Here is a 144,179-nt window from a genome sequence, read left to right on the forward strand (position 1 = left end):
CCGCGACAGCATGACTTGAACGTGTTTGTGGCCCTTATATAAAAAAGGTTGAGTACCAATGGCTTAACGAATGCTGCCGAAGCAGCAACCGGGACCCACGGCTTAACGTGCCATCCGAAGCACGAAAGCATCCAGAAAAGAACCACTTGAAATCGGTCCCCCATCCAATGGCTGACCATGCTGGTTGTTGCTAAACCTCAGTGATCAGTTACGATCACTGAAGCCCGCTCGACTACGGAGGTTATAAGTTATAACCTGGCTTTTTCAACATTTACCGTGCCTTAATGTAAATCCTAAGATTTACCAAGTGAATAGTGGTAAAAGTGCGAATCGCAAAATCTTTCGGGCTTTTACCATTAAGAGTTGGTAAATCTTAGGTTTTACGCGTAAATCTTAGGATTTACCGTTGTTCGGGCTTTTACAGTAACATATACATGAAAAAGGGCAAACCGATTTCATCGCAGTTCTTTTTGTGGATGCTAGTTTAAAATTGAATACTTCTTAGATCTACCTAAACGTCTATATTTACATAATTATGATATCGCCGCTTGAAATAAAATTCAAAAGTTATCTAGAAATACGTGGGTGTTTTACGTATTCAAGTACCTACCTAACTTCTAATTAAAGTCAGTAGCTATTGTTAAGAAGGCCAAATAACATTTTCCTGAAAACGAAATCTATAAGTATTTCATAATGTAAGACTTCAAAGAAATGTCGAAAGTTTGTTGTTTATTCTCTTCCTTGCCATTAACTGAGCGGAAGATACGGAATTTGGTTCCGCAGCTGCTGCTTCATCAGAACGAACTATCATCACCAGCATTGATGGAAGTAAGCAGAAGTTTAAAGGATTCTTCACCTCAATGACCGAGCCTTATGTGTAATATTACAGATTTTTTTCTTTGCTAATTTATAAAAATCGTAGAACAAAGTTTACCTCAGAATGACAAGTCCTCCAGTTCGGCTTAGTGCCAATTTCACCATTCTCTGTTAGAGCATAACCAGGGAGTAATGGTTAACTTTTGACACATCTGACATATATGGAGATGACGTTTAATTTATAAATCAATGCCTGTCGGTTAGATAGCCGAAAATTGTGAAATTGGCACTAACTCTACCACTTTTGCGACACCCTGTATAAATAACGTTTGGCCCAGAGCTAGAGTTAGATCCACATGTTAGTCACGATTGTGTTATAAAAATACTTTATAGAACCATAAAAACACTTTGTTACCGGGAACTTACCGGAATATCGATAGTTCTCCCATGCTACAGGTACTTACTCTTCAAGTTTTGTTTATGTATGTAAATACACTCGGGACCAATGAAAAAGTTCAACCCACGAAATTAAAAAAAACAAAATAACCTAAAGTTGGTAATATTCTGATGCGCTGTTAAATGTATCTACTACTGTCACTAACCGAGTATCGCGAAACCAGGCCTCAATATTGATCAGATCTTTTCCGTTTCAAATTCAAATTCAAATTCAAATGGTTTAATCGACGTAAAATTTTACAATTATTTGTCGATAGTCATCTACCACCATTTCACAAAGGCCCCGTCATTGAGAAGGAAAGAAATGGCGAAAGAAACTCCTCGAGCATCTTTTCAACTTTTTCCTTATAATCTATTACAATTTTTACTTATATCTAGTAGGTACCTACAATTTTACTTAAGTACCTATATCCATTTCATTTTTTCAATAGCCTTAGCTGAGGTGGACAAGACCACGCGTTTTTGTCGTTTAAATAATCATTTATACTATAGTAAGCTTTACTACATAATGTAGCTTTAACATAATTCTTAAATTTTTGCTCAGTAAGGTTTATTGCTTCATTTGATAATTTATTATAAAAACGTATACAGTTCCCCATGAATGATGTGTTTGTTTTCGAAAGTCTGAGTGTGGGGAAAAGCAACTTATTTTTGTTTCTGGTCTCAATACCGTGAGTGGCTCCTACTTTACTAAATGAATTTAAGTTTTTACGAACATACATAATATTTTCATAGATATATTGGCATGGAACAGTTAGTATACCTATTTCCTTAAACGTATCTCTTAATGAAATTCTAGACCCTAATACATATATGGCTCGAATTGCTCGTTTTTGCAGAACAAAGATTTGATTAATGTCAGTCGCTCGTCCCCACAATAGAATTCCGTAAGACATAACACTATGAAAATAACTAAAATACACAAGCCTGGCTGTATCTACATCTGTTAACTGTCTAATGGTTCTAACCGCATAAGCTGCAGAACTCAATCTACCGCTTATCCTCTCAATATGGGGTCCCCATTGCAACTTTGAGTCAATTGTAATACCCAGGAATACCGTTTCATTTACTAACTCTAGCTTATCGTTATTCAATGTCAAATATGTCTCTACTTGTCTTACATTAGGCAAAGTGAATTTAATACATTTTGTTTTCTTGGAGTTAAGAGCTAAATTATTTACAGTGAACCAATTAGCAACTATGGAAAGAGTACTGTTTGCATTGTCAAAATTGACTTCTTGTCGCTTCAACTTAAATATAAGTGAAGTATCATCAGCAAACAGTACTATCTCACATAATTTATCTACCAAAAACGGTAAATCGTTAACATATACAAGAAACAAGAATGGTCCTAAAATCGAGCCTTGGGGAACACCCATACTGACAGGACAGCCAGCCGAACGCACTCCATTTATGTCAACTAGTTGAGTTCTGTTGCTCAAGTATGATTCCAATAATGTAAGAGCTTTGCCAGTTAGCCCATAATATTTAAGTTTCATAAGTAGAGTGGCATGATCCACACAATCAAATGCTTTCGATAGATCGCAAAATACACCCACAGCATCAAGACGTTCCTCCCAAGTACTAAATATGTGTTTGACCAACGCGACACCAGCGTCAGTTGTAGATCGACCTTTGGTGAAACCGAACTGTTGGTTATGGAGAAGGCCGTGAATACTAAAGTGCGAAAGCATTTGATGCAGCATAATTTTTTCAAATATTTTACTCAGTACTGGCAAAACTGATACAGGCCTAAAATTATTGGGATCATTTTTCTCACCAGATTTAAAAAGCGGTATTAGTTTACTAAGTTTCATCAAATCGGGGAATACACCGACCTCAATGCATCTGTTAAAAAGATTAGCCAAGTGGGGTGCTAGGATATCAATAACATGACTAATAACTTTAACGGACATGCCCCATAAATCTTCTGTCATTTTTAAATTTAATTCTTTATAAGTGGTAATTATGGTCTGTGTATTTATACCATGAAATTGAAAGTCGAGATCGCAAGGCGGTGCATTCCCTCTTAGCAAACGTTCAGCTTCAGCGCAAGATGAATCAAGGTTCTCAGTTGTAGCTATCGGTATACTACGGAAAAAATCTTCAAAGACGGAAGCCACTTCTTCACTAGATGAAACAATTTTATCATTAATTTTAAGTTCAAAATTTAAATCACGTGGTTTATTCTTCCCGGTTTCAGTATTAATGATATTCCATACGGTTTTAATCTTGTTATTAGAGTTTTTAATCTTTCTATTTATATAATCTGATTTAGCTTGGTGGCAAACGGCTTTGAATATCTTTGTATATTTCTTTACATAATCTCTAAAGTTATCGTCATGAGTAAATGTACGCTGTTCATAGAGATCATATAATTTACGTCTGCTCTTATAAATTCCCGATGTTGCCCAGTCATTAAGACTTAGTTTACAATTAACATCTACTTCTTTCTTAGTGAACACGTTTTCAAATTCTTGAGACAAACCTTGAAATATTTCCTTAAAGGCATCATTGGGATTTCTTTCAGAGCTTCTACAGTAGCCAAGTTTACTGTTCAATCGAGATTTAAACTTATCAATTCTGTATGATGTTACTGGTCTGAACTTGAAAGTGGCTGACTTACGTTCAAAAGTACAAGGAAACGTAATAATTTGCCCACTGTGGTCGGATGGTAAACAATTGATTACAGAATGATTAGTAAAATCACAATTACAGTAAATATTGTCAATACAAGTGGCTGAGGTGGGAGTAATTCTGGTAGGTTCCAAGAAGACATTACTTAAATTATATGACTTGAACAAATTAATTATACAACATTTCATAGAAGTCTCAACTAATAAATCAATATTAAAATCTCCCACCACGACCACCTGTTTTGAGCTCTTAGATAAGATGGTAAGACTATCCTCCATCACTTTCTCAAATACTTTATAGTCAGAAGAGGGGGGCCTGTACACGCTTAAAATTATATACTTGTCCATCTCAACACAAGCTAGTTCAGCTATTCTTTCGACCGATAATTTTACAATATCTTTCCTATCCTTACATTTTAAATTTTTCTTTACAAATATTAATGATCCTCCTTTGTCTAACGATTTCCTATTAAATGAGCTAATAACATTGTAATTTTTTACATTAAAATTCATGTCATCATTTTTAAGGTGATGCTCAGTAATACAAATTATGTCTATGTCGTATTGTTCTAAAAATAACTCTAGCATTAGAAGTTTGCGAGAAAGCCCCTGAATATTCTGGTGTACAACTCTCAGTTGCTCATCTCTTGTCGTGCATGGCAGTTTAAATTTACATTAGTATTACTACTAACTATCGTTGGTCCTACTTCTGTTATACTACTTATAACAGGGTCATAAATATTGTAAGCTAACAATTTAGCTATCTGTCGCTTATAAAACTTAGGTACAAATAATGTACTCTTGGTCAAAATAAAATTGTGAATAAATTTATTTGTATCGAAATACATCATCTGTTCCCTATGACCAAATCGTCGCAGTCGTAGAACAATGACGGATCTGCAAAACAGCAACTTTACAGGAGAGCCAGTTAAAGTTTTTAAACAACGTTTTGTTCGATAAAATGAAAACGGCTGAAGCAATTCATTTGAAATTTGGTCACATTATTATACGAATGGACTTTTGCAATATAGCCTGTATAATTAGTCTGTAATAAGTCTAGGTTTCCTGAAAAATCAGATAGGTCATTGTTCTATGTATCCTACTATGTCGCATTATATGATACGTCGTTTTTTTACGGACTTTTATTGCGAATCTAATGGCGTATTTTACTTTTCGTCGTTGTTTTAGGGAATATATGGAAAAATTCAAAGACGGATCTTTAAATAACCCATTTAGGAGGGTGCTGATTGCGCTATATTACTTTTTGTTTAGGTCCTAATTTTTTTTACAAAATAAAATTATTTTATAAAATGTTTTTTGAAGACCCCATTGTGTCCAAGCATCAGTCAATAATCATCCAATGCTAAACATAGGCCTCACCCAAGGAGCTCCACAACACTGGGTCCTCGGGCTTCCTCATCCAGCCACTACTGGCTACCAGCCTACGGTTGTCCTTGTTTGTGACTCGAGAATTCGTCGACCCCAACGGTTATCGGTTCTTCGGCAGATATAGCCAGCCCACTGCCACTTCAGCTTGCACATTTTGACAGCTATGTCGGTAACCTTAGTCCTCTGACGGATACCCTCATTTCTGATACGATCCATCAGAGAAACCCCAAGCATAGCACGCTGAGTGACTTTAAATCGGTGGACCAGTACTACCGTCAGTGCCCACCTATCTGCCCCATACGTCATCACTAGCAAGATGCACTGGTTGAAGAAGACTTTTGTCTTCAGGCTCTAATGATAAAAGTCATCTTCTCTGATCAGGGATGGCCGGGGAGAATATGTGACGGAGTTTCCCAACTCAATTGTGACATTTGTGACCCTTTGCTGGGCAAAGGTCTTTTCCTGGGTCTTCCAGCTATCCCTGTTCATGGCCTCCTCATTCCAGTTCCTACTAAACACGTCTAGGTCATCCCGTTATCTTCTTCTGGGTCTGCCCTTGTGCCGGCGGCCGTTATCGGCTACCCATTTGGTAGCATTTTTACCCTACCTATCCGGCTGCATACGACAGACGTGCGCCGCCCAGTCTCACTTCAGTTTGGCGGTCTTAGCACCCACGATGAAGGACGCTATCTCGCCCAAATAAATTACTCATTGACATATTGTATTTCCTGCCTCTATTTCCTATCTACCTCAACCCTACGTTTCGTGCTGTTGGTCATGTCTGTTGTCTTCGAACGGTTCACCTTTAGTCCAACTTCAAGGCATGCCGTGGATAGCTCTCGCAACATTTGTTGGAGCTCGGTTTTCAATAATCTGATTGAGCGTGTATAGAGGGTTCGCGGTAGAATAACTAGGTCGGAAACCGGCTTGTTCTGGTGGTTGATGTTAGTTCAGCAGAAAACGGATGCGATTGTGAATTATTTATACATGTGTGATGTCAAGCTAACGGGTCTATAGTTTCCGAGGTCGGATTTCTCACCCTTTTTATGGAGAAGTAAGTATAATGTGAGAAGTACAGAATTTACGGGGAATTTTTACTGAAATTAATACATGAATAAAGTGGGCTCACCTATTTTTAAGAGGAAAAGCCCCAGTATCAATCGAATGCTGGTGATTGTGAAACAACTGAGGAAAATTATTATCCCCAAGCAGTTCAAGATGATCCTTACATAGCTACGGATAAGATGATACCAATTTCCTTAATTATTTACTGCCCGCAAACAGTAAATTCACTGCTGTCCGATCACGTTGACTCCCCCGCGATGCCATTCACCCCTAGAACTAGAGAATTTACTGATTGTGGTCAATGAAGGAAATTGCTGTCATCTTATCCGTAGCCATGTAAGGATCCTCTCAAACTGCTTCGCGATGGTCATTATCCTCAGCTGTTTGACAACCAGCATTCGGTTGATGCTAGGACTTTCCCTTTGCAGTTGATGTAACGGTAGCTGTTAATACTGAAATTTAATGTTTGATGTGGATTCTACGGCTGACTTGATTTGTATGTTTGGTAACTCATGCAAATGGCTGGAAAAACATAATTCCAAACCTACCCGCATGGTACCGTGCTCCCATCGTCACCTGCCTCTGGCAGTAGAGTTGATGAACAAAAAAAGTACTTAAGTACATAATTTTACATTGTTTTTTAGCAAATAGTTTTAAAAACATAATAAATTAGCAAAAATATACTGAAAAATCATAAATTTATTTATTTTCCATTGAAAATACGTAATATTATGAAAGAACAACGACGTATCCTAAAATAATTCCAAAGAATAACGACGGTTATCTACACACGTCTACCACTTATCCATAGAACAATGACGGTATATACAAAACACCAATAGTTAGGACAAAGAACATAGTCGCATTTGAAATACCGTCACTAATTTTAACAAACAAACAATATTGTTTTTTTAATACACCGTACCTAATTATAACTAACTTCTCAATGATTTTAGTGAAAACTAGGGCTTTTATTTTTTTAGAACAAAGTTCCAAGAATAACGACGGATTTAAGAGACCGTCTTTGTTCTATGGGAGAAGTATTAAAAAAATATTTACTTGGAAAACAGAACTTTTTAAATAATAATTATAGCAAAAAAAACATTTTAAGTACTCATTACGTGTTCCATGTGCTCCTACAGAGAACACTGACAGAACAAACAAACCGTCGCGCGGCAGCGGGTCGCGGGGGGCGAGGGTCACCGCGGAACATGGACGGGACGGCACAAGCGCCCATGTTCTACGCGAAAAAATCAAAACCGTCAGTGTTCGACTCTGTATTTCGCTTATTATAAAAGATTTAAAAAAAAACTTTTGTTGTATAGGTAAATAATGAAATTTTAAAGAAGAATCTGCAATAATCCGAAAATCGAAAAAAATCAGATCCGTCACTGTTCTACGACTGCGACGAAATGTCATGTTAAATATCAACATATTTAACTCATGTATCTGAGTGTTCTGCTTATGAGACCGTGAAGCGGAATAGGGAAAGGCACAGATTATCGTTTTCTTGATTTCCATGGTAGAAAGGGCGTCATAGCATCTTATTAAGTCATTTTCTGTCACATCTAAGCTGTTTCCAATTAACAATACTAATGTAGTGTTTGCACTGTATTGTCCTGACAAAATTCTATCTACAATTTGGTTATAAGAAGCCCCTGGCATACATATATTAATGACTTTTTGTTTAAGATAGTCATTTAACATGTGACCCATTTTGCTACCTAGCTTATCTGAGAAGACAATTGTCTCATAAGGAGCTTCTCGAAGCAGGCAGGTACTCGGTGTTGAAGACAGGGCAATCTCGGACCGGTCGCACGGTGACGGGCTGCTCGTCGGGACGGCTGGCTCGTCGTTGCAGACTGTACTAGCTGGCTCGTTCACATGAAGAGTGCAGGCTGGTGGCAGCTGAGTGTCAGTTAGTAGGACAGTGTTTAGGAGTAACTTTGTGCTATTGTCACTGGAACGTTTTCATTGCTCGAGAGTGTATTATGATATCATGAACGTGCATCGTGCAAGTATCGGTGATCTGCGGTGAGCCAAAGAATCTAAAGTATTTACTTTTTTCAGTTTATTTATATAACTGTTTATTTGTGCAATATTCGTATGCAAATATAGGAAAAAAATCAAAATATAAAATTTGATTAAGGATTCTGCTGTATCCTGCCATGTATGTATATGTCTGCCATACAATTTAATTTCATTTCATTGTAAGTATTTCATACTGAAATATTGATTATTATTTTTTGCTAACACCATCTGATTTGTTTTTTTATCCTGTTACAGTTTACATTTAATTCTAGCCACTTTACCTTTGTATGTACATCGAATTTGGGTATAAAATTCTGCATATAACAATAAGTACTTTTCGTTTCCTCACCTCATGAAAATACAATGAAGGGCAATTCGTGTAATGTTTATTTTAGCATACATTTTCCGGCGGATTATTTCCCATTTGTACTGAAATACATAACTATTAATTTAAATAAAATGAATTTACTATAGTTATGTGAATTTTCTATTGTACAGGTAGTAGTATTTAAACACATTATGTAGGTGTACCAACAAAATTTTTCCATTAGGAGTACTATTTATGAAAATAATACTATGTCAAACGTAAACTTTTCAATTATTTCCTTCTGAAATAATGACTACCTCATCAAAAAAATAAGCTTAGGAAACTTTGAAACCAGTGGAGTGAGGGCAATTTTAAGAAGCTTCAAACGTTATCTTACTACAAGCTTCGATAGAATAGCAATAAGTCAGCACTGACCCACATGAGTGAGTCGACAGCTCCGTGCTCACTTGGCAGCGAGCTGGCGGCTCCGAGTGATATCGGGGTCTTGGCGCGGGCTGCGAAAACAGCCGGCTTGGCAGCCCGTTGCAGCGGGCGGCGGCGGCGGCGGCGGGGGCACTGCGCTAGTCCACACTGCGGAGACATAATGAAATATACTACCATCTGGGACTTATTGAGAAATAATTTATACTTACTGCATTGCTTTAAATATGACAGATTGACCAATCTATCGGCAGGAAATGACAGGTTCTGTCCGATAAATAATAGCAATATGGAGTGGATGGAAGGAGCCCAGTGGAGTGACGTATCACCTGTTCCTTAGGCCTTGGTCTCCTATTTACGCCGTAGGTCGCGTCCAGCGTCACGCCGTAGGCCGCGTCACGATGCTCACTATAGAAATGTACTGATGCGGTCTCCCTCACACGCCGACGTTTGGCGCGTAGATGTATGAGCATCGCGACGCGGCCTACGGCGGTGACACTTGACGCGACCTACGGAGTAAATAGGAGACCCGCATTGCTATCACATAACTCTGAAAGACATTGAACTTTGAAAGAAAGCGCTGTCCAATGGCTATTGCTTTGGTGGTATCACATAACATTTGTGAATGGTAGAGTGAACGACTGGCTTTGCCAAACTGAAAGCCATTTGACCGTAAATACACTTGTGCAATATTTGTTTTCAGACATACCGTTGCGTTTTGTTCTCAAATTACATAATAGTTTAGATAGAAAAAAATCAGTCCAGAATAAATTATATTCATTAGATCCTTAAATAAAGATGATATCGAGCGATTATTTATCTTATAGATACTATAAGATAAATATTTATAATTTTTTTACGAAAATAATTTATTATTTTCAACATAATTATTTATAATGGTTAAACAAACCGCTTTGCTAAACGTCAATTACACCCAACATAAACAACTAAGTTTTCGTCAATTTTCGTGTTTTCTTTTATCTGAAGTGTTTTCCACGTGTTTTCCTCTTTGTTTGAAATATATACGAGTAGGTATATACTGCCGGAGCCGGATTTTATGCAAAAAGTAAGTAAAGTTTAGTTTGTACAACATATTTTCATTGTAGAATCATGCTACCTACTTTAATATCAAAATCACTTAAAATTACATTTACTAAATAACTTTCAATAGTGCTCCTTTGCCTACCCCGTTAAGGAGCAGAGGCGTAGATGTGACTGTTTATGTTAAGTAGGGTTATAAATACCTAAGGTATTTCATTAATATTTTTAAAATATGTTAGTGTCTGCCCTTTGATTAGTGCCTGCCATAAAGATGGTTTGAGACGAGCTAGCTCCGATTTTATGTGGTCCATTAAAAAATAAGTAATGTAACATTAATTTTTATTTTCAGCTGTCGGAAGGGGTTGGTTAGGCGGTACGTGCTCGGCTCGTGGAGCTGGAGGAGCGTCGGCTCAGCCAGACGGAACGTCGCATCGACGTTGAGGAGCGTCGGCTGGCTGTGGAAACGCAACAACTCGCCGTGGAGGAGCGACGACTCGCCTTTGAGCAGGAACTAGGAACACCAACATGATATAATATACTTACTGTGATTTTTATTATTTAATTGTAATATTGCTATAATATACTGTGATTTTTATGTAGATCCATGGTAAATTATTATAATGACTGTTTAGATAATAAATGCAACAAATTAATACATACTTAACTGTGATTTTTATGTATAGATCTAAGGTAAATTATTAAAATTGCCATGTTTAGGTAATAAATGCAACAAATGAATACATAATATTATAGGTACTTTTTTATGTGAGAGGCCTATATAGTTAGGATCACCTAACTATATAGGCCTAGTATCAACTAGGCCACAATTTTTTTCTGGTAAGTACATTCCATTACAGCAGCAAGAATCTAAAAAAACCAAAAAACAGATTTAATATGTTCCAGTGTTCTAAAATATTCTTAGTGAATTGGTGAATTTTAACAGTATACAGTTGGGCAAGGGTTGAAAGGGATAGCCAGAAAAAGACGAAATTAGTCTGTTTCGCGCCGATAAAATATAAATAACAATAATAAACAAACAAACACTCACGCCTTGTACTAATGTACTCCCTTGCGGGGTAGGCAGTAATATAATTCTATGAATACGGGGGTAAAACTTGCCTAACATATACGCACCTTTAAATCAGCTGCTTATTCGCACAACCTGCTAAATTGTAGTCGGATGAGCCTAATTTTTTTTCTGAACTCCTCGTCGGGTAGATTAAGTGGCTCACTGCGTGTCCTTAAAATTTTCGGTTTATTGCCAATTCCCTCTTCAGCCTTTCGTTTTCCACCAATGATATCAACAATATATGTGCCATCACAACACAGACACAATCCAAACACTTAGTACCTAAATATTGAAAAATATTTGTTGAAAAACTTTGAAAGAAGTTGGTCAAGAGCAACTTCCTTCAATGGCAGAAATCGAAGGAAATAATTCTTTCAAATCCATGGATATCAAAGACAGAATTGTTACGTGATACGATTAACTGTCAAAAACCGAAATTAGTTCATTCTTTTCAATGCTGGCTTTCCGTATTCTGGCTTTGCATTGACCATCATGTTACGTGATACGAAATTGACAGTTGAAAGCAAGGATTGCCTTCAAGTCAAAGACAGTGAAGTTATGTGATAGCCATGCGGGCCTTAATGTCCGCGCTGCCTCGACGGTCAGTGACTGCGGCGCTCTAGTAAAATAGCAGTATCAGCAAAATTAGAGAAGATTTAGTCCGTGGAAGGATTTCTTAGAACATGTTCCAGATTTCAGTCGCCTCACAGAAAGTTACAGTAGGTATACACAACAGTCTAATGTTTTTTTTTGAGATTTCGTGTTTAGTTCATGATCAGCATCAATTCAGTTGACCCAATCGCAATTCGTAAGGCAAAACAAATTTTAACGTATTTAAATAATATCTCACTGCAACATAACAGTGGTGTTCACTTTAAAAATATTAAATTCGTTTTTAAAATATGTTAACTTAACTCTCAAACCATTATTTTCCCGTTTATTTTATTACGATGTACGAGCACACAGTGTTGAGTTCCGCAGGAAGTATGAAAGGTTCCGGCCACTATTATACAAAAAAATAGTTTGTGGTGGTTGTGTATGAAATATGAGTCGCATTGGTTACAGTGTCGAGCACACACCGGGCTGGTGGCACCTACACTACACCCACAGTGCAGTGGCGGCCACGGAATTCGGGACTCTTTGTCGCGCAATGACGCGTGCTTGTCACGGTCACGTTGTTTTGTTAATATTTATTGAATTTCCTTTGTTTGCGCTTTTGGTGTAGAATACTAGACGGCAATTTTTGTATTCCCTCCCACACTTCACTGCCCACATGCACCGACGCACTCGCCCACCTACCTAGCGCCTAACTGCAGGCGACTATCTGTTCACGAAAAATATAATAGCGTTGGCTCATCAAGATTAGGTTTTGAAAATTATGCAACTATTTAAATTTAAGTAGCTATTATAACATTCAAACCCACTCCTTCACGAATGAGAGCGGAGACCTTATCTGTTACACCACCACGACTCCTTGTTGTGGTTATAATAATTATAATTATAACATGAAGACAAAGTGTAAATAATTAAATATCAAAGTGTCCTTAAAAATTGGTGCATCGAACTTGTGACCTGCTGCCTTCCGCACCACGGCAAGGTTTAAATACCATCCGTTTCACCATCGAGGCAAAATTCCATTAAAATTTACAAGAGCTCTAACTTTATAGATTCAAACAATGAAACCGGAAAAGCATGTCACAATAGCAACGAGTCTGTAGCGCGGGAGACAATGCTGCGGGAGCTTTGGCCTTTTGATTCTGCGGAGGCTGGCGTAGCCGTGTCGTAGCGAGATCGTAGCGAGATCGTAGCGAGTTCGTAGCGTTCGTAGCACCGCTGCGCGACATGGCGCCGCGAGTCCGGGCGGGCGGCAGTCAGCGAGCAGCCGCCGCCGCCGCCGTCGCGCCGCGCTCCCTACCCGCGGCATTTCCCGGCAAAAAGTTTCGTAGCAACAAGTTCATGACTAAGTCTCAACTCCGCGTCGGGCCCGCGCGTGCGTGTGCGTGTGTGCGTGTGAGTGTGTGCGTGTGATCATGAGTGACGCCATGAGTTACGTTTGTGTTCAGTTCTGGATGCTCGTCTTCGTCATACACGGTGAGTCGTATGCAAAGAACTTTATATAACTTCCCCAAGTTCGATAAGAATACTATTGTGACTTATTTAATTATGTAGGTACATGCCAATGTGGTCAATTGATTACAAGAATATCCTTATCACACCGTAGAATATTTGAGAATTAACAGGCTTACCTCGTTATCCCTTCATTGCCAATTAATTATTTAGCTGAGGTCTCACCTTTTCTTATTGTATCAATATTTCGTACAGACAATACCGTAGTTGATATTTTTTTTTCACTCCATCGGTTGTGTCAAATGTCATATTTGGATTATAAATTCTAATAATGGTTGATAATATAAGGAGGATACAAAATATTTAAGAAACTGGTAGTGTATTTAGTCTCTCTAAAACTGTACTTAATTAAAAACAATCAATTTGGAGCGGTCGCATCCACTAGTGCTTTTCCACGTGCGTATCTACAGGTGAACGCATCGCTCAGCATGGCATGGAAAGGCTATGCTCGGGCTTGCCCTGAAGGATTGCATCACATATACAGTCATTATTTACAAAGAAGTGGGTCGGTTATATTAGCTGAAAAACTAATGACCGTTGGGGTTAATTAGGTTTCCAGTGGAGAGTAGTGGAGACCACTAAAAGGCAAACATAGCGTGGGACGCGCTCCGGCCCGCTGGACCGGTGACCTTAGACAGGTGTTGTTTTGACGTAGAAAACCGAGTACAGAGTTTTATAGAGGCCTATGTCCACTCTTCAGCAATACTTAGACGATTACTAGCTGTTGATGATGATGATGAAAGAAATACAAATCATAATAGATAGGGGGCGGATTTTCATTCGGTTTGCGCATTATATTTAGGTGCCACTTTCAGTAATTTCCACAATGATTCTTAAAAACGTTTTTTGTCGTTTTCCGGAGTCTCGTTATTGTTATTATGATAATGATGATATTCGCCGCCGCCGCGCCGCGCTGAAAACGCCTTTTTAACCTAATCTCTGCGGAACACAGCTAATCTGCTTTTTGTTTTGCCGTTTTAATGTTTGCATACGATTACAAAAACACAACATTTAAAAAATTATTACAACATAAGCACTTCATTTAATGAACGTATGGCAATACATTTTCTCAGTGTGGGTTAGAAATGTAATTGGTATTCATGCAGTTTTTAAAATACGATACTGATGAGTCAATAATTACTACTATATAGATGACGTAACATGCACTATAAATAAGTACATATTCATTTATTCAGAAATAAATACTAATATGTAAGAGAAAGTAAAGCAAATGATATATTTTCGTTGAGACTGAATAAAATGAGTAGGTTTTATGAAGCAGATTTTTCCTTTGATAGATTATAAACTTCAGTTTTTTTAATTTACTTACTACTACGATGTGGATACAAATTCTATTGGATTTATTCAATCCAGCTGTTGCTTTACACCCACATACACATGTGTTCAGTCGCCTGTTTCATAACGACAGTAAACATGTTTTATTTTTCATTTCCTCCTGAACAAATCAGATCGAACTCTGAAGATTGCCAGTCGACTACTTCTACAGGGTTACTCCGACCACACGAATCAACGAACGCTACATCTAATACATGGGAATAGAGTCGATAATGGCGCGGCAAGGTGAGGCACTACTAGACAATACAGCGACACTTGAGTGATCTATAATCCACAATGCGGGACGCAGGCACAATCTGTCCATTTGTTGATGGAATATGCTGAGATACAAGCACCAGAGCAGCAGTTACTTGCTTGAAATTATGTACGTATTATGTCTGGTCCAATTACTGTCTCATGTCTTAAAAACTTAGAGCCTTACCACAAAAACTTAGACAGTATTTAACAGGTGTTTAGCGCTGTCAAACGCCAACAAAATCTGTCAAATTTCGTTTTAAACACTAGTTAAACAGTGTTTAAAGTTTTTTGTGGTAGCACAGTTAATATTTTGTCAGTTGATAATGAAGGAAACATTTTCATTTTGAGTTAAATTTGCACATAATACAGCAATAAAACATAAACAATGTCTTTAATTCAAAACCTTACGGTGTAACATAAAAAGAAAATGCAGTAATTTTTATGTGAAAGTTTTTATTTCGTATCGTTTTGTAGATCCCGGGAGTCAATAAAACTTTTTATTGTTTCATTCCAACCAAAAAGGAATACGATGTAAGGTTAACGTCGCAGTTATATTACTAACAAAGTACCCAACAACATAATATAGGTATTATTCAACAAAGAGTTATTACGTAATAAGCAAATTTAACAATATCTTATGGTGTCCACATCATCAATATAAAAATCATGTACGTATTATACGCAGAACTAGCGCCGCCAGAGGATAAAAAATCATAACTTCCGTTTGAAATCGTTTTTCCAAAAACTGCTAAGGCTATCCCCCTCGTCATCCTAATTCGTTTTTTTTAACTACCTGGAGATTTGAATCCTTTGACTATAATTAAAATTGTAAGAATCAAGTAGAAATAAGTATGTTGAATGAAAAAGCATTAAATATCCAAAAATAGATTGAAATAAGATATAAAATAGTAAGCATTTATGGAAATCTGTTGCTGAAAACAGTTAAAATCTGTGCTACATAATAATGAGCACGAATTTCCATAAGCTCATTGGTAAATAGTCGTACCATGAAACAGTTCAAAGCCGCGCGCGCGGAGCGACCAACTATGTAATTTGAAAAACAGTTTATTATAATCTGCTTGCTGTTCAGAGGAAACTCGTCAGAGGCTAATGCGAAACAGTTCCTTTGAATAAATAAACAGCTTTGGCTATTTTGCAAAGGTAACGGACTAAACCCTGATTAATCTACTTCAGTCTGCGCGCCGCGGCGTGAATCAAGTGAGGTCTGCTTGTGGACTGCAGGTGTCCGGGAACGCTTCAATTCATTTAGGTCACCCAAACAGATAAATATTCATGCTGTTCTGTATCGCTTTCTGCAATACTCAGTCAGTGATTAATGGAGCCTAACATATCTCACCAATTAAAAAAAAAAATGTCTTTCTATGCGTATTGCGAGATAAAATCACGAGTACTTTACTAGTGCATTGTTATCGGGACACCTTTATAAACTTTATCGACAAAATGTGGGTCGAGGCGAGGAGTATACAATACAGCCACCGGTCGAGGGGCGAGGGGTATCATTACGGGGGGAACAAACTGCCCTGTATTTCACTGTAAGTATTGGCAAGGTGTATAAGGAAGCGAGGGTAATGGTAACCTATCGCTGCTCAGCACAATCTCCGAAGTAGACTGTGTTCCCCGGAGGGCACGTATGAGTCCATATTCATAGTCCTTTCCTTTCCCAGTGTAGTGTGTACTTTTTTTAACGTCTAACATTCTGGGGTGACTGGTCAATCCTTTCATCATGATGCAAAGGATAATCTACATATACATCTAGTGTTACTATTAATCTATCTAAAAAAATATGTGAGGACATCGCGCTCCTACCTGTTACCCCAGAAACCTCGCGGTGACACTGGAATATACACACTTATTCCACTGAACTGATATTCAAAAAAATTCACCCTTAGTATATTCTATACTAAAATATTACTTGAGTTTAATAAAAATGATGTGTTTTTATATCCCAGAATATTATACATTTTACAGCAGTTTTGATGTTAAAATGCGAGTAAATAATATTAAGTTGCAATGAAGTACACATACCTACATTCAGTTGCACGAGAAGAAATAATGAATTCCGTTATATTTCACAATGATAGAGTTACAGCTTTTCTGTATTTAATTATAACAACCTTCGTATTCGAGCTACACGTCGTTATTCAGGCGGTTATTCATATTAAATAATTTAACAGCAACGTGAAGCAAATGGAATCAATATAACATTAAAATACCAATATATTTATCACACAATGACACGACATACACTAACACCCAGTTCACTGATATTTTACGTATTCAAAATACAGCTATTCATTTGATAGTGAGCAGCTGGGTCCAGCGACCCTCAGAGCCGTCCACAGGAGAGGAAATCAAGACGAGCTGACGTCTCCGCACTCAACCACTCGGCGGTAACATCGCCATGTGGAATTGTGGATTCCACCTTCATAGCATAAAGAAATGCGTAGCACAACGACATTATCGTAGCGATTTCTTTGCCAGTGGATACGGTCTCTAAAAGGGTTTTAGTTATACTTACGCATCTTATGCAAGAGATGCTGGTTTGAATCCCGGCGCTGACATGTACCAATGAGTTCTTTGAATTTAAGTACGTACAATGCATACCATCGCTTGTAAGTGAAGGAAAATATCGTGAGGAAACCTGCACACCTAAATTCTACATGTGTATCCTACGTGCATTGTACTCATTGAAAAACGGCTAAACAACCTATCACGCGAGTACAAATTTAATGTACAGCGAAAAGCGGGTGGCTCGTTTGAGAGTCACCTCTAACTTCCCGTTTGGCGATTACAATCATGAGCATAATATATGTATGCATGTTATACTGAGGTATATTATGACATGTTCCCCATATTCAATCCCCTTCATGCGATGTCTAAGTTATTTATACGTTTAGCTTTAATGTAATCCGTCAGAGTACCAACATCTTGTGTTAACTGAAGGCTTCATTAAGCCGGTGACCGTCGACTCTTGATCTTAAATTCTGTATTTGTTGCCCAGACAGTCTGTGCTTATCCCATCTACTTAATAATACAGGAATAAATTTAACCTGTATACCTACTTAATAGTGAAATAAATTATTAGGTACTTTATATCGTTGGTAAGCGTAATTACAGACTAAAGATTTGTATAATACTTACATGACCGACTCCCCCTTATAAAAGGCCCAGAGTTTTATAGATAGATAGTTTTATAAATGATTATTATTATTATTATTATATATGTATTTTTTTGTTCTCCCTCTGTTGAGGTTGAGGGGTACGTTTAATATCCAGATCACGCGGGCCTTAGCCAAACGTAACCGGATCGGTGATGCAGGATGATGAGGTCAGGAATTTCCTTGTGATGCGGCAGGTGTTCAAGATTGTGGCTTTTTGTAGAAGGTGGATTGTGTAGAGTGGAATTTTCAATATTTCTAGGCTATTTTTAAGGGTTTTAGGTATGATTCCTGTTGAAGACAAGACTATGGGGACTATATGGACTGCATGTACTTTCCATTGAGTTTTGACTTCTATTGCAAGTTCTTTATTATAGTCATACAAAATAAAAATTAAATAAATAATGGCGCCCTTACAGGGTGTCACATTTGTAACTACTCGTAATGAACTCATTACCACCTAATTCCACAATGTGACTTGCAATAAATGAATTTGAATTTGAATTTGATGTTAATAGAAAAAGCCAAGACACAGATTAGATCAGTCCCTCTTTTTTCGTAAGGGCAGTGTAAACTGTTTCATTAGTGCATTCTTTGTGAATACGAATCATTTCCTCTGGTATGACATAGTGTGATCATGAAGATAGTTAGAATTTCCAACAAAATTTTGCATAACTATCTACCTACCTGTTATAATTGTTCGCTAAGTCAGTCAGAAATGTTTCTACAAATTTTTGTACTTAACCACAAGGTTTGTTAAATTTTAATCTGCAAAATTTTATGCTCTAAGGCAGAAACTGAGTACATTATTCTTGCTTTCCTGAAAAAATATACTAGTTAAAGTAAAACCCGTTTGCAGTGAAGTTGGCCCGCGGCCAGCGCGTATTTTAAATGTCTGAACTTTATCTATTTTCGGACTTTTTTCTGCAGTCGGGGCATTGCTGCTCTGTTTTTATTGCTATCACAGGCAAATAAATAAGTTATCGATGAACGAATAAAATATATTTTTAAAATACAATTATTTTTGGAAATAACTCTAACAGCAGTAGCTCCTAGATGCTATTGAAATAGAAATGTAGTTTCATAAAATAAATACGTAAATTATATAATCATGATTGAAATATTACTACATACCTAGTGGTGATTTTTGTTTAAATACTGATAGTGATCCCTAATATATTCATGCCAAACTGTCTAAAGTATATACCTACCGATTCATTCATTTGTGACGCTTCTCGGAGAGGCTTCAGTCCTGGCCAGAGTGCTGCAGTGGACATTCAGCATATTTATTCAACTCGATATACTTACGAGAAATAAAATTATGGCAAAGCTCAAAGGAAAAACCTTGTTCTAAAATATGCCATAATTTACTAAAAACTAAAAAAGTCAGAATTTCTTTAAACGATTGCTAGAAATAGATTATTTAAATATTCATTTACTATGCTTTCTGAGCGGCCTACAGACACACATTATACATAATTGAAATTCAAAGCTTTAGCCACGCCGCCGCCGCCGTCTATAAACTTCGTAGCCGTAGCTCTTAATTCTATGAACGTAAGGCTGCAGCTTAGTAACAGAAAGGAAATTTAAAAATAAATCTCAAACTGTCAGAGAACTGGGGTGCCTAATTCAGGAATGGAAAATTAGTTTCATGTGATAGGTCTTTTGTGCCGTCGCTGCAGTGCTGGTACGTAGCACGTATTCCTGCTCGGGGACTGAATTCCCATTGCAACAGTTGTGACGGTTCCGTTTCTTAGAATAAGGCTGCAGCTTGGCTTGGCACGCTTCCCGCCGCGTGCCCCGTCGTTCCTTATTGCATTACGTCGGCAAAGAAGCTATTTTAACAATAAGTGTCCGAATGAATACATTCATTTTATCTAGCAGCGGCAGCGTGGGCGGGCGGCGGCGGTGGAGGGCGGGCGGCGTGCAGGAGCCGGTGAAAGGTCCGCTCTAGTATGTTTAAATTGGCTGCAGCTGCTCCGAGCAATACCCCGATAATGCCAGCTCCGACTTTTATTTCTTCATTAGCCAGGTAGCAGCGATTGCTTAGTTCACTTCACTTTATTCACTTAGGTACTATTTATAAAAAGCAAAAAAAGGTTTATCTGCCTTCATTCAAATAAGATATTTATAAATAAGATTGTTTAAGTAATTAAATAAAAATCAAAAGCAATGTTATGGCGCGACTGATTTGTGATATGTATCAAGGTATACATCTTGAAAAAAATCAACAACCACTTCAAAGGCTGGATGGAACGGTGTCGCAAGCATCGCCTAGTCAGTGATTTGCAAAAAACCTCACGGAATCGGTGAAATAGGATAGAAATAAAAATTATTCAAGGCAAAGCTTTAAAATGGATGTGAAAATCGTTGAAAACTAATAGCTTTTTTCAATATTTTATATTCTATATTCAAGCAATAATAAAGCAATACTTTGAAATCCTCCTGCATGCCACACATAGGCGTACACAAACGAACAGTTTCGAGAAAGCTATTTATCAATTTTATAGTTTGGGGGAGAGGTGGGGAGTTCCGCAGTTCTGTAGAACTGAGGCGGGACAAACATGATCTCTATATGTATGTACATAATATTTATAATACTAGCAATAATATTCTCACACCTCTAGAATGGTTAACCTGCTATAAAGTGAGGTCAATGAATACACAGTAGGTGAGGTTCGTATGCATATTGGATAGTCTATTCAACCATATTATTATCAAAGCCAACGATAGATCCATTTCTCAAATGCATATCTCTGTGACACTGTCTCAAATACGATTTATGTCGATGAAGCAAAGTTTCCACTAGTGCAGGAACCTTGCAGGCAATTCAAATAGAATAACTAGTTGAGATTAGCTCCCATATAACAAAATATAATTATAAAAGTGCAATAAGTATGGATAGATGATGTAATACTTAATAGTAATAATATGTGTCGACATCTCACCCACGGCCCTCCGACCCTCTAAGCAGAGCCTGGGTATCAGATCGCTGATATATATTAATACCTACAGATACTTAGATAGAGACAAAGACCCGAGTAGGTACAAATATCTGTCTTTAAACAAAATATTTGCCCCGCCCGGGAATCGAACCTGGGACCTTCGGCATAGCAGTAAGGGTCTCTATCTCTAACCACTACACCACATGATCATCAATCTCACATTTTTGTTAGTCTGTCTTGACATCAGCGCCTGGACACTCGCCCCTTTTCTTCACCAGGAACTGGTTCCAGTGACTGCGCCAGTGCGAGCCGGCGGTGGCGGCGTCACGCGTCGCGGATAACTCAGGAGTGAGCGGACTCGGACGCTCGTAAAACAAATAAAATGAGAATCGTGTCGGAGCGCCAACTACATATTTGATTATGGGACGTTAAGCTCTACATGGACTTGAAACAGAGATAAAAATATTTCAGACAGTTTTAATGGATTTTCAGATAATCTAACTGCTCTTTGTTTACAGTAGTCGTAATTGCAATCCAGTCGACCAAAAATACACATATATACGTAGGTACTAAAGGCAATTAGTTTGATAAAACCAAGGTTGTTTTTCATAGGTGACTTTCATGTTGCTGACTAAATCTAGGTATAAGTTCCATAACTTTTGCGTTTGGTAACAATAAGTAGTGCTTGTTCGTAATGGCAAGTTCAGGCGCGCATTAAACTTCAATCACCACGCTTTATTACAGGCTTTGTATAATGTATGGGCATTATAGCGTTGTTTTATTTCTTTTGCTTTTTCACCAAGCATTAGCCTATACTTACGGTGTGAAATAAACAGCTAGTCGGTCCTAAAAACGGAATTTCGCCGTAAGTGCAGCACATTACTGAGGCAGCGATGCGGAAACTGTAAAATATAATTCCTCTTAACCACCTACTTAACAGGAATTTGTGAAAATGTCGTCGTGCATTGTAATAGCGGAGCTGCATAAATAGCGTTGTAGCATTCAAATGGGATCCTCATAAATCGGGTCAGAATTAGCATAGCACCTTCCTGGACTCGCGGCAAAAACTGAAGCTTCTGGCATTAAATGACAGACATTCCGGCGCGCGCTGTAATGCCGTAATAATGCACCGGCGACTGAGGAGCGTGTAGCGAGCACCAGTTGTACAGATATACACATACAGTGGTGCGAAGACACAGCCGCGGCGCGGGCAGTGGCGGAGCTGAAAGAAACTTGTTACCTTAATAGGATATGCAGAAATTTAATATAACTTATATACACTTACACAAAGTATTATATCCTCATATTAAAATGTGATATCAGTCCGAACAGTCATGTTGGCTAACATGGTCAAAATATAGGTGTAAAGTAAAAAAAAACCATCGATTAAACATTCTCACGCACCGTTAAACGTTTTGCAGATTATTTTTACCAACCATTCTGAGCAGTCACGATTCACGATACTATTTTACGAATTAAAGCATGCAACGTAATATTTTTCTGACTATAAATTATTCTCTGTGAATAAAGAGTAGGGAAATAGTTGGCAATTAACAGTAGCTTTTAATTAGTAGTTATCACCCCATTAGCAATATTAGTCGCTCGGTTGGAGCCCCGCCGGCAGCAGCAACGTATGGAAATAGACATGCAATAGCGCTGAGTACATTTGTTTATGATAACGGCGGTAGTTGGGTCGTAACGGCGGCGGCGGCGGCGGCGGCGGTGGAGGCTCCACGACCGGAAATGTTCCCTCCGGGAGCCTCCTGGAGGAAACAGCCTCCTCGGCCCGATTCTAATGAATTCCGCGCCATCACTCAGAATCAAAGAACTCGAGTCGAGGTAGGAGAACACAAAATACCGAGATGTTATATATGAAATTTCTCCTTAATTAAGAACGACGTTGATTGGAAATTAATTATGCTTTTTAATTACATTCTTTTTCTTGGTTCGTTTTTTATTGAAATTGAAAGCCTCATAGATGCCGTAATAAGCACTGTTGCAAAGCTGGAAAGGTGCCGACTAATTTAATTAAAACTTAATGACTATAAGATTTTTAAGAACCAATTAACTTTCATGCCAATGATTTTGCTAAAGGTTCTTTGAATAATATCTATTGTATAACATTTAAATATAGAATGTAAATTTAAATATAAATTTTATTTAGGGTTTGCATAAGTCGTATCAGTAGCTAAATTGTTTATTCAGAATTATAATTGGGTAATGTGACCCTGTCCTATAGAAATACGATCGAATTAAAAAGCAATACTTACGTTTGAATATAAAAAATAAGAATTCATTGTATTATTTATACACAACAAAGCCGACCCTAAATAAGGATAAGGCCAGGAAGAAGAAGAAGATTGTATTATTTATGAAAGTTTAGTTTCTTACGAAATAGTAATTTTATAATGACTGAAATAACTCAATGTATGGTAGATTGGTAGCGATGCCATCTGAAAATAATCACGCCACAGTACAGAACTATATAGTAGCGGCGCTACAATTACCTCATACTCACGCCGCCGCACGCGACCGTATTTACTCACGCAACTACCCGCCCCGAGCACTGTGACTGTGCCACGAATTATAATACGGTTCATTACGAGCCAACTCGACCGCTAAACTGTACAATATTGTGCTTTATTGAAATATTGCGACGTAAACCTCCACTTCGTACGTTACAGCTAAATAATTGTTGCGTTTGCTCGTAGTTCATACATGTGGAATGTGGCAATTTACGCCTAGTTCCACGAATGAACTAACTAATGTCGACTTTAAAGTATTTCTGTCACTTTCAGTCCTTATATACTGTCAAGCCGTAATAGAATAAAATTAAATAAGGTTAGTTTAAAGTTCATTATGCAACTGGGCATTAGTGTTGCCTAAAAACTTGTAATTGGCTAGTAGCTGTTTTCCTGATATGTTCATATTGTGTTATAGCTGTAAGTTCTCCAAATATTATAAAATAAAATTCTATCTTAAAGAGCAATACTGTCGATTGACTAAGTATATCAATCGATAAATTGAGTGTTTTTTTTTTAAATTCTATAGGTAGGCTTTTGCTAAACAAGCAATATTGGCCTATTCGGGCGGCAACTAGCATTCTTACGAGTATATAAGAGGGCAAAATTCCATCTTACAAGTAAGTCTTGGATAAATTAATGTACCTACTTATAAAATGTAGATAAATTATATGTCTCTAAGAGCTAGATGAATTTTCAGCGGAAGGCTATTAAAACATAAAGGTTTACGTAATATTGACGACCGAATGGCGTAGTGGTTAGTGACCCTGACTACTGAGCCGAAGGTCCCGGGTTTGATTCCCGGCTGGGGCAGATATTTGTTTAAAGACAGATATTTGTACTCGGGTCTTGGGTGTTGATATTTATATTTAGTATCTATCTATCTATGTATTTGTGTAGATATATCAGCTGTCCGACACCCATAACACAGGTTCTGCCTAGCTTGGGGTCGGATGGCCGTGTGTGAGATGTCCCCACATATTTATTTTTATTTATATTTATATTAGTTCTCAGAAGAATGTTTCAGTTTATTCAGACAAATGAAAATATCTAGCATTATTTCCTTGACTAGACTAGAACATAACGCAGTCTCACAAAATAATCACGGACGCATCCCACGCACACACTATAACTCTACCCTCTGTGTGTGTATGTGTGTGTGAAATGACCAAATAAGAATAGGCGATAAACCATCCCCCCCATTGAGGTGACGGGGCTGGGGGGTACACTCCGGACTCCATCACCGGCCTAATGCTTATTAACTGCGAGTCATTACTCCCGTGTTATTGGCGCAGTTTATAGCGTTGTCTAAGTAGAATTGCTAATTTACGGCGAGCCGACTGCCGACTACTGAAACGCCCGTGGAGCGTTTTGTTAGCTAAGATGGAGTATTAAGTTCCTTGGCTAAGATTGAGGACAACCACAGCCGCGCGGGTAGACTTGGAAGAAGACGAATTCGGTCATACTAGTCTCTTTACTGCTTCCAATGTGTGTTTGTAAGAATAATTATAAGCTAGTACGTGGTCTAAAACGAACAATAAGCTGATTATAAATCATCGTTGATTGCGTACTTACGAGTAATGAACCGAAAGCTCAAGTCTGCTAAATATAAGAGTTGAAAATGCATGTCGATTGAATATAAACAGCACGAAATGACACAGTTGGATGTCCCTAACTGAGGTAAAAAAATGTGGATTGCAACTGTGACAAATAGATAGTGCTGTTTACATCCGATTTTCACTAGGGCAGAGATACACAATATTTGATAAATAATTTTTCAATTAGCTTATTGTGCTTCAGAGGTAAACACCTCTGAAGCACAATAAGCTAATTGAATTGTGGGACATTGAAATACAGTACGTTTGAGGCAGTAAGTATGTTTCTTTGAAAAAGTTGCTCAACTTGACCATGCAGTTTAACTAAATATTTTATAAACTTATAAGGCACATGTGATGAACACCCTGTATAGCGGACTGCTCCCGGGCGAGCTGCGTGCGGCGTCGCGCTGACAATCTGTTTTGAATACGCTTGTTGTGCTCCATTACTGTCATGTTCTAATCACACAAGATATACGACTACAGAATTACTGCTCTGACATCATTTGCCTGGAATGCAATTAACGGTTAGACCTCATCACAAATAATAATATAGGTATAACGATATTTACTCAAGTATTTATATATTAGAAAATTATTAGTTCGATGAAACGAAATAGGCTTTTGCACTATGCCAAACATTATAACGCCATCTCCCAAAATAGATCAACAAAAGCATACTTAAAGGGTTCAACATCAGAAAGGTTCAGAAATCAGAGTAAATACGAGTATCTTGTTATTTCGCGATCAGTGAGACTGTAACTTTCAATCTGCGGTCGCTGGCGGGCGACGCGCCACTCGAATCTATCATTAAAACTTTACTTCAATGGAGATTAAAACATTCCATTATGTTAACTGAATTAATTGGGCAAGTTTCGGGGTCTCGATCACTCGAGGAGGCCGCGGCCGGGACGAGCTTCATTATTTATTTGCTACGTCCGTACAGAAGGATTCACTAATTAGCTCCTCGGCACACTAACTGACACATGTGTAGCGCCACCCACTCGCAAGGTGATATATAATTACTTTACAGTGTACTCTGTATGTATATACCTATTGTATGTGTCCTACAGAATCGCTTTGTTGTACACGAAAATGTGTCGCTCGACCTCTCCCATTAGGCAGATGACTCCCGAGTTAGCTTCGTCTCTTTATTGGGTAACTACAGGTTTCTAATTTTTGTCTCTTGCTCTAATCTGATTTCGGACACACAGATCGTTAGTTACACTCGATGTTTCTCATCCGATATGTTATTGATTCGAATCCACACTCAGCGGGATGCTTGCGGTGTCCTCTTACACATCTGTCTAAGCATGGTGTGCGTAAACTTACAGTATTAATCCCAGATATCATGTAATATCATGAACCTTGCAGTGATCCAAGACGTCGGCAGTTTACGGCGCGAGGAGCCCGCAGTAACATACATTACAGCTCAACTCCCGGGAGATATGGCTCTCCGTTGCTACTTCAACGCGAAAACTCACAAGTTTTAGCTACTTCTGTTGAGAAAAGGACTGACTTTTAGAGTCCAAGTTAGAATAGGTTCATAATTCAACATAACACATATCACGTTTGTTTGCTTAATGTTTACCAAACTTAAGTGCTTAGTAGTCGATATAAGTTTATTGGGGAATGCCAAGAGGAAATTTACACTCTTTCAGAGAGGCATATGTCCTTCCGTAGATTTTTTTTCTCAATGATAGATTCATTACAATCGATGAAAAAAATTACTACTGAAATGATTCTGGAGGGTAGCCAATGTCTTTATATAAACCACTTTCTGAAAGTGCCAAGTCGCGCCGCGCTGGGACGGGGTGCTATTCTGACAATTCACGACGATTGCATGCCATGATACCTGCAGACGGCAACACATGCAAAATTAGTAATTCCTCTATATACTTCTAGAATCCTATTCCTCGGCAATGGTTTCTTTTTGGAATCCCAGTCAAGTGATTCCTCATTCTACCTTCTCGCCGCACTCCTTAATGGTGTGACTTTCTCAATTTAAATCTTATTCTGTAGCAAGTTTCTATCTGCAATGAAAATCGCAGTCAAAGACGCTTACAAATCGCCGTACCATTCAGGAAAGTTCTGTCACTACGAATAGCAGGCAGTAAAGATGGATTGGCCCCGAGTGCGGGATCAAGTTGAAACTCCGACTATTAAATTTGTCTCCGGCCTGTGGGACCGCCACCGCACCGCCCTACATACTCAACATAGTAGACACAAGTCTAACATAGTAATAAAAACTTCTCGACTAAACGCCGCATAGTTTGGTAGGAGTTCATCTAAATTCATTTGCTGACGGCGCGCTGAGACGAGGTTGATTGCTGGTTCGATCAACTTTGTGTGAAGTATGTTCAGCGGTGGCGGAGCTCTGGAGGCACTAAAATATCCAGCCGATCGATATATGGTTATGTAAGGCGGCGCTGTGACTGCATCACTTATAGCATCAACTTAATCAACATTTCAGTCAACACTTCAACTGCTCGAGTGCCGCAATAAATATCTGCCTCAACTATTAGTTCAGGCAGTAACCCTCTCTAACCCTCGCGGCCCCGTGCCCACTCTCCGTCCATTTAACAAGACAATTGTTTTCTGTCTGCGGTCATCATGTCATTTGTAAATTTTACTGTTACATAGATTGTGTACATTATTTTGAACAAAAACAGAAAATGGTTGAATGTAATGTTTGTTTTATGTAACGGAGCGGGCATCCCACATCAGCTTGACAGTATATTGCTAGTCATTTTTGGAGGGATTATCGCTGTACACTTGGTTAAAATCCGCCAAATTGTTAAAAAAATACCAACTTTTTTTACAAGTTCAGATACTGGAGCGTACAGCTGAATAATTAATAGGAATGAAAATGAAAGTGTAATTTGTCATTTATTAAAAAAGTTACGCGGAACTTTATAATAACAGCGTTACGTTTATAATTACACCTACTGTTCAACTTTCTAGTTTAATTGATTCGAAAATTGACCTTTCCGTATTTTTTGGGTATAAAAAAATCTACAGTACAGTGAGTAGAGGAGGGGGTGACATTAATGAAGTCGTCACCTCAATAAATAGGACAAATTGAGAATAATATGTTTGTTTATTATCGATACGAACCAAAGTAGGGCGGGCGTTCTAAAAACACAAACACAGCCGGTAACAGTCCACCTGCAAGACTGGACGTTTGTCATAATGTATACGCGTGTCAGGCGGGTGGGAGATAAAGTTATTTATACACACGACATAAACAGCATGCGTATATCGGTTGAGTATAAAACTTGTGTTGTACGAACTGTGGAGTGTGACCCCTCGAGCTGGAGAGGGTCCGGACACTCCGGGACCGGAGGAGCCGCCGGACCTCACTCGAGGTCTCCACACGCTGCTATACACACTCCTTCACAACCACTCTGTGACTCATAAGTACTTGTTTTTAACAAAATCGCTCCGTCTCCAGTCCAAGAGCATCCAACACCTCAAATCAGATAATATTATGATGAGCGAAACGTTAAAAGGATTAAACTGAGGCATCAGAACAGAAATAGGCCAGTTTCCGTAACTAAACAAAGCAGTCCCAAACATAGTTGTTCCGACCACGACTATTTGAATTATTTAGAGAGGTTTGTCCCCGCCCGCCCTAGCCGCTCGCCCGCCCTGCATGAGCCTAAAGACGACGTATTAATTAAATCTGTGTGCTAGCCGCGGGTGCTGACGCAGGTCTCAGGGTAGAGCACCCACCGTGCAGTATTGAACTCAACCTGTGACCTACTGCTGTTACGTACCTCCTTACGTTAATTGCAATTGGATCTTTACTTAGCGCTGCATTTCGCGCTTGAGGCGTGATTCTGAAACTTGAGGAGTGTGAGGGAACGCGAGGAAAGTCGTCGTCTTAACATTTCCGAAAGCTATTCTGTATTTTTTAGAAAATTCAATTTCAATAGCTTTTGTAGCGACATTAGAGTAGGATAAGTGGTTAAGAAAGTGGTCATATTTTCGGTTGTTTAAGTTGATGTTTGAATAACTAAATATCAGGTTTTTTGTAAGTTGGAGCACACACAATTACACACACACAGAGACACACACATACGTCCGTGTGTGCTCGTGTACGCAAACACTGCTCGCTCTCGCTTCGTTACACTCCCTACAACACAACGTATGGAACTATGGAAGTGTAAGCAAAAATATCACTGTGCAAAAAAGAATAACGGTACATAAATAAACACACTTTCACATTTACATTATTATGCAGTATTAGTATGAACTTGAATAAAAAAAACTGCCCCTCTGTGGTCGCGGTGGTAGAAGATGAGCTTTCGCTCCTAGGTTCGAGTTCCGGAAAAGTGAACTCATCCATGCATGGGTATGAAATGCAGTTGGCCTCAAAGCTGCTGCTATCCGTTAAAATCATAGTTAAAAGCCTATATTTGTAGTACCTCTCTAGGTATAAATATTATATTCGCTGGCCTACCATGCAGAACAACGTTCTAGGAAATGGCTGTCAAAGGCTCTCTTTAGAACATTAGTTTATTTACTTCAAATGAAATTCATCATGGCATACGAGGAAAAATTTAAGTAGTAAATAACATTAACTCTAAATTCCAGAAAGTAATATGTTACTTAGTAAGTACTTTTACTTTTCATTTTGAATTTTTACCGCATCGGTTATAATTCCCAAGCGTTTAAACTGCGCTGCCCTTTGAGAGTTGTCGAACCAAAATTAAACGATGACACGTTGAGTTAAGGTAGATATTTAATTTGCCGGCAGAGTGTCACTGAGCTCAGAATGTTGGACTAAATTGAGCTTTTTGGTTCCGCAGACGGCTTTTGTTAACTATTCAGTGGCGTGCAGGTTAATTATATTTAAGTTTATCGTGAGTATGCGATTTGATCTTACATTGTATACATTATATCCTTAAGTATATAGAATATAAGGGTATAATGTAGGTATACAATGTAAGATCAAAATAAGTTCCAAAACTGGTATCGTTGCTACGAACCAAGCGCTCCAAGGTAAGAAAAATATTACAACCTGGCGTGGCGGGAAAGGCTATATAAATAGAATAATAATAATTTAAGTGGCTTTTTCGCGAGCTTTGCTTCGCCAGCCGCGGCGATGAGTGTGTGAGTGGTGGCCGTCTGCAGGCGATGGCGGGCACTCTGCCCCTCGACTACACCTCACACAGTCATTACTAATGTCCATGAGTTCTATAAAAATTTGAGACTTATCTTTGAAAACACTCTGCACTAACCAATCATTAGATTAATTTATTTTTTAAATTAAACTCCAACTGCCACAAATAATATACTTATGTGAATAAAGGTGTTTATGAGGTTGTGACCAATAGTAACTCCTCTCCATATTGGAGAAAATCTTTCACAATAAATTAATTATCAACTTAACGTAAGGTACTCATATGACGGAGATGAGTGTATTTAAATTAATTCTAATAGTCTGTATTTTCTCATATCGAATCCAATCCGAGTTAGCGAAGTTATGTCGGGCTTCTGATATTGGCTTGTGATTTAGTATGTTATTGGAAAAATCCAATTCAATTACGAAATAAAAGTTACCTAGCTAGATGGCGCTATAAATAAAGACACTATAATTTTCTTATTAGAAAGAAGGTTTACAACAAGTAACCAAATACCTATCAGTAATGAATTACATGTGTATGTTCGCTACATTAGAGGTATCCGCATTTCTCCATAAAATTGATACAATAATAATATAATAAACCAACTCATTTGGCTTCTATTTACCGTCAGACTGAAGGATTCCGGGAACCGTACTCTCTCCCAGATTGTCTCTTACAGTCGTCCTCATATAGGCTGAGTACAGTCTTACACACCAAGGACTACATCAAGCTACTAAAAAGTAACTCTTACGACTCAAGATATAGGAACGGGAGCGGTGGTAAATACAAATGATGTGTATAATGTAGGGTGCCGGGTTGCCACTGTTTGGTCGTCGAGTGGGAGACCTAAGCAAACTCTCCACTGAGCCGTCGCCAGATGTCAAACAATTACGAACCCTACAGCCTCTAATATGTCCACGTTCTGTATATAGGTATATACAGCATAATATACAAATAAAAATGTATTTCATTATGTCAGTGATTGTGTTTGTGCCGGCTGGATGTGACTCGTAATTAATATCTGTGTCCGCTCGTTGATAACTAGTGTTACAATAGGAAATCACCAGGTTTTGCCATACATAAAAGCTGAAAACTCTGCTGAAGCAAAAATCAATACATGCAAAATATAATTTAATATGTTTGGGGTGGAACATTGAATGAACACAGTTTGGCAGAATATTTATGTTTCTTGTAATAGAATAAGTTTTAGAGAAATAAATTATTTAAAACAAACAAACCGGAAGTATTGTACGAGTAGATGATTAATTGATTTGTCGTTCACGACACTGACACGTCGTGTCGCCGCTACCTTCTAGCGAAGTCGGTACGTCATACATAAGATATAAGAGGTAAAAGTTACCTTCAATTAAAACATGAAATAGATGGAACGACTAGCCATGAAATTGTAATTAAACTCAAAGAACCTACCTGAAAGTAAGTTTAAGAAATATGTCGAGTATTTAAATGTATAAAAGTCATATATCTATACATAATCTATGGTCCCTATATAACTTACTAATACTTAATCAAAAATAAGAAATGAACAAAAGTGAGGTGAAGTCATGTGGAAGGAGGGATGTACACAAAGAAGATGTTATATGGTAGATGTTTTCATACCTATTCGTTTTTTCTCCGGTGCCTTAGATATTTTTTATTATTTTCTCTTTCCTTCAGCCTGAGCGCGTGACGCGACGCGTGCGTGTCAGAAAGGCACGAACATTGAGAAAAGATCGTAATTCCCGGAAGAGCCTATAAGTCGTGTTAAGATAATGAATTGAATTCGGCCCGACACCTGAGCGACGCGGACCGGGGGCGTTATTCAGGGACTCGCGGCAATTGTTTATTGAAAGTGAATTCTAAGCCAGTTGCGGCGCGTGAAACTAGCGAATTTGTACACTTGCAAGTTCACGCGTCTAATCATCGAATGGATTGGGACCTGATGTTGTGGCCACTTAATTAGTCACTTTTCGATTTATTTCAATAATTTTGCAATTTATTAATTATAAAGTGATTTTATAAATATTGGTTGGCACATTAGCAGTTTCCATTCCGCGGAAATATTCACAGCTTTACTTTACTTCACTACGAACCCCATGTCACTGTGGAAAGTCTGAGTTTTCCAGAATACCTATGTTATTTGTTAGGGCGAGGGAGGGGACGTGAGGAGAGAGGTCTCGACACGTGACGCTTGACCGGAGCTAGTGATGTGCCATTAAATATGTTTATAGTCGATGTTCTCGCTTGCATGATATAAATAATAATAAAAGTAATCTGTATAATTATATTTATGTAATATATTTTATCTCTATTGCATTTTGAAGAGAAAACATTTACTCATAATGGGTCATCTCAGATGATAAATGTGAAGACGAAGAAATGGTTGTATTTCTGCTTGAAATACGTATACATGCATTTTACTTAGTTATAGGTCCATTTGAATATGCCAAGCCAAATAACTCACGAATTAGGTATTCATCATCATCATGATCATCTCAGCCATAGGACGTCCACTGCTGGTATTAGGTATTGCCTAGTCGATATATTTAAGTATACACATCTACTATACGTTACATACCAATTTAGAAATGTCTCAATGTTTAGTAATTAGATATCAATCGTGTTTTTTTTTATATCGATATAGAATCCCGGCCGCACTGGCTGGCGCATGACTCGAGCCAGACATCCGCCGTGAGGAAAACCCAAACAAATTGATATTAAATTGTGTTCCTTACTACCTTACTACTCTTGTAGGTAGACATCTTTATCATAGAAAATGTTGTAGCTATTGCAGGCCGTTAACAGTTATACCGTAAAGCAGAATTAAGACCTCATGGATTCTCAGTTCTGAACTTAACTATGAAATACAGACTGAATTGTCGTTGGCACTAATTGAGTTTATGCTTACGTAGAATTTACTCAGATCAATACACATCCCCAAACGCACGTACCAAAGTGGGTAGTCACAGTAACGTTTGACCTCTCCTAATATCATTATTTCCGACACATGCAATTTCTTCTTTACTCTTTTATAACCCTAGGTCCTTGACCCCAGGCTGTAACAACTTGCCTTGCCTTGCCTGTGCCTTGTTATACTGAAGTACCTAGTACCTACTTGCTCGTAATAGCGTATTGCATGTGCAGTGAAAGTAATTACAAGGCGGGTTGTGTACAAAAGAGCTCGTTAATCACAAGGCTCTGGGGCCCGAAGGCCGGTTTCTTATCAACTTGCCAGTACCTAGTGCAAATGTATAAATAAACTTGGGTCAGAATTCTAGTAAACAGTATGTAGGTACAATTGTACATTTTGGGAACTATGGTGCCGATTGGTGCCGACATGACACGACACTATTCAGTAAAATAACGAGACCTATGTTATTATAGCGAAACGTCATTTAGCATGGGACAAGGATACTTTACGTTACGCTTGTGCTTCAACTTACGCAATGACGATGCCAAACGGACCTTACTTTTGTGTTTTTGAGGTGTACTGCCGATTCATATTTCGGCGAATACAAATCCGTGGTGTTGTCACTAGTGTTTAGTAGAATTGGCACACGTTTAAGTGTCTAGGCGTCGGGCGAAACCGGCGAGATGGTCGCTTGATACTGTTGATCAGTTACAAGCAGTACACCTGAAGTTTGCTGCCTACTGAGCAAACTTTACTAACTTCATAAACATTGGTATTGATCTCCATAGTTTTTTGTATCATCGCATCGCATTTTTTATATAAATAAGTATTTTAGTGATAAGATAAGGTAATTTGCTTATAATAGTTTCTGTGTTAAAATTATGTAACCTCTAGTCTGTTACTGTTGTTTTGTCCATATAAATAAATACGTTTTTAGTAAGTAGGTAGGTATTACAGAATTCACTTATCACAATCTTGCTCACCATAGTGGTCCCAATATTAATTTTTTCTTATTTATTTTATCTATTTTCAACCTAAAAGGTGTTAGGCCTTCTTCAGTCTATGCCACTCATTTGGATCTTGAACTATCTCTATCCATTCTCATTTTCGGTCATCCACGAGGGCCATTTTGTTTTCCCATACATACTCGTAATTAAAACATCCTCTTCAGTTACATAATCTATACGTACCTAATATAAGTAGTGAACGATTCAACCTTCGGAGAGAACATGCTCATTTTAAATACATATACATAATTAAATTTGAATGATTAGAAGCCCTTTCATGAAGAACACGGGATCTCTTTCAGCCGAGAGAGAGCGCGGCGGGTACCTGTGCGAATTCATCGCTCTTTTAATTAATGGCGGCCTCGCCTCCGGCTATCTTTAGCTACACCCTACGCCATCTTGCTCTTCACGTATTAAAATAACCCATGACCATAAAGGACAGTTATCGCAAGTTAATATATGATAATATTTATGTCTTGCTCAAAAGCGTCTGTATCACTACATTATGTTTTTCAATTATTACTACGGCTTAGCTTGGTATGCTGCGGTGGAGACGAATACTACGCCGCGCGTCGTAGCATGCATATTTTAATGTGAAGTGACAAATGACAAACAATACATAGGGTCGCACAAGTGGTGTATTGAGCTGAAAGTGGGTGATTCAGCTCATGTAGGGACTTGTTATAATAATAATGTACCTGTAATAAAATAAATAAATAAAATAAAAATAAAATCATTTTATTTCAGGCACAGGTCCCATAGTTATACATCAAAAATTTACATTTATAACATAATAAACATCAAAATTTACATTTAACATTCATGTTACTTAATTTACAATTATAAAGTAAGCAATTAAATTAAATTATTATTAAATTGTTATAAACAAAAATTATGAGCCATGTTATAATGATACCCAACATGTTATAACATATTTTTTTGTACCTCCTGTGACACGAACCGCTATTAAAATTCATTCATAGAATTCAACTCTATGGAAAAAAAACATCATTGCAAAAAATATAGGTAGTAGGTAATAGTAGAACCCAACTTTCCGTCATATATCCTGGATAAAATCGTAAATAGTTGTTAAACGCTTTCTGTCTTGCTTAACTTATGTCTCAAAGTAATTTCCCGTGGGAGTTCCGGGATCCCAAGGCTCGCTGGCCTCCAACTACTGAGTCTGTCCGCGAACAAAATATTATTATATCCCACGTACAATATCACACGATTATCAAACTGACGAGGATGAAAGGATCAGATTCAGCACACAATTACGTCATAATTATAATTGTATTTAGCCGTGACTGAAATTTATCAAAATCTATTCCTATCAACATGTATCAGACTATCGGATTATTGAAAGGTACGATGTTTCCTAGAAGCCGCTAATTATTCACTTCCGCTCACAACTAATATTAAATTCTTTGAATTGTTATTGATGTATCCAATGTTTGGCTTCTATCTAATTTTGACTTCATCATTGTTTTTTAGACTAAACTGGAATTCATCATATTGACTGACATTGCATGGAAAGAACTAATGTTTTATTTCATTATATTTGTTTTCTAGAAAAAGTTGTTTTAGTTCCGCCTACTATTTTAAGTATGAAGGATGTTCACATTGTTTCATTTCATAAAAATCCTGTGGTTTCTAGACAAAAATAAAATGGCCCGGGTTTGTGGCCGACGTCAACAAGCCTTATCTCAAATCAGGTACTCTCCGCTACTTCAGTTATCTTTTGTATAGTGTAAAGTTGGCGGCGGAACATATTTCCTACATCTTTTTTAACGAAGCAGAGGTCAGGCTCGAGGGGGGAATGAGAAGAAATCCTCGTTTGTATAACGAGCTCTTGTCACGCGACTGCCGGCCCTAAGTGCCTGGACACAAGGAACACAAGGCCCCACCGGACGACCACTAATGGGCTATTCATTTTGAAATTCGAGTATTCCGTACTTCAATTTCCGTCATGGAAATTAATTCCAGTTATGATATCTTCACAAATGATTTCCTATTTCCCTTGGTCAAACCGTAGCTTGAGCACAATTATATAACCGATTTAATAAAAATAAGCTTTTTCATCTAAGCATGTCAAATAAAGGCTAGGTTAAGAAAATTTTCTAAGGCTTCGAAGCTCGCGGTGCGCAACCGGTGTCGGCACAACACAAGTACCAACAACATTTCCTCAATTTCTCGTATAACTCGGGAGAATTTTGAGCTTAATCTTATTATATAAATAATCGAAATTTATAGGTAACTGGCTCGTGTAATGGGATATTACGTCATGTTGAATGAAGGCAAATTGCTTCACATTGTCAGCGGAACAAGCGGCGTAATGAGGAGAGTCGGGAGACGCGGCGACTGACGATTATACAAATTACACACTTAGTGGATAACTAGGTTTATACCGTAATAGACTATCGATTGCCCTCGAGCTTCACTTTACCTAAAAAAGTTTGCCCATGCAAATTCTGGGTTAAATAGCTGTGCCGCAGTCAGTGAAAATTCATTCATTAGTTTGTAGGTGAAAGAAAACTAACATCGTATCAAACTTTTGCTTTTATAATTATGAATTCAGGTTGGATGGTAAGGTATTTGTTTAGTTTAAGCTTTTATATAACCTACTTATAATATTTTAATTTCATTTTACTTCAGTGCATGATTATTATTATACTCACTGTGATTCAATCATAAACCCAGAAACAAGGTAATCAAGTATGTGAGCTTTCTGTAAAAAGCTAACGGGACCAAATTATAAACGAACAAAAAGTTCGTGACCTGCATGCTGGCAGACTCCGCGGCGCCGCGCCGGCTCCACCAATTACGAACAAACACAAAAACAATATTTGCCATCATGATACTACGCTTACACCAGTATCTATTAGCATATTTATTATGCCTAACCAAAAAAAGAGGGTTATAAAATGGAACCTGTGTGCTTATGCATACTTGATACTAATCTAAGTTTTATCCAGTCAAACAATTTTATTTGAATGTTGTGTTTGTTGTTTGATAACTTTGATACCTATCAATATAGTTTGTTTTGAACTTTAAACTTTAGTTAGTATTTTTTATATTACTTAAAACATATTTTATCTGAGAAACCTGAGAGTGCTAATAAGAGTGTTACATATATTTCTTCCGCACGCCAGCCCCGCCGCGGGCCCGGTTAGCGCGTCCTGCGAGTAACTTCATCAGTGGCTCGCACATTAGCAAACAGCTGCCGAGATGATACACCGCCACCTATGAGATAAAATAATAATTGTATAGTTGTTCATACTGAAAATAAACAGCTGTATGCATGCTTGCCTAGACTGGCTTCCTCATCCAAGCACTACCGGCTATTATATACCTAAATAATATCATATAATAACAAGTACAGTTATTATATGATAATATTAACATCCAAAAATAAGACTACAGAATATCTGTAGTCTTATTTTTGTACCCCCTATGAGAATAGAATAGAATAGAATATCTGTCTTTAAACAAATAGATCTGAACGGGCTGGGAAAAATCGACCCCGGGACATTCGGCATAGCAGTCAACGTCACTCGTTCGTTACACCATTCGGTCGTCAAAGTCATCAGTTACATCCTCTCCTACTAGTACCTATTATAAATGCGTGTGTATGACTGTTACTTCTTTACGTCAAAACTGCTAAACCGATCTTAGTGAAATTTCTCACAGAGTTAGCTGACACCCTGGATTAACACATAGGCATAGGTCCATCGCGTGATTCCCGCGGGAAAACTGTTTAAAGTGAAGCGAAGCTCGCGGGAACAGCAACTTATATTCTATTCTCTCCCCACAGGTGGTCTGTCCCTGCGCGACGTGCGCCTAGTGGCGCCGGGCGCGGCCCCCCGCGGCGCGCGCGTGCTCATGCGCTGCCTCTACTCACTGGAGCAGGAGCAGCTCTACTCCGTCAAGTGGTACCGCGGCGACCGCGAGTTCTGCCGCTACAGCCCGCGCGACGTGCCGCCGCTCAAGGTCTTCCACATACCCGGGATTGACGTCTTGGTAAGTGCTGTCTGTATGTAATTACTGTAAGGGTGAGTTGCACCATTTAACTTTAACTATTACAAACGTCAAATCTCTTGAAGATTGATCTCTCTCGTCAAGGGATTTGACGTTTGTAATAGTTAAAGTTAAATGGTGCAACCCACCCTAAGAATTTGGTTGAGACCGTCAATCAAAATGTAGAATGACGAGAGGATAGTGACATCACAATAACTCCTTGTTTCTTGGAAATTGGTGAACTTATACTTTGAACATAACATTGTAGTAATAGAGTAGTCGTAATGTTTCAGTAGTATTGTTGGTAAGTTGAACTTGACCTCCTCCCGACCCCCACGTTGTTCTCTCGACATCGACACTGTAATTAATATTATTATGTCGACATAAGAAATAATAAATCGTAAGAATTACAACAAAACAGTAATCTGTTACAAAATGAAAATTAATGTTTGGTAATCTGTGCTTTTTACTCAAAAATATGCATTCACAGTCCCTGCCTTCCAAACGAAAGCTAACAACTGAAAAATCATTACACCGTGGGCTGTATCAAGTAACCTCTGCTCTGCTTTTGTACAAAAATATATTTTATGCGTTTATTTTACGCTTGGTTGTATTTTCCAAATAAAATTCAATTGAGCATAAAGTATAATTAATTAACATCGTATCAATTCCAATTCCGCGACAAACATTGTTCATTTGTCATGGAAGTGGGGGGGAGGGGGGGGGACATGGAAACGATATTAGTGCTACAACATTCAAACCGATCGTCAGCAGATGTCGGGTGACGAGCCAATTCCAATAATCGTTGTATGAAATGTGTTTAGCCAGATGACGGTTCCACTTTCAGTGTGGTTACGTCCAGTTTCAGACGTGTGGGGGGGGGGGTGACAATAAATGTGTGACGGGATGTGACAATAAATGTGTGTGGGGATAAACAGTAAGTTCCTATGTACACTTTCATGCGCGCCCTATGTATGCGCCCTTGACTATGATCTTAGAGAGTTCTTCTCCTTAGACAGAAAGAGCCCCCCCTTATCCGAACGGAGAGTAATTTGTAAAAATTTACGTTCATCAGAAAATTTTATATTTGTACGATGAATAAAAAATTTTGACTTTGACTTAGAGGCGTCAGAGCCAAATAGTGGCAGAAGTGAAAATAGTGGTACACCAACTTTAATATTTTAATAATAGTGATAGCCCCATTAAACTTTTTCACCCATCCTTATTCCTAAATATAAGTAAGTACAGAGAGTTATAGAGACGACGTAAATTTGGATTCATAGCAATAATGTTTGCATAATGTGCGAAGTTTGCACTAGAACTGTATCAATGAAGAGAGGATAGTGGCTTCACAATAACTCCTCTTGTTTCTTGGAAACTGGATAACTTATAATTTGAACCGAATTAACATTGTTATGAGATAGAGAAATTGTATTGGCTTTAATAAATACATAGTGCTAAATAATAATCGGACAAAAACATTTCGTCTTAAAAATATGGCTTGTACTGTGCCTTATATAATCTTACAAAACATGCGAAGAAATACTACAGCAGTAGCTCGTAGCTCGTAGCGCGTAGCTCGTAGCTCGTAGCTCGTAGCTCGTAGCTCGTAGCCTGTAGCTCGTAGCTCGTAGCTCGTAGCTCGTAGCTCGTAGCTCGTAGCTCGTAGCAGCGTTTTAGCGCTATGACCTTGCAAGTATGCGTGTAAAGCGTGAACAACTGACGATACAGCCGCATGGAAAGAGTTTTAGATGAACATATTTTTAAGTTTAAGCCCATAATATATTATGTCGAATTGCAAAAGTTTCGCAGAATTATGATTTAGGAAGGCTTGAATTAAAACCAATTCGCAGAATTGCTCCAGAAATGTATGTATGTATGAATGAGTAACAGCGCGAGGGCGTTTTTAGACGGATGTGTGTCAGCACGTGGCACTAATCGCCGCGGAGGTCGTTATTCCGGATAAAAGACCGATTAAATTAAAATATATTTTCAATCTTATTTGGTTATTCGTTCTATGTAAGTAAATATAATTTTAAATATATGTTTTTGTCAGTGTCTAGATTTTATTATGAACGTAGTTATTGTTACTGGCAAATGTAACGATAACAAATTAAGTTAATATAAATTTTTCCATTTTGAAAATTCGACAATACCTACACTGTTGAATCCAGACCACGATATCTAGTAACGAAGCTAACTGCGCCCGCTCGCTATAAAGTAGAAGAGCGAACCCTCTCGATCGAGTTGGTCGCCGCAATTTTTCTATTTCAGTAAATTAGACCTATGTTTCCGTCTCACTTGCATCAGTGGCGGGTAACAAGGACGGCGCTACTTGCGGCCCTCAGTCGAGCAGCGCGGCTGGAATAAATGACAGCGATCGCAGTTGTTTGTGACTTCGAGATTGGACCTAAAGCCCTTTTCTTTCGCATCCGTGAATATGTATGTACATGTATGTTACTTTTTCCATTCTACTCTATGGCTGGTATTGATGTCTCGTGATTCCGATGCATTCATCCGCGCGTATTTTGTGAGGTTGCCTTTATTTACCTATCCTTGATAATAGTATGAGTCTTTTCTGTTTATTTTCATACATTGTTAAAATTTTATATTGCTTACCAAACTTAATATTTGTTCAACTCATAATAACCACAGGATTCTATAAAAGTGCTTTTTGTTGAGAGCACACACAAAAAGAAGCAATATAAATAAAATGGGCTACACAAAAACGGGAGTGCTTAATATTCTCAGTAAATTGAAATCGTTATTGAGCCTCAAAGGCCGCGGGATCAGCCCGGGGGGGGGGGGGGGGGGGGAGGTAGATATTAATAATCAAAGGTACGCGCTACAGCCGCGTGAATAATGATCACAGGATCGCGCTGATGTGCGGCGAAGGACAACTTGAGGACCCGGAACTGAAAAGGCAATGAAGACTACTTTTACTGTCACGTGACTCACGTGTTCGGAGGTTTGCTTTGAAACTGCATTTTTCTGCTGTCGAATTGAATTTGTACATCTACATACCTAATATGGTCATAGAACAACGCGGACTCGGGTACAAAGCAAATGACTCCTCGGGTGTGGTAGGTACCTACCACAAAGCAATGGTACCTACTCAATGACATACGGTTGTAGACAGCGTTTCTAAACTTTTCAATCAGTAAACAATCTAAATGACCTCTTAACAATATACTTAACATTATAATTATAAGAATTACTACGAACTATATACTTCAGTGAAATTAAGGCTTATTTTCATGAAAGCTTTCCTTCTTTATGCAAGCGACCGTATCTAACAGCTACGCCACTTATGATCGCATAACTTAGAGAAGGAAGGAACTTGTTGCTACCCGACCTCAGGGCGCACCTGCCTCGAGACATCTCCGGCGTCCAGCAGGGGGCGCTACTGACGGATCACCCGGCCTTTGTCCGCCTGCCAACATTCATACAAATACAGGCTCAGCCTTTGAAAGTAACGCGACGCGGGTATATTGTTTGTTGTACATGACGTTTTTTGTGGTTTTTGTGTCGACATGAATGTTACATTGTTATTGATCCCCGCTGCTGCGGTTTCAGGAGTTCCACACCCTGTTTATCGTCTCTGTTACTACACGGTTCACTTTTCGTAGGCTTCTTCATTATCAGTAATCGCGACTTGAGTCAGGAGTAGCTACCGAGCGAATGATAGTCATATTAATTTGAAATAATTATATTGCTTTTGCCGGGAGAACGGTGTCATGCTGGGAGGTTGCAGCAAGTATTTGTCCTTACTATCTATCGAAAAATATACTGTTGATTATAAAAGTATTGTGTACGTAAACCAAGTGGACTTGTTGTCATCCAATTATCTATTTGTATTCATACCTAATAATTATATATTATGTACGTACTCAAATATTAAGCATTGCGATTATAATTTGTAAATTAAACTCAATATTTAGATCTAAATATTTCGTAAAGAATACGTAGCTCAATTATTAAAATTTCAGCGAAGCAATATACATTATTTAATTGTCATAATCCATTTTACAGATCTTCAACGTGAAATAATGTTGAGTAAGAAAATGAAGTTACTGTTTTGAAGAGGGTTTTAATATTTAAATTGGTTGAGAAGTGCGCTTGTTCGTACAGCGAGGCACTTAGTGACTACTACTGACTACTGGAGCAGTGAAGAGGGCCTGATGGTCGCTCCCAGTGACGTCATCCATCGATGAATTACAACTATCGTCCGTCAGTATTGAAAGTTTCGGACATTTTATATGAAGCATGATAACTTTGGATTACCCGTAATCCACTAGAATATTTTCTTTCCTTATAACGCCCTTCAAAGACAGCCACTTTAGCTATTTACCCTAGAGGCGATCTGGCAGGCTCATTGGAGATATTATCACATATATTTTTTCACTAAATTAAAATGAATTATCTCATAAGTAATTACAATTTTGAATGTTACACGTAGGTATCGAGTCACTGCCCTTTTTTATTCGCTATGTAAAGAAAAAAAACAATTGAATGAAGTTTACGTTAACCATAGAGCAAGTTTACCACGGTGGCGGCGGCGGCGGCGGCGGTGGGAGGCGCTACTCCTCGGCATTTACATTCACAACAACGCTCGCCTGATCAACTCTGACCTCCAAGTATTGTATCATGAGCTTGTTACCAACTTCACTAACTTTCACTTAAGTAAGTATTTATTACATGTTCGTAACAAAGAAACGGGCCAGAGCACAATGGAGGCAGGTGCTTTGGTTTCTTTATGGATCTTATAGCCGACGCGCGGTGTTGTTCGATGAAACTTCTGTGTTCAATGGAACAGGGTAGGTAGACTACAAAAGTTTTTATATTACCTACCTACTTATTTATTATAAAGGTTACTTTTACTTAAAACTTTGGCAGTACATACAGTCACACAGGTCTAGTAAATAGTCCATTTTACTAGTATACCTACAGAAATATAAATAAACAATCAAGTGCAATAAGAATCAGTTAAATAATAAAATTGGATATTTTAGATTGAAACCGATTCCACGTAACTTTGTGAAAGCAGATTTTACAAATCCTCCAATGAAAAATATGAAACGGGAAATGAAGAGTACATGAACATTGAACAACATGTCGTGTGTGAGCTATGTGTTGTGTATGTGCCGTTATGAGCGGAAATGGAATTGTTATGAGCATGAATCATGTAAATTTTCTGTGCGGGAGTCGCTAGTAGTTGTTGTCGTTAGTTCGCGCCGCGGGCTACCGAGCGAGACTCAGCGATTTCATAGCGATATAGTGAATTTGTACACTTGTACATTTATAGCTGCGCATTAAAAGTTAAGCCCTATCCTTACTGATATTATAAATGCGAAAGTAACTGTGTCTGTCTGTCTGTCTGTTACTCTTTCACGCCAAAACTTTTGAACGGATTTAAATGAAATTTGGTATACATACGGTCTAGACCCTGGGAAAAAACATAGGCTACTTTTTATCCCGGAATTCCCACGGGAAAACTTTTTAATGCGAAGTGAAGCGCGCGGGAACAGCTAGTACTCTATAAATTGAGTTTTGCTTTGGAAAGGCCGAATGGCCTGAGGTGTGTAGTGAAATACCCGATGGATCGCAGGTTTAAACCTACGATTTTTTTCATGCGAATCAGTTATAGAGCATTAAAACCAGTCATCAAAATATTTCATTACTTATCTAGATTAAGACTATTATCGGGACCATAAAAACACTTAGTTAATAATTATTCGTGCAAAGTATCCGGAGGTTTACTCTAGCTTCACAAAAAAAAAAACGATCTGAAGGTGTCATGCAATCGGTACGTTTAATACACCATCATAGAGTCGTGGTTGGGTGTGTGGAGTGACCCCCCGGGCGACCCCAGCCCGGATCCGGCTCATTGCCCTCTTTCTACCAACTTTACTTTATACAAGCGGATTATCAGGATTTGTTCACAAACGCCAGCTCATGAGCCGACCGGGGAACTTACTAACAAGGATTTAACGTAGCTACATGTACAAGCATATTTATCAGGCATCTGCTTGGTACCTATATAAATTAGCTGTTGGTAGGTTTAGGTACATAAGCATAAAAAAGTTAAATTTTCATTAGACTTTTGATTTGTTGTTTTGGCCCATCTCGGTATAGTTAGTGGAATACAACACAGCTTTGTACAATCTATTCTTGTGTACAAATAAAGAATATTCTATCTATCTATATTCTACCATGCCTACCTACTCGGAAATAAGGACTCGTAAATTAACAACATTGAACCTGTACTTCAAAGAGCTTCACAGGTCGAAATGAAGTTCAGGTCCTGATAAGAAACCTTACCCCTTACAGAGTGACAATACCTAAACCTCAGAGAGGTTCCTTTCCCCCACTTTCCTTCCTGCACTTTAAATTCCAATAAAGGAAGCCCTAAAACTTGTCTGTAGCTAATATTTAATATCTCGATTCGCCGTGTCGCGGTGCTCTCGTATATTCGAGCAATAAATCAAGATTGTGAAGCAGCGAACGTTTAATATTAGAGCTGGGGGTCACTCCATGTGACGTAAAACCAAGTTTTGGATCGCTGCTGCGCGAGCCTTGACTCTATCTTGTATTAAACATGGTGATTGCTCCACAGCTCCCGTTCGTTTTTCATCAGTATAGAGTGACCCTCCGGAGTGTTCTGGCTTCGTATTCCGAGGGGCCCGTGAGTCTCGACCTTTGTCTCGCCGCGACGTCCATCACTCTTATCTGTCTGTGGTCGAATATCTTAACTTAGTGTCTATTATTCAAATACCTTTGAACCCATGCCGAGCGCACTCCCAGGGTCGAGCTGGCACGATATGGATCTGATTCTCGGGACTGTCCAGAATTCTAGATTACATTCATTGTTTGATTGTAGTATGATCTAGGTACACTAAACCTTTTAAGATTATATTATTTAGGGTCTTTCAAATTTTCCAACTAAATTCTAAACCCTGTCTATAAGAACCACTGCCTGTCGTTCCCAAACAACCACTGTAATTTGTTTCAAATCAGGGTTATGTTATTAAAGTTGTTTTATTGCCAGACTCACACAAACAAACACAATGTCAACAGGAGAAACAAACAAAAATAAGTATTTACACAAAAAGGTCGAGTGGCTGAAGCCGAGGTTTCAGTATTTGTGCTCATTTTTTATTCAACCCTTTTAGACGATAGATGTAAAAGATATAGTTCCCGTTTGATTTCTGTCACAATACCCTTAGTTCCACTTAAATGGAGGCATGGTAAGGTAAAAAGGACAAAACAGCACAATACATACACGTCCAACTACCTAAGTATTAACAATAGTTTGGGGTAACACAATGTTTCTATTCTATCCTTATAAAAAAGTAATAAACTCGATTTGAAAAAGTAGAACGCAAATAATACGTATATTGTTTCATAGGCACTCACTGACGTGAACAAGGGCCTCTCCAGTGACTGGTAACAAGAGACTGGGCGGACAAACATACCTACTAGAAAACACTCATAGAGATAAGAACGGAGGGACGATACAATAATATTATGTAAACAAGAAAATAAAAGTTCGACTAACTTAACAACATCGCCTTTGACAAGAAATGGTTTAACTTCAACACATCAGTTAGGCAGTCATGGGGCCACACTGAAATACGACAAAGTTACCTCACTAGAAAATGTAGAAAATATACTCTAGCTAGTGGCACACCACAAGTCGGGGCGCGATGGAGGCACGCGCGTGGCCCCGCCAGACCCTCCAGTGAACCACCCCGCGCCGCTCACGCACTCAAACGCTCTTTACGTTCACCAAATGACAGTTCACACTGAAATACATGCCGGGGCCATCGGGAGCCGCGATCTAACAGCACAGAATGGTGACATAAGCGCAATGCGACACCCCACCTGCAAACCAAATTACACTCTCTCACATAGAGTTACGGTCTCGTTCGCCGCGAAACCGCCAAGTGGTAAATATAGTAAACTTATTCCGGTTGCATACCGGTGGTGGTTTAGCGTGCAGTTAAAATGTTTGACCGCTAAATGAAATAGAGATGGAGTTGGTTAGTTAGCGCCCCCCGCCCCACACCGCCGCCGCCCCCGCTGAGGCCGCCCCCGCCGCCGCGCGCCAAGCAATCAAATTTTATTTGATGACCTTTCATGAGGCATGTATGTATAATTGCAGTTTCAGAATACTTCAACAAACATGACATGAAACAGATAACAATATTATTAACGACCATGTCAATAAATGTTTATTTCAGCGATATTATTTCAATTGCCTAGATACGGTGTAGGTACATACATTATACAAAATAATTGCATACAGAATATTGAAATAATAATATTGAAATAATAAATATGTGCTGATAAGGGGTGACCCAGACTCACCTCGTCATCCTCGTCATTATACTATTTTTTTACATTCCTGAATGAAATTATGCATACATGAAACGTGTTCACATTCCTGACTTTTGAGAAAAGTAGTTTCAGAATTACCACCATGGTCACCACCCTGTCCATGGTGGTAATAATGAGATATGTATCAATTTAGTTCGCTTTCACCGGAACAGATAAGTTTGTGGCACTATAATTTTGTAATTTAATTTAATAGGGAATATGCTTTTTTTATATTCTTGTTAGATAGTTTTTCATCGCTTTATTATAGTAAAAAGTAATTTAAGCTAGGTATTTTAAAGAAAGTTTAAAATTTATAACCGACACGGCCACTTATAAACGCCCAAAACTTTGTGTGAGATTGACATATATCGTCACATCCGCTCTAAGAAAATCCGTCATGTTTCAAAGATTTAAAGTTACCGAAGTTTTTTTGTACTTTTCAGTTATTTACTCGCTCAAAAATTAATTATAATCAAAAATATTGATGGAGGCATAATTCTGAAATAACAAAGTTTATTAAAAATAATATTTGAATCACATGCATATTCCCTATTATACCTACTTATTACTTTAAAATGTAAATTTTTGCTCAATGTATTCTTATAACGAAAAATAAACTAATTAACACTTGGAGGCTCATCAAATTAATGAAACGGTACAAAAAACAAAATGTATGATGATAAATCAGATCAATTTATTTTAGGGTTGGCGGAATCACGGCGGCCAATTTATAAAATGTCGAGAAATGTGATGGAAATTCACAAAACTCGGGAAACAGCCTGCTAATGGCCGACACAGGCATTTTATTTAATTGGCATGAGCGGGACATGAGCCGCCGCGTGTGTTGTCGCCTGCTTCATTGTCATTATGCGTGGTATACGTGGTACCTAAGTACTGTGAACGCAATCACATTGAAAAATTAGTGCGTCTAGTATGTGACCCGCTACGGCAGCTGTGGGTCGAGTCTCGCGGGTAGAGACTAGTGGGTTACGTTATTAATGATTTATTTCATCGCTTACCCTGCTATTATTTCATAGTTGTAAGAAAATTATTAGATTCATTTAGGTATAAATTAAAATAACCAAGATAAAAGAAACTTGAAAGCGCTGCAATTTACACTCTGTCACTCTGTTTACTGTCTCACAAAATAACGAGGCCTCGTTAGGTGTTAAGATTTTATTTAGATTATTATCTGAGACATGGTTCTATCGTCGCCAGCATTACAGATGTAATCCAGTCCCTTTGACTCTGTTTCGCAGTGAGAGTGAGAGGTTTGAGTTTATTATTTAAAGACATATTATATACTATGCTGTATATGTATGCTGATGTATTGTTATCAACGTTTTATATACCGTTCCAATTAACAAGTAGGTATGACAGATATTTGTAACAATCAGACATTGTAGGTAACTTATTGTTACAAACATTTTACATCAAAATTTAATCATTAGACATAAAACTACATCATTATTCGAAACGCAGACCGGCGGCCGACAGCGACACACAACTCTAATTGAGCCATGTCTCGTGAAGCCTCGATGTTGCCTCGCACAAGCTTCGATGTTGTCAGAGCTTACCGAACGTCATAAACAAGCTTTGTCCAGTGACAAGACAACGTTGTTAGATGACCATTGTACCGAAATATTTCAGTAAAAATGCTGTCTTTTCTAAATCCTGTTATTAATTTCGGTCGAGTCACCGACGACGCCGGCTTGCTGCTCGTCACTACGCTCACTGCTATTTCTTTCAGATAAATAAACTAGGTCGCCGATTCTACTAAGGTAGTCAATAAAGCTACGTTTACCTTTAAAATTATTATGTGGTTAAGGTTTTGGTTTAGTATTGGCTACGGCCAAACATAAAAAAAATAAAAAAGTGGTGGTATTATTGACATCATTTTTAATTTTTCTTAAATATGCAAATACTGCAATTTCCTCAATCAAACTTGTTTTTTAATCTTACTAGGTACATTATGCTTACTCTACAATTATTTACTTACCTAAGCCAAGGAGTAATGTAGCAGATCGTCTGAAACCCTACACTCGGCAATATTAAAGTTGTGAGTTGTGATCACTTGACCTCGACCGCCAAGTCACAGTCCCGGGCGATGTTTATTTGTCCATATTTCGCCACATGTATATATATACATACAGAGTGCATTAATAAATCAGCGGACTCCCCTCATTTGCCGCAGCAGCAAAAACTCGGCAGGAAGGAATTCAATCGAGCAGAAGAATGGGCGCGTGGGTATTTTTGTTTGTTATCGGCTTATGTCTCTCCCTCGACATGTCTCGATATGTCGCCGCTAACGAAACATGCCCGCTGCTATTTGTTCTGGGCACCGATATTGTATTTTAAAGGTTTTTTTCTTATTTCACATTCCAATAAAATTAACATACTTACAACTTTATCTTTATCTTTTTACAACTGTCTGTTTGCTACGAGTACGAGTATCCTTGTCTTAAACCTAGTTTTAGATAACCTCAATCTAGACATTTAAAAACTAATATAAAATACAATGAAAGTCCCAATGAAACTGTAGTTACCTTCAGATAAAGATAAAGCAATATAAAAGGAGTATGGTAATGCGGGCGTCGGGAGCCGCGCTCGCCTCATCAGTCTTTCTTCATACTTTAATAAACAGAAACCTAACACCGCGCCGGCTCCACAAGTATTGTACGTAGAGTGCTATATTCTTTGGTGGAACAGAGCAATTTCTCAATGTTTGCAACACGTAAATTTCACTTTAGGAAACATGAGACAGCCACCTTTAGTAATCGTGTGAAATATTATGAAGGAAATTTTTAACGACCACGATGTCACGCTTTCTGTTATTTAATATGTTAGGTTAGGTTACCTACAATTATGAAAATGCCAGGCATTATGAGACTTACTCTAGCCCCTATAGCCCAGTACTTAGAGTCTTCTATAGATACAGAAAGTATTGTTTTTTACTATCGGTTCAAATGGTCTGATCGCCGCATCCAATTTTCCCAGAACCATTAATTTGGATAATATAGAGTTAATAGTAACGGTAACGACGTATTGGTTAGTGGAAGCCGACGGGAGCTCGTGATATTGAATTGATATTTTTATGTCATCATTACCAGCTGACCTACTTCTACCCGGCAGGTTCATATAACTGAGCTGCCCCAGGCCGGGAGCTGGGAGCTGGAATAGGCGGCCAGTGCTGAGTAGTACAACATTAACTTTAACAACAGATTAGGTGTAAAAGAGACACAGTGTTCATCGTAAAAGTAATAACATTATACCTACTGGAGATTCTAAAGCTGGATATTTCACAATCTTTAAGCAAGTACCGTAATTTTATATTCATCCGATATTTGATAGTTTGGGAAACTACATAAATAGGCTATTCATCTAATATGGTGTGCATTTCACCTTTATCTAAGTATTTATAATGAAGTTTAACTGATATGAATGCGCCTGTTTTGACTCGCCGCAGTACTTCCTAATTACATGGATATTATATATGATATGCCTGAGGGCACTCTCATGGGTCTGTTATTGAAAACATTGTTTAATACTCACGTTTTCGTATTATATAGCAACATATCGCTCGAACTAAATGACTAATTTTTTGAAGCCAGTTTTTTTATGATTTGTATGAAACAAGTTTAAGTACGTACCTTACTAAATGTTTTTATTAAAGAAGCGTACCTCTCGCTCTGTGATTCCGTGAGCAAACGGCCACAGCGAGCTTGAGGTAATAGAAAGTTAATGAACAGAAGAAACTCTTTAAACTGCTGACCGAGAGGGGGCGGGGCGCGTCCACTACTCAGGGGCGCGTCCACTAAGTTACAAGTTCTTCTTCTTCTTATCGTGTCGACGACAAACGAACAAAGTCGCTAAATTATACATGCCCAGAACTGGGCCACTGATACTGCACCGCTGGTAGCGGTCATGAGCTCTTCCCGCGTACAGGTGTAGGGACACGCGGGGCATGAAGTGAGGTGCACCATAGTTTGTGGCGCTTCACACAGGCAGTTCAGATTTTATGCATCCGTGAATCCCCACCTAGCCATATTGTCCTTACTACGACCGACCTGTGTTCGAAGTCGGTTTAAAGACTTCCAGGTCTCCCAAGGCAATTTATGTCCAGGTGGGAGGTTCTCTGACGTTACAAGTTTAATATCAAATATACTATACTAAGCAAATGAACTGCAGATCTCCATCCAATGTATCAATAATCCTGTCTGTTTTAGCTGGTATAAAGTAGAAATCTTCGATCCTGTTAAAAAAGGCAAAGAACTGTCTTTAAACAGGTACATGAAATAATTTATTTTTTATATTAAACTGGGTTTAAATTAAATAGATTCACATTGTTTAGTATACCTATCAAATTTTTCCCCAGCAACAAAGAATGGCCACTGTACAGAATGCTCCCGATGACCTCGAATTAGAACGTAAACGTTGTTTTAGTTGAGGAAACCCAATCTCATTTAAATAATCATAAAACCAATGAAACGTGGTGCTTGCGTAGGGCGGATCCGCATGAAGAAACAAAAACACACGGAGTAATAGGAAATTATCCCTCCGGGCCGCGCCGTGTTATTGCAAATCTGGAAATATTAGCTTTTTCAGGGCGGAATGTAATGATCGTGCAATAATAAGGGAGACTCCGCTGCTACGTTTCTTACGTATAGATACCTTAATTAGATTTTTCAGGAGTCATGCGTCTGAATAAAAAACAGCTTTTCAGCATGCTTTTATTATGAATTATAATAGTATTTTTAAAGTTGATTATGCTCGTAACTTTTAAATAAGTTTTATGCCCTAGAGCTGATTACCTAGAATGTAGAACCTAATGTCGTTGACGCCAGAAAAGTTTTTTAAATTCTACATTCTAAGTACTGTTATTGGGAGGTGGGTTCTAAAAATTGAAATTAGCATGAAGAGGGCGTGAAACGTGAGAGTTTTGTAAAAAACACTTTCAAACGGCAGCTATATTTTTTTTCCAATTGGCGGAGCTATAGTTGACTTTACACTAATTCACCTTAATGTTAAAATAATGGGTGAACTTTTTATAAATCTCAGCGCAATCGTTGAATCGAATGTGCTCCCACCGTCTAGCAGAGCAATAAATGTGTGAATCGTCCCACTTGGCTCAGTAATGAAAGATAGAGACAGTCGGGCCGCGCCGTCCACCGACACTCGATTCCAAATCATAAGCACAGTATTTAATAAAGCAGTAAAGATATCAGGTTATGTCAAGAACACACTCTCGCTCTAACAAACTGTAAGAGGGTGTATTTAAATTTAACCATAACATAAATTCAGGAATATATTTTCTTATAATTATCGATATATAGACATAGTTAAATTCAATTGTTTTTGATAAAAGACTCGCCATTTACTTATTATTGTAAAATAGCAGGTAAAATTATTTTTTTATTATGCTTTACACTATCTCCACTGTGCTAGAGCTGTGCCGCACTCATAAGAGAGTACCGCATTTTAGTATTCCCATGTGGAGCGAATTCGGGAAAGATAGAGCTCAAACTGAAATCCTTCTGCATTGAACTGCGCACACTTGTGATCTAACTAAACCAATTAAATTCACTCGGCTACCACAGTCATGGTTTATAACGACGAAACATTACTTATTGTAGCTAAGCATGTCTGTTTGTAGCAAGTAAAACCTAAAATTATGTAGCCGATATAAATAAAAACATACATTTGTATTCTGCTTAGTACAATAAGGTTCTTCTTATCCCGTAATTCCCAATAATAATGCTAATGTAATTTATGTATAATTTTATTTAGTTTTAATTTATAATGCTGCTTTAGGCAATCTTTAGCCGAATAACTCCAGTATCTACCTTATCTTTTTGAGCCGGAAACAGCTGATTTACATAAAGAATCACAGTAAATTATATTATATTCTGGAAACTATAATTATATTTTATGAGGCCACCACCAAATGAACTGGCATGTTTCTTTGTAGCCATATTATATGATACGTACGTCTCGCGCGGTGTTACAGCGAGGAGGCGACGTTGCTCCAGCGGCTCGGGCGGCCATTGTTCCATTTACTGGAACGGAAAATGCGATGTTATTCCGTCGCGAGTTCGCGGAAAGGTTTTGTTCGTGAGCCTTTTCGTGGTCGCAACCACGCTAAGCCTATTCGGGACGTTCAAAAGACTTTATAAAGCAACCGTGAAAGTAAAAGGACAAGTGCAAGCAAAATGAGTGATTCGCGGAAAACTGTTATACGATATTCAAGAGCATAACAGATTATTACTGAAATAGCTGTTACATAATGTTGCTAATGAAATTTTTAATGAGTATTTTCATTATTTTTATATTTATTCCGTTTTGTAAAGAAAATAAAAATAACGTATTTTTGTAGTCTACGGACCATCTACGGAATAAATAGAATTTTGATTTTCATACTCATTTTTTTCATTTCATTTCACTCGAAAACGCAAAAAACATATGAGTACGTACATGCTTCAGAATCAGAGCCTTACAAGCGTATCAGAAATTAGAGACCTTGGTGTATATAGTGCATGATAGTAAGCTTCTTTTTGAATCACATATCGATAGCATAATCACAAAAGCTTCTAAGGCCCTCGGTTTCTTAATACGTTCTTCTCGCCCGTTCAAATGCATGAAGACAGTTAAAATATTATACTGCGCCTATGTCCGAAGCCACCTTGAGTATGCTTCCCAGATCTGGAATCCCCAGTATGATATTTATATCGACAGACTCGAACGTATCCAAAAAAGGTATATTAGGTATCTCGGCTTTAAATTCAAACTTATTGATTCAAGTTACGAATGTAAATGTATCAAACTTCACTTGCTTCCTTTTAAATTAAGAAGGGATATCAGCGATATAATTTATTTAATTAAAATATTTCGAGGTTACGTTGACTGTCCGGATCTGCTAGGTAAACTTGGTTTAAGAGTTCCGTGGCGAAGAACGCGTAACAGACCGCTTCTTAGTATTCCTCAATGTAACAGCAACTACAGACAAAATTCATTCTTAGTAAGAGCTAGTAATACTTTTAACCAGATGTGTAATAGTAGTAGTGTGGACCTCTTTAGCGGCAGCTTATGTTCTATTAGAAAACATATTATAACTAACTTTAGTACGTAATAGATACCAAATAAATAAGTAGCATAAGTATAATCTAAGTAGAATTTGTTATTAGGTGAGTATGTGTTGTTATTGTTATATCGTCTCCATATGCGAAAACCTATAATTAGCTTTTCGTCTATTTATGTTTAAATAAGATTAACTTGTTATTAGTATAAAGCTGTTGGTTTTCCATGCAATAAATTAAAATAAAATAAAATACCATGGAAACTACCCGGTTGTCTATAGCCGCAGAAACGTGAGTATAAACTTACCCGCTCCAGCTAAGAAGTTGGCGAGCTATTCTGCTAAAAAGTACTTTCTGAAACATTCAGGCAAAATGGCATAATGTGACTTCTGTTTCACGCCGCGGCAGAAAATAGTTTGTAGACGCAAATAGGTACGGGATTTTAGAGAAAATCTCTAGCTTTGTATATTTTTTGTGTGTTGGTACCGACTCAATAGACTGGAAGAGCCTAATATAGTGTGTAGATAACTGTGGTGGCATAATGAAAGTATATGTTACGTAAACTACTATCGCTATGGTGCCAACACTATCAGGGGATGTCTGTCCCTGGATTGTTACAGTTCTAATAAAGATTCAAGGTTTTGGTCACAGTACAACTGTATAATTTATGATTAGACTTAATAGACGCATTTTTCCTGAAATAAAAATGACATATTATGTATCTAGTCTATCTGAAACCTAGTTAAACATTGTGAGATATGGCGTTTCGACTTTCTCCGTGTTCGGCATCATAAGGGTCACAGTGACAGTTAAATAAAGTCCATTTTTCTCTCCACCTTTAGTTTGCAAGGTGCGGGTGCCTATATAAATAGAGTGAGTCGCCCGCGCGCCTCAGTTGTAATATCACCATGCAGAAATGACTAGGTTTCAGATAGGCTAGATACATAATATGTCATTTTTATTTCAGGAAAAATGCGTCTATTATGTAGTCTGAGCCTATCTGAAACCTAGTTAAACATTGTGAGATGTGTTTATTATCGCATGGTGGAGAGAAAACCAACTGTGACCCATAAGCTACTGATGAGTATATCAGTAGATAAATATTTGAATCTATAAATTTATAATGCATAGATTTCTAGGTAGTAGATATACTAAAAAGAAAGGTATAAGTATACATAAGACTTAAGTACTTCCTTATTATTCCTGACTTGTCAGAAAGTTATGGAAGGTATGTACCTATTCATATAGGTAGGTATTATACATATGGATACACACAGTGCCTCTTCGAAAGCAATACTTATAAGTAATTATTAATCAAAATCTTGTTATTGTCAAGGCAATATTTTTAACATACACTAGCCGAATGGATGGAACCAGTGAAATACTTTGCAACAATATTTAAAAGCTGTAAAATGTAAAATATCGATCCAGCCCGCTGGGGCTCAGGCCAGCACATGCTGACTAGGGTATGTAATTCTGGACTGACCTCAGAAATGCAGCAGCCGACCCTGGAGCCTCGTGGACCTGCTCAGTCAGCCCCGTACGACGACACGACCTGCAACACCTGGCGCGGCATCTAGTCCTTGGAACGAGGAGTGGTGCTTGAAGGGAAGATAATTTTACTAAATATCTCAGCCTCATCAGCTACTGGAAAAGATTAGATGAAGGCTGTGACACTGGCGGATAACTAAGTATTCAGTTTTTCAAAACACGATGCAGGTCACCATATTCATATTCTAGATTGACAAGTAACACACAGTCTAATTTTGTATTCTAACTAACTCGGCGGTTAACGAGTTCCTGTGCAGTCCTACTTGGAAGGAAAGTTATTTTATAAGCCTTTGCACCGATTTTGTGGGCTACTATCATTCTGTATCATCATGGTGTGAATATTATGAGCTCTGGCAGCATTCCTTGGTAGATGACATCAATTAATAACGATTGATTAACACAACAATAACAATTATAATAGTTGATAAATGAAACCCGGCTAACATGTCTTAACTGGGTAAGTAAATGATCAGTCATGCCACCAGGATAAGTAAAATGTTCAGTACTTCATATGAAAAACATTAACAAGGTCACCTTTAGGTATGTTCGTCAACACTAAGGGTAGGTCCCGGCCAAAACCTTAATTTAGGCTTCGCCTTGTTGCAACTTCAAAGGTACGTAAGTAGGTACACTAGGTACCTACTTACATTGTTGTAGGTTAAATTTTAAAACCATTAAGTCAACCAAGACAACACAAAATAAAATAGCTCGATTAAATAAAGATGGTACGTAAAGATGTTAGTTGTACCTGATCAGACCTGATGGAACGACAGCCAACATAGACTATCTAATCTGTGGAAGCAACAATCATGGTGGCGGGAACATGGACAGTTGGACGAGCCACCTCGAGCCTGACTTATCAATCAGAACTGACAGTTCGCCAACAGCAGATAGCTTGCGGCTATCTATAGGTAAACTTAGGTAGTAAGCTATACCAAAGAAAAAGTCCTTGGACATCGATATGACAGTGGAACGGTAAATAACTATGACATTCTTCAAAACAAAAAGGCTTGTTGTTGATACCCAGCTAAGGAAGGTTACCTACTTCAGCGACCTGATATTGCATTCTGAAAGAAGTGCGAAGAGTTATGACTAATAATTATTACTTATTTTGAAAGTTTTCAGCAAACTCTAATAAATCAAGCAGCTACCACGACGCCACGTCACCACTGCCCGGTTATAACTCTGTACTAGCTTAGTAGATATATATACCAGAGAGCTCCAATCAGATGCGAGTACAAACATTTTACTTGGTAACTAGTTACGTAACTAACTGCAAGATCCATAAAAAAGTTGAGGATTACTCAAAATGGAATTGTGAAAACGGCACGTCTGCACCAGTCAGTCTAAGAAGTTTCAGCAGATACAGTGTTGAAAAATAGTTATGAAACGTTTGCGCCAGAATCGAATTAAAAATACATTTTCATTGAGAAACCGTTTAGGCATGAATAGGTACTTTCATCCTTTGAATTGTGCTCCAAATGATGAATTCATAGAAATTTAATGACGACTGCCATTGTTTATTATCTAGCCCAGTAATTTGAGTAAGGCTGCGGCTACACGTGATGTGATACACAGTACACAGTAGGTATATGCATGTTCCCAGAATAGTGGAAGTTATAATTTTACCAAAAGGTAGTCGTCTCGTGCAAGAGCACCGTTACTCGATTTATTCGATACACAACTATATAGTAGACAGCTGCTGCGTAGGAGGTTCACGCATTTTTCAACAAAGAGCTCGGATACACACTCACAATCCACTGGGACATAAGGAAGACAGCTAATGTGGTGCCACTCAGAAACCGCGATGACACTCTGATCATGATCACCCGACAGTAGGATCATAATAAGTTCGGTAACTTGAGAAGCGGTATGGTATAGCAACAGCGACTTTCACGAAATCAGGAATTAGCTCAGTGCTTTTAGGTTGAACACTCGCCGGTGGGATTCACTTTGCTCACAGCCGAGAAAAGAAAAGACTCAAAGCTGGAATCTGCCGATGTGTCATGACACTTAAAGATAGTGTCTGGGGGGTCACTTTATATGACGAAAAACGAACTTTCAGTGCACTGCGGCGCGAGCCGCTCTATCTGTTTGTATGTATTAAACGTGCCGATTGAACGACAGCTCTCGTTCGTTCGTTTCTCATCAGTATAGAGTAACGCTCCTGTACTTACCGTGCGTCACCATTCCCATGAGCAGTCCAATGATCTTTAGGCAGTTTAGAACAAAAGCTGCATTAGACAGTTTCTTCAGAAGAGACATCGAAATAAAAAAAAAAAATTGATTGCACATGCAACTATCCCCAGGAGCAGTCTACAGGTCACTTTGGGCAGTTCAGAAGAAAGCTGCTTTAACAGGATACCTCAGCGGAGGCATCAAATTGAAGTGCTATAACACTTTTAGAAGCGGTGCACGTTACCCGATTTGTCGTCCTCCATGCCGATGTGGCTACGGCGACTGCAGGTGGTTACTCAGGCTTCGTTGGTGTGCCCTTGTATGGCTAACATGACCAACCTTGGCAGTAAACGTTCGTCTGCATATGCCAAAATCACTGATGAATAGCGCACGTTACTCGATACCTTCTAGATAAGTCACTCATAATGATGGCTGATGACGATGATGACCGTGCTAGCAATAGTGCAGGCGTTTCCGCTGAGCATAAAATCTCTTCCCAGACAGGGGGCGTTTGGATCTGGCAACCAGAACAGGAGTGCCAGGTGTGCGCAGCGATGCAGGTGGAACAACACAGCCGCCAGGGCAGGAGTGCATGGCTGGGTCTATGCAGCGATGCAGGTAGCACAAACCGGTGGCCAGGGCCAGGACCGGGTGTACACTGCGATGCAGGTGGCACAAAACGGTGGCCAGGGCCAGGACTGGGTGTACAGCCGCCAGGGCAGGAGTGCATGGCTGGGTCTATGCAGCGATGCAGGTACCACAAACCGGTGGCCAGGGCCAGGACCGAGTGTACGCTGCGATGCAGGTGGCACGAGACGGCGGCCAGCGCAGGAGCACAGGGCCGGGTGTATGCTGCGATGCAGGTGGCACGAACCGGTGGCCAGGGCAGGAGCGCAGGGCCGGGTGTACGCTGCGATGCAGGTGCCACGAGACGGCGGCCAGCGTGGGAGCACAGGGCCGGGTGCAGGTTACACGAAACTTCAATTTCACCGAATCGGCCTGCCTACCCTCAGCGGGTAGGTACCGGCGGATCACATTACTCGCCGCACATGCCACAATGTCCCAACATACTGAAACTCGGAGCCACGTGCTTCCTGTAAAAAAATCCTATGATGGTCCTGGAAAGCTCCTGTTTGTAAAGCCTTACATAAGCTATAATCAAGTGCATTATTGTAATAGCAAAGTTTTTATCAACTGTTTTCTAAAAATATTAGAAATTGAGGGTAGAAAAATATATTTTTATAATTTTTTCCTGTATAAAATTAACATATGCTTTACTAAAAGCGGTCATTAATGTAAGTATCTAGCTCAAGCGCCACTAGTAGGACCGGAATATGTGATCAATCATCACCACGACTATTGAATCGGACCCTACTGCGTGGGATAAAAACCCCAAGCGCCGGAGCATTATGACCAGTGGCTGAGCTTTTAAAAGCAGTAAATAATAGCATTTTACTCACGGCTTATCAACTCAAACCTTCGTTGCGAAATCCTCAGCAATGGCTGCGTGCGCAGCAGCCGGCAGGCCCCACGCCGCCTGGTCCGCATCACGCTACAGCTCCCGGCAGCGAGGACTCCGCAAATTCAATATTATATTTTTCCCCGTCGGAGCGAAGCCGACGAGAACCGTGGCTACATTGAGCCATTTTGCCGAAGTGTTCACTTCAAAAATCAAAAACCAACTGAGGCGCGCGGGCGACTCACTCTATTTATATAGGCACCCGCACCTTGCAAACTAAAGGTGGAGAGAAAAATGGACTTTATTTAACTGTCACTGTGACCCTTATGATGCCGAACACGGAGAAAGTCGAAACGCCATATCTCCCACACAATGTTTAACTAGGTTTCAGATAGGCTCAGACTACATAATAGATTATATAATATTGTAAAATTAGTACCTCTAATACGATACTAGTATGTTATACTTATTTTAATTTATCGGTGTATTCATCATCTTTATAAAAATGTATTATTTGATTAATGTTGTGACATTTTGAAATTATCAATGTGGCAATACTAGCCAGTCCCTCACAGAACGACTAACGGTTGAGAAAGTATAAAAGGGAGGACTGGCTGGTATCGCCCTCTTTCCTGCTTCGAATTTTGTGAAAATAGGACGTCACTATGCCCGTTTGTGTACCGAAATACCTATAAGATTAAAGTGATTTAATTGTTTAAAAAGTGAAACGTATTTTCATTTATCAAACTCCTGAGTCGTTAAAGGATTGTCTGATAAGATCCGATCTTGTACCTGTATGAAACCAATCCATCCAGCCTGCCCTAAACACGTGTCGTTAGTCGTTACTGGCAGAAAATCCAAACAAATATGCGACAACGGCCATTGGCTCAGAATATTATTTGTGGTAAAACCGTTGTTTTTTTCAATGAGGCGTTTGTTAAAAAAAAAAAAAGTTCCTTTTTGGAGAAATAGATGGCGTTGTCTGGGGTTGTACCAACTTTCAAACCCTCAGAACACACTCAGATCACAATATGTTATTCTGTGAGGCTAACGAAATGTGAAAGTGACGTAGGTAGGTAGAATTGTAGTATTAGGTATCAACATATTGTGAGGCAAATGACGTCCTGCCGTCCTATCAGTCTGGCTTCAGGAGGGGCCATAGCACGAACACTGCTCTTCTTGATGTAGTGAACAATATTATATGCTCACAGGATGGCGGAAAGGGCACTCTACTGGTCCTACTCGACTTCTCCAGGGCCTTTGACTGCATCAATATTCCACTTATGCTGGCAAAATTGTTTTTTTACGGTTTTGATGCACAGGCTGTTCGCTGGTTCGAAAGCTATTTTCAGGATAGGACTCAGCAGGTTCGCTTAAAAAGATCTGACGGATCCTCCTACATCTCTAGACCTTACAAGGTCGAACGAGGGGTGCCACAAGGATCAATTTTAGGTCCACTTCTTTTTATAATATATTCGTCTGATATAATAAAATCAATAAAAAATTGCAAATTTCATTTATATGCTGACGATCTGCAAATATACACGCATGTATCCAATAATGATGTACAGTTAGGAGTAGCGCTGCTAAATGAGGATCTACATAGGATTTCTGAATGGGCCACAAGAAGCTGCCTGTTGCTCAACCCTAACAAATCCAAATATATGATACTCGGGTCTAAACAACATATTAAGTTAATAGGAAGCCAAAGACCTAGTATACATATCCATGGAGAACCCATCGCGAGGGTGTCTGAAGCTAGGAACCTAGGTCTCATCATGGACGAGGAACTGCATTTTGAAACACATGTGGCGGAGCTAGTTCGTAACTGTTTTTACAGGCTCAAGGTCTTATACAATATAAGACAGTTTCTTAGTGTCAACATGAGACATAAGTTGTGCGAGACGTTAATTTTATCAAAATTAAATTATTGCATCGGTGTATATGGACCGTGTTTACTACAAAAAACCTACAAAATGTTGCAACGGGTACAAAATGCCTGTATACGTTACTGTCTCACTGTACCACCTAGAACACACGTAACACCTTTCATAAATAAAGCAGGGATCTTGAAGATTGAGGCCAGAATGAAGTTACATCTTTCCGTTCTACTGTTTGGTGTCGTAAAAACGCATAAACCAGCGTACCTCTTCACTGAGCTTTCCTGGCGCAACTCGCTGCGTCGGTGTACAGCACCTTTGTTAACTCCCCCTTACCGTACAACAAAATTTCGAGGCTGTTTCAAGTATATGGCGACCAAATGCTGGAACAATATACCCCCTCCCATCAGAGATCTTATCAATAAACACACTTTTAAACTGCGCTTCCGACTTTACTTGCTAGCTGTACAAAAGCAGGCTGCGTAGCTTACGTTCTAGCATTCTCTTCGCCATATACTTTTTCTAGGTGTCACCCAGCAAATTAACTACCACATCACTTGCTATCATTTTCACACATATCACTTAAACTCACATCACAATATATTCGTTTACACATACTACATAGCATACACCCATAATCATTTAACACAATTTATTGTTACATATTATTATATACATACATTCATAACATAATATATAAATATCTATTTTATTTTAGTATAAATATAATTATAACGTACCACAACACACTTTTACATATTTACTACACACATATTTATGTTTAGTTGAGGCTCCACTCCCACTCACTAAAAATTGGTCCTGGCAGAATACCAGCGCTGTGATTATTTAATTATAATCATAGTATTATGCTGAGTCAGAACCCTTTTGCTAACATGATAAATACACATGTTGCTTTTCTATCTGCATGTCTTTTAATAGTGTTTTGTGTTTATGTAATCTTAAACTTTATGTTAAAAATCTTGCTGTGTAACCTGTGTATGTGTTGTGTTAAGTAAATAAATAATTTATCTATCTATCTATCTATTATTTTCTCTATGATCTTATTTGGGATCATACAATAAATAAAAATAGAAAATCAGTTCTCGCACGCAGCACCCGTTCAAACGGCGCGCATAGAGAAAAGAACACTACGTGACGGCGCGGGTAGAACTATTCACAGAATACTTAGCACTATCCCAAGCCACATGCAGTCTGAGCCTCGGAAGGATGGCTCGCGCTACCACCCGACATTTAATCACAACTAGTGAGTTCTTATTCTGAGTTTAGTACTCTTTGCTCTCTATGTAATTTTTGACAGTTGGTACACTGCGTTTTCACGCCATCTATCGGCTTACCCAAAAGCTCAACTGACAGCTGTCAAGGAAAACGGCTCATTGATATGCTTCATGTCTGGCATGTAGCATCTATGTGCAATACATACAAGTACGTGCTATCATAATATATAAAACCTTGAAACAGCATCTTGAGCACATCGAGTCTGCACGGACGAAGCCTATCTTTTATTATTGAAGACATTCAAATTCATATAAAATATCAACTTTGAGAACAATCTTAAAAAGTTATATTATTCGATTCCAAAATTCCAAATAACTTTCTTACGAACATAAAATTAAGTGGAATTTATAAAAAGAACGTACAAAAACCCAAAAACTCGACATTAAGCGTTCCTATTAAAAATAAACAAGGCATTTCGTCCAATGAAAGCGTTTAAGTCTCCATTTTGCGTTTCTAAACTTGTTAACGTCCTTTAATTATTCTTAGGCGTTTAATATTCCGCAGTGTTCTTTGCTGTTATCGCGTTTTTCTAACAGAAGATTATGTAGGTTCACGCTTTTATAAATTTGTTTTAGTAAACTTATTTTTATTAATTATTTCATGATTTCTTTTGTTGTTTGGCGTACCGGCTAGGTAGTGGGCTTCCCACAATAAGCTTCCCGTTTGTGGTTTTCGCTTTGATGCACTATTCTATCACCATTAAATCAATTAATACATGGGTTAAACATATATTAAAACAATTAATATGTGGGGATCATTTTACGCTGAACCTGCTATACTATACAAGAACTTCTTTATAAAAGGCATTATTTTTATTATTTTAGCCACCTACCCACATAATTATTGTGTCAGTCGAACCATTTATAACTGTCGTGTCGTCTCCCACTAACAGCAAATCAACAATTTATTATCTAGACTAGATAAAAATACGGCGAAGTCTAGACTGCTTACTGAGCAAGTGCCTACTGGCAGTTTGCCCAATTTTCAAATCGATATAATATAACTCAACAATGACGCAATTCAAACACACTCTCAGACAGGACCTAGGTAGGTCTCATCAAAGACTATCAAGATACTCATATAGTCACCAAGCTTACGGTCTTTTCACAAAAACTATGTAGGTAGACTTCACAACATCCGAGTCCGCGTTGCTCTATGCTTCACAACAGACAAAAGTGCAACAGTAATGACAGGCCTTCCTTACAGGCAGCCATTCAATAAACAAACTTACAATCACGTACAATGTTGAAGCCTGCTGTGTGAGTCCTAATGACCCTGATTCAAAAGTCTCATTAAATTCGGGCAAAAGTCGCTCATTAATTTGTGAAATTGTTTGAAAGAAACGGAAAGTTGGTATCGCGGCGCGCCCTAGCCGTGACGCCGTGAGCCCCGGGCCTTTAATACTATATTATATTTACTTTTTACCGTATTTTTTTTAAGCTATAAAGCTTCTAAAAATACGATACAAGTCAATTTACTAGTAAGGCATGTTTGAGATGCAGTTGTTAGATGGTATTTTCTTTTACTCCATCCTGTGGTTTTGTGGTTCGACACAAGATTGAATCAGATCATTATATACAAATCGGTTGGATGGGTCAAATGCTGCGGTATTCTATTAGATGTGGAATATATGTATGGCAATATAACGTATAGTTAGATCACACAATTATTTGTTGAAATACAAATCAAATAAGGAATTATTTTGTCCCTGAGGACCATTAATCTACTTATAATTTTATCGTACTATTTGTAAATCATTTCATAAAATTACCCCATAATTTATTTATGTATAGACCTACATCCTCAGAAATGTCGTTTAGCCGAGGCAACAATATTCTTTGTCCGCGGTAAATTGGTTGAACGCTATGACACGGTAGTAAAGCTGGCTCGATGCGGGTGTTGCTCGTCCGTCTGTCTGTCAACCCTCCTTACTGCGACCCTCGTCACTGCCTGCTGATGCTGCAACTACACCCAATACTTATTCCGTGAAGCCCTGCGATTCTATTGCGATAAAATATTGTATAGAAAGAAGAATATTTAGAAACCAATCATTCAACATTTGACAACATTAAATATATTTTCTACATAGGTATAACGTTTTTCTATAGACCAATTTGTAAATTTCTGATTTTGTTTGCCATAGAAACCTGTTAATGAAACCAGTAATGGGTAAAACTACAGAATAAGTCCTCCCAGTAGGAGAGGTCGGTTTTAATAATTGATCGACCACGACCGGCGACCCGGCGTCGGTGACTGCCGGCGACCGGGCGTCCGGTGACTGCCGGCGACCCGGTGACCGCTGACCGGTGACTGACGGCGACCCGGTGACCGGCGGCGTGCCGGCAACACCCTCACACAAGCGAAGTGCCGATGTCTCACACACTACCAGAATAGCCCCACCAACTGTAGCATTAAACATAGTTTAAGCATTACTATTTACACACTTTTATAGAATTGGAAAGTTACGATCGGTTTAGTTAATACGTAGGTACTTTGACTTTGACTTTTGTAGTTAGGTAAGTAATATTAGTAATTTAAGCTATTAGTGAAAACTTTTAATTGGCTTTTTGTTTTTTACTTTTTACTATATATAATAAATGTGTTAGCTGTAAGTTTTCTTAAATAAATAAATAAATAAATAAATATATGTTTGTTTTATGATATTGCATTTAAAAGAATCTCAGTTAACTATAAATAATATGCTTTAATGTAAGAAACAAAAGCTGCTTGTGCCATTTCTTTTACAGTAACAGAATTTCTAAATACTCAAAGAAAATAAATATTTATGTCAAACTGTGAAAAGAACATCAATAGCCGGACTGAAGGGAAATGGAATTTTAAATTAACTTAGATCAAAGCGTTACAGGTGTTAATAACTAAACAAACAATAAATATTAAATACACAATAACAGAAGAAAGAACAGTAAGTCGTAAAATGAGAACATATTTTTAAAGACCGAATGTTCAGCATACGACTGCATAGAACAACGCGGACTCGGTACGAATGAATACATAAGACATACGTTGTCATTGAGATCTTTTTCGAATTTATTTGACAAAACAACAATATATTTAAGTCTGGGACGCCCTCCAGTCCGCTGGACCCACGACGGTATTTTATAAACATGTACATATGTGTTTCTTGCAACATCGATCGTGCCCGAGCAACGTACCTACCTTATAAACAACGAATCCGACTGGCTGACCTGGCCGATCCTCTCGCTTTCCAATTGTTTTAATTTAAATCAAAATATCAAGTCCAGTAAGCAAAATTCTAATTGCCCAAGTAATTAATACAGCAGCCTTTTTAAATGGTTAGTACTTCTCTAACCCCAATTCATCAAATTTACCTAATTCTGATTTATAAAAACCGATTGAGAGCGGGGCGCGGCTGTCCACCGCCGGGTCGGCGTTTCACTCGTGAATTGAATCTATAAATTGGAATTTGCAAAGCAAATGGCCGGACCGGAGACAACAAAACTATCTAAATTCAAAACATCAGCTGTTCGCCGCGACATTTATCGGCGTTAGTTTGCGGCTGCTCGTGCTCAAATATACCTACCTATTGCGGGTTGTCTAGCTAGTTAGAAGGAGAATAATAATGATAATACATAATGATCATAATAAACGGCCAAGTAGTGTTTGATAACTAAGTAAATTATTATAGAAATAACGCTTAAATGGCTATTCAATTTCGAAGCATCAAAAGCTACGTTTGCTACGAAATATGCTACAGCATTCCTTGGATAGCTACGCTCGCTACGCCACATGCTACATTATTGCTATATTTCATGTTATTTTACATACATAATTTAGTACAACTGCCATGTTTGCCCACTGATAACACGTTGTTTACAAAAAAGTTTTTATTTAAGTAATTAACTTAACGAACTCGTACATTTGTACGAGCCTTGCTTGGTAGGCAAAGGTGAATTGCTGCACCCACTTTTCGACAGGGTTATTGTATTACGGGTTCCCCTCATCTCGCATAATCTTTATTGACAAAAACTCATTTCGCATAACTCGTATGGTCTAAACTTTTTTGGCCGAACCATCACTTTGCCAAGACTTATGTGGCATAAGGCTCGTTTCGTCTAAAACTCTTTAGGCACAATCTTTAAACACCTAAGTTTCGTTTGCTCAAATTTATTTTTGTAAAGGTATAATACTGTTTTTCCTATTATTATCATAATAAATAATATATTAAGTATGTAGTAAATGTACAAATTCCTGGATGCAAGGCCTTTCAGGATGCAAGAGAAAAATATCGCAACATCACGATATTGAATGATCAAAAGACGAAAGTGAATTAAATGACCATTATAATTATTATAAACGCCATTAAACCCCATGGGATCGAAACCTAAAGATAGGTGCGACGACGAGCAAAGCGAGGAGGAGCGTGTTAGGTGCACATGTCCGTCAAAAGTAAAGCGGAGCGCAGCAAAGCGGAGCGGAGCGTTTTCCACATAGTATAAACAGTCCAAGGCACCAGTTTGCGCTATGTAGGAAAACGCTCCGTGATAGTTAAAGCAAAACGAATATTATTATTTTGTATAACATATGCCATAGCATTATTAGGCTATTTAAGATTTGACCATACCATTATTAGGCTAAACAAGATTATGCGAAATAACTTTTTACTAAACAAGATTTATGCCATATAATTTTCGGCGAAACGAGACTTTGACCAAACGGTACTATGCAACACGAGATTAGGCAAATAAATCTTAGGTCAAAAAAGCTAGAACCGTATTAGTCCCTTTGTAGCAGTGAGCGCATCTTTCATGCGCATCTAAGACTCTAGTACAAATATTTGTAGGTATTTACACAAATTTGTTATCTGCCCAGTTTTTTAGTAGCTATCAATAGATGTCACTACCCTTCAGCCTATAATTATGTCGGTATTCAGATTTATTCTTTAACAATAACCTTGGCTCTTTACTAATATACTCTGCTTCTGCTGTTTTTTAAATAATATTATGGAAATATAATATTTTTCGGATAACAGGTGACACAATTACTAGCATTAATATCTCTACATTTATTTAAAAATAACGAGGAGACTTTGAGACGAACTTGGTTATAACACACCTTGCAGCTTTCAGCAATCTTATAATATTATTTATTTACTCGTACCTATCCACTTAGGAGAACCATCTATTTATAAACTTAAATTGATGGATGTGTCGTATTCGTCTGAAAATAAATGTTACAAAGCCACCTCCTGGGAGGCTTAAATAAATATTAACGAGGCTATTCCACACCGAGCAGGCTTTAATTTACTTGACTGATGACGTCATTTACAGGCCAGTACATGACTTACCTACAAAAACCTTAACTAAACATAGGTATAATAATACACTCCCGGGCAATGAAAAGTTTCCACTGATAAAAGCACCAAATTACTCGTAAACGGAAAAGGATAGCTTAATGACGCCTTCTGTAACATTGAAGTACATTTATCTAAGTATTAGGATATTAACAACTAAAAACGGTAATATTTCGTTCACATTTTAATTTAAATATTTGACAAAATTGGGGCTGTTCGGTGTCGACATTTTGTGTGTGGAACTGTTTCTTTGCACGTGAGTGTATATGTAACAAATACATAACCATGTAAACATTTATGTAGGCTGGCGGCAAGATGTATAGTTATTACGTGAAAGAGAATTATTCAGTGTTCTGAACTGAGCATTTCATATTACATTCAGGTCTAGGTTAATGTAGCTTATAGTTTCTAATGCTTATATTAACTACCTAGTGATGATATAAGCAAGGTGGAAATTTGTGGATGGTTGTTGTAAATGATAGAATATAGGTAACAACCAAAAAAGAAAAAATGTGACAGCACCTATACAGAAGTTAATAAATATCTTAAACCATTGCGACAATGCCGAGTGTGGGTTCGGATCCTGCCGCGCCACGTGTCGTGCTCGTACCACCACCGCTAATTGTCAATCTACAATCCTAGCAGCAGTGCTTATCTTTCAGATTCATACAAAGATATCACTGGTGATAAGCCAGCTGGAAATGGTTCCAGTTCAGTCGGTGCAACATTCAACCGCAGCTTTAGTTTTGTGGTGGCGTTTATTACTACTGTGAGTGCTGAGTCACTGCTTACTTGTGGCATTTTGAATTCAGTAATAAAAAGTCAGATAAATACTAAAGAAACTCTTCAGTTGATTCTAAGCCCCGTGTATACGTTAATGTGCGGTTGTAACATCCCCGCTGGCTCGTCTCCGGCTCCGCAACAACGCGCCGACAGACAAATGAGCACTTTACTCACAAGATGGCGCCACTCACGCCGGGATTACTGCCTCATGTCTTCATCTAGTTAGTTACTGCGAGCGAGTGTTCTCCTAATGTTCCCTCTGTGTAATGAAACTGCACATTGAAACTGCTATTGTCTTATTCAACATAGAGAATTAGGAAGATTTAAATTATTATTTAAAAACTACACAATAGACAGACCACCGCCGGCATTCCTGTGAATTTATTCAAGCCAAACATTTTAGATTAATTGTACAAAGCAGCCGCGCTTAGCGTGACTCGAATTTCTTACTGAAGGTGCCGCCGTGTAGCGTGAAAGCTTTGTTTTGGTTTAGTGTTTAATCTTCACTAAGATTCTGTGATGTTTTGTGGGATTATATGATCAGGATTTGAACTCGTGACCTCTAGATTAACAAGCAGCAGAGGGCTTTACACCTCATTGTACAGCAACACCTAGACGTATAATACCTAAGTACCTATAAAATCAAATAAAAAATCTTATAAACTTTTAGAGATCAAGGGAAAATAGTTTCGATTGAACCACTTGAGTTGAAGGTATTGGAATCCGCGGAGGCAGATAAATGGAAACTTTTTAAACGTAAGGAATTGTTTAAGTTGAAGATAAGCGGTTAAATAGTTTCGGCACCGCGCCGCCTCAACTTTGTATCTCTAAATAAGGTTTTTTATACCTACATGAGGGCCAATTTAACTTCAACTTGGAAAAACTTCTCATATAAAATTCAACTGAGTCTTAGTTGAATTTTAGAGGTTTGAGTTTCAGAAGTTGTTCAAAGCAGCCGTAAGTCAGAAGGATAAAATCTAAGTTTAGTGTGGGTTATAAGTTTTGAACACTTGTGTGGATAAGTTTGTTTTATTTTAAGTTAGAATTTATTTGGTGTTAGCCTGCAGTTGGGGTTTGAACTAAGTTGTGAAGTTGCGGGCGACGGCCGGCGGTCCTCGCTATAAACACTTAAGTAATGAGTCTCTGTGTGACAATATTTCATATTCCGAGGAATCTGGTTGTGGCGGCGCGCGCTGGCGGCTCATTGGGGGGCAGTTATTCAGCGCCGCCGCCCCCGCCCCGCGCGCCCCGCTGCCGCCCCCCGCACGCCCCGCTGCCGCCGCCGCCCCCGCCCCGCGCGCCCCCGCCCCGCGCGCCCCGCGCGCTCCGCTGCCGCCGCCGCCGCCGCTGCGACCGTCCCCGCTTATAATTCGTTTTTCCTCGGCGGCGACGACGGCGGGAAACTAAAAGTTTGCGGCTAAAGTTGGCTAAATGAATACAGCTCCAATTCGTATAGGCCAGAATTTTAAGTTGGTTCTGAGTAAGTTTCTGGTTGTTTAGTTAGTATAAATGGATGTTATTTGGTTAAATTACCGCTCGGGAACCGCTGCGATTCGGACGCGAGAGCAGTTTAGGCTTATTTATAGTGTCTTTCTCAGAAAATAGAACTACTATATAGGTATTGCACAGTCAGTAGGTACCTATTTAAATTTGTAATAATTACGTACATTATAATCAATTCCCTTCGTACCAATTGACTGTAAAAATGTACAGGTACTTACATAGGTATTAAACGCTCAAACAAAAGACGGTTACGGTTTAATGATCAATTGAAGATGATAAATTATGTTTAGGCTTTGAGGAAAACGCTCAGCTTCGCTCTATTTTAACGTACTTTACATCTACCTTTAAACAAAACCTAAAAAAATGTATCGAGGTCGCAACACCTCGGCTTCGGCGGGCGACGGAGGCTGGCGGCATTGCCTCTCTAGTCTCTATAGATTCTATAGCTTCTCTATAGCTATGCTAAAATTTAGATCATTAATATAATCTTAAGATAAATCCCCTAAGTTAAACTAATTAATCCTTTACTTATGTATTTATCATATTATGTATTAATTAACTAAACCAAGTCTAAACATTCTAGAATATGTTGGTTTATAAGCCGTAGTTATATTACTTATGTACATAAAATAAGACTTGATCAGAAAATGACAGGAACCTCTAGGTCTAGGTTACCAGGCAGGTTGCAATTCGTGCAGGAGCTCGGTATGCCACGGCAGCGCCGGCAGAGCGATACACTTTTCCCGCCACGAGTGTATAATTCGCCAGACAGATATCTGAGTTTCAGAGGTAGATAACTGATTAATCAGCGATCCAATTTCAGCGATGCTCGATAAATCGAGGACCGAGCCATTGTGTGTTTGCCTTCAACAGTGTATTGTTCGAGTTCAATAAAGGACTCTCGGTACCGTGGTTAGAGATATAATTAGAGTGAATTTCAAACGTCTCTCAATGATGGATTATTCGATTTGAATTGAGTTTATAGTCGGACTCGTGTATCGTTTGTACCTACGGCTTCAATGTCTGCTGTTCAAAGTCTGCAAGGCCTTTAACTAATTTAGTAGCTACGTTTTAACCGTTACCTAACTTGCCAAGAAACGCCGCCCTCTACAATCAATTTTGTAAGTTGACGTTGCACGTTAGTTAAGAATGGCCTACATAAATCAGCTGCAATAACTTGCTGCAGTAATGAACGCAGGTGCAGCGCAAAGAGGTAATTAGAAAATAAGCGTCACTCGAAGTGAATTCGTGAGGCGCGAGGCAGCGAGGCTTTCATTTTCAAAGCTCTACGTAATAAATTGCTTACTAGGTTTTATGTAGCCGTGTAACAGTGGAACAAGCCTGCTTTTATAATATTCTATTGCTGCATTATTTGCATACGACGGCGCGACACAACCAAAGGGGCAGTTTTAAATATGGACAGCAAAGAAAAAATATAATAAGACCGTATTTTATTGTTATTATTGCCCTAACATTATTTAAATAGTACTTAATCAAGACATACCGCCCTAAGCGTACATAAACTGCAATCCTAAAGTTTTCCGGCCGTTGAGCAGAACAGGAGAGTTGAGTAAATGAGCAATAGCGAAGTGGGCGCGTGCACAGTAGGGCACACTACACAAGTACAGTCAGCAAGAGAGATACATAGGCCAACCCAGATCAAACAGATTAATTTTATAATCCAAAGATGCACACGTACCTTAAAACATACTTAACCTATTGACAATATTAAATTAAATATATTGTAAAAAAATTAAATATATAGTACTAGTAGTAGTCATCAAAATTTATTCACCTATCTTCCACCCATGACTCATAGGATCAAACTGTTTACGCTAGGGTGGCACACGTATCTCTTTAGCCGAGTGTACGCACTACACTCGCGTGGCATTGAGTACACAGGCGGCTGGGAGCTGTAATTACGTGAGTACTGAATACAGGAGCCGGCGAGGAGAGAGCGCCTTTATGAACGAGGCACCGCGCGAGACCTGCGTGAAGTTAGCAGCCTAAAGTTAGCAGCCTATGAATATGCGACCAAATTAAGATGGTCACTTCACTCATCCTGTTCTTATTCAATTAAACATATGCAAAGGCTTACGTTGTGTATAGTAGTAGTACTATATGCTAAAACAAATTTAATACAAACCAATATTGTCAAAATTACCATAATTCTAACTTATTTAAATTAAAGTCAGCAGCCTAAATGGTCCATTTGTATGGAGACACCTAGAAGTTGTCCAGATGCCAGCATCTCACCTAGTTTATTTTGTGTGTTGTTTCATAAGAAAAGGCTGACAGAAGATTCATCAACATTGAAAGAGGATAGCAGGGGTAGCCGGGCCACTCTATAACTGATTTTGGTGAAAAATCGTCATTTTGTATGGAGACACCTGGAAGTTGTCCAGATGCCAGCATCTCACCTAGTTTATTTTGTGTGTTGTTTCATAAGAAAAGACTGACAGAAGTTTCATCAACATTGAAAGAGGATAACAGGGGTAACGGGACGAAAGAATGAAATAAAAAGTTAGCAGCCTAAATGGTGACTTTGTATGGGGGCACCTGGAAGTCGTCCAGATGCCAGCATCTCACCTAGTTTATTTTGTGTATATTCCCATAAACAAAGGCTGACAGAAGTTTCATCAACATTGAAAGAGGATAGCAGGGGTAGCCGGGCCACTTTATAACTGATTTTGGTGGAAAAACGACATTTTGTATGGAGACACCTGGAAGTTTTCCAGATGCCAGCATCTCACCTAGTTTATTTTGTGTGTTGTTCTATAAGAAAAGGCTGACAGAAGTTTCATCAACATTGAAAGAGGATAACAGGGGTAACGGGACGAAAGAATGAAATAAAAAGTTAGCAGCCTATATGGTGAATTTGTATGGGGGCACCTGGAAGTCGTCCAGATGCCAGCATCTCACCTAGTTTATTTTGTGTGTATTCCCATAAACAAAGGCTGACAGAAGTTTCATCAACATTGAAAGAGGATAGCAGGGGTAGCCGGGCCACTTTATAACAGATTTTGGTGGAAATACGTCATTTTGTATGGAGACACCTGGAAGTTGTCCAGATGCCAGCATCTCACCTAGTTTATTTTGTGTGTTGTTTCATAAAAAAAGGCTGACAGAAGTTTCATCAACATTGAAAGAGGATAACAGGGGTATTTCAGACACCTGGAAGTTGTCCAGATGCCAGCATCTCACCTAGTTTATTTTGTGTGTTGTTTCATAAGAAAAGGCTGACAGAAGTTTCATCAACATTGAAAGAGGATAACAGGGGTAACGGGACGAAAGAATTAAATAAAAAGTTAGCAGCCTAAATGGTGACTTTGTATGGGGGCACCTGGAAGTCGTCCAGATGCCAGCATCTCACCTAGTTTCTTTTGTGTATATTCCCATAAACAAAGGCTGACAGAAGTTTCATCAACATTGAAAGAGGATAGCAGGGGTAGCCGGGCCACTTTATAACTGATTTTGGTGGAAAAACGACATTTTGTATGGAGACACCTGGAAGTTTTCCAGATGCCAGCATCTCACCTAGTTTATTTTGTGTGCTGTTCTATAAGAAAAGGCTGACAGAAGTTTCATCAACATTGAAAGAGGATAACAGGGGTAACGGGACGAAAGAATGAAATAAAAAGTTAGCAGCCTAAATGGTGAATTTGTATGGGGGCACCTGGAAGTCGTCCAGATGCCAGCATCTCACCTAGTTTATTTTGTGTATATTCGCATAAACAAAGGCTGACAGAAATTTCATCTACATTGAAAGAGGATAGCAGGGGTAACGGGACGAAAGAATGAAATATAAAGTTAGCAGCCTAAATGGTGACTTTGTATGGGGGCACCTGGAAGTCGTCCAGATGCCAGCATCTCACCTAGTTTATTTTGTGTGTTGTTTCATAAAAAAAGGCTGACAGAAGTTTCATCAACATTGAAAGAGGATAGCAGGGGTAGCCGGGCCACTTTATAACTGATTTTGGTGGAAAAACGACATTTTGTATGGAGACACCTGGAAGTTTTCCAGATGCCAGCATCTCACCTAGTATATTTTGTGTGTTGTTTTATAAGAAAAGGCTGACAGAAGTTTCAACAACATTGAAAGAGGATAACAGGGGTAACGGGACGAAAGAATGAAATAAAAAGTTAGCAGCCTAAATGGTGAATTTGTATGGGGGCACCTGGAAGTCGTCCAGATGCCAGCATCTCACCTAGTTTATTTTGTGTATATTCCCATAAACAAAGGCTGACAGAAGTTTCATCAACATTGAAAGAGGATAGCAGGGGTAGCCGGGCCACTTTATAACTGATTTTGGTGGAAAAACGACATTTTGTATGGAGACACCTGGAAGTTGTCCAGATGCCAACATCTCACCAAGTTTATTTTGTGTGTTGTTGCATAAAAAAAGGCTGACAGAAGTTTCATCAACATTGAAAGAGGATAACAGGGGTAACGGGACGAAAGAATGAAATAAAAAGTTAGCAGCCTAAATGGTGAATTTGTATGGGGGCACCTGGAAGTCGTCCAGATGCCAGCATCTCACCTAGTTTATTTTGTGTATATTCCCATAAACAAAGGCTGACAGAAGTTTCATCAACATTGAAAGAGGATAACAGGGGTAACGGGACGAAAGAATGAAATATAAAGTTAGCAGCCTAAATGGTGACTTTGTATGGGAGCACCTGGAAGTCGTCCAGATGCCAGCATCTCACCTAGTTTATTTTGTGTGTTGTTTCATAAAAAAAGGCTGACAGAAGTTTCATCAACATTGAAAGAGGATAACAGGGGTAACGGGACGAAAGAATGAAATATAAAGTTAGCAGCCTAAATGGTGACTTTGTATGGGGGCACCTGGAAGTCGTCCAGATGCCAGCATCTCACCTAGTTTATTTTGTGTATATTCCCATAAACAAAGGCTGACAGAAGTTTAATCAACATTGAAAGAGGATAGCAGGGGTAGCCGGGCCATTTTATAACTGATTATGGTGGAAAATCGTCATTTTGTATGGAGACACCTGAAAATTGTCCAGATGCCAGCATCTCACCTAGTTTATTTTGTGTATATTCCCATAAACAAAGGCTGACAGAAGTTTCATCAACATTGAAAGAGGATAACAGGGGTAACGGGACGAAAGAATGAAATAAAAAGTTAGCAGCCTAAATGGTGAATTTGTATGGGGGCACCTGGAAGTCGTCCAGATGCCAGCATCTCAACTAGTTTATTTTGTGTATATTCCCATAAAAAAAGGCTGACAGAAGTTTCATCAACATTGAAAGAGGATAACAGGGGTAACGGGACGAAAGAATGAAATATAAAGTTAGCAGCCTAAATGGTGACTTTGTATGGGGGCACCTGGAAGTCGTCCAGATGCCAGCATCTCACCTAGTTTATTTTGTGTGTTGTTTCATAAAAAAAGGCTGACAGAAGTTTCATCAACATTGAAAGAGGATAACAGGGGTAAAGGGACGAAAGAATGAAATATAAAGTTAGCAGCCTAAATGGTGACTTTGTACGGGGGCACCTGGAAGTCGTCCAGATGCCAGCATCTCACCTAGTTTATTTTGTGTATATTCCCATAAACAAAGGCTGACAGAAGTTTCATCAACATTGAAAGAGGATAGCAGGGGTAGCCGGGCCATTTTATAACTGATTTTGGTGGAAAATCGTCATTTTGTATGGAGACACCTGGAAGTTTTCCAGATGCCTGCATCTCACCTAGTTTATATTGTGTGTTGTTTTATAAAAAAAGGCTGACAGAAGTTTCATCAACATTGAAAGAGGATAACAGGTGTAACGGGACGAAAGAATGATAACAAAATGACGATTTTCCACCAAAATCTGTTATAAAATGGCCCGGCTACCCCTGCTATCCTCTTTCAATATTGATGAAACTTCTGTCAGCCTTTGTTTATGGGAATATACACAAAAAAAACTAGGTGAGATGCTGGCATCTGGACGACTTCCAGGTGCCCCCGTACAAAGTCACCATTTAGGCTGCTAACTTTATATTTCATTCTTTCGTCCCGTTACCCCTGTTATCCTCTTTCAATGTTGATGAAACTTCTGTCAGCCTTTTCTTATGAAACAACACATAAAATAAACTAGGTGAGATGCTGGCATCTGGACGACTTCCAGGTGCCCCCATACAAAGTCATAATTTAGGCTGCTAACTTTTTATTTCATTCTTTCGTCCCGTTACCCCTGTTATCCTCTTTCAATGTTGATGAAACTTCTGTCAGCCTTTTTTTATGCAACAACACACTAAATAAACTAGGTGAGATGCTGGCATCTGGACAACTTCCAGGTGTCTCCATACAAAATGTCGTTTTTCCACCAAAATCAGTTATAAAGTGGCCCGGCTACCCCTGCTATCCTCTTTCAATGTTGATGAAACTTCTGTCAGCCTTTGTTTATGGGAATACACACAAAATATACTAGGTGAGATGCTGGCATCTGGACGACTTCCAGGTGCCCCCATACAAATTCACCATTTAGGCTGCTAACTTTTTATTTCATTCTTTCGTCCCGTTACCCCTGTTATCCTCTTTCAATGTTGATGAAACTTCTGTCAGCCTTTTCTTATAAAACAACACACAAAATAAACTAGGTGAGATGCTGGCATCTGGAAAACTTCCAGGTTTCTCCATATAAAATGTCGTTTTTCCACCAAAATCAGTTATAAAGTGGCCCGGCTACCCCTGCTATCCTCTTTCAATGTTGATGAAACTTCTGTCAGCCTTTTTTTATGAAACAACACACAAAATAAACTAGGTGAGATGCTGGCATCTGGACGACTTCCAGGTGCCCCCATACAAAGTCACCATTTAGGCTGCTAACTTTATATTTCATTCTTTCGTCCCGTTACCCCTGTTATCCTCTTTCAATGTTGATGAAACTTCTGTCAGCCTTTGTTTATGGGAATATACACAAAATAAACTAGGTGAGATGCTGGCATCTGGACGACTTCCAGGTGCCCCCATACAAATTCACCATTTAGGCTGCTAACTTTTTATTTCATTCTTTCGTCCCGTTACCTCTGTTATCCTCTTTCAATGTTGATGAAACTTCTGTCAGCCTTTTTTTATGCAACAACACACAAAATAAACTAGGTGAGATGCTGGCATCTGGACAACTTCCAGGTGTCTCCATACAAAATGTCGTTTTTCCACCAAAATCAGTTATAAAGTGGCCTGGCTACCCCTGCTATCCTCTTTCAATGTAGATGAAATTTCTGTCAGCCTTTGTTTATGCGAATATACACAAAATAAACTAGGTGAGATGCTGGCATCTGGACGACTTCCAGGTGCCCCCATACAAATTCACCATTTAGGCTGCTAACTTTTTATTTCATTCTTTCGTCCCGTTACCCCTGTTATCCTCTTTCAATGTTGATGAAACTTCTGTCAGCCTTTTCTTATAAAACAACACACAAAATAAACTAGGTGAGATGCTGGCATCTGGAAAACTTACAGGTGTCTCCATACAAAATGTCGTTTTTCCACCAAAATCAGTTATAAAGTGGCCCGGCTACCCCTGCTATCCTCTTTCAATGTTGATGAAACTTCTGTCAGCCTTTGTTTATGGGAATATACACAAAATAAATTAGGTGAGATGCTGGTATCTGGACGACTTCCAGGTGCCCCCATACAAAGTCACCATTTAGGCTGCTAACTTTTTATTTCATTCTTTCGTCCCGTTACCCTGTTATCCTCTTTCAATGTTGATGAAACTTCTGTCAGCCTTTTCTTATGAAACAACACACAAAATAAACTAGGTGAGATGCTGGCATCTGGACAACTTCCAGGTGTCTCCATACAAAATGACGATTTTCCACCAAAATTAGTTATAAAATGGCCCGGCTACCCCTGCTATCCTCTTTCAATGTTGATGAATCTTCTGTCAGCCTTTGTTTATAGGAATATACACAAAATAAACTAGGTGAGATGCTGGCATCTGGACGACTTCCAGGTGCCCCCATACAAAGTCACCATTTAGGCTGCTAACTTTATATTTCATTCTTTCGTCCCGTTACCCCTGTTATCCTCTTTCAATGTTGATGAAACTTCTGTCAGCCTTTTTTTATGAAACAACACACAAAATAAACTAGGTGAGATGCTGGCATCTGGACAACTTCCAGGTGTCTCCATACAAAATGACGTATTTCCACCAAAATCTGTTATAAAGTGGCCCGGCTACCCCTGCTATCCTCTTTCAATGTTGATGAAACTTCTGTCAGCCTTTGTTTATGGGAATACACACAAAATATACTAGGTGAGATGCTGGCATCTGGACGACTTCCAGGTGCCCCCATACAAATTCACCATTTAGGCTGCTAACTTTTTATTTCATTCTTTCGTCCCGTTACCCCTGTTATCCTCTTTCAATGTTGATGAAACTTCTGTCAGTCTTTTCTTATGAAACAACACACAAAATAAACTAGGTGAGATGCTGGCATCTGGACAACTTCCAGGTGTCTCCATACAAAATGACGATTTTTCACCAAAATCAGTTATAAAGTGGCCCGGCTACCCCTGCTATCCTCTTTCAATGTTGATGAAACTTCTGTCAGCCTTTTCTTATGAAACAACACACAAAATAAACTAGGTGAGATGCTGGCATCTGGACAACTTCCAGGTGTCTCCATACAAATGGACCATTTAGGCTGCTGACTTTAATTTAAATAAGTTAGAATTATGGTAATTTTGACAATATTGGTTTGTATTAAATTTTTATTAGCATATAGTACTACTACTATACACAACGTTAGCCTTTGCATACGTTTTAATTGAATAAGAACAGGATGAGTGAAGTGACCATCTTAATTTGGTCGCATATTCATAGGCTGCTAACTTTAGGCTGCTAACTTCACGCAGGTCCGCGCGAGTACAATTGCACATCCAGTTTGTAATCGAAAATTTGAGCGCAAACGCCCTGAGTAGGAAGGATTACTGACACGAAAATGAATTAGCACTTATTTGAGTAGCAAATCATCAATCTACACCTATGAAGATAAATGATCAATCACATTTAAAATAAGCAAGTATATACCTATACCTATACTTAAGTACGTATTCAAAGATTGAGATTATTTTAAGTTCAGTTTAAAATTAGCAAGGTGTCTAAGCTTTCGAGAAAAGAAAACTTTAAATAAAGGTTACCTCCGACGGTGGAAGTGGGTCAGGCCGACACGCGAGGGCCGGCGGCGCGGCGGGCCCGGTGGCGGTGGCGTGAGCGGCGGAGAGCTATATGCTCAAATGTAAGCCTAAATTTGTTTAAAGTATAATGGCAAAGTTTAATGGCACGGTTCATATTAAATAACGATTTTAAATTTAGATAAATTTAGCGCGTATTTCATCGATATACCTATACGATGTAAATAGTAAATATACGATTGTGTGATTAGAAGGTTTAAGATTTTTATTACATCACCATCCACTTATACTTATACATAATAGGGACTTATATTTCAAATCATACAACTTACCAATGGATTCCATGTAAACTGAACGTGCTATAGTAACCTGACATAGAACAAAGCCGTCGTATTATGACTGGCGTGAGCAGTTCATAAATTACATCATAATGTGAAACCAATGGCTCATATTATTATTATTATTATATAATTATGTTTCCATCCGCTTATGATTAGAACGTATACGTAATATAAGCATTTCATAACGATGTCTTCAAGCTAACCTCATTAAAATAGACCGTGGATTCATCGTGAGCCGAAGAAGTACCTCGGAACATGGAAAAGGAGGGTCTTGTCTATATCTACATACTCTATGGGCTTTAAAGCACTTAATAATTCTCTGTTTGGCCGCCATAATGGTTATTGGGGCTCGGCGATGGCTGGGCGCTGTACTTACTGCCTTACCTTTATTTATATGTGGTAGAACTTCGTGACTTTGTGACAAAATATATCTTACATATTTTGCGTAATGTAAGCATTTTTTCGTGGTATCGTTTGCTTGTTTGATATCAAAGTCACATTTATAATGTTACAGTATAAAATTTATTTAGCAGAACTCTGGGCCCTATCAGGAATTCCCTTTGAGTCTTTCACAAACGCTCGCTAAAACGACGACAGCGCCTTTTCACATTTTTCTACTTTCTTTATGAGAGCGGCGACTGTTGGAGATAATCATAACAATATAAGTACAGCGACTGAAGCCATTGCAACAAGAGACGGAGCCATGTCACTGAGCAATTACTTCTTTATTCACTTCTGCAAACGAATCGGATTTTTATTTTTAGGTGACTATTTATTACGGTCGTCGTATAATATAATTTTACAGATTTTTACATAATAAAATATAGTTATTATTTAAGTCTTGCGACAAGAAATAATATTATCATGTTGTTATTTAGGTATACATTTAATTTCATAGTCCAATCTTGAGCACAGTATCACTTGATCGATTGAGAAAGACCGCGCTGAAGACATTATGCCGGGAAATACATTGCGGGCCACAAATATATCTTAATAGCTATTTCTCACTATGCTGAGTCATATAAAATGCATATATATATAACTCATACTCATAGCAATTTTAGGCTTAGACTTAGTAGTTACGCGTCATCCAATGCCACTACGGGTAAAATCAGACCAATATAGTGCACCTTTTACAAGTTGGAAGTGCGGGTTGACCGCAATTCGTCTAGAGCTATATCAAAATTTTATCATTTGTTAATAAAGCAATAAATATATACAAGCAATCTTACCAACCTACCTATTCATTTACTTCTAAGTATATGTTTATCTATGTCCACGAACCTAATTCTCTGTTCTTCATCCACAGAAGTCGGAGACGGACGCGGAGCGGCTGACGATCTCGCACGCGACGCGCACAGCTGATGGCAAGTACACCTGCGAGGTGTCCGCCGACGCGCCCTCCTTCCAGACCGCGCAGGTGCACGCCGTCATGCGCGTCGTGGGTGAGTCTCTGTCTCACCAGTGTGCCCTGCAGTAGATAGAACGAGACAGCAGATCCACCAAGGTGCACGCGGTGATGAGGGTGATGAGTGGTGAGTGTCGCTCTCTGTCTCATCAGTGACCACTGCAGTAGCAAGAACGAGACCACAAATGAACCAAGGTGTACGCAGTGATGAGAGTGGTGAGTGTCCTGCTCTCTCTCTACTATATAGCTAGACAGAGGCAGCAGATCCTTCCAGACCTCGCAGGTGCACACCGTGATAAGGGTCGTGACCCGAGTCCGCGTTGTTCTATGGTCGTGGGCAAGTGTCACTTTAGCTAGTGTACTTTCGTTCTAGGCTACTGAAGTGGGCAGAGCACTACAGTAGCTAGAACGAGACAAAAGAGCCTTGTAGTCGTCTTAGGTTGATGCAGTGATGAGGGTTTTTGATGAGCTAGACAGAGCCTGCCATGACACTTACATGCGGCGATGTAAGTGTCATGCGGAGAGTTGCTGCTGGTCACTTACTCACAGTTATCCTTATCATCAGCATCAATTATCAGCCAATAATAAAATCTGCCAGATATTATAAATATGCAGGCCTCAGCAATAAGCGACATAAGACCAGGGGGTTTTTTACCACGAAAATCAATACGTGACCTCAGCTATATTCATTTGATACACGCAGGATGTGCAAAAATGATAAAATAAATTGTAGGTAAACAAGTTATACTGTCACTTTCAATGTAGGTAGGTACATATTGTGTGTTTGCTCGTCGACACACATTTTATACAGTCCGGAAATATTTTATTTTATTATAGAGCCAGCCTCCGATACTATTTCCGGGATTTACCTATTTATAGTATTTTGTTCAAAACAACTTTTTTTCCGCTTGGCTAGTGATTTAATCTCGGTTTAATTGCATACTTAGCATGACCTGAGGAAAATCTCAAGGAAAGTCAGCTCAGAGTCTAACTAAGTGCGTCTATATTATACCTGCCTATATTTAACCTCTTATTCACGAAACTGCTTTTCAATTTTATTAAGGTCTTTATTTATGAACGTATATTTAAGTATATCTTTCTTTTGTTTGCATAAAAGTGACAACGGCAAGTAGGAAAGTGCGTGTTACAAGATCCTGTTTGTAATAAACAGTTATTGGTGCTCGTCGGCGTACAAAAGCCATTTCTGTGTAAAATCGAGTGGAAATTGAAATTGTTGAGATCGCGTCGCGCGGATCGCGTTACATTTTATTTCTGCCGACATTTTAAACAAAATAGAATTCCAAATAGGGCTATAAAAAGGCGGCGAGACTAAGGTTTTAGGCGATGCTAGTATTTTGATTACTATTTATATTTAGGCGCCCTGTGGCCCGGGGGAAATTACACTGAGTACAAAACAAAGGTATCTACAAAAACAATCATCAGACATTTTATACTTAGTTCTACGTAAAATTGTATAATTTATATCATTTCAATATAAATATCGGATTCCTCTATCTTTGTAATGTAAGTACTTAATTTATGTTGTGTGTTTTTCAATAAAGTTATATTGTATCGTATTGTATAGTACCTACACAACTACTCAGGTCTTAGGTTAATACATAAGTATTGAATATGTTTGTATCTGTTTAGATATATCAAGCTGTGCGCTACCCATATTACATGCTCTATCTAGCTTGATATCGTGGCCTTGCGTCAGATGTCTTCACTTACCATTATGATTGCTGACTGTCCTCCCCCTCCTTGGTCTCGTGGCCGTGTATGACATGTCTCCACTTATGATTACCATTGCTGACTGCTCCCTACTCCCGCAGACCTAACTTCCACTCATTATTACCATTGCTGACTATCCCCCCCCCCTCCCGCAGACCTGCCAGCCTCGGGCCCGGAGCTACACGGCGTGCGGCCGCGGTACCGCGCCGGCGCCCGCCTGCGCGCCGAGTGCGTGCTGCGCGCCTCGCTGCCCGCCGCCAACCTCTCCTTCTACATCAACAGCGAGCCCGTGAGTACACAGAGTAATGTGTTATGTATTAAGTTAGGTATCGACTACGCCTCTCCATGGTAAGGGCGTATCATGGAGCACGCGCATTCTGTACGGTGGAACTTGGCGCGGAATAGTCCACCTGGCCATGTAGCACGGGGCACTATTAAGACGTGACAAAAGTTCTCCGTCGCGCTCGCTCTTTAGGCTGCGCGATGTGAGTGAGCGCTATGCCAAACTTATGTCACGTCTTAAGTGCGCCCCGTAGGTACTACAAGCCCAGGGCTAGTACAAGACGTGACAAGAGTTTTGCATCGCGCTCACTCACATAGCGCAGCCTCAAGAGCGAGCATGACGGAGAACTTTTGTTACGTCTTAATAGCGTCCTGTGCTACAGGGCCTGGAGTACTTAGTGTGTTAAATATCAAGCCAGGTATCACCTACGTGTCTCTACACGGTGAACATTGGCGCCCCACGGAGGGCGCGCATTCTGCGGCTAGACAATGGTCCTATACTGGGTGGTAGGTACTCGGTTTTACCGCTTGTTTAATTCATATTCGTTATCGCCAACTTGCTTTAAGGAACTTAGATTTACATAATTTCTGTTATGTTTTTGCAAATGGACATATCAATTAATAACGGCTGTTTTCAACAAAACTAAAATAGCAGAACTCGATGCACCAATGCGCAACAGTCTCTCCTCGGTACTCGCAAGGTACACGCGTGAATCATATTTTTACCTTAAAATAGGACGTGCACAAGTATTTTTATAAAATTGAATTTACGGAATTTATAAAAATAGCTTTGGAATTCATAGGATTTTCAAATAAACAAAATACGTATCTATAAAACATGAGCAGGCATCCAGTCAGTATTACCGAATATTTTTAGTTTGGATTTTTTGTCTGTAAACAAACTCGGAGGTAAATGTTTGACGGGCAGCAGCTCGTTGTTTGCTTGTTAAACTTCATAGTTATATCTACTTATCGTAACTATTTTGTAGATGGCATTGAAAATAAATAAATAAATATGTGGGGACATCTCACACACGGCCATTCGACTCCAATAGCTATTGGCAGCCTGAAATAATTATGTGTACTTTACATATGATACTTCTAACAGAACACGCACACATCGACAATGTGATTTGAAAATAGCTTTTATGAAGACCTTTATAAAATAATTTCTTTAGATACTTACTAAAATTTACAGATATTTTTTTTTATATTTTTTTTTACTTTACTCCTGATACGAGTATACGAGTAATATTGTTTCTCACAAACGAAATCAAACACCGGCACTTTAAAATTGCACAATAGAAAAGTGATACAAGATAAATTTGTCAAAGCTTTTACCGAGAGGGTTCGCCGGAGTGGAGACGGAGCGAGCTAGCGAATTCCGGAAACAGAGGAATGTCTGAATTAGGCGAGACCGGGGGTGCACTCCGACTCGGGGAGGACCTACTCTGGCTGCTCTAGTGCAGAGCCTCTGTGTGACCCGCTCTCTTCCATGTATCCTTCGGTGGACGACGGGTCCCGTTAGAGAGCAACCTCATGTGGTCCGCCGCCACTTAGCGCCCCTGTCTGACCGACCAGATCGAACCGGGCGCCTTTGGTGCTGTAGTCAGTATGCTACTGCATCTAGATATCCTCAAATAATATGATAGGTACGCCAAAAAACCAATAAGTAGGTAAAATATAAATCTCTCTCATATTATACTCTCTGGTATTAAAAAATCTGCTGACGGACAGTTTTATGTAAAACAGTTGACTGATAAATTTAATAAATGTCACACTTTGTCGAGATTGAAAACTAATTGCCTTCGGATTCACAATGTCTGTATAGTTAATAAAGGTTATCCGTGGGTGGTTTAAAAGTCAATTCATGCTGACACTCTCTAAAATTACGTTTTAGACAATGCCACAGCAATAACTTATCTCTTATTCCCTCCATCCAAAGGTTGTCTGGCAGAGATCACTTTTAGTGATAAGACCGCCTTTTGTACCCTAATTAAGTTGCAATTTGCCATTCATATGATTCTTTGTTGGTATGCAAATAGAGCGTATTCTATTCTATTCTATACTAACTTATAAATACCAATGAACAAATCAGTCATAAGGTAGTCAGTCGCAGCAGGAGTAACCTACAGACGCAGTCATTACTACCAGATGCTCAGTGATGGAGTCTCGTCGCATTTGCATGACTATTTCTAGCAATATTTCCTCACACATAATAATAATAAAATTATTAACATACGTGCGGTATTTAGCGGCGGCATGTGTCACTTGCAGACGAAAAACACATCTAATAAAACTATGACAATAATATAAACAATTAAACTGTGTGAAGGAAAATTAAGTACGTAACTTAACAAATATTTCTATGTCCAGCATTCTGAGTAATTTCTCTTCATGTTTTGGTTCTAAATACTCCTCATATATGGTGGTAGTATGGAAGCATCTATAATTTATTCAGGAATAGCCGCGTCGTCTCCGCCAGGCGACGCGACGCACCTCCAGTAAAAACAAACACGATGTCATATAAAATTTATGAACCAGCTTCTTCATACATTCATAGTTTCAACCTTGATACGTGTTGTAGATTGACTTCCGGCATTTGAAGGTACTTCCGGTGTTACGTTATAAACTACGTTTTAATGTTCTGTAGTCGGAACGGTACAAAACAAATACTGTAGGTATAGTTTTTATGTGAATGAATATATTTTTACAGCAATTGTTACAACATTTTATATTTTCATCTGTCTGGAAATCGCAACAATTAGTCACGAAAAGTATAAAATAAAATGGAAAATTTAATTGAATTAAGTATTTATTATAAATGCTTAACAACGGTTAAGTCTATAGCGCGGGGTTAGTGTAACCATTTGAAATTACCGCCAAATAGTGGAGATAATAAGCACTTATTTCCATGATCGAGTTCTGTAATGACGGAGCGCAGTGTGCAGTAATGTGATGAAATTAGCGTGGCCGCTGCGGGCGCCGTCATTTGAGGATAATCGCTAAAATTTCGTACCCATTTTGCTTCTAATTAAACAACAACATCAATAGTAGAACCCACAATCGAATAGCCATGGAATTTAAAAGTCCTTTACCAGTCTTCTTTTAACCAATATCCTGTGTAGGCATGTATGAAAGTTTTAAAGAACAATTTCAAGAATATGTGTAATACACTATTCGGTAGCAGGGGGTCTCTCTATCTCACCAAAAAGTAAGTTTGTGAATGCTCCTAATGACTTTATCTTGTTGTATTAAACATGCCGATTGCATCCCAGCAGATCGACAGCTCTCGTTCGTTCGTTTTCGACCAAGCTAGAGACCTGCAGTCGCAAGTGCGGATATCAGCCGCAGACTCCAGCCGCTACGAGTATAACTCGATACATATTCCACGGGAATTATTTATAGCTCTTAGATACACTCATGTGCTCCCATATTTTATTATTTAACCAATCCTGAGATATTTCCGACCATATTTCTTCATATTTCGAGAAAGTAGGTGAGTCAATATTTTATTTATAGTAACATTAAATCATTCAAAGGATAAAGAGCTTTTTCATGCCTCTTCGATGTTTATATTATTATTATTTATGTTTTTGTGTCAAGTGGTGAGCCGTGGGTGAATTGTAATCCTAAAAGGTTAAACTATAAATGCATAAGGAGTTTGACAGCGATAAACATCCGATTTACAAGACCCATGTAAAGTTTTACATCTGTCTTGTAGAAGTACATGTGTTTCTAATAAAACGTGAAAACTTACTCAAATTAGTTATTATCTCAGGTTCTGGAGTAAAGTTGAAATTGGAAGTAAATTCAGTGTCGTAGGAACAATATGAATTAAAGTTATAAAGCGAGCACATTTCTCTAAATAACAGTTCCAAATTAATTTTGTTAAGGATTATTGAAATACGCGAGACAAGAAGATTAAACTCGCCGAGGCACTGGCGCAGGTTATATCATATTTGAATTCCTGAAAGGGATTGTCTGTTTATTTTTTTTTATATTATTTTATTTTGATGAATGATGGCTCGGTATTTGTAGTTGATTCCAAGAATTTTTCATTTATTAATTATTTAGGAACTGGGGATTTTGGAAAATATGAAACTGATATCCCGTTGTGGGTACTCAGTCAATAAACACGATGGATGATGGAGGCGCGCGGAGACGCGAGCGGCGGAGGGGGGGCAGGACCGGAGTTCATGATGCCGCCGCTGCCGCAACTATAGCAATACCTATTATGTAACCCGTACCTGCAAAACCTTTAAACAGTTTATCTGTAAAAATGTTTGGTAAATATTTGCCTCACAACGATCATATTTGTAAGACACTACAACTCGCGTTACGGTATCGCTATCGGCAAGGAAATAACAGTACCTACATTATGCAATCCGGTTAAAATCATACTGCGTATCATACTCTATACTATTTTAAATCCCCAACTACAAAATAATGTTTAAAATTATTTTTTTCATTTGCTTTGTTTTTTTATTAGTAGATATTTATAAATAAACGTTTCTTATTAAAGCCCCACACTCCCACGAAGCGGCCTTTTCCTTTCTTAAACAAAATAATTCCGGACGAAAAAGTTCCCATCCTAACATTATTAAAACCGTAAAATGTAAGCCTTTGGTGATTTTCAGCAAGTTTGTTCAGCAAATTACGGAGTTAACCGACCAACTTTATATTGGAGAGTGTTTTTGGAGCTTTTTCGGTAAAGTCCAGGAGCTTCGGCGGAGTTTAGTTGAGCGTGCGGGAGTCAGGCAGGCGGCGGCGGCGCGCGGGCGGCGTTACAAACATGTTCGCCACACGATTCTGTTTTTTTTCTTACACTATCTAAATAGACTAAACTAGCTCAATAAAAAATATTTCAGGTTCGAAATAGGTATACCTGTTTAAAAAAATACATACAACTGACCCTCAGACCAACAACAAAAACTGACCTCATTCGATCTTGTCAGTTCGTGGTCGAAGTTCCAGACAAAGAAACATGGCGTAGCCTGTACCTGTAACAAAAAAATCATTGTAAGTACAATTTTTTTGTACAAAAAGTTATTTTACTTTCTCTCTTTTAATCCCTTTGCGCCGTCAAGAAACACTTAGAAGATTTATCTTTCAGAATATAATATTTTTGTTTATGTTAAGTTAAAAGCTTTGTACCCAACGTAGGCTAGTTATAAGTTGGTTGCTAAGTAGTTTGCGACTACCAGTGGGTTTGTGTAAGGCATGTGTGTTTTAAGTAGGTACATTTACATCTCAATCCTATAAATACCCTAGCTGTTGCCCGCACTAAAACAAATAATTATCAAATCGGTTCTGCTGTTCTCTAAGTAATATTTTGCGAGACTAAGGAGCAGTTATTTTATTAAAAAAAAACACGCACTCACGCCTTGTACTAATGTACTCCCTTGCGGGGTAGGCAGAGGTGCATTGCTGCACCCACTTTTCGCCAGAGTGTTATGTTAGTCCCAATGTAATAGGGGGCGGGCCTATTGCCATTTTAAGGGCACATGCAAGACCCGAGAACAAATATCTGTGTTTAAACAAATATCTGCCCCAGCCGGGAATCGAACCCGGGACCATCGGCTCAGTAGTCAGGGTCACTAACCACTACGCCATTCGGTCGTCGTTTATTAATAAATGTTTATATTATTTTTTTGCGGCATTCTTTACTTTAGGCGTAGTAATTTGACCATCAACGTATGAAACTGAATGTGTTAAGATGTACATAATATACATAAAAATAGTTCTTCTGCAATTCCTTTCACGAAATTTTTACCCACAGTCCAATTAGGCCATTGCTAGCAACCCGCCGTCACAGATACCTCACTGCATTGTACTAATGTTCACATTTTGCTGCGTCAATTCCATGGCTTCATCAGCCCCGGCTCCAGCAGGCTTCTCGGCGCATTCACAGAGACATGCTATTACAGGAGAGATGACGGGAAACCGTCCAGTTCATGATTGAATGTTTTGTGTCCGTGTGATGGAGTATCGAGCACGCGTGTCGGGCGCATTGGAGGATGCATGGAGCTAGGCTTGTGGGTCCTTTTGGTATGAGGATTAGTGTAACTATAGGTACTATTATGTTCATATTTGACAAGGATTACCTATTTAATTTAAGACGAATAAAAATTTCTCACTTACAAATATGTACCTAGTTATATCATAGAAACTTTAGAGTATTGATATTTGAATCTTTATTTAATAAAACAAAACACAAGGTTCAATACGATTAGGTTTCTCGATTGAATAGATATTATTTGAATTACGACCCTTTCATACTAATTAGACTAAAAGGAATAGTTTTATTACATAACATGTGTTTCTGTATGTATCTGTAACTATCAGCCCACAGGGACCGAACAAGATGCTGTAACCACTTGTAACTGAAAGCGTTGGGAATTATATCAAATTGCTTAATGGACCTGTGACGAGGCTTCCATTTTCTGCAGCCTGTTTATTACTTATATCTGATACTTGACGATTTCACAACGGGACGGCTGCACAAGGGAAATATTGGATAATTATATTTTATGCTCTGTGTTATGGATCGGGCCGCACCGCAGAATTCACTCCAACAATAATATGATTTATTTTAGCGCAGCCATAGCCCTGTGGGCAGCATTGTCATATAAAATACCTACATGCTTAAGTGGCAAGTGGTCAGAATATGCGCGATCCTGTACGTCAATACTGAATGAGAGTGACAAATATATAATATTTATGTGTGTGATGAAGACTCCAGGAGGGTTACTCTATACTGACGTAAAACTAATGAACGTGAGCTGTCGTGCAATCGGCACGTTTAATACAGCGACATAGAGTCATGGCTCGTGCAGCAGAGACATAGAGTCATGGAGCACCAATCCAAAACTTAGTTTTTGGTCATACAGAGTGATCCACCTGACACTGCCAGTGTGTGTGTGTGTGTGTGTAATGAATCTAACAGTGCATGTCTGTGTGTGCAGGCGCAGGCGCAGCACGTGTGGCAGCGCGTGGAGGTGGGCGCGGACAAGCTGCTCACGGCGTACAGCACCATCGCCTTCGTCGTGCAGAAGCACCACTTCCAGGACAACCGCCTCAAGGTACCACCACTCTCTTCTTCTTATCGGATCTTACTTACTTATCGCAAACACGGGACACTAGAGGGCGCTAGACTTACAGTTTAGCTTGAAAGTACAGTTGAATACGTCACTCACGATGCTTTTAATTTCATCAATATATTGATGTAGAAGCTCGTCTCAAGCTCTGACTAGTCACGACGAGCCCAGTTGCATATTCACAAGACCTTCACTATTTGATATATTTTGTGAGATAATGAAACAAGTGGTTTTTGTTGTGGCAATTTTACGCTACATTTTAATACTACGGCTTGCTACGATTGCTACGGCGGCGGCGTAGCACTCATGGTTACGACGGTCGTAGCACTCTCGGCTACGACGCAGCCATTACTAAATTGAGCCGCACAATATTGCATTTCGTTACATTTTGGCCAATTTTAATGTATAATCATAATCATAACCCTCTTACGTAAATTTATTAAAAAATATTCAATTTTATAACTGTGTGCATGTATTGTGGCGTTAATTAAAATAGTATGGTGGGCATAGAAAAGAACACAAATCTCACTTTTATCTATTTATCAAAATAATCTATCCGGTTTATTTGAGTGCTGCATGAGCAAAATGAGTCCTAAACTCTCATTACCGGAATCAAAGGACCTCGTGCTCAGGCGCCAGTGCGATGGGAAAGCGCTGGCTGTGCACAGAGCTAGTTGGTTCGGTACAGAAAGGCACGCCCGGAACAATAGAGAAACTGAACACCGTGTTTGTAAACTTGATGGCGCCGACAACGGTACACACGCGGCTACAACTTGCTCCGTACATAAAGGATAACATACCTTATCACATACTATGTTAAAAGTCTCCTGTGGTAAAAGTTATCTGTATTTTTTGTGTGTGGTAGAACACGTCATAACGAGATTTACGCGTATCATCAGATCTATTCAGAGATATTAAGAGATTTACGAGTATCATCAGATCTATTCAGTTTCAATTTAATAATGTACTAACATATCGACGTTTTTGAGCGGCTGTACTCCTGCAAATAGGTATGAACCAGCCAATCGTACAAAAGTCAAACTGCCCTCAGCAGTTCAGCTCGCCCGCAGGCTCGTTTCAATTTCGGTCACAATAGTTTTTAGTAACGGCAGTCGATGAAATTTTAATAAAAATCAAATCAAACACAATCCATTGTTCAACACTTCCTCTATACTACCATCATTTATTCAAGATATTTAGCATACATAATTCTATGTATTACTCTAGTTTAATAATTCAAAGCAACAATACATCACCCTAGTTAGGTACAGCTAGCAGCGAAACACATTTTGTTTTCGGCTTCATAAATGAAAATCACCTAAATTCGAAAACCTTTTGTTGGAGCTTGTTAATATAACATTCCCCATTGTTGCCGGCGTGGTGTTTCTATTAAGCTTAATTTTGCTCCTTTTGTTCCTCGTCACATTATTCTTGAGTCTCAGTGCTCGTCCTCAACTGGTTATATCCGGCAAGAATTTCATAAAATTATATTACATCTGATATTATTGTAAATATTGTAATTTTTTTCAGCTGACTCCACGATACGATCACTCGATGCTTTCTAATAATAAAATTATATTCAAAGGATCATCAAAATGAACAAACTTTACCTCTTCTTAGATAGAACTAAACCGTAAAGGTCTTTACATGAGTCCTGAAGCTTTTAGCTTTACATAGTTATCTACCTACGGAACTATCACTTGGTTGAGCCCTTACAAAGATAATTGATGAGAGTTAGCCAACAGATAATAGCCGTCGTCCATTATGTTCCCTGATCAATAGGGGTCTGTGCTCACATTATTTGTAACTTTGTAAGGGATGTATAGTTGTCATGCTTCATGCCAACAAAATTAAACTTCGGTAACATAATAATTTATTATCATTATGCAGACTTGTTACTTATATATTCTTGTATATTTTTATGAGTTATGTAATTTACTTGATACGGATTAACCTAATACGGAAGCAGACAATTACAAAGCATATGTATAATCGCCAGTAATAATACGATCATAAATTAACTAACACTTTATTTATTTAAATATTTCAATAACGCCTCATGCCATTTTCTTGTGTATTATAAAATGGTTTCGTTGCAGTTGCGGTGTACGGCGATCATCTACTCCATCTACATCCAGAGCACGGAGAAGAGCGCGGCGGAAGAGAGGGAGAAGACGCGACCCACGAGCGAGACCAAGCTACACGAAGCCATCGTGTTCCCCATACACCGCCTGCCCGAGACCGGTGAGTCACACTCCATACACCGCCTGCCCGAGACCGGTGAGTCACACTCCATACACCGCCTCCCGAGACCGGTGAGTCACACTCCATACACCGCCTGCCCGAGACCAGTGAGTCACACTCCATACACCGCCTCCCGAGACCGGTGAGTCACACTCCATACACCGCCTCCCGAGACCGGTGAGTCACACTCCATACACCGCCTGCCCGAGACCGGTGAGTCACACTCCATACACCGCCTCCCGAGACCGGTGAGTCACACTCCATACACCGCCTGCCCGAGACCGGTGAGTCACACTCCATACACCGCCTCCCGAGACCGGTGAGTCACACTCCATACACCGCCTCCCGAGACCGGTGAGTCACACTCCATACACCGCCTGCCCGAGACCGGTGAGTCACACTCCATACACCGCCTCCCGAGACCGGTGAGTCACACTCCATACACCGCCTGCCCGAGACCGGTGAGTCACACTCCATACACCGCCTCCCGAGACCGGTGAGTCACACTCCATACACCGCCTCCCGAGACCGGTGAGTCACACTCCATACACCGCCTTCCGAGACCGGTGAGTCACACTCCATACACCGCCTGCCCGAGACCGGTGAGTCACACTCCATACACCGCCTGCCCGAGACCGGTGAGTCACACTCCATACACCGCCTCCCGAGACCGGTGAGTCACACTCCATACACCGACCGAAACATTTCAGGATTAAGAAAATATTTAAAAAGCTACAAGGCGAGTTTTACTTTGTGTTTTAATAAAACAGTGAGGATTCCGGGACAAAAGTGCCACAACACACTAGTGTGATTGCGTATAATACGAGTATTTTACTATAATAAATAATTATCATTAATCTGGATTAAGGTACCGTCACGTTGGTAGATGAATAATACATTTAATGCGTACCTACATAATTGAACTCTCAAATTAAATGTCAGCATGAATTCCGATTGGATTGGGTTCTTAAACAGATTACGAATTTCCTAAACACCGCTGAAAGCGATACAGGAGTTTTAAAAGGAAATCTCATTAAGACATGATTAAACATGGCCCCAGGATTCGCTCCGACGGGCAGTAAACACGTATTCATACTCACGAAGCACCTCGGTACAAGGTACTTACATTGAGTAATCTTGTATTGATTTTATCATCATTAAAAACCATCGGGCCAAAATATTTTTATACCGTTAAATTAATGTTATCGTTAAATTTCGCTTTGAATAAAATTGTAAGTGTTTCATTGTACATCAATCATAATTGTTATGACCTAATCTTTGCAAAACCTTATTTCCCAAAATTTGAATTCTCCTACCACTGTAAAGTTACTAATCGCAAAACTAATAGAATTAGTAAAATATTCAACGTAACAGTTTGTGCTAGTTCAGATAAATTTTAATACTCGAACCTCCCAAATTAAAAACTTTACGCTAACAAATTTAGTTTCGAGCGGATTGTTATGTTTCGACAAATTTCGAAATATATTATTGAAAACAAAATGTTCAGGGTAGTAAATGTTTAGGAACATCACTTCCAGTGTAAAAGATAATGTGGCTATGTGGCTCGTCAATAAATAACTCAATGTTAGAATTTTGTAATGTTTCTATGAAGAAGCACCTACTTTATCAATTCACATACAATAAAGGTAAACTGTTGTTTAGGTTCTACAGGTTCCATTAATACCACCTTTTACTAGTTATTGTAATAACTAGCAATATTCTGATATTAAGAGACTGCAAAGGGACAGTCAGAATGTTAACGTATTCATTTATGTAGGTACTTACATGCATTGTATGTACATACCTAAATAATATAATATCATGTTCCACTTTTAACACTTTCTGAAACCTGTACGAGATTGCGTTTAGTGATACAGGTAAAGAACGCCAGTAATCAATTCTGGAAAGGTACATAGGATAACACACCCTACATATTTATGTACGATTTCGTATTTAATTGTAGGCATATTTTAAGGAAAAATTGATTGAGATGATATGTACCTACGTGGAAGTATGCCTAATTGATAAATAGTGCGAGCCACTCCACTCTTCTCTCCCGCACCCTGCACTTTGCGGCCGTGCAGGAGTGCGGGTCGTGCAGGAGTGCGGGCCTGCACAGATGTCCTACACAAGTACACACTAACTAGTAGTAATTTCCATTTAGCAATATATCAGCGAGGCCGCCTGGATCTCGACAGAGTAATCGCAGCCGCGCACTGATAGCTATTAAACTGATTATGTAGCGAACCGTTCTCTCCGGGTCAAATAATATACTAATGAGCTATTAATTATCAAAGACAACTACAACTAATACATTTCTCGATTGGGTAATGCCTGATTGTTAGTGAAATAACTAATAATTTCTGTTGATATTATTATTCAATACCTCTAAGATTTAACGGTCATGTGTATAGTTTATATAAAATAAAGGTGCGTTTAATCCTTCTTTTTTATAATATATTGTATTTTAATCCTTTGCGCTTCATCATGTCATGAATAATATTGCGTTACCAGCTAATTTCCTTTTTGTAACATGCTGTCATACAGGACGAAAACGATATTAAAGTTGTCGAGCAATCACGGCATTGACCGCGCTGCCTCCACAGCACAGCATCGGTTATAAATTATAACACACTGTATCAGCCCCCTCCTACCCTCAGCGGGGGTGAGTAAGAGTGGTAAGTCTAGCTTATGAAAAAACTAAATTCGCTACTGCACTAACCACGACGCTATCTCCTTGAATGACAGGTGTCGTTCGTTCGATTTTTGTGAAACCAGAGTAACCCTCGAGTCCATCGCTTGAATCATAAATGAGTAGTGAATGGCGCGCCGCCGCCGCCGCCGCCGCCGCCGCCGCCGCCCGGGCCCGCTCGACCCCCGGCCACGCTACACGGCGGCCGCGCGCCCAAATTCTCACTAACTTTTCGACGATAGTTTCAAACTCAACTACCAGCTTGTTACATTATTAAATTTAAACAATTTTGAAATTGTGATCATTGTTGCAATAACATTGAAACGAAATTGGCGAACTTCGAAGCACGCCAATTATAATAGTACGTTAACCGAACGGTGAGAGAGTCGGCTGCAGCTACTATTTAATTTTAAATTATTAGGTACCTAGGTATATTTTCGCAATAAATTTTCGGCTGACCGAGCGACAAACCGACGCGCATCGACATCGACAGGCGATTCATCTTCTACAATCTGTTGCCCAAAATTTTCAGCAGGGACAACGAAATGTCGAATTATATGTAGCTATGTGCTATCCTGTAATATCCTGGTAGGTACTAGGTATAACAAGTATAGGGTATACAGTGTATATTATACACTGTTGGTACATGTCGTGGATGACACGGCGAGGCCGCGGGGCGCCGGTGCTTTGTGTAAAACTTTAATGCGTCACCTGACGAGTGTGCGCGCACAACAATTTTTTATGAACATTACTTATAATATGTAAATGTAATCCATTTCATGATATCATTCTTTACTGCGATAATGAGTGAATATTAAATAATGCTTTTACTGAAAATGTATAAATTACGATTGTTTTAATGAGAATTAATATTAAAATGTATTTGCATGTGACAATGTATGTAGTTTAATTCCCGGACAGCAATCAGTAATCTGAATAATATTTTCGTGACATGGTACAGTCAGGGGCGGCGAAACCTGTTCAATGGCTTTGACTGTACGTACAGTAACTACTGTTCTGGTAATAATGCCTAATAGAAAATGTTGTTGATCGCGAGGTAGTTGAAGCATTGTTGCGTCTAAACAAAGCATTAGTTTCCATTACATCTAGTTTCCACACATTACCAGTAAGGACAGCGATATGGCCGCATTCAAGTTCAAAAGCCACCATTAAGGGCCCGGTGGTCCCTAAATCAAGCAGCCGAAGGGTAGTTTTTGCGATTAAATAATGCGATCTTGCCGCAGATAAATCCCCGTAAGTACCCACTTCCGCTAACGTGGCTTCTCCACTGAATACTTCACTTAGATCACACATTCATTCCCTGATTTACAGCTAAGGCTGCAGCAGGAATAATCAACTTTATGTAAAAATGTGAAAGTATGAAGTTTTTTCCCAAGAATTAATGCCGGGGGAGGATGAACTTCATATTTCATACTTATGACGTTTGTAGATGGCACATCAAGTTTATCGCTGCTAACGCCTCCAATTTTGCCTCGAATAATGTAAATTCAAATCAGTTATTGACAATGGTATATTATCGTTGTTATAATTTTTAATTATCAATCAAAGCATTGGCATAAATGTAATGTGAAGTTTTAAATGATTCTTCTGATTGACCTCTATTATATCTATTTCATGACCCTTCCAGCTCCGGTCCACGGCTGCTCGCTGGTCGCTGCGAAATGTCTAAAGTTTTCTTTATCAATATTGCTCTTAGTAACTGTGAGGTGGCCGGGCCAGGGGCTCTTAATGAGTTGGCAAACAGCTGGAGAACTGAAACGTAACAATTTAAACCAAATCTTAAAAGTACTTGAGGAGAATTTTCATTCTACAAGCTTATAGTTTGATGGTAAGTAAAAGTATGTAGAAAGTTTATTTTTTAATTTAATCCCATTAAATAAGTTAATTCGTTAAGTGTGTAAGTTTCAGCTCAAGCCAGCTCGGTGGCTGAAACCTTCAGGCGCGTCCCGAGACCGATAGCTTTTCATCACCGGGATCCTCGCTCGAGATAACCCACCTAAATGTACTTTACCCATTACACCTGAAATTGGGGTATAATTTACACAAAAATTCTCCTCTTTTACTTGGAGCAGAAAACGTGTTTATGCATATTACATTAGCCTTAGCCAAACTGCTTTATACCTAAAAGGTTAACACAATTTCCTTTTACAAAGTATACGGAAAGTTGGGGTAAAAATTGTTTTGTTAAAAAACGTAAGGTGAGAGGGGCGATAAAAATTCTCCGCTCAGTGTCGAAGTAGAAACCTGAAGCTATTTTTTGGTGTTTTTGGTGTAAATCTTTATGTTGCGGGTCACGAGTCTGCAGCGCGTGCCGCAGCGAGTGTTTCTTTTATGTTTTTTCGTGAAATACCTAGTTACATGTAAATGTGGCCTGCGCTGCCCTTTGTGACACATTCGTGTGTTATTTAAGCGACATTCTGTGCCCGTGCGCGCGCGTGGGCGCGGGGCGGAGAATACTAAGTACCAGCGCAGCACAAACAGATAAAACGTAGGTACATAGTATATGTACAGATTAATATTATCCTATAATTCATATAATTAATAATAAAATTATTATTCACTACTCGAATTGTCAAATCTTCCTAAAAATGTAACTTTTCTACTGTCCTATATAATATATCATATCCATGCTGTTAAATTATTATTCATATTTCTTTTACGTTTTTACAAGAAAAATCTGTAATTGCAAAACTTTACCAAAATGGTCCAAAAGATATGCCGTAAATCTTAGTTCTGTCTGGTCGTGTTATTGTCTGCGCCTCCCTCCACCAGGACTAGGGCCCAGAGCACATTGTATCTCAACTACTAAATTACAGACCACAATGTTATCTTTATTATTATTCAAGTAAATCGTAGAATTTGTAGATATCATTTTAGCACAGCAAACAAAATAATGCTTAATAATAATATGTGGGGAGGATTAATTATATTAAGTACCTGATACGTGCCTATATAATTTTACTACACAGTCGCATAGAGTTTTTATTTTTAATATATTTTACATTTAATATAAAATCGCTATATAAGCGATAGCGAGATAAATTTCTAAATTCCTATTATTGTTGTGAGTAGTTAGTCCTATGGCACCACAGAGGTGCAGAGGGGCTCCTATTCTAAAATATTTCCTGCCCGTGATTTAATTTTTTCTTGCGCCTACCATATTTTTGATACGTCTTGCTAATGCCGGGTGCATGGTCTTGAGCGATAATTCCTCTTGCGTTGTCAGCCTCACTATGAAAACGGACTTTAATGAAAAAAATAATCAAGTGGTAAGTAGGTATTTATATTTAAGCCTTGAATGGAACATTCGAATTACGCATCTATTGAAATAAATTTGGGCCATGCGAGCTTTCAGTTGCACGCCGGTAGCATGGGGTGAATTGAATGCGAGCTCACACAATGTGCTGTTACTTCAAAGAACTATTGAATTAGTGAATTAAACTACCTTGTGTGATTTCAATTACTATTGTGTTCCAGAACAATTGTGTATAGACACAATAAGATATACCCTCGACATATACCTTTAACTTGCAATTTATGCGTATTTTTTATGTGAAAAGATGTCTGGAAATAAATTATGTACTTACTTAATATAAATAAATTATTTATATTTTATTACCCAATACTCCAAGACATATGAAGGACATTAAATTTTATGATACATAGGTAGGTACATTCGTACTTAGGAGCTTGTTTTAAATTTCAAAATATTATATTAGATATTTTCATTTACTAAGCTCAGCTTGTTATTAACTTAACTAAGACTGAATATGTATAAAATTACATTACTTACAATATTTATTAACGAAGACGAGTAATCTTGAATTTTACTAAACATGTGTTCAAAGGGAATTCAAGTACATTAGTGACGCTAGTTCAGTGACACTGCAGAATCAATTCAACTACGTGATAAAATAGCTCTACACACAGTGTGGTTGAGTTCACTTTGGCTCGGAGGCACGTAGTGGATGATCACATGGTCGACAAACAGCAAGAGGCTGTGCATTAGCATACAGATACTCACGCACAGTGCACACACTCCAGTAATCTGCTAGTAGGACACAGCACCGGCTTCGATTCTCGACAACACCACACGCATTTCGAGAGGAGTGCGACTAGATTCATTGCGAATGGTCATTATTAGAATTGTTTTTTAATTTGCCAAAGACATGCGACTTAAAAACTTTGATGATTAAAAATTTTTAATGATGATGACAAGACCATATTTCTCGAACGGAGAGTAGTTTATAAAAAAAAAACGTTTATCGCGATTTTTTAAACTTATATACGATGAATAAAAGCATTTGAATTAGATAGATCGTAACCAGAGAAGGGTTGATCAATTATATGTCATCTCCATACTAAATTCTTGACAGATGTGTGAAAAGTCAAGCAATAATCCCTGCTTATGCTCTAACCCACTATGGAGAAATTGGCACTATGCTAATGAATAGTCATAATTAAAATTGTAAATCAAAAATGAAGTGAGTTTACTAGTGACCTGATGTTTGACATAAGATATAAGATTAATGGTCGACATAAGCTTTTGAAAGTCAGCGATAGTAACTATAATGCTTCAATACCTGCAAGTACGCTGGGTGACGTATGTTGGAGACAATCAGTGTAGAGAACACCAACACTATTAACTCAAGGAGCAATTATCTTAATTGCATAATTAAATTATTAAACCTGGGATTACATTTCAATAACATAATGTTTGTAGGTAAGTACTTCATTGTATTGATGAATGATGAATTTAAATATAATCTAAACTTAAATTACTAATATTTATATTTGTCACAATGGATCCCAGTCATATCTAAGCGGTGTGGCGGTTGCTCCCGAGCGACAGTGATATCGCTTAGAGGCTTAAAGGCTTTTAGACAAAATGTGATTGTCTCGGGACCGCGCCGTGCCGTGGGTGTTGCTCTAGATTCACAAAAATATAACGAACCAAAGCTCTCATGCAATTAGTGCGTTTACTAAAATGAGATAGAGTTGTGGTTAACGCATCAGCGCTCTGAAACTAGATTTTCGTAATCTAGAGAGACACCCCATGCCAGGCCGCTGTGAAATGCATGACTGTCCCGGAGCGCCGCGCTCGCGGTGGACAAATAGCGAGCCGTGACGTCACAACCCATCCCGTGAGCACCCACTTTCTATCGACACAAATCATTATATATCTATCTAAATATATATATGTCTTTAGATATACCTATATGAATAAAAAATGTTATTAATAGGACATTAGGAAACCAAAAGACTTCGAAGGCGTATTACATCAAAATTAAGATTTTTTTAAGTATGGAGATATTGCTATAGCAACTGTTCTAAAAGCATTACATAGGCATATGAAACAGGCGAGTAGGTTACACACATTTTCATCTCGGCAAAATATAGTTAAGACAAATTATCTAGGCCACAGCCCCTCCATCACCAGTGGCAAAACTCTCCCGGTGCATCTAGTTTTGGTGTGATCATAATCATAAAATGTTACTTCATTTTTTCAGCATATTTTACGCAACATGTTTTTAATCACTCTGAGAGGAGTATGCGTCACGAATCCCCTATTGTGCGTACTATATATGCATATAAAATGTTTTAGCATAAAATATGAGTTGGTGACACTACATTATGTTTCGGCACAGAAAGTACCTACGTTGATATTTGGCCTATAGGTGTGAAAAAAACTAACTGTTTTGTATGTTGTTGCAGAGTCGAGCGGGGCGGGCGCGCGGGGCGGGGCGCCCTGGACCAGGCAGCTGCTGCTGCTGCTGCCGCTGTTTCTTAGGAAAATCTGGAGATAAACCGAGTCCCCTCCTAGTTAGTTTAACTAAATTGTACTCTATCTGTAAACAAATGGAACCTAACATTCCCAGGACTGATAAGAAATTCTTGTATATTTTCAAACTGTTGATACATTGTAGTGCCAACCCGAATTTATGATTAGTTGTAATGGCAACATAGTGCGTGACGTCATCATCAACTGTAAGTGAACCGTCACTGCCGCGCCAGCCGGTTGCAGCAAGCGTGGCGCGACTTAACCGACGGTTAAGCCGTTCCACATGTTGCAAGCGCGGCCCGCCGTGGTCCCACTCGCCCCCACACACACGATAGTTGTTTATGCTGAATTACAGTTGTAAATTGGACAGCGGCGTGTAACGTGTTCAGGGCGGCGGCCGCAGACTCCGGTTCGTTGGTTTCGCTAATTTTGGTTTGAGCACAAATTGAATACGCTGAAGTGCGCCTTTGTATGAAATTCTATGATATTGTTGTGTAATGTATATGTGTGAATGGCCTTTGTAAATAGTGAAGAGTTTATAATTATGTATAATAGTGAATCCTCCTCGCCGCCGGGTTCGCTCGACGGATGTACATAGCTTGATGTAAGTCCAATGTTCACTTACTATTGACGGCGATCAAATTGTCCCCAGAGTAGATTTAATTATATAAATTATATTAAATCCACGACCTCAGTGGCACATGTGTACAAAACGGCTATTTTATTGTTACAACTAACTATAATATTATAATAATAATGTAAATACGTTAAGCTGTATGTTTCATTAAATGGAATGTACAAAGATCATTTTGTTTTCGTGATGAATCCCAACTACTGTGATTTCGGTGGAACTAATTATGCAGGGAGGGGGGGCAGCTGTACGAGTACTCGAGTTATAATTAATTTTAAATAAAGCCTTTGTTTCGGGCCGCCGGGGCTGTGGGCTGGCGCATAAACGGGCCAAAAAGAAAAGCTCCGACAGATGAAATATGAATTACTTTAATAAAATAAAGAAATGCATACTTATGGTTTCAATTTCATATTTTTACATTATATTATACAATTTATAATTCAGTATTGGTACACTACACAATGTGCATTGTACGTTTGTACGTAATAGACCGTCGCTGGAAGGCTGCGAGCCTGAACATCGCAGCATGTTCTGGTTATCAACGGATGTTTAATGCATCTGATGAATAATGTATCGAGTATTTGCAGTTTCGGCAATGAGCCGATTGTATACGCAAATGCACGCGAGCGGGGCCGTGGCGGCGGCGGCGGTGGCGGGGCGGTGCGGCGGCGGAGACTCTTGCACGGGCCAACTTCGTGCGGAATTGAAATACGTTATGTATGGTAAGTAGTTTCAGACAATTCGGACTATCCTATTGGCAATTACCGTGCTGTTACACTGCTGTTCGCGCTACGATAGAGAAGGATATCAAGAATTTCTAATCTTGCATCGTCCTATTGAGCTCAGATGATCACAAATATGATTGTAAGATCTCAGACCCCGGCGCGCCACGACACTGGCACAGTGTTACTTACTACAACATAATTTGAATTCCTGGTATGTCTAGAATTGCCTTCAGCATCAGTTGCTATGATGCCCGTATCCTGCCTGCCGGCTGCCCCAGCGCGGCCCCGCTCATGCATTATGAGGCCGTCTGTGCATCACATTGGATTGCGAATTATAGCGACAAGTCTCGTCCCGAATCACTGCCGGTGTATTATTGATGTATGGTAATGCGTCCTGACGCACCGCAGCTCTGCTGGTTCGTGCAAGTGGATTGTTTCTCATTTCATGGATCGTGTTTATGTACGTACTAACAGCTATATTGTGGTCACTAACAGCTATTTATAGATAGGTAGCCAATATTAAGCTGCGAAGTGCAACAGTTACTCCGAGCTAGGTACTTGGCGAGATCCGATCTATGCCGGCACTCGTCCGGTTGTTATATTAATACATTCAGTGGACGCCGTTATGAAATGCCGGCAGTTAGTGCAGCCGCTGCCTTTGTACGGAGATATTACAATCGCATTCAAATTCCAAAGATTCTCATAAACCGGGCGTCTAGTGGCGACCGCGGCAGAATTTGAAATAAATGTAAATTATTTAATTCACATTGTGTTGTAGAGAAGATGCGATGAGGTACTAAAGTATATTGCTTGTTCTTCCACACAGTAATTTTAATTTGGAGTGTCATGCAACTCTTGAATAGTGGAAACTGACTCAGAAAGGCACGACCGGATAAACGGCCTATAAATCTGACTTTATATCTATTTTAACTACCACAACTACGAATTAATAAAATGTACCTACAGCTACGAGTTTCTTTCTAACGCCCCCCGTGGGAAGAAGAGACTCGAAGTTGCTTCAGTTTTAAAATGAATGTAAACTTTTATAAGAGGGTACAGGAGCCAGTACATTCCTTACCTTATTAGGAATGGCTTACAAAGACCTACTCGGGGAAATTTACACTTTTATTACAAAGGACGTTGCAATTTGCAATACCTAGACAGTTTTAGCGGGAATTGCCAGTGATCCTCTTTGCAAACACATTGCATTCCCAGAAGGCTAACTTAAGTAGTAACAATATCAATTACGCATAAACTGTGTCAATATTGCTTGCATTCCCTACAAATTCCCAAAATGGGTACTGAAGCCGAAAGTTCGCCTGAACTACAAGACTCCCTGTATATTCAGATTACAATAAAGAGATATTTTTGCAACAATACAATACAAATTGTCATAACAAACTATTCAGATATCCCTGTGGGGGCACAGATAATCTATCAGCGGACAGCCGCTATCGGCCCGCGGGGCGGCGGCGCGGCGGCGGGGGCGCGCTATCAAACATCTCATTATTACGTACTAGCTGTACCCGCGCGCTTCGCTTCGCCTTAAAAAGTTTTCCCGTGGGAATTCCGGGATAAAAAGTAGCCTATGTTCTTTCCGAGGGTCTAGACCGTACGTATACCAAATTTCATTCAAATCCGTTCAGTAGTTTTGGCGTGAAAGAGTAACAGACAGACAGACAGACAGACAGACAGACAGACAGACAGACAGACACAGTTACTTTCACATTTATAATATTAGTTAGGATTAGGATTTTACGCTCATTTCATTTCATTTTGTTTAAAGCTCATTACAGTTGCACTTCAGGTAAAGTAGTGCAGTAGTGAAGGGTAGCCTTGTATTGATAATAGTGTTGCTAGCTTCGTGATTTATTATTCAATGTTATACCTGTAACGTAAAACCAAATACCTACTTAATACATCTAAAACTAGGCTGAAACAAGGTGGCATAATTTATCAGGGACTTTTAACCTTGATACATTATGTCGAGAGAAGATTAAAGCAAATGTAACAACTAACAACCGACTGAAGAGGCTTTACTTGTACACGTTCGTTAGTGAGTGAGATGAGTAGAGCCTTACTTCATGCGATAGTATGACTGTGTGTGTTCCTAACTACAAGCTTCAAAATTAAAATATTGCTGTTACTCGGCTAGGTATAAATAGTGCAGAGCTAAAGTGAATAAGAATAAGGTAAGTATAGTATTTACAGCCACATACATAATATCTATTGAACCTATAAAGTGCGTAGCTGACAAAAGCATGAATATTCATGATCGCATAATTGCTGCTCCGAGTTACAGCCCCCGACGAGATTCTTTGAAATAAATTGAATCTCGTCAGAGAATAATCGTGACGAGACAGTTATTAAAATATTTCACATACCTCGTTATAGGTATACTTAATGTAACATGTGTAGCTGAAGCTTGTCGCACTCACGTAGGTACCGCTGTGGCAACTTTACTCAGATTCCGCCAACTTCATGAATAATTGAGGTATACAATTCTCTCATATTTTCAGGTGAAATTTCGCCTGTTTTATAACCAAACTCGTAAAACAAGATTCTTTGAGCGAAGGTGTAAAAGTATAAAGAATTTTGATACAAAAATAAGAATTAACTACCCGCTAAGTGCAGGGCCGGGCTCGCGCAAACTTTCATATCTTTACAATATTCCTCCCCCCACGGTCCTCAGTAAAGTCAGTGTTAATAAAAATCAAAATGTTAAAAGAGTATCTACCTACCTAACTAAAAGAAAAAAGTTTTTTTTTAAATATAAAATACTTACTTCAGCATACATTAGTAATATAGTAATATATTGAAATTTATAAGAAAACTCAAAGAACACACTAACTTTTCACAAATATAAAAGTATATTGCTGGAAAGAACTTGTATGTTTTAGATAGAATTGAGTGCACCGGTAAGATAAACCAATAAGTTTATGATGCACCCAATATCCATATAGAGCACTAAAAGTATTCTTTGTTATCTAGAATACTAGAAGAAACCACTAGGTCCTTATGCATCAAAGTATAACTTAGGTACGTTTAATTTACGAAGTACCGATTACAACCGCCATTTACAGGCCATGATAGCGGCGAATGATCCATTAAAACTTACCAACTAAAGAAGTAGCCACAAGTAATGTGCTCATTATTAAAATTTAAGGAGGCCAAACTCCGTAACGCAGATAATTTTGTAAGAAAAGTTGAGGTTCTGTAAACAGCGCGACGGCGGCGCCCGACACGCCACAACACCTGAAAAACAAAATCCATTTAGCTTTTAACTACTTTTAGGACAAACTTAAGTATTCCTGTCTCGGCCCGCTCTGAGCTCTTCATGGCTCGTGAACAACTCGTCTGCTTCTGTCTTGACATAAGCCTCAACTTTATTTCATAGAAAAACATCACGAATAGGAGGAGATTATTATGGTGACAAATAAACATATTATTTTCTATTCTATTAATACTAGAACTCCATGTTTGTCGCGGCCAACTGCTACTTACTTATTTAGTAGATTCGAACCTAGCGCCGAGATTGTACGAGTACTTAGCTATCACAAAGTGATTGAATCACTCAAGTCCGTATCGCACAGAAATTAACCAAACAAGCTGTACAAATAGCTTATAGTCGGAGTACTATTAACCAATTGTGCAAACGTTTCCTTCGTCAATACACACCACAGATACACACACATACACACAAGCATAATATCCTGAAAGCAAATAACATTAATATACGGAGTGTGATTGTGATCATTCGCTATCAGCTGGTCACACTTTAATTGATTTAGTGTTTGATCCTTTGATCTCATGGTGTAAATGTAAGTAACAAAAATGTCGGTCTAAATTTGAATTTCTACATTATTAAACTTCAAGATAACAGCGCCCAGTACAAATACAACTCAACTAGTCATTTAAAAGGAAACTAATCAGTGTAACATTTATAAACTACTGTGCATTGTTCGATAAATATTTGTAACAACCAGATAACAGCGCAGCTATCGAATAACTTTTTACGTTACTTAGATCTAAAATAAATAGAGAGTAATAAAAAGCTTCTGCAGTGAGCGGACGCTGCGGCATCGGCACCGCGCTCCGCTGACAGGACCGCGTTACCTATTCCGATCAACCAAATAAATTATGTATGTGCCTAGGTATTATGACTGTTCATTTACTGAAAAGGTAGTTTTACTCTCAGTAATAGAATTGTTCGATGGACGGAGCTCGCCCCCCGGCCTGGGTCTTCACATTGTTGTCCCGATGACCATTACTTTTTGTGTTCAAATAAAAGAAGGCAGGTTCGTGTATTATCTGACATTTTATCAAACTTGTGAAGTGACCTGCCTCAAGCCGGACTCTGATGAAAACGCGGTGCCTTTCACTAAGAAATAACATTTTATTGGAAAAAACGGTTCTAAACAACGTTTTCCTTTACGGTGGTTTTTCCCTCGTTATACAGTTTACAGAAAGTGGAAAAACTTGCTATTGTGTATACTTAATACATTTTTAGAATGACGCAACGACGTAATAAGTTAATCAAAAAATTGCTAATAACGGCCGTTTCTGGCTGTATCTTCGGCAACTTTTACATTCCAGCTCTAGTTCTGCGTATATAGTGCACTAAATAGGTAACACAACAAAACTACAGAACGTTATATTTTATTATTTGTGTGTTATTCGGTTATTTTCGAGAATTTTTCAACTAAGTGTACAAAATATATCTTATCGTCATCATCATATACCTAACTCGCAAGAAATACATTTATCGAATAATAACTGAATGTTTTCATTTTTTCAAGGAGCACCTCTGCCGAATCCGACTATAAATCTAGCGCTAATATGGAATCAATAATAGACGGAGGGCAGACAAAGGCTTTAAATAACGGAGAATGAAGGATGGCCCTGTTTGCTCAGCGGGAGGGCCACGGAACAGGCGGAGGCACGAGACAGGCTGGGGGTCACGGGACAGGCGGTGAGCATGGGACAGGTGGGCGCGGGGGTCATTATTAGCTTACGAAGAACGAAAATCTTCCAGGGCGGGCGGGCAAAGATAATCATCCATGTTTTAGATTTCAGGGTTTTTCAATATTTCGATCATTGGATAACGCATTGAAGGAACATGGTTTACACAGTGCGAGCTAGCGTACGAGTCAGCCTTCCGAGTAGCTGCACTGCAGTAACTCGCACTGTTTGGACGTTACTTACGAGTAACTCGTACGTGCGAGTTGGTCAGTAGCTCGCTTGCCGGCAGCAACTCGCCCATGACAGCGGCTCGGCCGTCGCTCGCATCGTTTGGACGCGTTCGGCAGTAGCTCACTAGTGCCAGAGCGTATCACCGTTTTTTCAATTAAAACAAGTTCACCCGACATCGTGACTCGACTCGGACTAGGACTGGGTGTCGTGTAGACAGAGGCGAGCCGAGCTACTGGCGTACGAGTACACAAACCGAGTAGCTGTCTACTAGCCAGGCAGCATTTCGCACTGTGTAAACGAGCCTTTACTATAAAAAAAACAACCAACTTTAATCAGACTCGTCAATCCACTTTATTAAGTTTTATTCTTTTAAGATTCCCAAGAAGGCTTCCCGCACATTCCGCGGCCGCACGACTCACTACACAACACAAGCGGCACAACGAATGGCCCGATCCATCTCTGAGAGATTTACTATTTATGTCGGTGCGTCCCGTCGATACATGTCTCAAACAACTACAACACGAGCCAGCTGCTGCCGGCGCCGACAGTACAAGGAGTCAGGCTTCTTCACTGACCGTCAGCAGATACTCTGTCAATACATCACCTTCATTATTTTATAAGTACCTACTAGTGCAGTAACAGCCATGCTCAGTTGCAACTAATTTGACAAAAGTAGAAGTAATGTGGGCCAGTTTATGTTGTTACAGTTATTAGGTTTCCACTTCAAACTTTTCCTAACGCAAGTACGAGTATACTAACTTCAACGTATTTATTGCAATTTATCCTGACAGTTGGTAAGTGTATTACGTAACTGATCGAGGAGCGAGGACATTGTCGGAACTCCTCACGCGCCCGAGCGCGGAACAACTTGCTATTAAATTAAAATACTTTCCCACTTTTACGGCAGTTTGGCCGCTGAAGCTAAATAAAGACGCAACATATTGCAATTTGCAACACCCGCGCCAGCCGACCCGTGTCCTGTCCACTGCTGCTGCATGCTACACTCACGAGCAATGATGAAAAAGTTTCGGTGACAATAGCACCGAATTACTCCTAAACGGAAATTTCTAGCAATGACGCCGTTTAATATTGCATTAGAATATTACCAAACAAAAACTTAAATGTTCATGCCTATTTTTTTTAATGGGAATTTTGTAAGTGTAACTGTTTTCATCGCTCGAGAGTGTACATGAAGAATTATGTAGATACGTATATGGTCATGGAGCTGGTACTGGCAGGATGGAAGTGTAGAACTCAGAGTGTGGGGCAGTGGTCTACTCACCACTGCTGTTATTGAATAGTATATTTGACTTCTTCAACATGCGGTGTTGTCTACAGTTACTGGCAACTAAGCTCTCCGGAGGATGATTATGATGATGATGACCATGTAAGGGAGTTATAAGCCACCTAAAGCAAAATTATAGTAATAGTTACTGAGTCGTATGAGATCTAGAAGCATAGGTTTAATAAATCACTTGTGCAAAGTACAAAGAAGAACCATATCTAAAGAGGCTTTTATCTTATATCCCTCAGTCAGTGTATTATTTATTTACAGCAACGCGATATCTCGTAGTGGCCCTCTCGTCTAGAAGTTTTATTGACTTTGTCTAGATTTCATACGATACGAGCCTTCTATACGTGGAACTTACTTAAGCCAAATGGTAAATAAACATTTACTCGACCGATATTTTTCTTTGTTTGTCCGGGAGTAGTGTTGCGGCGCTGGTTTATATATAAATAAGTAAGTTCAGTCGCGGAAGTGGTGCGTGATACTCACATGAGATCTAAAAGTAATTATAAAAATGTATATTTTATTAAGGTACCTATCTGCTTTCATAATCATTATCTCCTGTACTGTAGTGTGGCCTTCCCTAACACCTATAAATACTGTACATTTTTTTAATGATGTATAATTGACACTGTACCATATAACAAACATCGTGGCTCGTAAAACTATGCCCAAGTAATACTCATTAAAAACCGTTTCGAATAAAACTAAATAATACTTTATTCGAAATTTAAATTTTAAGTTTGCTTCGAGAAAAACTGTAACATTAGTTAAAAATATTTCATACAGCCATACAGCTATGTATTATTATTCTGGTCATAGTGGAGTTGGTTCTTGTGAAAGTTCCCCAGACAGCTAACTCAATAAGCTGCATTGTAGAGCTGGTTGGATCTCACGGCGACAGTGAATCCTTCCTAAGTGGCTATACACTTTTGTACCATGTCAAACTCATAAACCGCCTATTCATGCATGATTGACAATAAAGCATCAAGAAAGGCACAAAAAGGGAAGTCCCGCCTGCCATTGCCGTTCCATATGTCACTGGAACTTTTTCTTTGCTCGAGAGTATTAATATTATGTTGTCAATGGGCACGGCATCGGCAGTGCCCTCGCCAACGCAAGCAAAACTGCGTCACGGCCGTGACGCTTTACCATCCTTATTCCGAATGACTATAACCTTTCAAAGGAGCTTAAAAATGGTAGAAATGGGCAGAATCGCAGGTATGGCTCGGATCAGCGCCATCTTTATGCAAATATCTGGAATCGTTCCCCGGAGCGGCGGCGGTGGCGGCATTCATACCACATCGGGAACTTTTAGTGCTCGTTGTAAAAGAAATTGGCCACGAACACCGCGGACCCCCGGAACACTTCACATTCATCCGCCGACTTCCTCGCAGAAAGTCTTATTAGATTGAGACTTTAAATGAGAAGCCTGAATGACTCAGGACTTGATGAGAGATGGCTAGTATCGCAATGGAGACTTGTCTGATAGAGACAGGAAGAGAGCGGGTAGAGGCGGCCTGCTGCCACGAGGTTCCTCACAATAACGAGCTTGTTACAGCTGAAAGCGAAAACTTCACTTTCTTAATTAAGTTAGTTTGTGCACAAACTTACTTTAAGTTCGTTTAACACGTTTCCATCCAGAATTCTCATTCAGTATTTGACCTGGCTTCATTTATAATGAAAATCTTTGAGATTTCCAAGACAGCCTTGAATGAAACTAGCATAACTTGATTATACTTGTCTAACTAAACATTGGTATTTCGCATTGTTCTGGGTATCTAATCTCCTTCAATAATAACTTTGGATCGAGTTTGAAAGCAATCATTTACTTCAATAATATTGTTATTCTAGGAATCGAAACGATATACGACTTAGTTGTAATATTAACTTAATTTGGTTGTTCAATTGTACATACATATAATTAAATGATCTAGTTACTTAGAAGTTTAATTTTTGTTTGCATAAAAAATAAATGAGACGTTTAAAATGCTAATTATGTGGACATTTTATGAGAAGAGCACGTGGCTGAACTAACCTTATCTCCAAGCTGCCAGCTCCCAGTGTCTGTGGTGAGAGGCGCCTCACGACCACGCAGCGAGGACGGTTACGGGCAGCTAGTACGGGTACTTACGTCGCTTATAAAAGTATGTCTAGTACACCCAAAAACCCGGCCAGTTAGATTACCCATCAATGACTGGCTCATTTCAATGTCATGTAGAACCTGACCAGGATAAGGCGCCGCAGCTCTGCAGCACGGTAATTGCGTCACGCCGCCGCCGCCGCCGCCGCCGCCGCCGCCGCCGCCGCCGGCTGCACCCCGCTCGGCACGCGACTCACGGAATACAATCCCGTTTATGATATTACCTGATCTCGAACCGACTTTAAATAAATTTGTCGCTCGTACTCTCATTTCTTTTCGGCCGTAAAAATCTAATTTACTCACGAAAATTATTGCTTAAGCCATTCGTGACACCAGGTAAAAATATTCATATTGCTTGCATATTATTATCATTTCTGTCATCATCAGCAAGGTATCATCAGCCGTTGGTTGGACATAGCAGCACTACAAAACTTCACACGTACCTATATGCAGATATTTAGTAATTATTTACTTATTATTTACTTATGAGCATTTTAATGATGACACCGTACATTTATATTAAGTAAGTACCTACCTACCTTCCTCTAGTATTTAGTTATTTACAATAAGTAAATAAATAATATATAAATAAACAATAATTTTCATATTATGTAGTCTGAGCCTATCTGAAACCTAGTTAAACATTGTGAGATATGGCGTTTCGACTTTCTCCGTGTTCGGCATCATAAGGGTCACAGTGACAGTTAAATAAAGTCCATTTTTCTCTCCACCTTTAATTTGCAAGGTGCGGGTGCCTATATAAATAGAGTGAGTCGCCCGCGCGCCTCAGTTGGTTTTTGATTTTTGAAGTGAACACTTCGGCAAAATGGCTCAATGTAGCCACGGTTCTCGTCGGCTTCGCTCCGACGGGGAAAAATATAATATTGAATTTGCGGAGTCCTCGCTGCCGGGAGCTGTAGCGTGATGCGGACCAGGCGGCGCGGGGCCTGCCGGCTGCTGCGCACGCAGCGATTGCTGAGGATTTCGCAACGAAGGTTTGAGTTGATAAGCCGTGAGTAAAATGCTATTATTTACTGCTTTTAAAAGCTCAGCCACTGGTCATAATGCTCCGGCGCTTGGGGTTTTTATCCCACGCAGTAGGGTCCGATTCAATAGTCGTGGTGATGATTGATCACATATTCCGGTCCTACTAGTGGCGCTTGAGCTAGATACTTACATTAATGACCGCTTTAAGTAAAGCATATGTTAATTTTATACAGGAAAAAATTATAAAAATATATTTTTCTACCCTCAATTTCTAATATTTTTAGAAAACAGTTGATAAAAACTTTGCTATTACAATAATGCACTTGATTATGGCTTATGTAAGGCTTTACAAACAGGAGCTTTCCAGGACCGTCATAGGATTTTTTACAGGAAGCGCGTGGCTCCGAGTTTCAGTATGTTGGGACATTGTGGCATGTGCGGCGAGTAATGTGATCCGCCGGTACCTACCCGCTGAGGGTAGGCAGGCCGATTCGGTGAAATTAAGTTTCGTGTAACCTGCACCCGGCCCTGTGCTCCCGCGCTGGCCGCCGTCTCGTGCCACCTGCATCGCAGCGTACACCCGGCCCTGCGCTCCTGCCCTGGCCACCGGTTCGTGCCACCTGCATCGCAGCATACACCCGGCCCTGTGCTCCTGCGCTGGCCGCCGTCTCTTGCCACCTGCATCGCAGCGTACACCCGGTCCTGGCCCTGGCCACCGGTTTGTGTTACCTGCATCGCTGCATAGACCTAGCCATGCACTCCTGCCCTGGCGGCTGTACACCCGGTCCTGGCCCTGGCCACCGTTTTGTACCACCTACATCGCAGCTTACACCCGGTCCTGGCCCTGGCCACTGGTTTGTGCTACCTGCATCGCTGCATAGACCCAGCCATGTACTCCTGCCCTGGCGGCTGTGTTGTCCCACCTACATCGCTGCGCACACCTGGCACTCCTGTTCTGGTTGCCAGATCCAAACGCCCCCTGTCTGGGAAGAGATTTTATGCTCAGCGGAAACGCCTGCACTATTGCTAGCACGGTCATCATCATCATCAGCCATCATTATGAGCTTATTTAGAAGGTATCGAGTAACGTGCGCTATTCATCAGTGATTTTGGCATATGCAGACGAACGTTTACTGCCAAGGTTGGTCATGTTAGCCATACAAGGGCACACCAACGAAGCCTGAGTAACCACCTGCAGTCGCCGTAGCCACATCGGCATGGATGACGACAAATCGGGTAACGTGCACCGCTTCTAAAAGTGTTATAGCACTTCAATTTGATGCCTCCGCTGAGGTAGGGTATTCTATTAAAGCAGCTTTCTTCTGAACTGCCCAAAGTGACCTGTAGACTGCTCCTGGGGATAGTTGTGCAATCAATTTTTTATTTCGATGTCTCTGCTGAAGAAACTGTCTAATGCAGCTTTTGTTCTAAACTGCCTAAAGATCATTGGACTGCTCATGGGAATGGTGACGCACGGTAAGTACAGGAGCGTTACTCTATACTGATGAGAAACGAACGAACGAGAGCTGTCGTGCAATCGGCACGTTTAATACATACAAACAGATAGAGCGGCACGCGCCGCAGTGTACTGAAAGTTCGTTTTTCGTCATATAAAGTGACCCCCCAGACACTATCTTAAGTTTCATGACACATCGGCAGATTCCAGCTTTGAGTCTTTTCTTTTCTCGGCTGTGAGCAAAGTGAATCCCACCGGCGAGTGTTCAACCTAAAAGCACTGAGCTAATTCCTGATTTCGTGAAAGTCGCTGTTGCTATACCATACCGCTTCACAAGTTACCGAATTTATTATGATCCTACTGTCGGGTGATCATGATCGGAGTGTCATCGCGGTTTCTGAGTGGCACCATATTAGCTGTCTTCCTTATGTCCCAGTGGATTGTGAGTGTGTATCCGAGCTCTTTGTTGAAAAATGCGTGAACCTCCTACGCAGCAGCTGTCTTCTAGTTGTGTATCGAATAAATCGAATAACGGTGCTCTTGCACGAGACGACTACCTTTTGGTAAAATTATAACTTCCACTATTCTGGGAACATGCATATACCTACTGTGTACTGTGTATCACATCACGTGTAGCCGCAGCCCTACTCAATGTACGGAGCTAGATAATAAACAATGGCAGTCGTCATTAAATTTCTATGAATTTCGAAGGTCATCATTTGGAGCACAATCCAAAGTGTGAAAGTACCTATTCATGCCTAAACGGCTTCTCTAATATAAATGTATTTTTAATTCGATTCTGGCGCAAACGTTTCATAACTATTTTTCAACACTGTATCTGCTGAAACTACTTAGACTGACTGGTTAAGATGCAGACGTGCCGTTTTCACAATTCCATTTTGAGTAATCCTCAACTGTTTTATGGATCTTTCAGTTAGTTACGTAACTAGTTACCAAGTAAAAAATTACTTGTGTCATGCTCGTACTCGCATCTCATTTAGGAGCTCTCTGGCCTCTAGCTGAAGGCTAGAACTGGTATATATATCTACTAAGCTAGTACAGAGTTATAACCGGGCAGCGGTGACGTGGCAGCTGCTTGATTTATTAGAGTTTGCTGAAAACTTTCTAAATAAGTAATAATTATTAGTCATAATATTAACTCTTTGCAGTTCTTTCAGAATGCAATACCAGGTCGCTGAAGTAGGTAACCTTCCTTAACTGGACAACAACAACAAGAAGCCTTTTTGTTTTAAATAATGTCACAGTTATTCGCCGTTCCACTGTCATATCGATGTCCAAGGACTTTTTCTTGGGTATAGCTAACTACCTAAGCTTACCTATAGATAGCCGCAAGCTATCCGCTGTTGGCGAACTGTCAGTTCTGATTGATAAGTCAGGCTCGAGGTGGCTCGTCCAACTGTCCATGTTCCCGCCACCATGATTGTTGCTTCCACAGATTAGAGAGTCTATGTTGGCTGTCGTTGCATCAGGTCTGATCAGGTACAACTAACATCTTTACGTACCATGTTTATTTAATCGAGCTATTTTATTTTGTTTTATCTAGGTTGACTTAATGGTTTCAAAATCGAACCTACAACAATGTAAGTAGGTACCTACCTACGTACCTTTGAAGTTGCAACAAGGCGAAGCCTTAAGGTTTTGGCCGAGACCTGCCCTTAGTGTTGACGAACATACCTAAAGGTGACCTTGTTAATGTTTTTCATATGAAGTACTGAACATTTTACTTATCCTGGTGGCATGACTGATCATTTACTTACCCAGTTAAGACATGTTAGCCGGGTTTCATTTATCAACTATTATAATTGTTATTGTTGTGTTAATCAATCTTTATTAATTGATGTCATCTACCAAGGAATGCTGCCAGAGCTCATAATATTCACACATGATGATACAGAATGATAGTAGCCCACAAAATGGGTGCAAAGGCTTATAAAATAACTTTCCTTCCTAGTAGGACTGCACAGGAACTCGTTAACCGCCGAGTTAGTTAGAATACAAAATTAGACTGTGTGTTACTTGTCAATCTAGAATATGAATATAGTGACCTGCATCATGTTTTGAAAAACTGAATACTTAGTTATCCGCCAGTGTCACAGCCTTCATCTAATATTTTCCAGTAGCTGATGAGGCTGAGATATTTAGTAAAATTATCTTCCCTTCAAGCACCACTCCTCGTTCCAAGGACTAGATGCCGCGCCAGGTGTTGCAGGCCGTGTCGTCGTACAGGGCTGACTGAGCAGATCCACGAGGCTCCAGGGTCGGCTGCTGCATTTCTGAGGTCAGTCCAGAATTACATACCCTAGTCAGCATGTGCTGACCTGAGCCCCAGCGGCCTGGATCGATATTCTACATTTTACAGCTTTTAATATTGTTGCAAAGTATTTCACTGGTTCCATCCATTCGGCTAGTGTATGTTAAAAATATTGCCTTGACAATAACAAGATTTTGATCAATAATTACTTATAAGTATTGCTTTCGAAGAGGCACTGTGTGTATCCATATGTATAAATACCTACCTATATGTATAGGTACATACCTTCCATAACTTTCTGACAAGTCAGGAATAATAAGGAAGTACTTAAGTCTTATGTATACTTATACCTTTCTTTTTAGTATATCTATTACCTAGAAATCTATGCATTATAAATTTATAGATTCAAATATTTATCTACTGATATACTCTTCAGTAGCTTATGGGTCACAGTTGGTTTTCTCTCCACCATGCGATAATAAACACATCTCACAATGTTTAACTAGGTTTCAGATAGGCTCAGACTACATAATAGACGCATTTTTCCTGAAATAAAAATGACATATTATGTATCTAGCCTATCTGAAACCTAGTCATTTCTGCATGGTGATATTACAACTGAGGCGCGCGGGCGACTCACTCTATTTATATAGGCACCCGCACCTTGCAAATTAAAGGTGGAGAGAAAAATGGACTTTATTTAACTGTCACTGTGACCCTTATGATGCCGAACACGGAGAAAGTCGAAACGCCATATCTCACAATGTTTAACTAGGTTTCAGATAGGCTAGATACATAATATGTCATTTTTATTTCAGGAAAAATGCGTCTATTTTTCAGCTATTTTTGTCAGCCAGAGTTATTGAAGTCATAAAACCAGTAATGAATTTTACTCCATACTGATTTGTACTAAGTATTAGATATCGGCAGATTTTGGCGCTGGATACGACAAAAGCCATTGAATGTAATCAATAATATAATTTAGATTATAAGCTGAATTCTAAAGCTAGAATCCGCTGAGAGCAAATACTGTTCAAGTCTTCTTTATTTTAAAGTAGTTAAGTGCATTTTCTCGTAGCCTTTACTTTAATTCACTTAAGAGTACTTTTCACAACTTTCATAGCAATTCGTGAAAAAAAGTCATAGCTGCAGCTGCGTTTTATTAAAATTAGATATTTTATCTGCTATATCATTTTTGAAATAAATTCGATGTTTTTGTTACAGAATCACCTAGCTATACCTGAAACCTGAAGGCGCTACCCTCGTGACGTCACCGCGCGAGACGCGACGATCGGTTCATGAATACTTCTCCACTTCTGATTGCTTTTCCCTAAACTAGTTACAAACAAATAAAACTATGCTAAGAGTGAAAAGAGTTGAGAATTGGTTTCAGAAATGAAATGCTTTAAAGTTTGGGCGAAACTTAAATAAGGCCTAGACAAATATTCAAATTTGTGTCGTGAAGCGTGGGCCGAGAGGAAAAACTAAATTCAGTTCCAAAGTTTTTGTATTAAAGTCTGACGAGACGTATCTTAAATTGGATCTTTCACACTAAGCAAATAACCTACTCAGTTTTTAACAATCAAAATACTTTCTTATTAATTATGTACTTACCTTAATTATTAAAGTTTTTAAGATGGTGTATTCAAATCTATAAGTAATGAAATAAATAAACTAATTTAATGGTACCTAGTAAAGACACAACAAGACAATTAATAAATAACCAATTTAATGATTAACTACAACATAAACACTAAAACGTGACGAAAAGGGACAACCTCAGCACATGTTAAGGCTGGCTCGTCTACCGTCGCGGGACTACTCCTTCTCGTTCTGGCTCAGGATGGCGTAGTAGCTGTAAGACCCTTTCAGTATCTGAAATTCAATGATTTCTATCTTTTACGGACTATAAAATAAAGCTATAAAATTGATCACCATAAATACCTGGCTACTATAATATACAGACAGTAGGACGTAACACAAAGCTGTTAACAAATGACGTTGGGGAGGACAAAGGACAGCGGACTAGCGTAAGGCCAGGGACTATCGCTCAATAAAATCACCAGCACACTAGCCCAAATTCTGCCATCTACAACAGATGCTGTGGCCAATGATGATGATTACAGATATGTGAGATTTCTGGCCCAGCGCTAGGGTGCCATTTTGACTCCTTTATGTCGGGCGCAAACTTCCATTTAAAATGATTTGGATTAACAGTATAGATAGAGATCGCTATAAGCGATAAGTCCGCCTTTTGTACCCTAGTTAAGTGTTTATGTAAAATTTTATATTATTTCTTGGTGTACAAATAAAGAGTACTCTATCTATCTATCTAACAGTTCCAGAGTACTGACGGCGACGAAGGTGGGCACGGTGAGCGTGGTGAAGGGCCCGGCGGTGAGCGCGACGCGCCGCCGCAGCGCGCCGCCCAGCAGCAGCGCCGCCCGCCGCAGCGCCGCGCGCCGCCCGCCCCACGCCGCCCCGTACACGCCGCCCTCCACCTCCATGCTCTGACAGGAGGGAAGAGAAAGAAGGCCATTTACAGATTTTTTTATTTTTTATTTTATTTATTTGGGAAAACAAACAGTCTTACATTGTATAGTAGGTATTGTAAGTATATATGTAAAATTATGTTAGTTAAACATAAGACCCACAGCGTTATCCACAGATAGGTAATCAGTATAAAAATATATGCGTGCGTTGTGTAGACGCCGACACGACAACTGTTACGCAGTACTGTATAGGTACATGTAAAGTGCTAAACTCGACACGTGCCGACGACTACACACTACTTACTACTAACATGCAACGTGTCGTACAGTATTTTTTTAAACATAGGCTTGGAATAACTAAATATATCAATATCAGAAAACATACTATTAAAGTTATTGACCAGTCTGCGTAAAGGGACGCGCTCGCCAGCGTTCGTGCGGCAAGTGCTGGGCGCGAACAGCTGGCGAACGCGCACCTCACGTCGATGTACTGTTCTAGGTACTAGATAGGCAATTTGGCTAGTTAAGTCAATACAGTCAAAGAAATTGTGACATAAACCGTACAGAATCATGGCTCCAAAGACTGTTCGCCTAGATTTTAGTGTGGGCAAGTTGTATCTCGATAGTAATTGATCATATGAAAGATATGCGCGGAAGCATCTGTAGTGCACGGCTCGAAGAAACTTTCGTTGAACCCTCTCAATGCTATCTGTATATTTATTATAGAAAAACAGATTGTAGAAAACAATAAAGCATCGTTGTTAAATTAATATGTTATTGGCGAATTTCAAATAAAAACTACTCCAGTAGAGACACAGAGCTCGCGTTGGCCAGTCCACACTAGCATGGTTCATGTCATTGCATTGCTTTGCTGCTCCATATTAGTGTGTAGGTAACAATGGCAACATATGCTGAACCAGTTCAAACTTAACGAAACTTTTCAGACAGATACGTGTTTCGAGGTTAGGGGTTCTATTACTGCTGATTACTCTTGGCAGTCTTGACAATCTAGGATGTCTGCTTTGTGCTGGCCTCAAGTTTTTCAGAAACACTGATTTCCTTAAAACCTGAGGCCAGGACTACTCACAGTGTGCAGCGCGCGGGAGCCGTGCCAGCAGTACAGGAACAGCTGCGCCACGAGCGCCAGCAGGTACTCCGTGATCCACACCTGCTCCATGCGAGTCGTGCCCGCCTGGAACACAGGATTAGGTACATAATAATCGTAGAAATAACCATTTTATTGCCTAATTGGTTTACATTACATTACATTAGTACCAATACCACCAGCTTTCATACTAGTAACCAGTTACAAGGTATTTTTCACAGAGTACTTTGTTAATACTCAAAAGTATTTTTAAGTAGCATATACCGTAGTCAGTTGCTGTTTCGACAGCAGTCGCTAAACCTAGTCAGAGGCCATCGGGCAGCTTAAAAACATCTGACAGGCTGGTTGCCCACTTACCCGACAACTCTCTCAGCACAAGCATGCTTGTGTTGGGTTCCACCAACCCGTACTAGGCCAACGTGGTGGAATACGCCTAAAACACTTCCTTCATTGAAAGTAGACTCGTGCCCCAGCAGTGGCGACGTGATGGGTCGTGATGATGATATACCTTAGTAAGTTGTATGGCGCTGCAGCAGATCATGAGCGAGCAGATGATGATGTACAGGAACATGACGGGCGACAGCAGCGAGTCGAACAGGCGGGAATATCTGGAAAAACATGTGAGACTTCTAGTGACATGAGTTTAGCTTTATAAATAACGTAACTGCTATTTTATAAACCACTAGCTGTTCCACTATAAAATGAATTCCACGATAAAAAAAAATAGCCTATGTTCTTTCTTAGGGTCTATACCACCTGTATACCAAATTTCATTCAAATTCGTTCAGTAGATTTTCCGTGAAAAAGTAACAGCCAGAGAGACACAGTTACATACTTTCCCATTTATAATATTAGTTAGGATAGGATTAGGATTAGTTAGAATAAGGATATATTTAGCTACTTGATCAAGAACAGATGTTGTTGATGGCAGTCGCGGATGTTCTGCAAGGCCTGGTGGTCGCTGGCGGGGCGCAGGTCGTCGCCGAATATTGCGGCGCAGTCGGCGCGCAGCAGCCGCAGCTGGCCCGCGAAAAACGTCATTATGGCCACCGCATTAGCGTCGTAAGTCGCCACGATGCCGCCGCCGTACACGCAGATCACGGCGTGCTCCAGCACGTAGAGCCAGTAGCCGGGCGGCCGTGTCTTGTCGAACGGCACCCACGAGCTCATGATCTCCGGGTAGGCGGCGTCCCCGCGCCGGATCTCGTCCTGGAAGGCGGGCGAGGAGAGGTAGGCGGCCAGCGGCGCCAGCACCACCGTGAGCACTGTCAGCGCCACCAGCGCCCAGTAGAGATAAGTCACCACGCGCGAGTAGCGGATGTACTGGTGCACGAGCCGGCCGCCGCCGCCGCCCCGCGCGCGCTGCTCCCGCTCCTTGCGCGAGATGGAGTCCAGGATGTCGGTCCAGTCGCGCTGCCAGCCCACGAAGGTCCAGGCCTTGACCACGCACACGGTGCTGAGCATGGTGATGGAGAGGTTGCGCAGCGCCAGGCCGAGGTCGCGCCGCAGCAGCCACAGCTCCGCGTACTGGCTGAGTACGAACAGCGTGGCCAGCAGGTGCACGCCGCGCGCCGCCCGCCCCCCGCGCCCCGCGCCTCCGCCCGCCGCGCCCTGCAGCATGCCCGCCAGCCGCAGCCCGCGCCGGTTGGGGCCCAGCAGTGGATGCTCGGGATCTTCCAAACCTTCGAGCTTCCGAAACATTCGAACGTTTATGACTGGCGAGTCGGCGAGGTCGAGTGCCGCTACGGAATGAAAGTTTCCGATCTCAATCGTTTTCAAGTAATGTGTAATTTGATTTTTTATGCCGGTAAAGTTTTATTAGTGTATCAAAGGAAAGCCGGCAATTTAGAGTAATATTTGTCACAAAGTGTCAGAGTAATTGCTACATACATTGACGCCTGTTTGGGTTGAAATGTAAAACTGTTACCAAACATCTAATTATTGGAGACACAAAAATCGGAAAATAGGTGAAACTGTTATTTTATTCACGGAAGACAAAATGCTTTATAAATGTATTTTTTTGCGGTTCCGTAATAACTCTCCTTAAACGTTAAGATCTATCGTTACTGGTAACGTAATAAACCAGTAGATCAATATAAATTATTTCCCTTATGATCATAAATATACTTTAAGTACCTAGCTGGTACTACTCGTACGTACGTGAAATCCATCCACTGTAAAGCGGCAGCAACCGAGACGGAAAATTTTAAAAGGCAGTACACTTAAAACCGTAAATTGTGTTTAAGTGAATGTGTCAGCATTGTTCAGGTTATATATCGCGGCGACTAGCGGGCGGCGTTGTTTGCAGCCCGACCCCGCCGCCGCCGCCGCCGCCGCCGAGATTCCAGAGATTTCCAGAGATCTGAAGCTCGATTCCGGAAATACGGAAATAATCTCCTGTGCCACAGATATAATAAGTATTAAACTATCCAGTGCCGAAATATCGATCAATAAAGTTTATAACGAGTAAAACTTAAAAAATGCCATTCTGTCGATCTTGTGTAAGGGTGAGGCCAGACGAGCGTCATTTTGTGAGTTGTGATGTGAGTCGCGTATTCCAGCAAAAATATCTAAATATCCAGAGGCTCGTCTGGCCTCAACCTAAGTATATTTAAAAAAATCGGTCAGTATCTCTTTGAAACTTTGAACGTATTGTTGCGTAGGAATAACGCCTTTATTATGGAGTCTGACCTGAAGATAACAACAGAAGCTTTAAATAAAGTCTCGTACCTTAGCGTGTAGTGTGTGGAGGTACAACAATTTACGACATAACTCCAGCCCCGGCGGCGGCGAGGACGACGACACATAAACTAAGGACTTTGTCACATTCCACGGCCGCCGCGACGCACCGGAACAACAAGAGGTCGCAGGATAATTAAGTGGACAAAGGTTCTGAAGTACTTCAAAGCCTCGCTCAGGGCCGGACGTAATAAATCAAGATGCCGGAGATAAAAATATGTTTGTTATTAATTAAGTTTATGAGCTGTCGGGTTGGCCCAAGGGACGGGATTTTTGTGACATTTCGCTGTTTTATGTGGAAGGGACCCTGTCGTATTATTTTACTGTACAAAGATATGAGGAATGAGAGTTATTAGTGTAAGTACCTGCGCAGCGCGTGGAGGAGGCTCACATCATGTGCAAATGTTCAGATACCAGTTGCCAGGACATAAAGATATACATTGCAGGCACCCCTATGTACTACATATAGGTACACATTGTTTTTCCAGGGTTGTGAGAATCACAATCTTAGATTTTCAGGATAAAGTCGATTTCAGATCTCATAATGTCACAGACAGAGTCATAAATGTCTGAATCATAAGCCATTTGATTATTGTATGAGAGACACAAAGGCAAGTCTTCTAGATCTAGACTCTTCAAAATGAAACTCACATTTCGCCTTCTGAAATACGAGATATCGGGACAAAGGTTGTTAGGTTGTAACTTTAGTGTTCTACTTATACCATATTTTTTATTTTCTACCTATCCAGCACATTATTTGACTTGTTTGTCCATTTTCGTTAGTTCCATACTTAAGGGTCGGCAATAGGCAATCGAGGGTTGGCATTGTCATAGAATTATGTAGTAAATGATGCTCTACAGCCTTGAAAAAAATCACACCGGTAGTCGAAGAGTCTAGCTAGGTGCTGAATCATTCGAATTTAAGTAAAAGTTTATGGATAACTGTAAATTAAATTCAGAATATGACGAAAAACCAGTATATGACACTCCCGTATTGTAACAACTGTGTCGTAATCATCAAGAGTTTTCATATGATTTGTATCATATTATAAAGTTAAAGGCTTGGACTAGGCGCTAAATACCTTGTTTTTTAATAAACACACACTTATTTTGTGTAAATTAATCCCAAACTTGAGCAATTTTTTTCCCTCAAATCTTCATACAAATATCTATGGCGGTTTTCTGTGTTATAAAATCATAAACACAAGTGACGTTTGACTCAGTTGGCCGCTGGCCTCCAAAGAAGGGTCACGTCGGTTTAGGCAGCACTGACAGCTCGCGATCTTATCGTGTACAGATACAAAATCACTGCACATTGGTTGTCATTGCACTTTTTCAACTTTTATGACACCAACATAATTTAATTTGAAATTGAGGAATCATAATTCTTCCAGTATATTCAATACATTAAATTAAATTAGATAGTGTGCAATATTCTCGTGACATTACAGTCTCGTAAAGGTCTGATGAGGAGCAGGAATATAGCGAATGGATCTAAGTGATGACAATACGCACGAACATTAGGTTAGGGATCAAAAATACAGTCTCTTGGTGCTGGTTGAGGTATGCTCTCGTGAGGATCTGATGAGGGCAGTAACACGGTGGTGGCTCAATTTTATTTCAAAGATGTTAATAGCTAAAAGCATCGAGTTTGGGCTATTAAGTATGTTTTTCAGAGAGAGAGAAAGAGATTTTATTTTTCCTCTGGATGTGTTAGGTTTACTGGGTTTACTAAGTTCATTCTGTTAATGGCATCAAGTTGTTATGTGTTCATAAGTAATAATTATTTATTAACAAAATGCTGTTGGTTCTCCACGAAAATGTAAAAATAAAAATAAAATAAATAAAAATAAATTCGTAACGTAAAATTGTCAAAGACGGAATTTCTTCTATAGACAGTAGCCACAAAAAAAACAAACGATAGATGGCGTGATTTGAAGATAAAGATACATTTATTCGACACATAGACAGCAACAACAAAAAAAATACAGATTTAAAGAAAACAAACACATACTTATACAAAACATCAAAGAAAAAAAAGGATACACATCAAAATAACTGGAAAAAATATAAGCCCCAATTTACTTGTGTGGGACAGGGAGTACCATAATTTTTTTTTTGGGTTACTCCCCATCTATGCGAAATATCAGCTTGATATCTTTACCCGTTTCTGAGAAAAAGGGCGGTGACAGACGGACAACAAAGAGATCCTATAACGGTTGTTTTTTTTCTTTTGACGTTCGAAACCCTAAAATTAAGTAAAAATATTATGCTGCTACCAAAAAATGTACTTACAGGTATTGAAAAAGCGGTATATAGTACTAAACAAATTATAAACAAACAAAAAACCCGACTGCACGCTAAAAATATGAAAACAAGTCCCAATGTTAATGGAAAGTATCGTAGATGGGACCAGCAGAGGGTTCACCATTTAGCTGAATGTTACTTAGAAAACGGCCTTGAGTGGCGGTCAAGTTGGTCCCCGCCTGCGATACTTTCCATTAACATTGGGACTATTCTATTCTATTCTATTCTCTGTGGGGGTGTAAGTACCTGCACCTGGCTCTCTCGAGTGGAACCTTTGTGCATATCCCCAAGGTCTAAACTGCCTTCCTAAGCTTGGACCATTTCCCACCACGCTGGTCCACTGCGGGTTGGTGGGTTCACATATCTAGACGTGCTAAATCTAGATATGCAGGTTTCCTCACGATGTTTTCCTTCACCGTAAGAGCGATGGTATACATTGTACTTAAGTTAAAAGAACTCATTGGTACATGTCAGCGCCGGGATTCGAACCCGCATCTCTTGATTGAGAAGCGGGCGCTTACCCGACTGAGCTGCCACCGCTCTATTAACATTGGGGCTTGTTTTCATGTTTTTAGCGTACAGTCGGGTTTTTCGTTTGTTGATAATTGTATTTTTTTATTTGTAACTTTTTAGTTGTTTTTATTTTATGAAATTTTACGTCAGTAGTTCATGATCATTTTTTATTTCAATAATTTTGGTGTTGTTATTTAAATACCTTCAATATGCATATTTTTATAATGTGAAAATCAAGCCCTTTCATTTGATACCTTACACGGCAAAGTTGAATTATTATTTTTTCGATCATCACGTTATGTCCTATAGATGTCGAGGGCACTATGTTCATTTTAATTGAACGTCACATAGCCTTTAGCCATCGCGCCATCAATACGCTTCTAACAATACCTCATACATCAAAATCTATCAAGCCGTTTAGGCTACAGGAGGGAACAAAGAAACAGACAAACATACATAATACATACATACAATCAAAAAACATTACCCTCCTCTTTCGGCAGTCCGGTAAAAAGGAGTAAGACTGGGGGTCATTCTGAACTTTTGCTCTACGAGTTTTGGAAATTAACTTTGTTGGACATGTGACTTTTTACCATGGAAAACGAATATTTTTTTTCGCGAATTTGCAAATCTCGTAGAACAAAAGTTGTTCAGAATGACCCCTTGAGTCATCCCCTTTTGGCTTAGTATAGCCCTTTTGCGACACTATGTATTTACTTTGCTTTGTCGTCGGGGTTCAGTTGGCTGAAGAATGCCCGAAACTTATTATCTACACTTTAATACTTGTAGTTACCTTTCTACAAGTAAATACCACATTTGTTTGAGAAAGCTAATCGGGTTCCGAGTATAGAGTAAAGTGGCACCCCTATTAATTTCTACTCTTTCCTGGTGCCTACCAGTGTAAGTAAGAATTATACTTACTTCTTGTGTCTCCTGGAAGCACCCTCGTTCTGGATACTGGCATCAACTGGACGTTGCCTTGACAAGGAGAAAAGACCTGAGAGATATTACGCAAACGAGGACTTTCCACAGCGCTGATTGTGACACTGATCACTCCCTTGTGATATGCAAAGTTCGCCTTACGCCCAAAAAGATTCACTCTAGTAAAATTCCCGGGAAAAAGAAATTAATGCTCTCTAATACCAGGAACGCAGAACTAGTGAGCAAATTTAGTGATTTGGCAAGTCATATCGCAGGAACTTGGGATCCCGACGCTTCACTGGACTTGGAGTGGCAGTCTATCAAGTCACTTCTGACAAAATCCGCTGGTAAAGTTTTTGGCTATGATACATCAAAATCTCACGACTGGTTCGCAGAGAACAAAAACCACCTGTTGCCTTTACTCGATGCAAAACGTCAAGCCTCTCTAAACCATCGGCTTAACCCTTGCACTGCAACAAGAGATGAACTCCGGACGGCTAAGTCTAATCTTCAGCGGAAAAGTCGCCAGTTTGCAAATGAATTTTGGCTGAAACTCTGCGAAAACATCCAGATCTGTGCTGCCGTTGGAAACCTGTCTGGTGTTTTTGCAGGGATCAAACAAGCTATTGGACCTTTACCAAAGAAATCAGCTCCTTTAAAAGAACTCGACGGTTCCGTTATTACTGACGGCAATCGACAACTGAACCGATGGGTAGAACACTACACTGAGCTGTATGCACATCCGGTCAATATCGATCCTGAAGCTGTGGTCGCCATCCACGAACTGGAAACTTGGCACGAGCTCGATCAGCTTCCCACCGCAAGTGAGCTGCATAAAGCTGTCACTCCACTTAAAAACGGCAAAAGCCCCGGTGAGGACGGCATTTCTGCTGAACTTCTTAAGATCAGGTGCTTGTTGCCAATCCTACACAATTTTCTAGGAAAGTGCTGGGAGCACGAACGTTTCCCCGACGATATGCGCGACGCAAATATTATTACCTTGTATAAGGGAAAAGGGGACCGCGGGGATTGCAATAATTACCGCGGCATTTCCCTTCTTAGCATCGTCGGTAAGCTGTTTGCGAGGGTCATCTTGGCTAAACTCCAGCGACTTGCCGAGCGTGTATATCCCGAGGCCCAGTGCGGATTTCGCTCCGGACGCTCAACTACGGATATGATATTTACCTTACGCCAGTTGCAGGAAAAGTCACGTGAACAAAATAGTCCCCTTGTGATAGCTTTTGTAGACCTCAACAAAGCGTTCGATACTGTAAGCCGGGAGGGTCTTTACATCGCTATCAGAAAGATAGGATGTCCACCAAAACTTCTTAACTTGGTGAAGTCTTTCCACGAGGGTATGCAGGGTGCCGTTGTTTATGACGGTAGAAAGTCGGCTTTGTTTGATATGCGGAGAGGAGTGCGCCAGGGTTGCGTTCTAGCACCGACACTTTTTGGCATTTTCTTCTCCCTGCTTCTTAAAGCTGCTTTTGAGGACTCAGTTCAGGGAGTGTATTTGCACACAAGAACTGACGGAAAACTTTTTAACTCCACCCTACTTAGGTCACGCACTAAACGAGAAGACCTATATATCGACTCAATGCTCTTTGCCGATGACGCTGCCTTTATTGCTATGTCTCCGCGGGATTTGCAAGTCATCATAAATAAATTCGCGCATGCCTGTTCCCTCTTTTCCATGTCAATTAATGCAAAGAAGACAGTCGTTTTAGCACAAGGCTTCAGCCAGAAACCGACAATTTTGTTGGATGGTGTGCCCCTTGACGTTGTGGATCAATTTTGTTATCTAGGATCCAATATATCAAGCAATTTGTCGTTCGACGTGGAAGTTGGAAGCCGACTGGGTAAAGCGGCTACGACGTTTGGGAAGCTTAGTAGCAGAGTGTGGTCAAACAACCATCTTACAACTAGGACAAAAATGATTGTGTATCAAACCTGTGTCCTGAGCACACTCTTGTACGGAGCGGAAACATGGACGTCGTATACAAAGCAAGAAAGGAGACTCAACAATTTTCACATGCGCTGTCTCCGTAGCATATTAAACATCACTTGGCAAGACAGGGTCACTAACGAAAGGGTGTTGCAAATTGCACAGCTTCCCAGTATTACCGCAATGCATAAACAGCGGAGATTGCGATGGCTGGGGCATGTGCATCGGATGGATGCCACTCGTTTACCAAGACGTACTCTGCTAAGCCAAATCGCTTTCGCTAAGAGAAAGGTGGGACGTCCAATGCTACGTTTCAAGGACTGCTGCAAGCGCGACATGACTTCCTTTGGAATCGATCCTGACACATGGGAGACTGTGGCGAATGACAGATCGAAATGGCGGAGCGTATTAAAGCAGGGAGTTAAAAAACACGACGAAGTCTGGCTAAACAATATAAAGCGGAAAAGACTTCGTACAAAGGAAGTACCTTGTGCGATTTCGCAATTCACCTGCGATCTCTGTGGGAGAAAGTGTGGTGCCGCGATTGGACTTTACAGCCACAGGAGAAGATGTGGTGTGCCATCCGCCACCTAGTGCCTCTGCTCTGGATATGCTGTAACTATCATCTGTTAAGATGCTGTGGCCACTGATGATGACCCTAAAATCACCCAAAATGTACTTGAACATAATTGTCAATAAAGTTGGCGAGTAAAAGTTTATCGACCCACTGTGCAAACTTACATGTGTGCGTGTCACTGCGTGTGCTGTGTGAAGAGCATTGAAAACCCAAAATTGGCGTGGCACGTCACCCTGTACGGGCCCTTAAAATGTATGCAAATTTTGATATTCAGCATGTATGAATTTTGAATTCGAAGATATTCGACATAAATATATTATTCTGAAGCGTGATGCTTTCAGTCTTCTTAACATAAGCAGGAAAGCAAAGTATAGGAAATTGCCCTGTTTATCATGTTCTCGTCATAACCAGCACTCGGCTGAATCACTCAGCCACTCGCGACACGCAGCGAGTGATCCCTCCTCCGCCCCGCGCCCCCCGCTCCCCCCGCTCCCCCCGCTCCCCCCGCTCCCCCCGCGTCCCCAGAGCTCCGCGGATGAACTGAGCTGAGCAAAAAACTTGCGTGCTTCGTCCCACCTGGCGACTGCCTACTGCGGGCGTAATTGACGAAGTTCCCGCGGCCCGCGGCCACCGCGCGCGAGCTGCCGTGAAGCGAACACATCATCCCTTCCCTATGACGTGAACAACTGCGGCTGTAGGGGCCCGAACACAACACTGCGTTGCAGTCGTAGAGTAAGCGGAAATAAGCCAACCCCTTTCGTGGGAAATGCTGATCAACAATACAAAATTTAAACGTAATTTTCGTGGAGATATTTTAGTTCGTATTTCAAAATTTCTTAGACCAAAAGTCGATGCTTAAAATATATTACAGAAAATGTTAATACATTATATTCATATGACTATACAACACGTATACTGTAACACTGTAAGCGTATAGCTTTGCTAATTTGTTCCAGTGCGGCGGCGCCCCACAGAGCGCTTGACGAGTTCCTCTATAAAGAGCAACTGCGTGACGCTTGTTGTTTTGTTTGTGCCAAATGAAGCGGCATTTATTGTGTTAGTCCCTTGAGGTATTTGAATATCAACAAATATTGGGTACACGATATATGCACTGGGTCCATGTTGTTAAAGATAGATGCTGTATATCCCACCTGCTGTATCGCCAACTTGTGTATTCCGATTAAGTAATATTTTATGATTCGATGCCGAGAGCGGTGTAGAACTCAATACGTGACATCAGCTGTGACAAATTCAGCCACAAGGGGAGAAGATATGAGAGAGTGGACGATGCCAACTGTCGTACTTAGTACGTATCTAGAAATTATCAAGTTCAGGCATAAAAGATAATTTAGTTGCCCATACTTTACTTTGTCATATATTTGTAGATCATCGCGGTGAAAATGTCTCGCCAGCTACTGTAGTTACGAGTGACTGGCGGAGTGAGGTGATCCGCGCCATGTGTCGCGGTATTCACTCGTAAACTACGCAATACATGTTTGTGTACGGAGATGTGGCAATATCGCCCCTATGACGGTAGGCGCATATTGTCACATTATTTACAGTGTTGATCTATTCTTGACTCCAAATTCATTTGAATGGGACAACCTCTGGCACTGGGCTGAATAGCTTCTGGGAGTCCTCGGACAATATTAACGGCCTTCATCATTTATATAATATATAAGTACCTACCGGATATAAACGTATTATAGTTAGGTACTGTGACCAAATTAAAGACAGATTAAGTACACCTGATTCCTAGTAATTATTAGATTTAAACGTCTTTTAACAGAAAATAATTTCAATTGGAATAGATTTTGGGAGTGAAGTAGGTACCTACTTATTTACTTTGTTATTTAATTTTATAGGAAACGTCTCTTTGAAGAAATAACGAGCGAAGTTATTGCTAATGGGGCTGAGTGCGGCGGAGCAACAAATTTACATCATTCCATTTAATCTGTGTTTCCATTTTTAAGGGCCGCACCGTGACAAATTGTTAAACGTTTAGGGCACCTTTATTGATAAATTTAATAAAACCTGAAGGAAAATATCTTACTTCAATCTTGAAAGTATTTATTCCAAATACTTATAAACAGAAGCAAGCGATTATGAAGAAAAACATTAGGAAACTTGAACATGTACATTTTCTAGACGATCTCCTAAGTGCGTTGTATTAATTCTAAACCGGACGCGATGCGGCTCGTGACCTATCACGTGAATGCAAATGACCAGCGAAAAGCGGATGACTCGCTTGCGGGATTACAGTCAATGAGCACCTATAATGTATGTTGTATGAACTCAATAACAATAAGTGAATAATAATACAAATTAAATATTTTTGGTCTAGCAATCACCAAATTGTTTCCTCATACGATGACTTGTAAACCATCCGCGTCGTCCTCATAAAGAATTTGAGACGCCGTGTTCTGTCGTGACCATCCCAACCTCTGAATGCGTTATAACAGGAATGCACAAAGAAATAAATACTGTGAGAACTCTCGGTAAATGTAAACGGTGCGTCCAAAAGCAGGCCTCGGGGCTGACACATCGTGCCCCGAGGGAGGGACCTACACCACCGACCGCCCTACATCACAATAACTTTGTATAATTTTGGAACTTGTAAAGTTTGTGGTCACGTTTGATGCAGAATTTTCGTCATCAGTATTAGATACAAAGTTGTTCTCCGCGGTTACGAATAAGTACTGTTTGTTATAGGTACTCTCTCATTAATATTATGAACACAGGAGTGAACATTATACGAGTAGTTAAATAATTTTAATCGCTGTTCGTCAGTGTCAACAGTAAATTGACTTGCTTTTCTTCAATTTTGCTGTTTTGATAAAATGATAATCTGTTTTATGATGTAAATGCCTGGTTTTATGTCAGTACCTAAAGTGCTCAGAGATTCAGACTCAGAGTACCGCGGTAATCTATTAATCTAAAAATAAAGTAAAATATTTGTACGCCCCTGCTGGCCGCCGCACTAACTCCCGCCCCAGTGACTCTGCACAAAGACTTATTCCAGATTGCAGTGCACAGTCCGCGGCAGTAAACCAACTTTCTAATCTGTCTCTGGGTTACGAGCGGGACGGCCATTCCTTTGAATAAATTATCTTATCTTCTTCGTTTTTTTATGAAAACTGGATAGATGTTTGACGCCGCCGGGGGCTGTTACTGCTCCACGTAGTTTCAGCTGAGTGAGTGCTCTCTCGCCTCGCAGTGAGATGGTATATTGAAGTGCATCGATGCCCTAAATTGCTGCAACCGGATTCCGTTTCTGTGTTTGCGACGTGCCAGGGCTGAAGATTGCGGAGTGCAGCCGCGTGTGCCCCCCACACACTGCGCACACTGCACACACTGCACACACTGCACACACTGCACACACTGCGCACACTGCATACACTGGGCACACGGCAGTAGCCCGCCCGTGCTCACACACCGATATGAATCGAATAGTGGAGCTACACAATACACATTCACAATAAGACCACGGTTTGACTACGCTGAGATATTTTGAACCTATATCCGATTCCAGATTGTTGTAAGTGTGTTAAAAGATATATCTAGAAGGGTATACAAATATCAGATTTTATCCGTCAATAATCATCAGTGATCCATCACGCACAAAAAAATTCGTTAAATTACTTATATGTGGGCCCCCAATAGTTAAAAATGCAGTTTATATTACATAATACGCAAATACTTGAACAGCTCTAAAAGCTCACCTACCTTTACGCTAAAATAAATTTTGCATTACTAGAAACCGGTTCATTGGTTCTGAAAGAATCTGCAGTATCAAAAGGTTGAATTCAAAAATGTGCTCACTTCTGGCCGTTGCCGTCGATATTATAGCGGGGAAATAAATAAAATCTATTTATATGTGATCTTAACTGCTTGAACAGCCGAGTGTGGCGGCGGTGCCGCTGCCGGGGCCAACGGTTGATTGCGCAGCCTCTAGTTACAAGTCTGAATGTACTAATTGATACTCTTAACCCTTATACTGCTTTATCGAAGTTAAACTTTCTGTTTTTTTCGTCGAAATAATGAAGTTTGTACTGATGAAAACTATGTTCACTGGTCCGTTATTTAACCTTAAAAGGTAAAAACTTTTCTTAATCCGGCTGATCCATAGGTCCGAAATGTCGGAATAAAATGAGTTGGGCTAATTATTATGTTACTGATAATACAAATCGGAATATAAAAACGGATTCTCAAAGTGGCCAGCACTTACACAGGAAAAAATAAATTATGTTTTAATATTATTATAATCTTTTTGCTGTAAATAATCCAATAGACTCAGGTCCATATCCGTCGCGTGGTGGTACAAAATTAATGCTAGAACTGTTTTCTACCAGTACACCTTTAGGAGGTTCATTTATGTCTGTATCCGTACTTCAAAAACAGAAGTATCAATAAATCCCGGAGTCCTACCTCTAACATCCCACAGTAAAAACCGCGTCTTATTTATTTAAATGAAATTGTTTCCAATTTATTTTTATGATAACGGCGGTGTGTCGGCGTGTAGCGGCTACTCCCGGGTCGGGTGATAAAGGGTGTTCATAAAATTCGATGGGGCCGGAGATATTCTGGAGACAATTTCAATAAATCCGTGGCGATGTCCGGGAGCCGCGCCGCCATAGTAGTCGCGAGTCCTTGAAACTCACGGCTTTTTCACTCCTCTCCTTCAACTTTAGCCGTGAAAAATTCTTATAAGCAATATTCCCCCGCTCGCAGCCCGTGCGTGAGTGTGCGTGCGTGTGCGTGTGTGTGTGAGCGAGAGATGCGTTTAATTTAATTTATGTTTATCGGCTTACCAAACTCCGCTTGACTTCTCCCCTCTTTCTGCTTTTAAGAAAATATAAAATATAGAGTACTTATTGTTTTAATATTTTCTGCAGCATTCATTTATTGATATTATTTAAAATTAAAGTCATTTTATAAAATCTTAATTTATTCATAATATTACGATTACATCCATGACAAAACTTAAATTTTTCCTGCTTTCATATACTTATCTTTTTTTGCACCTTTCTACCTTTTTACTTGTACCTCCTGTAGGTTGGCTGGTAGAAAATTCATTTAGCATTAAGTCCACCTTTTGTACACTTATATCTCATATTTGTGCAATAAAGTATTAAATAAATAAATAAATAATAATTATTATTATTATAGTCAAGACATAGTATTATGTCAAAATGTAATGACAGATTAGTCGATAAGCTAGCGTTTCAATGTTTCAATCAAGTTTCAATGCGGCTTTAAACTGACAAGAGAGGTAAGTATCTACGAGGTATCTACTGTACAAACGGGTAGCGGGAGAGTAGTTCGTAAAAATTGACGTTCATCAGAAAATTTTATATTTATACAGTGAATAAAAACATTTTACTTTGACTCAAACAAAGTTGATAATAAGAGATAAGCCTAATAATGTTACCTTTTGCGACATAATTATTACAAATCACTAAATCACAGTTTTCATGCACCTCACTGTGGTTTGTGTGTGATGTCGACATATTCTGCTACCACCACCGACACATAAGCAATACAAAAAGCAGCATCGGCGTCGCTCGCCTATCAAACATCCGCAAGATCGAGCGACGCTGTTGCTTAAGAATTTAATTGCCAATGTTCGGTGGTGGTAACCCCCCTGTAGTCACTGCACGTGGGTTGCTCTGCGCTCGGGGACAAACGCTGGGGTTCGCAAGTCGGAGGGTTCCGCCCTTTCTTAAGACTCGTTTGAAAAATTGCAGACACTATAAATCATCGCATAAAAGCATAAATAAAGATATTATCAGCAACTGCGGGTGATCTTTGTCGGAGGGGGGTGCGATAATAAATAAATATTTTTTATATTCATTTCATAAGTGAGTGAGTTTTGTTGAGCTCTATTATATTTTTGCAAACTATCAAAACAATGTGTATAATATTTATAATAATTAAAAAAATTAAAAAACCGACTTCAAAAAACCACTAAAATGTAAGAAATAATTTAAGGTTTACACAAATTCTACTCGTATGTGACAGTACAAATATACCTAAGCAGGAACTGTTCTCTTTTGATGTTGGTGCGATGACAAAGTAATCTGAAGAAATATGGCACCAACTTCAAAAAAGAACAGTTCCTGCTTAGGTATATTTGTACTGTCACATACGAGTAGAATTTGTGTAAACCTTAAATTATTTCTTACATTTTAGTGGTTTTTTGAAGTCGGTTTTTTAATTTTCTTAATTATTATTTTATTTTATAGTTTTTAGTTTATTTGCAATATTTTTCAATCAAAAGTAAGGTGCAAATGATACCAAAAAGTCCTACTAATCAATACGAATAATTCAAGCCTAAACACGAAGTAGTTGCTATATACCGTTGAGGAGTTCCCCTGACTGCCTTCCGTTTCCATCATCAGATCAGCTCAAGGTCACCATCATATTTTTTTTGTTATAAGAACTATATTTACATTCTTAATTTCATTAGAATCAGTTAATATGTGCCCAAAATGGAAATTCATACCCTGTTTTTACCCCTTTATGGGGTAACTAAAAAATGGGACCACCTGGGAGCTCAACCCAATACAACAAAAAAATTATTTTCAAAATCGGTCCATAAACGGCGGAGTAATCGGTGAAAAAAATATATATAAAAAAAAAAAAGATCCCGACGAATTGAGAACCTCCTCCTTTTTTTGAAGTCGGTTAAAAAGTAGTTAAAATGCTGCTGGCTACGAGGCTGGCTATATCGATCTGGTAAAAAAAAACAAATCTATGAAAGAGGAATTTAAGGTGCAAGTGTATTGTATACTGTACCGAATAAACTATTTGTACTTATATTAAATCTACATCTAAAAACAGAGGAACATACTTTTCACTATTTTGTTTTGCTTATTTTGTGTTCGCTGCACCTCGCTACACGCATGCGTGCTTTAACATTTCAAAATAAATAATTATAAGTATATTATGTTTACACATAAATTTTAATATTTAATGTTTATGCTTATACAATGTATAAGCTGGGTGTATAATATACATCCATCTTTAAATTATTACATAAAAACTAGTTTTAATTTCCTTCACTATCTTTATATCGCGACATTAACGCGTGGAGGCCCCACTCCCCGTGTAGCCCGTGTAGCCCGTATACAGCTCGGGACATTTTATTCAGCCCTTGCGTTGCCGTAATGCTTCGGTTTAGTGCCGAAAATAACATTTATCATAATAATAACAGAGCTGGCTCACGCAAATATACAATGTTAAATAATACGAAGCCATGCGAGTGTGATTGAAACATCAGACGCGTCACTCTTGCGGTATCTATGAACTATGCACGGCTGGATCATAATATTATAGAGGCAGAATATCGACTAATTTGTGGTGCTGTGCAGGTGGTGAACATGTTAAATGTCACGGTGAATTAACAACGCTAGTTAGCCACGTAACGCCCTTAACTGAAGAAGCTGGTCTTGTTGTAAAAATTGTCATGTGATTAAAATTTGTAATGACTAAACAGTACTTATATAAGTACTTAATTATGTTAGGGGCGGGATTTGAAGTCGCGTCTCTGGCGTAAGACGCGGGCGCTTACCCGGCCGAGCTACCACCGCTATACTTACATAATATATGTAGTAATACATGTTTTAACCTAGCACAGGAACTCTAGCTAACATTTGTATCAAAATAATATTATTATTTTTCATTCTCAGAATAATAATGGCACGTGGAGTAGATGAAAACTACTTAACTGTCGGTCGAGTGTATTTCCTTATTTGTCGCACGAGACAAGTTGTATGTGAGACAAACAGAAGTGACAGTCACCCCGGAACTTGTCACATACCACCCCCCTCTGCCCCCTTCCCGCCCCTCCCCGCACCCTCTCGCGTGGTCTAGAGGCGCAGTTTTATGGTAATCCACAGAACATGTTCCGCGGATGATTCCCCGCGGACCGGCGGTGCGGCGGCGGCGGGCGCGGCGGCGGCGGCGGCGGGCAAATTCATTATATTCACTTCAGATGGTCGCCGCTTAAGTTCTGTCGTTCAACGAGAAGATATCAGTTATCAACCTCAATATACTTACCACACTGCGGTAAATGTGGCAAAAACAAATCAATAACATAATATACCTATTGTGGAGGTATTTGAACAATGATTAGTTTAAATTATAGATTTAAATCATCTTACTACGCTATCACTGATGTGACATAAATCATCAATGGAAAAAATCGTCTGTAACTATCTATTTTGTAGCGAATAGAGTCAATAAATACTGGACCGATAACAAATATAAAATGATGTCTTATTACGATTTTAGTATACTATTAAGACATGCAGCTCAAGAGTTTTCACCCTGGAATTTCTACGAGAATATTTTACTGAAATCTCAGGCCCAGAAAATCCATTTTTATTAAATTGCTAATTTATGTTATGTTGTATAATACCTACACAATAACAAAATAATTGGTTTGTTATAAAAAGCTACTCGGCCTTTTCATTTCCGGTCCGATAATAAATTAATGCAATGAAGGAAAATGCCTGAAGGTTTTCAATTAAAGTGACAAACCGGCCGCCCGGCGTGGACCCGGCAATCAACGTAATCACACTTTAACTGAGCGATAGTCTTCTATCGTTCTATTAGAGAGTGGATTCCGATGAACACTGCGGCTCACTGCTCACTGCGAGTCCCGCGCCTCGCCGGACCCGCAATAAGCCGCAAAGATTGTTTATTTGCATAAATTTAAGATAACGTTCCGGGAAATGTTATGGAAATGGTTATCATCAAAGGGAATCCTGATTTATTTTCCCAATTTCTCTTACAAATTGGTGCGAATCGCGCATTGGCTTTTTTTTAAGAATACGAAATGTTTCTGTCATCAACGTAGCTTACCTTAAGTAAAAAAAAAAATAAAAAAGTATAAATTCTATAGAAGCAATTACTTAAATGAAAATTAAAAACATGTTCCAGACACAACATTCCTTAAGTGCATTAGTCGTCTCGGTGTATTGTATTAACGAACACCCGTCCATTACCGTCTCACGTGGCGCGACAGGTACACTCGGGGCGCTAATTAATGGCGAGTCGATCGCGTACAGTCGGCGCCCGGTGCCGCCCTCGAGACGAGCGTCGGCCACCGCAGAGACAAATACAATAAAAGCTACTTACTAAGGGCGAGTGCACATTGAAAATGCACATGAACTACTTACTACAACTTTTTTCATGCAATGTATTTTTACAAATGGTGTATAAATGCAACAGTTATTGACATTTATGGTCGGACAGTTTAACACGGCCAAAGCTTGAAACGTTATAGAGCAAACCTAACTAGACCATCCAATCAATACCATGCACGGCCAGCCTGACAGTTGAATCGGCCAATCAGATTCTAACTTTCGTAAACATTCGCACAGACCATAAGCTTTTGCCATTTCCGTGTCCCGGGCGCGGGCCGCACGCGGGGCAATACTAACTCAATTAAAAACTGCCGTCGCCAGCCGAGCGACTTGTCCCCCCCCCCCCCGCGCCCCCCGCGCCCCCCGAGCCCCCTCGAGCCGCGACCCCAACACTTGAGATCATCGAGTGCTCACTCGTTGCGCTGATATGGGGTTAGACAAGTCTATTGTGTCCCCAATCATACCGCCATGTGGTTAATTACATACAATGTAAAGAGTCCTTTAAAGGCTTGAGTATGGTAGCGTCAATTTAGGGGTTGGTGAGTGTCATGTTACTTGATTAGTTAAATGATATACCGATGTAAGCAAAGCGTCGTGTTAGTGGTGCAGTGTGGCCGCCGACGGCGGTGTTGACTCACCCCCGCCCCCGCCCCCGCCCCCGCCCCCGCGCTGCACTCTCACTGGAGCTGCTGATGATGAGTCACAGACCACGGTATCATTTTACTCTTAAGTTCCTCGGATTCATCATACAGCAGGGTTTACCTACAAGTAGTTGTTTTTATTATTCTTTATAACTAGGTAGATGCTGCTTAAGTCGTCAGCAACAAATTTATATATTATTTTTATCCATACTAAAATAAACCTAATAAACCTAACCTATACCATTTTAATAATAAAATAAGAAGCAGCCAATATCCGTATTTATCCAGAAATAGGCCACGGGACTAAATGCTCCCGCCCGCACGTATGAAAAGCAAATTCATACGAACTCGTAATCCGGCGACCGCCTTCACATAATCTTTGCACAAATAGTTTTTATCGCCGGCGGTGGTTTAGTTCCACGTCTGTCCGCAGTCACGTCGCGGGGGCGGGGGCGCCACTGATGAGGGGGGATATAGTAATTATATTATACATAGCTGCTTTACTCTCATAATACTTTATTAAAAAAAGTTTTTTTTTTAAACTGTTTTTTTTTTAGGTCTTGCCCATCTTTAAGAAAAGGTGACAAACCCTAGTCACCTTATTTTTGTCGCCAAAATGATAACAAGAAAATGGCTGATGATTAATAGTTTTAACAATTACTTTTTATCCCCTTAGCTGTTACCTTCAAAGAAAAATACAAGAAATTACTAAAAGTAATGGTTCCATCTGTCTATCTTATAAATGAACCTTTTCATAATGGGTAATTCTACCGTACGGATTAAAAAAATAAATAAAAACAAAATCAACTTTTACGCATATTGAAGTAGATTTTTAACTTTTACATAATGATGGGAACATTAAATAAAAAAATCAGAGATATAGTAGTATTATTTTAGGAAAAAATATGAACTTTTTGTTTTATTAAATAGACACGAGTGACTATGAAGTCGACATGGGTGATACAATCCATGTTTTTTATCATAAAATAATCATTTAAGGTTCTCAACTTTTTTCTATAATATTATTCTCATTACATATAAACCATAATATGTTTTTGTCTATTGAAATTATATTTTGAAAAAAGTTTAAAAAATATATTAAAAATTTCGACAAAAGTGTCTTCACGAATGTCGAAATTTTTTGATGGTGGAAATTTAGGTTTTATTAGGTGACCACAAAATAAATATGAATCAAGGTCATCGGAATCATATTAAATGAAAATAATACATTATTTGGGACTATTATTCCAAATATTTTATTTTTATTTAGATCAATAATCTCAGCATCGCTTTTTTCATCCTTGTCTTTTCCTTAGCACATTTTGTAATAAGTTTGATTTGATAATCGTAAACCTTTAATGGTCTTAAATAATCTGCATTAATCCTGGTGCCTCCTTTTTTAAAAAACTTTTTTTTTTAAGTATTTTCCATAATTACTGTCTTGTTTTTGTCAAATTTCTTATTCTAGCATTAATTTACTCATTTTTAATATTTATTACTTAAACCGTGTATTAACTATGCTTTAACTTCGTCTTTACCCCTATTTTGGTACCTAGGTAAAAAGATCTGTACATTATATAGTATAATTAACAGAAATTTCACAACACACTACAAGCTACAGTCACTTGTGTCGATCAAATAAAATCACAAGTGTCGACAAGACATATAAAAACGCCTGCATCGCATGTTTGATACATCTGTTAACTTTTTTGACATATTTATCTCGGTAAACAATTATATTAGTGAATGCAATAAGCAATAGAAAAAAAAATACACAGTTAATAGATATTTGACCAAAGTCCTAGAAGCATCTGTCACCTCGTGTCGAACAAAATCACAATTGTCGAACAATTTTTCATCACGCGTGACATCGACATTAGTGAGAACATCGACAAAATACGCCATATCAGCTTCAATATGATGTTAAACTTGTGCATGTTTTAAAAATGTGCTAAGTACTCTCATACTCACTAAGTCAAGTAACAAAAATTGTAATTGAATGATCCATTTATTTTTTATAGCCTCCTCATTTGTGACAGGTCAACTTTGACACAGGTGTAGAACGTATATTGAATTTTGAATTACAAAAAAACTATTCATTCCCCACGAAAATTTTAAACTTGGCAATGACAGGTGTGGTTTAGAGTTGCCATTAATAAAAAAATATGTTCACAGAGTAAAATATTTACCTTCATAAAATCGTGATTTATGAACGTCGACATTTGTGACTATTTTTTTATAACGGTTGTAGAATGGTCTGTATTTTTTAATTTAATTGTTGGAAAAATATAATATTTAACTATGAATAAGTAAAAGTATTGTAATTTATTTTATTATGTGAAATATAATCCTATCTCTACACAATATTTTTTTATAGCTGCTGAAACCGTGCAACCACGCTCGCGAACAATCGACACGACGTGACAAATCACATAGTGTCGATATGGTTTTTTCAATAAATAATGAAAATTTTCATTATATTTTATGGAGAACACATAGAACACGATCCCGGCTTGATTGTGATAGTACATTATTAACGTCTAGGTATTACATTTTAAGAGTTATTTCACGCGAACATAAAAATCGATGTTTGGTAGAATGACCCTAATATGTCAAAAGGAAAATAAATGCCCTTAACATCAATGCCTTACCTATGTACAATATCAGTTTATGTCGTAAACAAGTAGGTATTTTATTTAGTTGATATGCTAGGATGATGAATTGACATACATAGGTATGAAATAAGGTAGTTACACCGATTTTTTAAGCTTAAAAAGTCGAATATAATATATTTAATATACAGAATTAAAGGAATAAAATAAAAAGTAAGTACGTACTATTACACCAGGTGGTCTTATGGTGAACCAGCGAGCAGTGGACCACCGTGATCGGAACTGGTCCAAGCTCAGGAAGGGTGTTTAGACCTTGGAGACGTGGACAAAGGTTCCATTCGAGTGAGTCATGTTCAGTTCACAACTTATTCATCAATCAAGAGTACTTTTTTATTCTTAAAAGTTATTGCTCGTGTTTGTGCAGAGGAAGCGGCATATCGTTCGCTCTGCTGATTGATGTCCGATGTTCAAGTTTTTTCTTTCAATTTAAAATGCTACGAATTGGAATTTTCAATTAACCTGCCGGTAGCCATACTATGAAATATAATTTCAGTCCTCACGGTTCGTTGTTTTTTCCCTCAGTGAGCTTATCTCCAACAAAAGACCTTACCTCTAGGTTAAATCCAGCTAAAATCTCGAATTATGAACTTCTCATTTCTCATCTCTACTTTTCTCAAGAATAAGACGTCTTAACTAATACGTTTATTATGCTCTATCAGCTCAATCACCACAGCAAAGTATCAATAGCCAACCCATGTTCTCCTCCATCGCTGATTGCCGCCCCCGCGCCCCCGCAGTTGCCGCCCCCGCCCCCGCGCCCGCCGGCTGCTGTAATACTTCCTCGCACTGCACTTTTATTTACACGCTCCCGGCGGCGCCGGATGAAAGGGATTTACCCAGATTGAATGTTTAAAATGAAAACGTTCATATCTGCTGTTTGTTTCGATATTTCAATAAAACCGACTGGAGATGCTGAAGGCCTCCATATTTCAAGGTAATTATTACAGCGCCTGAAACATTGATAATCGAAATAACTTATTCCTTTTATAATGTACAACTACCTACATCCACGTCGCATATAACCATCTAGTAGAACAATAAGCTAGCGAAGAAGGAGATTCGGTACAGTAACTCTGTATACCCTCCCCTCCCTCTCCCCCTCGGTCCCTGCCGGCACTAAACCACAAAATATGAGCTTCTCGAGACCACACCGGAGCCATGCCGCCCTGGTACCCGGGAGGCTCGCCGGAGAAGCAAACACATACAACACTGTTTACGATGTACCCAAAATATACCTTCACTCATGAAACTGATTTAATAAATATTCGGATCTAAGAACGCATTTACTATGAACATTTTGAATAAAGAATGACTTTGATACCAATTAATTACTTGCGAAATGTTTCATAACTTTGACTTATTGATAAACCTTCTGCTAAGCGATGCCTATAATTTCATGTAACGCTTTTATTACTGTGTGCATACAGGATACAGTTGCATCCTGTGGGTAAGCGGTTTAGCAAAATGTAGGGATAGTGGCAGTCAACATTTGCGCCGCTCAAATATACTTCCGGCATCTGCGCCCAGCCACGGCGGCGGCGGCGGCGGCCACAGACTGACACATGTGTGGACGCGGTGGACGCGTGAAGTGAGCATTTATCATACACCACTTCTACAGTTCATTTATAAACAGGAGGTTACTCTTGCAGCTTCGAGCACACATTCCATCAAATACAGGGTTTAGGAGAGCTGTCGGTACGTTAAGGCAACGAGATAGAATAGAAAGTCTCTACTCTATCTCACTCGTGGTGGAGGTATCTACTAGAGACTATTGCTCCATTCATCTACACAAATATAAACAGGCTAGATGAAAAATATCATGGTCACTAATAAATAATATTTTTCTGGTGGATACCACGCCTCTGTGCCTTTTAGTTATTTGGCTGGCGCGACGCTGTGCTCCAGACTATTGGTGTAGAGCATACAGACTTATTCTTCACAGCTTGTGTTGACTTCAGTAATCCTATATTTATTAATGTGAAAAATGGTTTTATTAATGCATTTAGGTATTTAAATTTATATGGTTTTATAAAACCGAGGTCACAAGCAATCTCAGGAGCCTTCTTCATCACTGGCCCCCGAATTTACTACGCCATTTTTTAACACTTCATTGAATGAAATGTTTATAATCCCGATAGTGCATTTCTCCGAAAGTCAGTTCTTATGTGGCCATCTACATCTACTAGAGTATATTAATTGTATGAGCAAACTGTGAAGCCCTATTCTGGGTATATTGGCATTTAAAAAATTATAGGTTGAGGTGATTTAGGTGGTAATTATAGGTTTGATGCCTACCACATACCAACACATACGCTCATATATTTAAATAAAAATGAAATGTAAAAATGTGACTCTGAACTTGAATAAAAACGTGGAAACTCTACCTGTTTAGTATTTTTGGTCTGGAATAATATGAGTGCAATGACATTATAATACTGTATAATATATTGTACCTAAATGACTGAGAACGCTCACGCAATACCGCCATCACCGCCGCCGCTACGAACCCTTTAGCTCATATCCTCGGCGTCGTGCGTGAGCCGCGCCGCCGCCGCCGCCGCCGCCGCCGCCGCCGCTCGCGTGCGCGGGACGAGATTAGTGCTCGAGAAATTAATGCTTTGTTTTTAAACACCCGAGAATATGAGCTAATATACATGTATCATGCGTTTATGATTTATGTGTTTTTTTAATATTAGAACGTTAAACGCTGAGATATTTTTGTCAGCTACTTACCTAAACATTAAGTGAGAAGATAAGTATATTAAAATTAAAACGTTATATTTTTGTGTCAGACAGAAAGAGTTAAATTATTCAGCAGAACAGAACTAATTAAAGCTGCATGTCCAGTGAGGTTGGTTAAAACTGGAAATAAAGCGCAGAGAAAGATAAAACAATTAGCGTTAAAAACCCGATTAGGATATTTCGCAAAAAATAAAATATGTCTGGGCACTCGCCGCCGCCGCCGCCGCCAGAGTAATGAAATAAGTTAGTGCGAGATGCTTATACAGCGCGGCGGTTATTGCTAAGGGCCAGTTCACATTCACATTAGGGCATGCAATACCGTAATACCGGTATTGCGTAATACCGGTATCCGGACAAAATCCACGCTTTTTTCAATACCGGTATTGAAAGTTAATACCGGTATTGAAGTAATACCGGAATCGGATTTTTTTTTTACTATAAATCAAGCGATTAAGATATAGTTAGCCCTGTGCTCCTATATACTATGAAAGTGCACTTGTTTTCAACCGTTACATGCGGTTTTTGGCCTTTGGAAACCTACTTGTTGTCCATGCGTTCTAAAATTTTAACTCTAATACTCAATTCTCGTAAAAAATATTACATAATACAGAATTTGATTGCTTTTTATTGTTGTATTTTGCCCTTTACGACCTTTAAACAAAATATATGCCATTTATAACAAGGAAGTCTAATACCGGTATTAATACCGGGATCCCGGTATTGAGTTCTAATACCGGAACTCAATACCGGTATTGAAAATATTACCGGTATTGCATGAACTAATTCACATATCATTTAGGGAATAAAATAATAAATCAATAAATATCAGAATACAGTAAGCTTCATCTATCATTAGTGTATTAAACATATGTTTTGTATATATTTTGATTTGTAAAGTTGTTTGTAAGTACCAATTTCAATAGTATAAGTGTACTTTAAGTAGTAATAGAATACAATGACCAATAAGTAATTAGCCGTGCAAAAAAGTGCGTACGGAGCAGCCTGAATACATTCATATGTTTTTATATGCAGAATAACTAGTATGAAAGCATCTTTAGGTCTGAACGCTTATCATGTTTCTCGTAGCGCATCGATCACCGCTACAGCTACTTACCACACACACGCACACACACAGACACACACCAATCATCAATAATACTGATAGTAAAAACATCTGATCATCTGGCCGAGCTACTTATTAACCATGGGATGGGTT

The 144,179-nt window shown here is 39.4% G+C and overlaps 2 protein-coding genes and 1 long non-coding RNA gene across 3 annotated transcripts; 2 read left to right on the plus strand and 1 right to left on the minus strand.

The window, feature by feature from the left end:
- The first annotated feature begins 9,589 nt into the window (after positions 1-9,589).
- LOC119694150 lies at positions 9,590-10,841 on the plus strand. The gene is made up of 2 exons (XR_007266858.1): positions 9,590-10,207; positions 10,532-10,841. It is a non-coding gene; the product is annotated as an uncharacterized LOC119694150 (long non-coding RNA).
- A 2,296-nt stretch (positions 10,842-13,137) lies between these two features.
- Positions 13,138-92,654, plus strand: LOC105393456. Its single transcript, XM_048624495.1, has 6 exons — positions 13,138-13,342; positions 38,074-38,279; positions 80,512-80,647; positions 82,497-82,630; positions 89,592-89,708; positions 91,823-92,654. The coding sequence occupies exons 1-6, from the start codon at positions 13,282-13,284 to the stop codon at positions 92,111-92,113; spliced, it is 945 nt and encodes a 314-aa protein (XP_048480452.1). The 5' UTR covers positions 13,138-13,281; the 3' UTR covers positions 92,114-92,654.
- Positions 92,655-116,789: 24,135 nt separating this feature from the next.
- LOC119694015 (odorant receptor 94b) lies at positions 116,790-120,455 on the minus strand. Its single transcript, XM_048624585.1, has 5 exons — positions 119,656-120,455; positions 119,263-119,362; positions 118,737-118,841; positions 117,512-117,667; positions 116,790-117,032 (listed from the first exon to the last, which is right to left on the minus strand). Exons 1-5 carry the CDS (start codon positions 120,453-120,455, stop codon positions 116,976-116,978), a joined length of 1,218 nt encoding a protein of 405 aa, XP_048480542.1. The 3' UTR covers positions 116,790-116,975.
- Positions 120,456-144,179: the final 23,724 nt, after the last annotated feature.

Source organism: Plutella xylostella, chromosome 12 (genome assembly GCF_932276165.1).
Source record: "Plutella xylostella chromosome 12, ilPluXylo3.1, whole genome shotgun sequence".
In the NCBI taxonomy this organism is placed as follows: Eukaryota; Metazoa; Arthropoda; class Insecta; order Lepidoptera; family Plutellidae; genus Plutella; species Plutella xylostella.

What these genes read in the sequence shown, in the direction of transcription:
- LOC105393456 (XM_048624495.1), top strand. Translation starts at nt 13,282, where the DNA reads ATGAGTGACGCCATGAGTTACGTTTGTGTTCAGTTCTGGATGCTCGTC. An exon ending in GCTCGTCTTCGTCATACACG is followed by an intron (nt 13,343 to 38,073) that starts GTGAGTCGTATG and finishes CTCTCCCCACAG; the next exon opens with GTGGTCTGTCCCTGCGCGAC. An exon ending in TCTACATCAACAGCGAGCCC is followed by an intron (nt 82,631 to 89,591) that starts GTGAGTACACAG and finishes CTGTGTGTGCAG; the next exon opens with GCGCAGGCGCAGCACGTGTG.
- LOC119694015 (XM_048624585.1), bottom strand. Translation starts at nt 120,455, where the DNA reads ATGTTTCGGAAGCTCGAAGGTTTGGAAGATCCCGAGCATCCACTGCTG. An exon ending in CAACATCTGTTCTTGATCAA is followed by an intron (nt 119,363 to 119,655) that starts GTAGCTAAATAT and finishes ATGTTTTTCCAG; the next exon opens with ATATTCCCGCCTGTTCGACT. An exon ending in GCGCCATACAACTTACTAAG is followed by an intron (nt 118,842 to 119,262) that starts GTATATCATCAT and finishes CCTGTGTTCCAG; the next exon opens with GCGGGCACGACTCGCATGGA.